A 121,151-nucleotide genomic window follows, 5' to 3' on the forward strand; every position below is an offset into this window, starting at 1 on the left:
GTTCATGTAAAGCATAGACTAGACAAGCTGTAGACTTCACACCAACCCAATCATGAAAATTTCTTGCAACTACGGAAACATAGTGAGATATATCAAAGAATAAACTTAGCCTTCAAGCACAAATAGGGTCCTTTAGGCAGTCGATTACCCATTTGCTTCCACTGACTCGTCCCAAAATAGGCGTTAGGGCAAAGAACAAGAAGAAAACTAAAGGAGAAATTTTTCCAATAGTAACAAAGGGTGCCTCCACAAGTTGACATCCGATCCAACCTAGTAGTAAGCAATCCGCCAAAAGCAACCAAAATATTCCTTGGTGAATCGGGCGAAAACTTAAACTACGTACATATATACTTTTAAAAAAGGGTAAATTCAACTCCTTGCAAGAAACCTCGACAGAAAAGACAAGGGAGGACGTCTTCAGTGCCAGGCATAAAAGGAAAAGAGCTAACAATAAGAGCAAAATCTTGGAGCTAGAGCATACGTTGAGCCAGCTTTGACAGATTGAACCGCGTTCGTCTTATACTACCAAGGATTCGAACCCTCAGTATTTTACAAAATACTTTGGTTTTCAAGACCGACTCTTTCAACCGCTCAGACATCTATCCCTTTTGCGCTTCACCCGCCCTATCCATCCGCGCGCTGGCAGGTGGGATTGGAGCAAGAGTAGAATGGAAGAAAGAAAGTTGTCCTTATCTTCTTCTTCTTCTTCTCCCGACATGAAAGAATGCCTGATAATCCTTCGAGGGATTAAGCCAAAAGATCTTTTTTTTTAAATAGTCTCAACGTCCTCGTTGAGAGGGAGAGACAGACAGAGAGGAGACTCTTTCATACCTGCTAACTCCTAGGATGAGAAATAGGTCCCTTGTTTTTGGCAGGAAAAGTTCCAGTCGGTTCTTCCCACTTTCTCATCTACATAATTGTCCAATCTCATATGCTTTTTCGGAGATTTCAGATTTGATTGCTAACCATGTCATCAGTCTTTCCTCCGTTAGGATGAATCTCGATTGAAAGAATCTCCTTAGGCTCCGCTACAATCGCCAAAACAAGACTCTATTTCTCCTGCTATCAAGAATCAAGAAATGCAGAACTTTTTCTCTTCTTTAAAACGTCCTTAAATTATGCTGATTCAGCGGTGCTTTTTCGCCCTCTCTTCGCTCTAGACAGGAGCGCTAGTGAACACAGGGCGGGAACAGGCGAACTGAACCTTGTCACTCTTCTTTCTTTCCTCGCGAGTAGGAAGCACATCAGCAGCGTACGTTGCGTGATTCTACTGTATTTTTTGCACTTGATTGGGAGCCTTACCACCAAGAGAGAAAGTCAGCCTTTCGAGAAAGCGGGAGTAGCTCGAAGAGAGTCCAATTGCAAAAAGAAGGAATATTAGAGCTATTCCCTTAGTGACATTACCATCTTTCTTTCGAACATTCAGACATTGTAGGCTTTCCTCCAACAAAGGACTGGGAAAGAAAAAGTCACATTCCCAAATAAGCAGACCCGTATGCAGCTCACGCCATTCGAGATGGCCCAGCCCAACATTCATTCATAAATCCTGTAGTGAAATTGAGACTGCTCAACCTCGGAAGCAAATTCACGAGCTGCAAGCACCTACTCCTATCAAAATGAAAAGTAGTAAGCGGAACTAGTAGCATTGACAAAGAAAAAAGAGCTGGTTAAAAGAAAGAAAATCTTTCCATTTTTCCTCTGTTTGTTTGATCTAATAAAACGATTATTCATCACCGCACAAAATCTTTCTATTCATCCCATTTTCTTGCTAAATTTTGATTTCGAAATTTTCTTCGGAACAAGTTGGTAAGGCCGATTAAAGAAGAAGGACAACTCTTTCTTTTAATTTTCTTTGATTTTCTAAATAATTAGAACTTACTATTGGATCTACGATCGATTGTGCCCTTTGTTGGCTTTGCAGATGCTTTCAAAGACGGACCTTCCTCAAGAAAAAAACCAATCTGATTTCGGGGGGCATGTAGGCGGAGAAGGCCTTTGTCCCATCTGTTTCTTCCTCTTCCCAGGAATGAAGAATTTTCGAAAAAAAAGGTTTTTTGCCCGAAGAAATTTCTTTTTTTTTTTGGAAAGGAAGTAATGTAAAAAAATAAGACGCGAAACTTAGAGAGTCGTAGCCTTCTAAGACTTTCTTCTCCAACTCACTCAATCTTACTAGCAATCTTAGCGACCTTTATGCAATGCAACAACTTCGTTGCGTCTTGATGAAGTGTAGAACGGGGTTGTCTTTCCATTGAGCCGGGGAGACAATCCAAATCGTAGTTAGTGTCCATTATTTGATTGAGCACGATGTGGTCTGCTAGTCGCGTTAAACCATCTAAAGGAGTACCGGTAGACCAAGACTTGAACGGATAGAATCGTACTACCACTGTCAATGCCGGTGTTGCTTTACTTGAACTTTTACCTGATTGTGAGGGTTCGCTCTATTTAGTATCCCCATCGGCAAATAGGAAAAAAATTATTTACATTAATTTTTTTGTATGAAATTTTTTAATTTTAATTTTATGTAAGTTTTTCTGATAAAAATAATCGAAATGATCCTTAATATATACAACAACAACATATCCAGTGGAATCCCATTAAGTGGGTTTGGGGAAGGTAGAGTGTACGCAGATCTTATCACTACCTCGAATAGATAGAGAGGCTATTTTCAAAAGACCCTCGGCTCAAGTACCTCCGACCTAATATATAGCTTCTTCATATATATATAACTTTTAATATATTTTTAAAATGATGAATTTAATTTTAACCTGTAAATTTAATAATTTAGCTCAAAAAGAATAAAAAATAAGTTAGTGTCACAAGTCAGCAGCACCTGACCTTCCAAAAGCAAAAAAATAGTAAGGATGTCATCGACCTTAACTGTAAAAAATCCTCCATAAGCTCCAATTTCAATAGGACTCTCAAAAGCCCTCTCTATGATATTATGGAGAACGAAATAGAAAAGTGTAGTTGTATGAGATGGACTATTTTTTTTTCCGATTTGATATTAAATATTCGTAGTGAGTTTCGACTATATTGATATGTGCCATTAAAAAATATCATATTTTTGGATAAAGTGTTCTCCAATAAAAATGACTACTTTAGACCCCAAGAGACTCAAATCCAAACTCTTTAGTTAAAAATAAGAGAGCACTTACTGTTTCACCACAAATCCATTATTGATGAAATATACTATAACATGGCAAACGAGAAGCTTTAGAAATAGAAGCTTCGTGGATGGATTTTTTAAAATTGGGGCTTGATGAAAAATTTTCTTATGGAGAGGTCGAGTGTTGCTTACTTATGAAACCAACTTTAGTTTTATTACTACTATGAGTTGTTTGGTAGTTGACTATAGTTACGAAGGTATTAGAAATATACGAATTAATTATATATAGGGATTAGTCATATAGATTTTAGTTATGCATGTTTTATATATTATCCCGCATAAATTATATATATCTTTTCTCATAATTTATACATGTATTAATTATTCAGGTTTTTAAATTGAAAATCAAACACTGATTAATTTTATACATAGTCCTAACAAACTATCAACACATAATATTACTTATGCAAGTTTAATACATATACAATATCTCTAATCAGATACCAAACGATCCCTAATTACTTTAAGCAAAATCATGAAATTTGGAGCTTAAAATCAACTTATGTCTCTATCATATTATATCAAGGACTTCATATGTCAAAGGAATATATCATTAGGGAACATTATTGTCATTTTTAATTACATTAAAGGATAACTTTTTTGTTATTTTCTCGAAAAAGTTACATAAAATTGATAGTTAAGAAAAAAAAAATACAAATAAATGAATGGAAATTGCTAAGCATGATAGAACTATTCATTTGTTCTTGAATAAACTTTTAAAATTTCCCTATCACTATTTATATATTTATATAAAGATCAGAATTTACACTAAGGTTTGTTGTCTTTAGTTAACTTTGCTCGGGAGTTTGTCAAGCATAAACTCAAATAAAATAGAATGATTTTATAATTTATCAAAAAAAAAAAAGAAGGTGAATGAGTAATCTAAGTGATTCATATATTAAATTGGTTGAGTGACGATCAATTAATTAGCTTTAGTTAATTTTGTTTGAATTTATTGGAAAAAAACTCCAAAACATTATGAATAAGAAGCATTTAAGAGCAAAAAGACAAAAAGTACAATTTAAGAAATTGTACAATTTAGGAAGTACTTATTGTAGAAAATATTATATGTATTAGATTTAATGTTATTTTTAATTTGATATTAATATTTTAATTTATATATAACTAATATAAATTATATTTAGTATTATTTTCATATATATCAAATCAAGGCAATTAATCGTTGTTTAGCGAATACTTATTGTAGAAAATAATATATATTTTAGATTTGATATTTTTTTTGATTTGATATTAGTGTTTTTGACCTATATAATTAATATATACATTATATTCAGTATTATCCTTATATATAGCGAATCATAGAATGATTTTAACTCTCATGGAGCTTCTCACTTCACTGCACCAATTTGAATTTAATCGAATTCAAAAACAAATAACAAAATTTAATTTATATATGAAATAATATCGCTTGACCGGAGGCTCGGTGCAATAAATACACCCCGTGACACACATGACAAATTCCCGAGGTAACATATATGTCACAGCGAAATCGAAACTGAAGGAAAATGTTTTCCATGGAAAATGTTTTCCTAGAAAATGTTTTCTTGAAAAACAAGTTGGTTTCTAACTTATTTTTTCATGTTTGGTTGGTGAGTGACAAATATTTTCTGAAAAATATTTTTTATTGTTTAGTTAATGAATGAAAATATTTTTTAGAAAATATCTTTTTCTTTTGGCTAGAGAGTAGAAAATATTTTTTAGAAAAATAGTTTTTGACATGAAAATTAACCCTAGTAATTACTTGGGATTCGACCTTGACACTTGATATGAGACCCAACTCGACTTTCAACCCAAAATTTGACTTCCAAATATAAACTCGATCCCGACTTTCGAACTGAAATCCGACCACACCCGACTTCAAACCTAACTTTCAAATAATTTATTTTTTTAAAAAATAAATTTTTATTTTTTTGGGAATGGGGCGGGGGCGCTGACAGAGGGGTCGGAGTTAGAGGTGGGGTAAAAAAATAAAAATTTCAAACTTGAAATATATTTCAAAAATAAATTTTTAATTTTTTTTATGTACGGGGGAGTGGGGCTGGTGGGGTCGAGGTATAAGATGGGGTAAAAAAAATAAAATTTTCAAAATTTAAAATATTGTCAAAAATGAATTTTTAAAATTTCCTTTTCGTGTGTGGGGGGATGGTGGGGTGGGGGTTGGTAGGGGGTCGGGTAGGTGGTGGGTCAAAAAAAATGAAACTTTTAAAATCTGAAATATTTTTTAAAAATAATTTTATTTTTGTGGGGTTGGGGAGGGGGGCTGGTAGGGGGAGTTGTGGGGTATTTTTTTTTTTTAAATTCTTAAATATTTTCCAAAAATATAAAGTTTTTAATTATTTTTTGGATAGGATGGTCGGGGTAGGGATATGATACAAAAAAAATATGAATTTTTCAAATGTGAAATAGTTTTCAAAAATAAACTTTTAATATTTTCTTTAAAAAGAAATTTTAATTTTTTGTTAGGGTCTGGCGAGGGAGGGAGGGTCGTGGTAGGAGTGGGTAAAAAAAAACATTATAAATTGAGATTGGAAGAAAGTTTTAGAAACTATTTTTCTTAATTTTTGAGAGAAAATCATTTTTCTTAATTTTTTTTTAAAAATTAATTAGAATCGAATTTTTTAAGCCAACCAAATATTGTGAAAATTGAAAAATCTTCCTTCCTACAAACAAACTCTTAGTCGCAAAGCAAAATAGTATAGCTCCAACAACATCGCAGAGCGAGAGAGAGAGAGTGAGAAACCACCATTATACACGCACTCGCACACAGTAGAAGGTGAAAAATCATGAAGGAAGAAGCTATAAGCTCTTCCCATGATCCTCAATTGCCGCCCAAATCATCTTCTCCTCCCCCTATCCCTACACCGGCAGCTAGGTAAACCCCCAAACCCTAGCTTTTCAACAATTCCCCCAATTTATCTGCTTGCGTTTTTTACTTAATTTGTCTTTAATTCGTTTCTAGGGTTCAAAATTCGAGCAATGCTGTTCGAAATTTAAATTCGACTGGTTAATTATGAGAACAAGGATTTATAGGTCAACCGGTCTACCCCTTTTAAGTCTACTTGCCACTCAGAGAAATTTCTATGTGGAGCTTTTGTTTCTTCATTAATTTGTTCTGTTAGACTAAGATTTTTACTTATTCTGTTCGTTGTTTTCGTGATGGGTTATTGATGTCTATGTGCCACAGTGAATGAGAGTAATTTTAGGAATAGATGAATCAATACATGTAGAAAGTTATACTCATTAAGAGATCTGCTTATTTAGTTGTTGTATTTATTATTTTCCATTACTGGTTTGATTCTTGATGCTTTATTCATGTGGGCTGGCGACATTTTTATGACATAAAGTACTGTTGTACATGTGGGCTGGTGACATTTCTCTGTTTTGTTAGCGTAAATGGTGAATTCTAAAGTTTAGGATAGTGTAGTATTTGTTTGTCTTGGTCTGATTTTCGTGTGATTAAACAAACCTGAAGAGAGTAGGATGTATACAAAAGGCGGGTGGACTTTTTCCTATGGGTTTTAAATGAACTCACAACTTCCAGCATGGAGTATATATAGATATTTAATAACCTAAATCATTACAGGTGTTATGTCTCAATCCGTAATTTTAACAGTACAATGAGTTCAGTACCGAGAATCTTAAAAGTTGAACCCATTAAATTTAATTCCTGTATATGCCTCTGGATGTCTAAAAACTTACAAAGGCTTAATATAGTACAAACCAATTAGCTTAGGATTGAGAAGCAGTTGATTTACATATTGATCTTATTTCTGCATGAGATGTGTAGATTGGAGGCCTTTTCCACACAAAAAGGAAAAGGTGTAGATTAGAAGCCGCCAGTCAAAGTTGATTGTTGTTTTCCAACATTTTTAATCTGTTAGGTCAGAAGTGAATTAATAATTTAACTTTACGATGCAGTTCTGTAGGGGCATCATCTCCTGCCGTTCCAACAAATGCTGGGGGCACAGATTGGTTAGCACATTCAAAAGCAGCTTCACTTTCCCGTATTGGTTCACAGCCCATGTGGACTTCAGTGAGCAACAGTGCTGGTGGTTCTGCTCTAGGATCATCACAACCTTCATGTAGACCATGGGAAAGGGGTGATCTATTGAGGCGTCTGTCCACTTTCCAACCCACAAACTGGTTTGGGAAGCCTAAGGTCTGACTGAAAGATTCCTTTTGCATCATCTCTTAAGATAATTGCATGATCTGTCAAATCCAGCTTTTCCTAACCACAAATCTCCCAAAACCAAGTTATCTGTATGTTTCTATTTTCTTGGCCTGTTTTGCTTTTATGCTTATTGGGAGCTTGTTGCAGAAATTGCATGACATAGATAAGAGACACATTTTATGTTAGTTTGTACCAGGGTTAGGATGTGGTGCACGAGAACAAGGATGCTTGCGTGATATGATTTGAATAATTATGATTAAGATTGTTTTTCTGATTGTGAGAAATATAGGAGAAAAATATTATTGAATTGTGTAAGAACAATATTACATAAAGACCCTATTTATAGACACTATAAACCAATCCTTTTCCAAGTAGGATACTATAAACTATTCCTATTCCTATTCCTATTCCTATTCCTATTCTAAGTAGGATTGTGTACACCTATTTCTATTCTAACACTCCCCTTAAGCTGGTGCATACAAATCATATGTATCTAGCTTGTTACAAATATAATTAATACAAGGACCGGTGAGGGATATAGCGAAGATATCTGCAAGTTGATCATTTGACTTCATGAACTTTGTAACAATATCTCTTGAAAGTATCTTTTCTCTGACAAAGTGACAATCAATCTCAATGTGCTTAGTCCTCTCATGAAATACTGGATTTGATGCAATATGAAGGGCCGCTTGATTATCACACACAAGTTTCATATGATCGGTTTCTCCAAATTTTAGTTCTGTCAGCAACCGTTTGATCCAAACTAGCTCACAAGTTGCCACAATCATTGCTCGATATTCTGCTTCTGCACTAGATCGAGCAACCATACTCTGTTTCTTACTTTTCCACGACACCAAATTACCTCCTACTAAAACACAATACCCGGATGTAGAACGTCTATTAGAGGGTGATCCTACCCAATCAACATCTATATATTCGGTGATATGCTCATGGTCGTGATCCTAAAAAAGTAGTCCTTTAATCGGGAGTTAACTTTATATATCGCATAATACGAATAACTGCATCCCAATGACTATCACAAGGAGATGTCATAAACTGACTTACAACACTTACAGAAAAAGAGATGTCAAGTCTAGTCACTGTGAGATAATTCAACTTTCCAATGAGCCGTCTATACCTTTCAGGATTACTGAGTGGCTCCCCTTGTCTTGGAAGGAGTTTAACATTTGAATCCATAGGAGTGTCAACGGGTCTACATTCTGTCATCCCTGTCTCCTCAAGAATGTCTAAGGCATGCGTTGAGAAATAACAATACCTGATCTAGACCGAGCAACCTCAATACCTAGAAAATACTTCATTCTGCCGAGGTCTTTAGGTTGGAAATTCTGAAAGAGATGTTGCTTCAAATTAGTGATACCATCTTGATCATTGCCGGTGATAACGATATCATCAACGTAAACAACTAAATAAATACACAGATTTGGTGTAGAATGCCGATAAAAGACTGAGTGATCAGCTCCACTACGAGTCATGCCAAACTGCTGAATTAATTTGCTGAACTTCTCAAACCAGGCTCGATGAGACTGTTTCAGACTATAGAGTGACCTACACAATCGACATACAAGGGTACTAGACTTCCCCTGAGCAACAAAACCAGGTGGTTGCTCTATATAAACTTCTTCCTCAAGATCACTATGAAAAAAAGCATTCTTAATGTCCAACTGATGAAGAGGCCAATGACGAACAATAACCACAGATAGAAAAAGACGGACAAATGCTATTTTAGCCACGGGAGCGAAAGTGTCACTATAATCTAGCCCAAAAAGCTGAGTATACCCTTTGGCAACAAGGCGAGCCTTCAGTTGATCCACCTGACTATCTGGGCCAATTTTGACTGCATAAACCCAACGACAACCAACAATTGATTTACCTGCAGGAAGGGAAACAAGCTCCCAATTACCACTCATATGTAAAGCAAACATCTCATCAATCATAGCCTGCCTCCGTCGAGAATGAGAAAGTGCTTCACCTGTAGTCTTAGGAATGGAAATAGAAGACAAAGATGATACAAAGGCATAATGTGGTGATGATAGACGATGATAACTCAAGAAAGTATAATGTGGGTTAGCATTTCGAGTGGATCGTATACCTTTTTGAAGTACAATCGATTGTCTAGGAGGAGGCAAGTCCGCAGTAGGAGTAGGGTTTGGCACATGACATGAATCATCTGGGACTACAACTGGACACGGACGACAATGATAAGTCAAGAGTGGTGGCACTACAACTGGAGATGTAGGAGAGACTATAGATTCCTCAAAAGTTGGTACAAGTAAGACTTGAGGTATGGCTAAGACCTCAGATACATCAGGATGATTAGAAGGTGTATTGTAAGGTTGAGACTCAAAGAATGTGACATTGGCGGACATAAGGTATCGATGAAGTTCAGGTGAATAACAACGATACCCTTTTTGAGCTCGGGAGTAGTAACCAAGGAAGACATATTTGAGGGCATGGTGTTATCTTTCCCTAGGGCTAAGTTATGAACAAAGCATGTGCTTCCAAAGACACGAGAGGGATAGAGTAAAGACGTGACTGAGGAAACAGTATGGAAAATGGAACTTGATTCTGAATAAGGGATGAGGGCATTCTATTAATTAAATAACAAGATGCAAGGACTGCATCTCCCCAAAAGTGCAATGGATCATGAGATTCAATGAGAAGAGTGCGAGCGGTCTCAATGAGATGCCTATTCTTCCTTTTTGCTACACCATTTTGTTGAGGGGTGTACGGATAAGATGTTTAGTGAATAATTCCACGGTGAGTCATAAACTCCTAAAATTGGGAGGATAAGTATTCTAAGGCATTATCACTACGAAAAGTACGAATAGAAACTCCAAATTGATTTTGTATTTCAACAAAGAAATTTTTAAATATAGAAAATAACTCAGAATGAACTTTCATTAAGAAAATCCAAGTGCATCTTGAATAATCATCAATGAAACTAACAAAATAACGAAATCCTAAGGGTGAACTAACTCTACTAGGACCTCAAATATCAGAATGAACTAATGAAAAAATAGATTCGGAATGACCCTCAGTACTACGTGAAAATGTAGCACGAGCGTGTTTCCCAAGTTGACATGACTCACAGTCTAAACTAGACAAACTAGGCACCATCTTTTGCAACTTGGATAGACTGGTAACGGAGCATGCTATAAAGGAGTTTGAAGAGGTAAGATAGTAAAGGCCTTGTGATTCATGCCCTGTGCCAATCGTCTGTCCCGTATGACGGTTCTGCATGAGAAAAAATCATCAAAAAAGAATATGCCACAATGTAAGGCACGCGTCAAACGACCAACGGATGCCAGACTAAAAGGAGAGCTAGGGACATAAAAAACAGAGTCTAGAGTGACATAAGATAAGGGTTTGGCTTTGCCAACCCCTTTTGATTTTGTTTTGATCCCATTAGCTAAAGTAATAGCTGGAAGAGATTGTGAATAAACAATATCAGACAAAAATGATTTATTACCAGAGATATGATTGGAAGCGCCTGATTCCATGACCCATGAACCAAGAGTACTAGATTGTGAAACACAAGCGAAAGAATTACCCGCAATAGAAACATCAAGTTGTGCAACTGAAGCTACTTGTGGTGACATTTTCTTACTTGCTCAATACTGGAGGAACTCATTATATTCTGTATGAGCAATATGAGCATTAATGGATGGTTGATTAGGCTGAGCCACAAATGCTACTTGTGGAGATGTCTGCTTGCTTGCACGATTTCGAAGGAACTCATTATATTCCTTTAGAGCAATAGGATCATAACTGGATGGTGGACCATGCAAAATATAATATATGTCACGAGTATGCTCAAGTTTATGACAATGACTAAACTTGGATCGAGGTTTTTCAAAACGCCCTCCTCCTCGCCGATTCTCCATAGATTGATATGTTTATTTTTCTATGGTTTGAGATGCAAGAACAGAGGAGTCAATGGTGGGCGATAAGGCTACTTTGTGATTGGGATGTCCGGCAAGACGAAGTAGATGAGAGAATAATTCATTAATTGTAGGAACTACAAGACTAACTAGAATCTGATCACGCACTGAATCATGGTCAGTAGAAAGTCCAGCAAGTGTAAGAACTAGAAACAACGTCTGTCTGTGCTTTTGTTGTTTTTCCACATTCGTAGTAACTGGCATCAACATTTCAAATTCCTCCATGACTACTTGTACCTATCCCAAGTAAGTAGACATATCGGAATCTTGTTCCTTTAAGTTGGTCATTCGAGATATCAAATCATAGAATCGAGATATGTCATTAGTGTATAAAGTACGAGCCTTTTCCCAAATTGGAATTGATAGATCGCCATAGGAGACTACATAATTGAGCATCAACCTTCACCCATTGTGCTTTGACTTTTGCATCTTCCTCACTAGCCTTGGCCTTTTCATCTACCACAAAAACATTATTGGTTAAGTGATCTTGGACGCCTTGACCCTTACACCACGACTCAACCGAGAAAGCCCAAGCTAAATAGTTTGAGCTTTTCATTAATGGTTCCGAAGTAATCATAGGGCTTGAACTTCCTATATTTTTGGTCTGGAAAGACAGATTTGACTGTTGAAATCTGGTCTGAAAATCCTGATTTTGTCGGAAACTTGCCGGAAACTGGCTGAAAATTGCCGAAACCTTAATTTTGAGGCTCGGAGCTAGAGTAAATTGGCCGGGGTTTGGTTGGAATGACTGGACGACCCCAACTGAGGAAAAAACTCAAAAATAACTGATCGAAGAAGCCTCACGCGCCGGCGTGTGAACCAGATCTCGCCGAAAAATTTCACCTTCAAACGGCGCGTGACAACGCGTGAGGTGTTGTTTTCCGGTGGTTTTGGCTGGGGTTTGGTCACCTAAGCTTTCCGAGCTTTGTAATGGTGTTGATTTTCTCACAACACCCATTGAACAAAAAATGACGAAATTCAGCTCCCAAAAGTCGCCGGAAAAATAATTGACACACAGCGACTTGAAGTTTCTCACCAACACTCTGATACCATGTGAGAAATATACGAGAAAAATATTATTGAATTGTGTAAGAACAATATTACATAAAGACCCTATTTATAGACACTATAAACCAATCCTTTTCCAAGTAGGATACTATAAACTATAACTATTCCTATTTCTATTCCTATTCTAAGTAGGATTGTGTACACCTATTCCTATTCTAACACTGATGAAGTAAGAAGTTTCATCAAAGGCTATTTTTTTTATGAAGTAAGAAATTTCATTAAAGACATCAAGAAGATGCAAACAGATCCACAAATGATTATAGAAAGGTGCAGTTAGATCCAATCCAAATCAGCTAGGCTATGCTCAGTGAGCTAACAAAATCTAAAAACTGAACTGAGGAATTTAAAGTGATTCCCTCAAATGTAAAAGACATTTGGCTTATAGGGAATGATTAGGAGTTAAATGCCATCAAAACATCTGCAAATTCCTTCTGTCCATACAACCCAATTTTTTTTGCTGGTATCATCTTCTTGAATTTTATGATGGCCAACTTTCCATCTGCCCCAGCTTCCGATTGCTTTCTTCACATTTTTTTTATCACGACCCAACAAGTCCATACAGCCCAAAAATTGTTTAAGATTGTTAACTAGTATGCAGTGACGGAGCTACAACTATAGTGTCCCAAGGGTGGTTTAACAAACACCCTTGCTGGGAAATTATACCGGGTTTATAGGTCACATGCCACTTTATATAAATATATATAATACATTTCAGTTGTTGTATTATTTGTTGTTGCTACTGTTCTTTTCTCCATTATTTTCGCCTTGGCTTCTTCCCTATGTTTCATACCTGCTTTGAAATGCTTTACTTGAGCCGAGGGTCTATCAGGAACAACCTCTATGCCTTCATTAGGTAGGGCTAAAGTCTGCGTACATCCCAACCTCCTAGACCCCACTTTTGGGATTACACGGGGTATATTGTTGTTATTTTGAACACCCTTGACACAATTGAGAGAGGCAGCCCAGTGGCCAAAGTGAGGTTGGGTGCACAGGTTTGATCCCGTGTTCAGCATTATCTGCCCACTTTTGTTTTCCCAAAACTAGACAGAAGTGGTCTCTTTTACCTCGTGTATGAAGTGGTCCTAGTTAGTCTCGGGTAGGGGAGAGTAGGTGTATACCAAATACAGCCTTATGTTTGAATTTCTGCATAAAAGCTGTTTACATTTTAGAACCCGTGACTACAGGTTGTCAAATGAGTAACTTACTGTTGTTTCAAGGTTCACTCCACATTAAAAAGGTGCATCGCTGTATAGGCATGTATAGTTAGTGTATATTTCATGTATAGTCAAACTATATTCAGTTTTTGAGTGTATCATAATGTATATTCAGTGTATAGTTCATGTATAAGTAATTTATATTGTATAGTCAGTGCATAGTCACTGTATATTTCTTATGATTTTGGCTACTTTTTATGTAAATAAAATATGGCTATATTTGTTGTAAACTAATTAGTTTATTGTATATATTTGAAATTGTCCCTTTAAACTATTCACACGTGATTAATATGATTGTAGCTGTCCCATGACCCACATCGAAAGAGAAAAGTATCCTCATTGCAGATGCAAAGCCCATAAATAATAATAAATTGTCGGACCTGTTTATAAGTTTAATTGTTTTTTTTCAGTTTCAAAAAAAAAAGTTCATATGTTTTTTTTCTAACTCTGAATGTGGTGGTCCCTCAATTGCCTTTTTCCTTGCGCTTTATCCCGAGGGTTGAACATGACAATGGCAGCCCTTATTGCTTCTTTCCTTTGGTATTTCAATTTCCTTTTTACCTTTCTTATCAATTCATAAATTTTCCATCGTGGTGAAGTACGTACTTTGCACAACTTCTTTACTGCAATTGTTGACGCAGGCTTCAAGTTCACTGGCCTGTGCTAGAAGAGGCTGGGTGAATGTGGATGTTGATACAATTGAGTGTGAAGCCTGTGGTGCTAATCTGAGATTCGTTTCTTCTGCAACATGGACCCCTGATGAAGGTGAATTCTTGTTTTGATTGACTATAAAGCTTTGTTGGTAGGTGTTTTAGTTAAACTTTTGCTTCACTAAGATACTTCTCAGAATGATTGAATTGCTGATGCAGATATCGTGTTAATTATTGTAAGGAGTATGACCAGTGCCAAGGAATCTGACATAATGTTAATATTGTTTAAGAGGGTTCTACTTTTACAATATGAAGTTTAGCTTATTCTCATTTTTTGATAGTCACCAGATAGTCAACTAGACAACAAGGAATCTTCGAAATTTTACATTCGGTTGAGTTTTGGTCATTAGAAGATGGTATAGTTGGTCAGCAAGAAATCTAAAAAAAAAACAGAAAAGAACAAATCTAGACTAACATCCTCAAAAATATGTAAATGAGATATCTTCATGTCTTCTCTTCAGAATTTTCCAATTGTGTATTTGAGGGAGGGAGAATGAGAGCATTGTATATAGAAAATGTTGTGGAATCTTGGAAGAATTGTTTCCTTTTCTCTCTTCTCCTACTTCTATTCTTCGAGTTGTTCTCTTTCTTTCTAAGTGCTCTTAAATTCTGTTTAACCCTGTTTTTGCTCTTATCGTTATTTTTCCGGTCTCAGAACAGCTCTAAAGAAATCGTGTCTCAACAAAGTATCTCTCCCATATAGCTCATTCTGTCCCTGATGCGTATGAAGTCCAGCTGTAGAAGAAGTTATTTCCCTAAGTTAATCTTAAATGCAAGATCCTACTTTCAGTTGCATTGAACCCAAGGATTTTTCCTCTGTTGTTTTCTGAGTTATTCATGGTGATACTTCATTGGAACTCTGTTGTGTAAATATCTGGTTAACTTTCTGTTTTGTTTGTTTGGGAATATTTTAGGACAGTATTTCCTTCTCATATTGGATATGTTGGATTCAGCCCTTCTGTTGTAGGAAGGAGGCATTGTTGCTAAAGCTTTTTCCATTGAGGAAAGACTTCAGTTGGAAGAACTCTTAGGTGGATCATAAAACATGAATGATCAAGATAATGGTGTAGCATGCTTTCAGCTCTAACTAGGATTTTAGTGCTAGAAACATTCATCATAAGGGCATTACTTAGTTCAGAAAGTAAAATGTATTTTGTATTAGATGCATGCTTCTAGTATCCTTCAGTAATGTCATACTTACCCTGTCCATTTCTCTTTGAGTTCAGTGTTTAATTAATGGGAATTTAAATAATTGCTTTTGGAAGTTTATTTTATACTTTAGGAAGCTTCACGACTCAACTGTCCCACAATAGCATATGGACAATTGCAGATTACTCCTTGTTTATTATTTGATTGTTGGTTACGGCTTTTATCCACCTTTTTTGTGCAAAAATAATTTTGTTCATACTTTCCCCCCTTTCCAGTGTGATCTGTTTAGCTCTCCATAATTTCTGTTAGTGTGGGATAAAGTTGCTGTAAGTTCCAGTTTGCTTCTGTTGCTCTTATTTATTCCTATGCAAGGAAAAGGATATAGTTTTCTGCTAGTCCCCACCCTCAATTATGTATGAACAGAAGTAGCTGTAGCAGCTTTTGTTGTAGTTTGGATTTACACTAACCAATTAATTTTCTGTGCCAAATATGCTGGAAGAGCAGGATCATACGAACTGTATTCTCGCCTTTTTGCAAAGATAAACCATATTGGAAGAGAAGAACCTGGTTATGCTTGAAACTTGTATCATATATCATTATGATACTTCCTTTTAATGTGTTCGATTTCTATGGAAAACTTTGGTATATTCAGTGTATGTGGTAAAATTGTTGCTTCGCACATTTTGAGGAAAGTTTTCTCATCTGTTGGTTGTTTTTGATAGCTGATATCGCGGGGGAAGAATTTGCAAAGAAACTTGATGAAGGACACAAGGCCACTTGTCCTTGGAGAGGAAGCAGCTGTGCAGAAAGCTTGGTCCAGTTCCCTCCTACACCACCATCAGCCTTAATTGGTGGTTATAAGGATCGATGTGATGGATTGCTTCAGTTTCCTTCACTTCCAATTGTGGCTGCATCTGCAATTGAGCACATCAAGGTCTCTCGAAGTTCAGAAATTGATCGCCTTCTAGCTCAGTCGCAGGCTTTTGGTGGGATGGAACCCATCTTTAGGTTAGAGATTGTTTCAGGAACTGAAACCAACGTAGAAGATGTCTTCCTTGTATACTCTCGTGTAAGAGTCTCATTTCATTTAAATTGCTACATATTATCCCTCTGTTGTTGTGTTCTGAATAACTAGAAATTATTTGCAATTTAGGCCAATAAGTTGATAAGCCTGTGTGGATGGGAGCCAAGATGGCTTCCAAATGTCCAAGACTGTGAAGAACATTCTGCTCAATCAGCTAGGAGTGGGTACTCCATTGGTCCCACAAAATATCACACTTCTCTGCAAGATTTTGGCCATGGAGAAAATGTATTGCCTTCTTCAAAGAAAAAAGTTTATAGTAAGAACGAAGCTGTGGGTCCCAGGTCTAAAGGTGAATCTAGGTCGCCTTTATTGGATTGTAGTTTGTGTGGAGCCACCGTGAGAATCTGGGACTTCCTCACTGTTGTCCGTCCTGCTTCCTTAGCTCCAAATAGCAATGATATCCCTGAAACAAGCAAGAAAATGGCATTGACACGTGGAGTAAGTGCTGCTAGTGGAATCAGTGGGTGGGTTGCTGCCGATGGTGTGGAAAAGGAACAGACAGAGGACCTTGATGAGGCTGCAACAAATGAAGTGGGAAGGTCTTTGTCAAATATAGGAGTAGATCTGAATCTCACAATGGCTGGTGGATTATCCTCTACACAGGTGAACATGGATGCGAGGCCTGAACAATTCCAAGATGTCCATAAACGAAGATATCCAGTTACTGGGCAACCTTCGAGCAGTGAAGTTGGTGGTCAAGCAGCTTCATATGAATCCCGAGGCCCTAGTTCTCGCAAACGAAACTTAGAGGAAGGTGGAAGCACGGTTGACAGGCCACCATTGCTAGTACAACCGGCTGATAGTGTTGAAGGCACTGTGATAGACCGTGACGTAGATGAAGTAAATGATGGTAGTCAGTACTCAGCTGGCCCATCAAAGCGTCCATGCCAGTCTGATGCCTTCGGGACCCACCATACTTCATATGGCAAGGATTCATCAGGTGCTGGTCCTAGCCTGTCACTTGGTTTTGAGATTGGTACAGGTGCTCCCAAAGATGATACCTTTGGACGAAGACACGAACAGCTAACTGGTATGCCCTCTACTCGAGACTCAACACATGTTTCATCTGTTATTGCAATGGACACTGTTCACAGTACAGATGATTCAATGGAAAGTGTTGAGAATCTTCCTGGAGACTTTGATGATGTTCATTTTCCTTCTACATCTATGTTAAGAAGTGCAGACCCAGTGGAAACTTCAGAATTGAACTACAGTAACCAAGCTCAACAGAGTACTTGTCCAGCTGTGGTCAGAAGTGCTGGTGAAATGGGTGTTAGTAGCACAAATGATGAAGAAGTTGTGAATGCTGATACTGCCACTGCCAATGTGAGGGATGGTCCTAGCTTCGGGATCAGTGGAGGAAGTATTGGGATGGGTGCTAGTCATGAAGCTGAAATTCATGGGACAGATGCTTCTGTGCACAGAGCAGATAGCGTCGCTGGTGAGGTAGAAGCAGTTGCTGAAATTACTGAAAATCAGGGGCAAACAGGTGAATTTGCTCCAGATCCCGGGCTAATGGGTGACTATGTCCCTGAAGAAGTGGACCGTGGAGATCCTAATGGTGATAGTCAAGATCTGACATCGCGTTCAGTGGGAAGGGCTGATAGTGGCTCAAAAGTTGTTGGCTCTGCCAAAGCAGAATCCATTGAAAGTGGTGAAAAGAATTGTCACCTGCAACCTATGCTCCCGAATAGTCCACACCCTTCTCTTTCTTGCAATGCTGTTGTATGTTCCGCCCATGAAGCATCCAAAGAAGAAGTTACCCAAAATAATGCACCGGCTACTGATGATTGCGGATTCGTTGAGTCAGACTATATGCTTGCGAATGGGACAGGTAAACTTCATGCTTGAGTTTCAGGGTATCAGTGTCTACTCTATGTTACTACCTCCCTCCTTTCTCTCAGAGACTTGTTTGAATGTGCGTGCAAAAGCACCTTGTATTGATTTAAAAAATACAGCTACACTGGGAAGTTTCTATATTCTGGTAGATAGTATCTCATCTCTCATTAGATGCTAACATCACAAAATAGACTTCATTCAGCTTGGAATAGGTTAAACTCATATTCAGGTAGACTGCTGGTAATTTTCATACTGATGCTAACTGTGGTTGGATTCAGCACATCTCGGGTGGAACTTTACATGGAATTAGGCATCGTTTACCTTACTTGATATTCCTTGATTGAGACTTCACCTTTTTCCATTTTAGGCATCATTGCTTTTATACTTTCAAGTATTTTTTTCTTCGTTTATTCAGGTTTTACTGATTTGGTTATTCATAGCTTGCTGAAATGATGAAAATGAATGTTATCAGGGCCTCCTATTGGAGAAAGCAACTATGAAGAAGCTGTTGAATTTGATCCAATTAAGCATCATAACTTTTTCTGTCCTTGGGTAAATGGAAATGTTGCTGCTGCTGGCTGCAGTAATAGTGGCAGTTCCTCTTCCAACAGTGGTGCTATTGCTCTCTGTGGTTGGCAGCTGACATTAGATGCTTTGGATTCTTTCCAGTCACTTGGACATGTTCCAGTCCAAACTGTTGAATCTGAATCAGCTGCATCTCTGTACAAGGTAGTTGATTTTGCACATGGTATTCCCAGCAATGACAATTCTTTTTGTAGGCTTTGCGAAGGAGAAGGAATTTTCTTTTGTTGTTTCTAATATGACGTGGGTTTAAAATTCTAGTGTTGTTAATTTGCTAGATATCTTAACTTAATGTAAGAGCTTGATTATTAACAGATGAAAAAAGGAAAGAACATGTTTTGCAGTATCATGTGCTATTCCCTGAAGCTTTCCCCTGCCAAGTGATTTCTTTCACAAATAACAAGTTCTCTGGAAATGGAAATCGTTTTCGCAAGACTCAAATCTCTGTTTCTTTTTGTCTGTATCTTGATTAAATCTTGTATGTGTTATTGAAAGGATGTGGAAAAATCTCTTCCCATTGTCCTCTCAGACCACGCCATTTCTTGTCTGTTTGAATAACCACCCCTTTCAATTTTATAGCTCCGGGGGAGTTCATTTCTTTTTGGCCCGTTGTTTTTCAATCAATTCTTGATTTCTGAGGCCAAGTATCTGATTCAAAATTTTGCAGGATGATCATCGTGCACCAGGTAGGAAACTCTTGGCGCGCCACTCTTTTAGCAAACATCATGGACATAACTGAATGTGAAAGGCGTGAGACTTACAATCTGGTATATTATGTTGCTTGCATTCTTCTTATGACATATTGACGATCCTTTACTGTTTTACTGCATCATTTGATGGATATAGCTTGCTACATTAATTACCATCACCAGTAACAGCCTCTATTTAATGTGTTGAATGCACAACATGCTGCTATAAACTGAGTTCAAACTGGTAGCCTGATCGTAGATTCTAACATGGAGCCCGTCTCTCTTAGCCTATAGAATCCTCTAGAGTTCATTGGTCTAAAGATTTTTTTCCCCCTCAATCAGAGAATCAATTGATTTAGTATACCTGTGTCAAGACTATCGTTTTTGTTTTGTTGCTGGAGGAACTTAGGTGATTTTATGACTAACGCGTCAATATTATAGCAATTAGATAGTGTTTGAGAAGTCGTTACTTCATGTTATTTGTACTATATTTGACTATTTTATCCTTCTTTGAGCAGGGCTTGGTCCACCAATGTGGAAGTATCCCAATGATCAGCTTTGCAGTGTTTGATCAATTACATCAAAACTGTTTTCTTTCATGGTGGCTGATTGTTGTCTCACTGAAGTTGAAATTATGTTATAGCTGGTTTTATATGTGGAGTTGTGAAGGATATTCTAGCGATGGATTTTCATGGATTCCCTTTTCTTCGTTGCTTTTCTTGGTTCAAACCATTAATAATGCCTTGAAGGAAGAGGCTGATTTAGTTGAGGATACTTTTCTTTTTAATGATTTAGTAGGTTTGGCTTTTCAGACATCCTGAAATTTGAGACGATGAAGTTGAGCAAGTAATTCTGTAAACTTATAAATGCTCGAGCCCTATTTATATAAAGCATTTGGCCAGCCTAGACTCTCCTTAAAACTTGATTTGTTTCTAATGTTATCGTATTTGGATGTGGCCATCCTGATGCTGTTAGTGGTGTTTTCCTGAGATGCAGTCGGATAGCATACTCGTTCCTTGATAAATATCGTTTGTGGTCAATAGTATTCATTTTGTATGTGTGAATTGTAAATGTATTGGTGTTGCTAGTTTTGCTTGACTTTCCTTCTCTCTGCTGAAGATTTTCCAAGTATCAAATCATTACGATCTCACTTTTACAAAATTAAAAGAAATACCTACTTCCCTTGTCTCAATTGGTTCGTTAATTTCACTTATTGACGGTAAATTTAACATATTCTTATAGTTAAATCAAACTAGATTACTTGACATTTAGATTAAAGTTATATATTACCGACTCTGGAAGATATTAGTGAAAACATTACAAGAGAGTTATTATAATTTCTTTCCTTTGATGTTCTTAAAAAAAGTGTCTAATATCGTTGTGTTTCTCTAACTCTGGCTGGTCATTTTGAAGATAAAATATTGATTAGTTACACATTCTAAAAGTGAATCAGTTGTTTGGTCAAAAAGAACTGTCAACTGATGCTAGTTAAGCACTATCACATACAAGGTTTTGAGGATAAGATTACCCATGACAGATTTACAAGACTAATCAAAATATATAATCATCTCTTCCACTTGATCTAATCCTGTCCTTAGTATTTTCTTGTTAAAAATTAGCATAGGTCTTGGATGCAATTAGCACACTTGGTCTAATGTTGAGCTATTCCTGAAATTTGTACACCCCTAAAGTAAGAAACGAACCAACCATATTTGCAATGTTCTAGGACTCAAAGGGTGCGACCTAATGTCAATGATACGGTATTCCGGAGATCTCTTTCCATACTCAAAAACCTTGGCCCAGTATCTGTGCTAGTGAAAAGTAGTAAATATATGATGGAATAGTGGAGGTTCACAAAAGTTGACTCGGACACCACTATTATCCACCTTTCATATAACACAAATCGACCTTTGCTAATTTACAACTTACTAGAAACTTTCTGCTGAGATCTAATTGTTTCCCTAGTTTACCCATGAACAAATTTACAAGTAAACTTCTGGAGCTGAAGAATGATTTGAAGTTCACAAATTTACCTGATATATGATATTCAAGAGAAACAACATCCTTTTCATGAAGTTTAAAAAACAAAAAAGTAAAGCAACATCTTTCCATTGTACCTAATCACACCTATTTTATTAGTATCTGCCGTGTACATGAGATAAGTAAAACCAAAAACTAGCGAAGCCACCACTGAGCTAAAAACCAAGAGGGATCAGTTTCAAAATCTCAATAGTTAGCAATCTCAATTCCCTCCTTATTGTCATTATAGGACCCAACTGGTGCATCATACTTGCTGAAAAGCCGATAAGACGAAAGCAGCGAAAGCCCTGCATAGCAAAGACTTACTATGAAAGTGATGGAGACAGATGCTGTGGCTCTGTGGCAAAAGCCTCCAAATGAACCACATGATTCACTCCATGTAACTTCTGTATCCCCTTTATATGCTAGATACACCACCTCCGTCGATATAGCTCCAGCAGCCAGTATTGCATATGTCAATATCTACAAACAGCACAAGTGAAACCAGAGCGGGCTCTGTAAGTTCAATTGAACCTATTTCTTTTGTCTCCAACTATATATACATACGCAAAAATGATATACATATATTAAGATCACAATAGCGTAGCGATTAAGGAACCTGATCAAGGAGGAAGAAAGTCCAGGCTTTAGACATGGTTATTGGACGAGGTACAACTGATACAATTGCTGATAGAAGTGAATAGCCTGCACAAATTCCATTTGCATGTACTAAATACCTGCAGAAGATTCAAAGCCCTCCTCAGCCAACAATCAATTTAATTTTCGTAAAAAAACGGATCCTGGACCTAACTCAACCCAAAAATTAACTCACCAAATCCACACGAGACACTTCTAACACCAAAATTCACACATTTCTTCAAATTCCTTGGCAATTAATTTAATTTCCACAATTTTCCAATATATAACCGAAAGAGTTTAAGCTTTAAAAATAGTTACATAATCAGTAAATCATGATGATAAAACTTAGTAATATTCCCGATTCATAGAATAGGTCAAAATTGATTATATATCTTTGAAGTCTCAATCATAAACGATGCCAACCAGGGATCGACAAACACAGATTAAAAAAACAGAGATTATAGTTACCTGAAGGTTCCTAGGTCAGAGTAAGTAAGGGAACCATAGTCATTAGTTTGTGAATTTTTAAGCATGATAACCAGAGCCACAACACAAAGTCCCATCGGCAACAAACGCAGCATAGTCTCAGCTGTTCTCATGCTGCTGCTGCTTTCATTGTCATCTTCTAATTCTCTCTTTTGGAGTGGAGTACTTCCAGCCATATGAGTACTACTTTTCATTTTGGAATTAGATGTTGTACTCTCCTATGAAGAAATTGGGGGAGAATATGTGAATGATTGGTAATGGAACTTAGCTAATTAAAGAGTTGGGGTAGTTGAGGGCATTAAATTGGATCAATAAATATGGCCACACTTTCCCATGCAAGCCAAAAAAATGGTCATCAAAGTGATGGATGTCAATCATCCTTCCCTAATTGCTCAACTATCTCTCTCTTTCTTCATTTAGTGTATCCGCATACGCCGTAATCAAAATTTAAAATTTATGCGTTATGAATTTATTATTAAAATTATAAAAGCTATTGAATTCGTACGTACCAATATTAACCTCTTTAGGAACAGATTCAAGAACCAAGTTTTTGCTGCATATACAAGTGTGATCCTTCCAAGATAAAACGAAATAAGAAAAGGTCCCCCCAAAAAGATAGTGATGCAAGAGATATTACTACCGCAGGACAGGGGAGCCATAAACTAACAATTTTATCAATAAAAATTCTAACTTTCAATTTACTTATACCAAAATGATAAAATAAGTACAGTTAATTTTTTTTATAAAGTTGCTGCCATGTGACCAGGAGGTCACGGGTTCAAGCCTTGGAAACAGCCTCTGGCAAAAATGCAAGGTAAGGCTGCGTACAACAGATCCTTGTGGTCGGGCCCTTCCCCGGACCCTGCGCATAGCGGGAGCTTAAGTGCACCGGGCTGCCCTTTATTGTTCGTCTGAATCTTATTAACTATTATAGTAAGATATTATTATAAAATATATATAATATAAAGAGTTGATTTTAAATCTTTTTACTTTTATAGTGTTATTATAAGAGATTATTGTTATATAAAAGTGGTGATATATATATATATATATATATATTTGTAAAAATCGAAAAACACAGTTGAATTAATACGTCGCAAGCATATGCATGCGGTGGGTGAGAGACGTGGACGGAATGTGATCAGAGAGAAGAAGAGTAGGAGACTCTTCCCAAACTCAAATTTGTGCTACAGATAACTTATAAGAATAGCAAATTGCACAAGGCCAATTTTCTTAATATTTGATTATCAAAATATTTTAGAATTCTTTTTTTACTAAAAATATAAAATAAAAATTAAATATGACTTTCACGATCAAAGTAAAGAAATGAGTTTTATAAGTGATATTTCACGGTGATTGTCTTCATTATTCCTCCAACATTCCGTTCCATCCTCACCCCCTCGCCTACCTATCCCTGCCATTGATCTAATCATTCATTTGAAAAGGTTTTGTTTAGCAAACAGTTGTAGTAGAGCGCATAAAATAAATGTATCAAGTCGTTTTAATGAATGTTCTTGTAACGATCCATTAGGTCGTTTTGAGTACTAGAGCTTGTTATTTCATAAAAAATCAATTTTGTAAATTTTAAATGGGTATTTTGGACTATTCAATAACTATGATTATTTAGTTGAGGAGTAACTTTAGATAACTAATTTAATTGGTGGGCTAAAATGATAATTTAGTTAATATATTATACCACTTATTTTATATTTATTAAAATAAGTTAGTAGATTTTGTCACTTTTAGTACATGATTAATTGAGGAAAGAAAAGAAGAGAAGAGCTGTTCTCATCTGTGCTGCGGACAAACATCGAACTTCATATCAGATAAAGGACTAATTAGTATCTAAAGTTATAATATAACCTCCTGTATATAAACAAGTGGATAGATGGAAAATCCTTTTTTTTAACTATATTAATTGAATTGGAAAGAAAACAAATGAATGTGGGCAAGTTGGAATTATATGGTTCTGCTGCAGCGTCCTAGTGGCCATCATTAATGATTGGGTAGTAAAGGGTTAAAATGATTAGAGGAGTATAGAGTGACAATTGTTTTCTGCGAATTGTAGTTTCTAGCGACAAGGTATTAATTCGTATTTAGCTTTATTATTTCTTTCTTTTCAGATCCTTTGTATAATGATCATATTATAATTTAAGTTTTGATATATTGAGATAGGTAATTAGATAATAGGTGTATTGTATTATATGAATACCATTAGAGTTATGATATTTGAGGAATTGAGGCTTAACCCTAGGCTTGAGTTTTAGAGAATTGTTATAGAGTTGAGTGAGTTGTTGGGTCTAGATTAAACATATATACATATATATATATATATATATATATATATATATATATATATATATATATATATATATATATATATATTATGGGTGTCTACGGATTCGTTTGCTTACGAATATTGTATACTTGATAGATTGAAAACGTGACACATTGAAAAAAGGAAAAGCGTTGGTGAATTAGCTTGCTTGACTTCGGTTCTTCAGTTGAGGTAGGTTATGATTTTATTCTATATCATAGATATACTCTTAATAGCGATTGATAATCATCGATTAATGTGTGAAGTTTATTATGCATTTAATTGTTGTGTCTTGTATGGTTGATATCATGTTGTTATGATTGGTATGCGATCTCAAGACTGTGAAATTCATAATTTTGAACTTGCTCTATTAAAAGTGATGCCTTGAATAAAAAAATTTTGATGAAATATTGTTAATGAAGTGAAATATAATAATAAAGAAGATAAATTAATTATATTTGGATCGGGTGTCACGTTCCGACACAGTTATTTGGATCGAGTGTCACGTTCTAATACGATATATTTAGATCAAGTGTCACGTTCCGACACAGTATATTTAGATCGAGTGTCACGTTCTGACACAATATATTTAAATCTGGTATCACGTTCCAACACAGTATATTTGGATTGGATATCACGATCCGACACGATATAATTGGATCGGGTGTCACGAACCGACACGATATATTTGGATCGGGTGCCACGAGCTGGCATGATATTATTAGATCGGATGTCAGAGCCAATACAATATATTTGGATCGAGTGCCACAAGCCGGCATGATATTATTGGATCGGGTGTCATATTTCGGCACGATAACGTTAAAGAAAAACAAATTAAAATGACTTAATGTTGTCCAATCTCAAATAACTCATTTCCCAAAAGAGCGTAATGTGGAGGCCTGAGTCCTCATGTATACTTTTGATATTGTTAATTGGTTATGTAATTGTTCATTGTGTTGTCACTTGATCTTGATCTTGTTGTTTGCCACCTGTTAAGTGTTATAGTTGATTTCCTGCTTACTTTATTCATATTGATTTGTATTTCGAGTCGGTCGATGACTCCTACTCAGTACATGTTGCGCGGTACTGACCCCTATTTGTTTTTTCTTGACTTTATTTTGTGGAGTGCAGCGACTGTACCATCGACTTCGACTCGACCTCAGCTCTAGCCAGTGTCCAGCACATCAGATTCCAGGGTGAGCTATTCCTTCTAGCTCGTGTTGGATTCTCTCGGGCATGGCATGATGTCCTTAGTTTTTGGACACATTAAGTTATTTATTCATTTTGGCGTTTGATATTTTAAGACTTAGTATTCTAGAATTAGATGTCCTTGAAGTGATGACTTTCAGGTTTTGGGAATGATATGTAATAGACCCTAGTGAATTGTTGTTTCTTACTTCCGAAAGTTGGCTTCCGCATTATTATCATATTTCATAAGTTGAACAACTAATATAAGTTGGGGTTGTATCGTTGGTTCTCCCACTTAGGAGGTTAAGTGTGGGTGTCATTCATTGCCCATTTTGGATCGTGACAGTTTTAAGGTCCCCCTTTTTTCATATAATGTCGTCATTAATGTGCCACCTTGAATCAACTACTCTATGATAATTTATAGATGCATAATTATGAACTACAGCGTGTTTCTTTATTCAAAATTAATAGTACTATGATTAAACGATATGTTTATATACAAAAATTGAAGGACCCTTTTCAGTGAGCAACGTACCCTAGTGGTCCAATCTTTAACTCTCTTGAATTTGGAAAAGATGCGAAGTCCATGGAGGATTTAAAACTCATGGAATACTTTACCTGATCTTATGTGTATCGGTTTAGCAAGCCAATTCACGCATCTTCTGCAGAATATCAACGCATCTTCTGCAGAATATCAACGCTAACTCTATGAGCTAACTTTCTATTTGACGGCAAAGAGTAATCGGCTCTGTGAAAGTCACATTTTTTATTAATATATACGAGTTTATGAGAGGATTTTTTAATCAAGTCAAGAGGAATCGATTTAGCAACCCATACCAGGTAGATTTAGGAGTGACTCGCAATGAATGCCCGATAGCAAAGGTGCGAAGCAGACTCGACTTAACTTCACTTGAGTTCGATTTTCCCCGAAAATAATGGAATAAGCTTTTCTTCCTTTTTAGAAAACTAGTAAAACTCCAAAATATTTCTCCCCTTCTTAATATATGTGGCACAATTTAATTTTTGAGATAAATTAAGTTTTCTTTGAACAAGCTTTCTTTATATTGCTTTTTAAATATTAAAGTTGTTAATTATTATGATTTATAATACTTTAAATTAATTTCCAAATATATAAATTTTATTTTAAAAAACTTTAAATTTATATGTCCGAATTTCCGATCAAAATTAAAAATTTGAATCTCAAAATTTTAATATATCACATAAAGCGCCATTGCTCACATAGACAAAAAATCAAAGACGGAAGCATAAGTAACAAATTAAATTCGAGTCACACACGAATCCATCTATATCTCGTCTTTCTTTCGCTTGACAAGAGTGGTTCAAATTTCTAGGCTTCTTTTCTTGCCAAGCGAGACTTCGTTTACATGTCCAAAATGTTTCTAACTCTAATATAATATCTTGAAATTAAAGTTACAAAAGTAAAACACAAGAAAAATATCATGCAATTCAAACTTATATAAGTGAAACAAAAATATCATGTAATTCAAACTCCATGAAATATTCTAGATCAGTTTGAGTTGCAATAATTCAAACTCCATATAAATTTCTGGAGTTTGAACTATAAGAGTGATAATTGTTCTGTAGCTCAAACTTCAGAAAAAAAATGAAGAAGATAAAGTAGAGTGTTACTACCACTTTCAAACAAAGAAAATAAGGGTAAAAAGGTTTTATAACTGAAAAACTAGTCCTTGTTAGTTTTGTTATTATTACCAGCCGATTGTCTTATCTTCAATTCTATTATTACCTATGCTTTCTTTATTTCCATTGTCGCTATTAGGGTTGTACAGGACAAATCGATAAATCGCACCAAATCGACAAACCAAATCAAATAAAAAAAAACCCGACTAGTGGTTTGGTTTGACTTGATTTGGTGTTTGGAAGAACCCCCGATCATTATAGGGTTGATTTGGTTTTAACCAAAAAAAGTCAAATCGAACCCAAACCGACCCGATTATAGATATACTACTTTTAAATTATGTTATACATAAAAATATTTATTAAAATGTAATTTATAAATATTTTTTAAATTTTTTTCATAATTTTTGTTTTCCTTCTTACATTTAGATTTGGACTTGAGAAGCCCATCTAAATAATATACAAAAAAAAGCTCATCTTATAAAGTTATATTATAAAGTTAAAACTTCAAATAGTGTTCTGCCTCCATCTTATATGTTGATATTTTGTACTAGAACTCTTTTTAAGAAGCACTGCTCTGTGTTTTTTATTAGATACTATGAAAAACTCAAGAAATCCAAAAAAAATCCAAAAAACCCAAAAAACCCGAGAAACCCGAAAAACTCGAGAAAAATTGATATTGAAAAACCCGACTTTTATTATTTGGTTTGGTTTATAGATTTAATAACCCGACACAAATGGTTTGGTTTGGTTTGTAAAAAATCCGAACCAATCCGGTCCATGTACACTCCTAATCGCTATTATCTATTATTATTATAATTTTATTCTCCACAATTTTTTTTTACATGAATCCTTCACTATTGTATATTCTTTTCTTACTGATTGTTGTCATCTTTACTATGTAAGGATAAATGGTTGTGCACGTACCATATCTCCTGATTCCACTTATGAAATTAATCAACATTTAAAAACCAAACCAAAAAGTGGCCAACCCGCGCTTGCACAAGAAAATTAATACTCGTTGATGGTAAAAGCCATGCATAGGGAAAATAAATGGCCCATGGGCTTTTAGTACAAAAAAAAAAAAGCCCACTACATTTCACAAATTACGTTAATAGAGTTTTTTAAAATTCAAATTACCCTTTTGTCCCCCCCCCTCCCCCCCAATGTAAAGGAGCGTAGATCTACCGAATTTTCCAAATGCATCATCAATCAGTAGAGTAGAACAAGATCTAAAAAAACCTGATTGCAACTCACGCGATAGTAGGTCCACACATAAAACACGCGCGAACGGTTTTTATTGCAGAGTCCCAGTGCCCTCTGGATTTCACTTCACGATTCTTTTGCTTTTCCCCCTTTCTTCAACCCCTGCAAATTCCAAATCTCCGTCGATTCCACCGTCATTTCTCACTTTTCCGATCGAACATCCACTCGCCGGTAAATTATTCATTGTGATATTTATAGATCTAGTTCAATTAATGTTACGAGTATTTATTTTCATTAATAGCCGGGAAACTTTATTACAGAAATGGATCTAGGATTTAATTTATTAGCTACCGAGGCAACTGGACTAACTGTTTTTTATTTATTTATAGAAATTATATAATTTAATAAAGATTATGGATATGTAAATTTGAGTGAGGAAGGCGGTGTGTGTGCACTCGCTGCAACGAGGTGGATCTGTTCATGTTAGCATGAGATTTGAGTTTTTGTTAGTTGAGTTATTTCTGGATTTCATTTTCTTCTGATTCTTCTCTAACGTTAACATCTTTTGTGTAAAATGATTTGAATGAATGGTTGTTTCTTTTTCTTTTTGAATCGCAAGTATTAGAGTAGAATTAATGCGTAGAATGAATAGTTCTTAAGAGTTTTTTTTTTTTTTTGCCGTATTCTATTAATAGTCTGAAAACTTTATTTAGTAATATCTAGGATTTTAACTTAGTTGCTGCAGAGGCTACTGGACTCGCTATTTTTTTTTATACAATGAGTGAGGGCATAGGGTAAAAAAAGCATATCTCTTAATGAAAATTATGGATATGTAATTGGGTGAAGACACCGGTGTGAGTGCACGCGCTGCAACGAGGTGGATCTGCTCGTGCTAGCAGTAGATTTGAGTTCTTGTTCGTTGAGTTATTTCTGGGTTTCATTTTCTTCTCTGGCGTCTAGATCTTATGTGTAGTTAGATTTGCATGAATGGTTGTTTTTTTTAAAAAAAAATCGTGAAATTCTATATGTGGAGGAGTAATATGTTTGAGTTTCTGTTAGGGTGTTTGGTAATGTGATCTATGTGAAATGAATTTGTTTCCTGCTGTTTTAATAGGCAGAAAAGTTTATCTAGTATGTAGAGGTGGATTTATTATTTTAATTTAATAGGCTTGGATTATTTTCGCTCTAACTAATTCTTTGTGATAATGACTGCGGACCTAGTATAAATACATGATTTAAAAAAATATATATATTTCAGTCGAGGTGTACTCGATCGTTTAGCATTGGTGCACTTTCACTTGCTGTATGTGGGTCTGCGACTACCTAGTATTACCATTTGGTTGCCGTTGTACTACTAGTATTAGTTGGATTTGGGTTAGAGTGATTTGTCTTACTTCTGGATTTCATTTTCTTCTGCTTCTCTAGCTTCTAGATGTTGTGTGTAACAGTTGCATAATGAGTAGTTAACTTACTGGCAAATTCAATATGTATGGTAATACATGTGAGTTTCAGTTAAGATTTTCACTAATATGATCAGTGTGATATGAATTTATTTCTTGCTCATAAGGGCCTGAATTGGTATTAATATCTGCATTTTAGTCTATGGATGAAGTAATTTGATATTACATTGACTGGCATTAATGCTAGTAGATATATCTCTATTCTCATAGAAGGTAAAACTTTCCTTTTCCATAATCTCTATGGCTCTTGTTTGTATCACCGCTCGATCATACTTCCAAACAAATAAAGTAAAAATAAGATAGAGGATATAATTTTGAGGTGTAAATGTCCCTTATCTTGAGGAGGAAGCATAATGTTTTCTGATTGTCTATTTGTCATTTATCAAGTTCTAGAAAGATCACTAACACTTTTTTTTAATCTCAGTTCCTGGAATAATCTACGGAGATCTTGTATTTTTTGGTTAGATCGAACTAGTTTTTAGGCGACCGGTGTTTTTGTTGAGCAATGGCTTCCTCATTGATCTCAACAAGGAGATATTGGGCTTTTTTCATGTATATTGTTCTGGTTTCTCATGCCAGTAATGGTTTTTATCTTCCTGGAAGCTACATGCATACATATTCAACTGGTGAAGAAATCTTAGTCAAAGTGAATTCATTGACTTCGATTGAAACTGAACTTCCATTCAGCTACTATAGTCTTGTTTACTGCAAGCCTCCAGGTGGAGTCAAGAAAAGTGCTGAGAATCTAGGAGAGTTGCTCATGGGAGATCAGATTTACAACTCCCCCTACAGATTTAGGATGAATGTCAACGAGTCTATTTACCTGTGTACTACTCCGCCCCTAAATGAGCATGAGGTAAAGCTGTTGAAGCAGAGAACACGTGATCTGTATCAGGTTAACATGATTCTGGATAATTTACCTGCTTTGAGATATGCCCACCAAAATGGGCTCAAAATTCAGTGGACTGGGTTTCCAGTTGGCTACTCACCACAAAACAGTAACGATGATTACATAATCAACCATCTTAAATTCAGGGTTTTAATTCATGAGTATGAGGGTGCTGGAATTCAGATAATTGGTACTGGTGAAGAAGGTATGGGTGTTATTTCAGAGACTGATAAGAGTAAAGCATCTGGTTTTGAGATTGTTGGTTTCGAGGTGGTTCCATGCAGTGTCAAGTATGAGCCAGAAATGACAAAACTCCATATGTATGACAATCATTCGTCAATAAGTTGTCCACTGGAGCTTGACAAGTCTCAGATAATAAGAGAGCAAGAAAGAGTGTCTTTCACTTATGAGGTTGAATTTGTTAAAAGTGATACTAGATGGCCATCTCGATGGGATGCTTATCTGAAGATGGATGGTGCCCGAGTCCATTGGTTCTCAATTCTCAACTCTTTGATGGTAATCTTTTTCTTGGCTGGTATTGTTTTTGTTATCTTTTTGAGAACAGTTAGAAGGGATTTGACCAAGTATGAGGAACTGGATAAAGAGGCTCAGGCACAGATGAATGAGGAGCTTTCTGGTTGGAAGCTTGTGGTGGGTGATGTTTTCAGAGAGCCAAATCACTCAAAGTTACTGTGTGTGATGATTGGAGATGGGGTTCAAATTACTGGAATGGCAGTTGTCACTATTGTTTTTGCTGCATTTGGTTTCATGTCACCAGCTTCACGAGGCATGCTGCTAACAGGCATGATATTGCTTTATCTTTTTCTGGGAATTGCTGCTGGTTACGTTAGTGTGCGTGCTTGGAGAACAATAAAGGGTACTTCGGAAGGTTGGAGATCGGTTGCATGGACAACTGCATGCTTCTTTCCTGGGATTGTCTTTGTCATCCTCACTGTGCTGAATTTCATTCTTTGGGGAAGCAACAGCACTGGCGCACTCCCCATCTCATTATATTTCATTCTCATATCGCTTTGGTTCTGTATTTCAGTGCCTCTCACCCTCTTGGGAGGATACCTCGGCACTCGAGCTGAGCCTATTCAATATCCTGTGCGGACTAACCAGATTCCTAGGGAGATCCCTGCACGCAAGTATCCCTCTTGGCTTCTTGTTCTTGGTGCTGGAACTCTGCCATTTGGAACCCTCTTTATTGAACTGTTCTTCATCCTCTCTAGTATTTGGCTTGGACGATTTTACTATGTTTTTGGTTTTCTGCTTATTGTCCTCCTCCTGTTGGTTACTGTTTGTGCTGAAGTTTCAGTTGTGCTCACTTATATGCACCTTTGTGTGGAGGATTGGATGTGGTGGTGGAAAGCCTTCTATGCATCAGGTTCTGTTGCTCTATATGTGTTCCTGTACTCCATCAACTACCTGGTTTTTGACCTTCAGAGCTTGAGTGGCCCAGTATCAGCTATACTTTACCTTGGCTACTCTTTGATAATGGCTGTCGCAATCATGCTTTCAACTGGCACTATTGGCTTCCTCACATCATTTTACTTTGTGCATTATCTTTTTGCATCAGTGAAGATTGACTGAACAGGTGTGCAGAGCCGTGATTACTATTGTTTAGATGGCTAAAGAAAGACCTGTTGTGCATTGTGGAACTTTACCTAGTCCTGCCAGAAAGAGTATCTAAAATTGCAGTGAGGGACATTTGTACTTCTCTATTTTACTGTTATGTTCTGCGGCTAGATATTTTGTTAGTCCAAAAGCTATTGTTTAGTATTTTTATCTTTCATCGTGTTTTAATTACATTTCCCCCTATTTCTTGTATCTTTACAACCTCTATTTTCAATGGGAAAATTACCAGAGAACTCATTGTATCTTTGAAATTGAAAAGGAAGATAGGTTTAAGATGGTTTTGTTACATTACACATTTGAATGTATACTCTGGTTATTTGTACATCACAACCAGTTTGAATGTGTCTTGGATTAGAGGTCTTCAGGATGCAAAGCATCTGCTTCTTATGCTCTTTTCCCACTCTCCATTTTACACTGCTTCCCATGGCTGCAGTTTTATTTGTCCGTCTTTGTCAGATAGCGGTCATTTTGACTAATCACCTCAAAAGATAGATAGATAGATAGGAAGAATCACCAAAGATTTTTTCTGTGCTGGAATTTGGTTCATTCAGCCTCACCACACCCTGGATTGCAGCTTCTTCTTTTGTTGTCGATTCAAGCAGGGATGGATGTAGTGTTGATGGTATGAGTTCAGCAGAATCTAATAACCTGTATTTGTCCTAAAAAGATCACTTAATATGTACATATTATTATAGTAATTTAGAATCCAATAACCGAAGGAATAAAATCCCTAATCTATAAAATTCAATTCTTGAATTTGCCTTTGAGCTCAAGCACTCGGAAAGACAAATAAAGCAGAAAGCGATGACTAACTGTAGGGCAAGTCAGAATCACATAACCAAAGTCTACCTATGAAGGTTACTGAACTGTAATTCTGCATATTATACTACCCTAAAGGGTAAATGGGAATGCTGCCTAAGTCAATATAATGTTGCAATTTCTTTTGACTTGCCGTTCTTGATTAACTTTTTGCTTTGCAACTTATGTAGTCAGTAGTCAACATATCCATGTCCATAAGCATCATAGGATTTATATGTATTGACTCATGTGTACTTTTTTATTCATTAGCATAATTGTACGTTATTACCCCAGCTAATGATCTATATAAATTAGTAAAGGTTAAAACATCTACTATATCTATAGTAACCATGGATCATTTTGATTTTAGGCATGTTATCTTAATGTTTGTAAACATTTTCAAATCCGGAATCAGAATGCCCTGGCAATTGAATCCATTCAACATTCACCAGTTTACTTTCATAGAAGCTAGCATTCTTCTTGTGGTTTTTGTTATCTTCTCTACCACCTCCATTAATATTCGTCCGAATCTCCCATTCAGTAACACTAGAAGCAGGCAGTGGCAAATATGTATACGAGTAGGAGATTTCTTCAAAATTCTTACTGTCATTGCTAGTCTGTTTGGCAGTACCAGAACATACATTTGGGTATGCTTATCCAATGATCATATTGATTTCCCTGTGGTATAATTGGCTTGCCAAGACTTTCATAGCTTCCTATATTGGTTACAAGAAATGTCTCCCTCAATGCCTGTTTTCAATATTTTTGTCGTAACTAGACTTAACACTGCCAGTCTAAACCTTGAAGAACAACAACACAGTTCAGGGATCGAAGCTGTATAAATAACAGATGGACAATGAAGCTATTTGTAATTTTTATTTTCGAACACATTGATCAATATTGAGTAGTGACTATTACGTTCCCTTTTACAATTAAAAAGAAGGTATCAATAGCTTTGTGAGGGGAATTCACACCGTACGAGACCAAAAGTATTTGAGAAGACTTCGTCTCAATTATTCAAATGTTCCAATTTATGTAATGTGTTTGATTGGGAGCGCAGTTTAAGTAAACTTTTTTTTTAAAAAAAAGATTTATTGTCTAAGACAAGCTACACATACATGTGCAATTAGAAATTAATAGAAAGTTTAAAAATAAAAAATTCTTTTTTGGATCATTAATCCTCATCGTGTTGTTATAATTACTTATAATTTAACTCACCTGTAGATAAGTAATAAGTAATACATATTAAAGTTTAAACTAATACATAAAATATTTCATAGAAATAATGGATCAAAATCTCCCTAAAGTATCACATTTTTGTTAGTTACATATTTAAACTATGCGACAAATGACAAACTGCGTGGAACCACCTCCTTAGAGGCGCATGAGGGGCCAAAAAAGCCATCTAGGCGGCTTTTACGGCTACTAATTAAACCACGGACTAAGCAAAATAGAGGGAGGAGACACAACAAAAAAAACTTGTGAATATATAGATATGTTCTTCAACCTCTCAAAGTTTAGATATAATTTTGTTCACGATATTTGATTCATGTTTTTCAACCCCAACAAACGATAAATCAAAATCTTATACACTGAAATCGTTGTAAAGTCGAACCAAATGAGAGTTGGTTTACTTGAATTTCTCTATAACGAATAGAGAACTCTCAGTGAAATAGGTCAAAAGTGACACTTCGTTTTTCTCTTTACCTTTATTTTAATCTTCCTTTTAATTTTTAATTCCTTTTTTCTTTTAACTTCTATTTTTTTTTGTAGTTTTACTTTTTTACTTAGAATTAAAATCATTGATAATCTAAATGAAATTTGAAAATAATAATTAAATAACATGTATAGTATCACTTGACGTTCTTTAATTTTTTTAGAGCATAATGTCACGTCCTTAATCTTTTACTAAGCGCACGTACGACACTTGACAACTTGCTCACATTCTTGCATTACTTGCTCACGATCAGGGGCGGATCTAGCATGTAATTAGGGGGTTCATCCGAACCCCCTTCGACGAAAAATTATACTATTTATACATGGTTAAAATATTTTTTTATGTATAAATAGTAGATGTCGAACCTCCTTCGGCTAGTTCGTGTACTTTTTCAGATTTTGAACCCCCTTATTAAAAATCCTGAGTCCGCCACTGCTCACGATCTTGCTATGCCAAGTCAGCCTAAGATTCTAGGAATAGCTAAGAGAATGGAAGAGAGAACACAAAAGAAATGTTATGAAGAATGTTGTAGATAACTTTGATTGAATTTTGTTTGATGTTTTGGTTGATGAATTTACAAATGGATGCCCCTCTATTTATACTACTCATCTTGGAGCTCAAGTGTAAATAATAATTTCTACATAAGTCTCTACATATTTATATTAAAGTCCTTTCTCTAGAACTTTCTACATGTCTAGAATATTCTAGGAATCTTTCATGCAAATCTATAATCTTTTATGAAAAATATTCATATTTCTCTAGAATCATCCATTAGGACAACTCTTTTTTCTATGTAAGCCTTTCTATATGAGCAACTTTGTGTCATGCGACACTTGCGTGGCGCTTATATGCCACGATGATGTGGACAATAAACACCTTACATAACATAAAATGAACCGGGGATGATTAACATCTGAAAACTATAGTTCAGGGGTAATGTAAACTTGACATAATTGAAGTATGCAACTAATGATTTTCTTCTTCTTTATTTTAACGGAAAAGAGACTTTAGAAATATATCATTGGGGCAGAATATATTAAATTCATCTCCTTTATTCAAACTAGCCGTTAGAAGAACCAACTCAGCTCAACACCGCTCTTCTTGTCTCTCTCTTCTTCCCCATTATACTTGTTAGCTTTCTTGATTTCCTCCTCAAATTCCTCAAGATTTTCTCTCCATAACCCTTCAAATTCATTTCTAATAAACACATAAAAATGTTTACAGAAGGTTTGGATGAGTCTGCAATTAACTGGATCAAACAGGTAACAAAGTTGCCATCTTTCTTGTATACTTCCTGTTTTTTAGTCTGTAAAATTGTTGAAATTCTGCAACATTTGTATAAAGCAACTTTTTACATGTGGGGTTTTGTTATTTTTGATTTCTGAATGAATCTTGAAATTTTGGGTGCAGGGGTCTGAAGTTAAACAATCATGTAATACAAGATCGCCTTTATCTGAAAAGCTTGATGATAGATACCCAATTCCCAGATCTCCTTTGGCTTGTTATACGCCGAATTCACATGTATTACCACCCTTGAAATTTCATTCTGGTCTTTTGAAACCCCTTAATACAGTGGCACTTAGCGTAGATAGCAATGAAGATGATTGCAATTTCGACTATGATGATGAAGAAATTGAGAGTGAGAGTGTTGCTTCAGCTTCAGAGGAACTTAATGTCCATTACTCTGAAGAAGAAGAAGCAATTGGCACAAATTCATCTCAAATTAAAGCAGCTGGATTAAGCAATCGAAATGGGTCCACACTGAATAGAGGAATTTTACAAGAGAATCTTCGAATTGAAGTACCGGGAAATGCTAGGAGATTTACTGAGGGAAGTGGACAGAAAGCTAATATTTTGGGTATTCCTAGCTATCTGCGTGAAAAAGTTCTACCACATAGCGCCTATGTAAGAATTCCTTGTCTGTTGTCGCATAATTAGCCTTATACATGTTATTTCTTGCTTTTGGTATCTGTGACCATCTATTGCCTACCGTGTTTCAGTTACAGCATTATTTAGTTGTTGTTACTGTTGTATTGATTTCCTCATTAATTGACATGTTTTCTTCGCTGCCGTTTTTCCTTTTTCATAACTATGTACTATGATTTTCTGCATTTGAGCTGAGGGTCTTTTGGAAACAACCTCTCTATCTCCATATGGTAGGGTAAAGTCCGCTGACACTCTACCTTCTCTAAATCTCACTTGTGGGATTTCATTGGGTTTGTTGTTTTCCTTGCCTAAATACAATCTAGTGCAGTACAATGCAACTAATTTGAGGTAGGGGTAACGTCTGCGTACACAGATCCCACTTGTGGGATTTCACTAGGTACGTTGTTGTTGTTGTCCTTGCCTAAATGCAATCTAGTGCAGCACAATGCAATTAATTCATATTGGTTGGTCGATTGATTGGTTGTATAGTAATGTTTCTAAATTTTGTGTTTTTCTTGATGTGAAGTTGGAACGGAGTCAGGATATTTAGTTTATGGATTTTGAATCACAACTCTTTTTGCTTATTGGGTTCTAAATAGTTTATTTATACATATTAAGTGAATCTTTTAACACAAATACATGATTTGAGCCTAAATGATTGGGTTCTGCCAACTCTGTAACTACAATGTTGGCTCCGCCCCTGATTATTTATTGAGAAGTTAACTATTTGTAAATACAGGCAACACCCGTTGGTAAGCTAATTGATTTAGGAACCCCGAGTGCACCACCGATAGTTGATATTGGAGCAGATGAAGCTAACTCTGAACTAGCAAGTGGATTGAGCACTTCTGGAGGATTGACTGAAACTGAGCATAATTATAAGGAAGCTTTTTCAGAAACACCAGAAGAGGCCTGGTATGGAAATGGATTGTGTATTTCTGAAGGATTGTCTAGAACACAGGACAGCAATAAGATAAATATTCCAAACGTTGCACAAGTTCTTTCAGAGACTGAAAATAGAGGGTATGAAAAAGTAGAACTGACCTTCAGAATATGTAAATATTTGCAAATGTCCGTCATTTCAGCATGAAGTTCAAGAAACCAATTACAGTTTCATTTTGATGCAGGGGAGATAAGGCAAGTGATGCACTTCCCTATTCCCAGCAAGGGAATTCGGTGGGATTTCCAAGCCGTTATGATACCAGGTTTTACTTCACTTCATTTGTTTTTCTTGCTACTCTTGCTAAACAACTCTCTTTTATATAAGTGTGGAACTGTGTCATTTCCTGTTCTGTTTGTTAGCATGGACTTTTTCTGAATCTAATTTTCTTTTAGAGTGCAATTACTGAACATTTCTTTGAAAACAACAGTCAAAACGGATGGCAAGTTCTCCTGGCTTATGATGCTTGCATCCGTCTATGCCTAAATGCTTGGGCAAGAGGATGTGTTGAGGCACCTGAGTTTTTACGTGATGAATGCCAGATGCTTCGAAGTGCTTTCTGGTATGCTAGCATATCTTTTCTCATATTGAATCACTTTAAAAACACCTTTTTATGGATTCGACTTAATTTCCATGACTAATATTCGCTCTATCTTATCCAACTTCTCAGCTTGCAGAAACTGTTGTTGCAACCTCGATGCATGCAGACAACAGAAAGGAGTCATAAGACCAATGGACAAACATTACCCTTAAAAGTGAGAAAGTTAGTCGGGAAGGTTCGTGTGGAAGGTATAACTCAAAAACAATTATTTTTGCTTATTTTTTTGAGGTTATTGGTAGTGCACTTCTTTGCTCTTCTTTTTTTTTTTTTGTGTGTGTGTGTGAGAGTGAGGTAGGTGCGTGATTTATAATTTAGAGCTAGTAATTTCTACTCGTATGAAGACATTCTAATAATAAGTTATGGTTTCATCCAACTGTTTGCTACACTATCTTGTTTACTTTTAGACACATTACTTTTCAATTAAACATTGATAAGTCAATGAAATAAAAGCTGTCAAACTACATGTAGATCTCTTATTCTGTAATGTAATGTGTATCTTTAACTTACATATTGCAGTAAGAAAGTTAAGAATTGTACCAAAGAGGAAGCTTAAGAGCACCAACTCAATGCGAGGTGCAATTAGCATGCATGCAGGAGCAGATTATGTCCGACATGTTTCATCACTGGTGAAAAATGGAATCAACTCTCTTAAAATTCATTCATCTCTGTTGACATGTGAAGGTTAGTAGTTCTTATTGAAAGAGTTTAGTAGTTCTTATTGAAAGATTCTTTCTCTTCCATTGGATCGAGGAAACAATTTACCTAAAATGCTTGAGTAGAAGAAACATAGTCTTCTAAAAGATTTATTGAGTTTTTCGACGACAGCTATACTTGATTCTTTTGAATGGTGGTTATTCTAGGGGATGATAGCAAACTGATTGATTTTATTCTTTATTTCTCCTTGTAAACTATGATGGTCTCTAGGTGTGAAAATATGATGATTGGAGAGTGCTTAAAGGGAGGGGATATCTTTGACGTTAAATCACATGGAGAGAAGTGTCTCAAAAGAACTACTACCTCTAGCAACAAATGCGAACTTGGTTAATAATAGAATGCAGTGGAAGCAAGGAATACCAACTAGTAATCGTTATTATCTGTTATAGAAGGTGTCTTTAAGGAGGTATTTAGTATGTTTGTGGATATTTATGTCAATTTTAGTGTGAGATTTAGAGATACTCTAGTTTTAAAGAACTCCTAATTTTTTCTAGAAAACAAAATATTAAGTATTAGAATGAAATGACCTGAATCAAGTGTAATGGTTCCCATAGATTCATACAACCGACCCCACCTAGTTCAAGGTCGAGGCCTAATTGATTCATTACCTAATAAAGCATTGATGGTATGTGTAGGTTATTATGTGCGTGTTGAGAATTTACGTGAGCTCCCTGAAAATAAGTAGATCTTTTGGACCTATCAAAATCAAACAAAAACATGTAGAGCTTTTTTGATCCTCATACATAAGTAAGATAATTGTTTTTCCACTCTATTCTCTGCAGAATCCTTGAGATGCTTAGTTGTCCTGAAGAGTTCAACTGAAGATACTAAATTCGAACCAAATTCTGCTGTTACGCTGATATCGGGAAGTGGTGATCACCATGACTTGTAAGTTGTCATTTTACTTTGTTGCTGTCCATAGTGGCTGTATGCTTATAAGTCCACTTGAATAACCTTCGCTTGCACTTGCTTAGAGTCCTGAATATTGTTAGGAAAGTGAAGATCAAGTTGTGTGGATATCTAATAATTGAGCACTTCTCAAGATTAGGATAAGCTTTATATGGTGGCGGGAGGCTAAAGGAACTTCTTTTCTCTGATTAAAATCTGCAAGAAGTTGAAAATGGGTCACCTTTTAAGTTAAAAAAGAAGTCCTGAATATTATTAGGAAAATGAAGATCAAGTTGTGTGGATATCTAATAATTGAGCACTTCTCAAGATTAGGATAAGCTTTATATGGTGGCGGGAGGCTAAAGGAACTTCTTTTCTCTGATTAAAATCTGCAAGAAGATGAAAATGGGTCACCTTTTAAGTTAAAAAAGAAGATGTTTATAATAAGATTTTTTGTGATTCCATGTCTGGATGCTTCCATTCTATGCATAGTTCTGTACTTCCAGATTTCTATTTGTAATATGTATATGATGATCTAGCTCGGGGATCAAACCGTGATGTTGAGATGTTAATTTCTCCATACAAGATAACACATGCTTCTGAATTCAGTTTTCCAGAGAACCAAGGAGATGCTCTTTTGCTTGAAGTACAAGATATGAGGAAAAGTACTTTGGGTCGAACTTCAATACCAGTTTCAGCCGTGGCTGACAATAATGTATGTCTAGTCCTCCAAGTTGTCATTATTTTTTAACTGATTTATTTAGTTGTCAAATTTTTATCATTACCGCCTTCTGACATCAGTTTTGTAATTGCTCCAGAATGATAAGATTCGCTGGTGGCCCATTTATCATGATGATAATGAATGTGTTGGGAAGGTTCAGCTATCAATCAATTGTACAATCACAACTGATGAGACAACACAAGTCAAGGTTTAACCATGGACACCACTAATTTTCATTTCAGTTCGATGGAACATGTTCTTTTTTGTCTTAGTCTTAAGGTTGAAAAGGAGAAGGAATGTGAGTACAGAAGAGATGATATCAATTGTTCTTCCACTCAAGCTAGTGGTTATAAATTTATTTTTAGTTCACCTACTAACTTCCTAAGCATAACTTTCAATCAACATCAGTGCCTGTTTCTGTTCTGGGATTTATATACATTGTTTTTGCAATTGACATTTGAGATGCTAAAATGACATTTCACTGGAGACAACCTTAGGCCCTTTTGAGGAGACCATTCACTTGAGGTGTCTACTCCTGAGGCCCTCTTGTAGTTCAATAGTGTTATATGCCTGTTATTGTTAAAATATAGTACTAAAACTGTGCTAACTCATTTTATAGGTTTTCAAATTAGTAATAACATTTGATATGCATTTGATTCCTATTTATGACAGAGTGGACCGATTGCGGAGACTCTTGCATATGATCTGCTACTGGAGGCTTCAATGCGTGCTCAACAATTCTGTGCACGAAGTTTAAGGTCTGAGGAACCTTGGAACTGGTTACTCACAGAATTTTCTGAGTACTATGGGGTAACAGACACCTATACTAGATTGAGGTACTTAGCTTGTGATATAATTTTCATCAACCAGATATGGAATGTTATATTTTCTTGAATGTCATGGAACTGGTTACTCACAGAATTTTTCTGAGTACTATGGGGTAACAGACACCTATACTAGATTGAGGTACTTAGCTTGTGATATAATTTTCATCAACCAGATATGGAATGTTATATTTTCTTGAATGTCAACAGGTACCTTTCATATGTCATGGATGTTGCGACTCCAACAAAAGATTGTTTGGAGCTCATTCATGAGTTGCTTGTGCCAGTTATGAAGGCAAGGAGTGACAGAAGTATGACAAGACAAGAGGTATTGAATTCTATTCAAGCTTGATCATCAGCTGGAGATTTAGACATTGCAAATTGTTTCACAAAATGAAATTCCACAGAAATGCTAATCTAGTTTCCAATAATTGCAAGAATTCTAACAGTTTCTGAAATTCATTGCAGCATCCTTTTTATTTCAAACATATTACTCCCTTCTGCCATTTCATTTTGACCTGCTTTGCATTTTACTATGTCCAGAAAAGATTGAACTCTTCCTTCTAAGGGGAGGGAAATGTTACCATTTTAGAGAAGGTCCAAAGTAATATATACTTTATGCATTTTCAAGCTTAACGTGATATTTTAACCTCCACGTCCTTTTTTAAGCATATGTTTAATCAATTCAAATATAGTAACTTAGTTAAACTTTCTTCTTTCTTATGGAAGGTCCACTAGGTTAAACAAATTGTGTTAAAGGAGGAGGTACTTTTATAAACCTTCTATACAACCAAAACAAATATATTTAATGAGCGATAAATCAGTTCATCCAATTAGATTTTTGATGTAGTGCTGCAACACCAGCCTCCCTCTAATCACAGTAATCAAACATAGAGAGCACGTTAACATAATGAGGTAAACTTGCGGTTTTTTCTTGTTTCAGAAAAGTTTGCTTCTGGATTGTGAAACTGAGATTGAAGGTCTCTTGGCCACTGTGTTCGAAAACTACAAGTCATTGGATGAAAGCTGTCCTATAGGCTTAGCAGACATGTCAGCTCCTATACCAGAAACTGCAGCACCAGCACTTGTTCCTGCCGTGCAAATTTACACTCTTCTCCATGATATACTTGCTCAAGATGCACAAATGACACTTAGGAACTATATACAGGTTAATCCTCTTTTACATGTCCAAAAAAGTTGAGCTTTAACATTTTAATATTCTTTTGTATTTTTAAAATGTAGTCTTAACCATTGATTAGATCTCACCTTCCACATATTGATCCCAACCTTGACATCCATCGCAATTACTGACTTTAGAATTTGGTGTAACAACTTAGTACTCTAATTACAAAATGTACTCTGATGGAAGCTAGTCGAGTCGGTTTATCTAGATAATGGTCCATGGGAAAAAGACAGAATAAAGGAAGAAGAAATTCTTGCTGGGGAGATGATACCATATTCTGTGTTTGCACTTGATGGTTTTAAAGTTAGACAAACCAAGCTAGATAACAATGTAAGTTGGACATATTAAATGAATGCAAGTGTCTCTTCTGCACATTCAGATAAAAGAGTTGTGAGCAGCTGGTTGTCTGGTTTTGATTGCACCACTTGTCTAATCACAAGTCTAACAATATTATAATTTAACAGACAGCAGCAGCAAAGAGGTGCCGAAAGCACATGATGGAAACTGACGACTTCTTGTCAATAAACCTTGATGGCTTTGTCATGGATTCAGTAACAATATCCACTGCTTATTCGAAGATGAAGAACCTCTGTTCCCACATATCAAATGAAATCCAGGCAGATATTAAGATCCATAACCAACATATACTTCCTAGGTACGTTGGAACTAATAGTAAGATGCATTTGGCACCAATCAGATGTTGCACTATCCATGATTATGTTAGATTACATTGCCTACAATTACTGCTCCAAGTTTTTATATTATACTGACTGTTGCAGTTGTGCAACTTAAACTGCTATCGATTGACTTTAATGGTACATTCCTTTTTCAGTTCAATTGATCTCTCTAGCATAACGGCATCAGTTTATAGCACTGAATTGTATAAGAGGCTCAAGAACTTTCTTGCTGCATGGCCTCCATCGAGTCCTTCTCCACATGTGAATGAGCTTTTGATTGCAGCAGCTGATTTTGAGAGGAATCTAGACTCATGGAACATCAGGTAATCTTGAATAAAAGTATATTTGTAAACAAATACTATTTTTAGGCTTGCTTAGACAACTTCTTCTCACATTGTTCTGTCCTATCATGCTTCAGCTCAGTGCAAGGTGGTGTAGACTCAAGGGGTCTCTTTCATAGTTATATAATGGTATGGATAGAAGATATGCAACTTCACTTACTTGAGCTTTGCAAGGCAGAAAAGGTACACAACACTGCTCTAATACTCACTTAAATATCCCGGTATCTCTTTTGTGCATCATAGGCTAAAGATTTTCCGGAGATGCAATTGGTTTGATTAGGCAGCATATTTCTCACTCTATCACCTCTTTCAGGTGTTATGGTCTGGAGTTGTTACAAACTATTCGACTTCTCCTTTTGCTGAAGAAATGTTCGAAAAAACCAAACAAATGTTAACCGAGTATGAAGTAGTGATCAACCGTTGGCCTCAGTACACAGTCATTCTGGAGAATGTAAGCTCTATTTTGGTATCCAGGGAACATTTAGACCAATGCTTGATGTGTTTTATGACCCTTCTGTTTGCTGATAATGCTTTCTGCTGATGTTATATATAGGCTGTTGCTAATGTAGAAAGAGCAATTATAAAAGCCATGGAGAAACAGTATAATGAGATCTTGACCCCCCTGAAGGACAGCATTCCAAAGAAGCTCGGAATGCAAGTTCAGAAATTAGCAAGAAGGCAATCAACCACTCTTTATAGCATTCCTAATCAGGCAAGTGCTAATAATATATTGATAGGTTATAAGAATCAGTGTGTTTATGAAAGGTGAATATTAAAAGAGAGAGATGCGAGCTCTTTTGGAATATTCCTATATCGAAGAATGCATAGATGCACTAACTAAATATGCTTGGCCTTGTTTTGACAGTTGGGGACTTTCTTGAATACAATCAAGAGAATTCTTGACGTCCTACACTGTAAACTAGAGGACATTTTGAAGTCGTGGGCATCCTATCTACCAGCAAATGGAGAGAAGAAGTCCAACTTCGGGGAGCAACTGAATGGAGTTACAGTATTGCTGAGGACTAAATACAAGAACTACATACAGGCAATAATAATCAAGCTTGCCAATAATGTAATCAACTACTATCTCATATTTAATTTGGCTATATTTATCATTCACAACAAAAACCATGTGATAGCTAATGTACATTTTATCACATGCATGAAATGAGGTTCATCTTGTTCTACTTTTTGACTGCTGCAGACACAATCGAATCGTTGCACACGTTTGCAGAGGATTTTGGAGGAAACAAAAGAAACAGATGGGGAGGCTGAGATCCGTGAAAGACTGCAAATGCTGAATTCACAACTCTCAGATTCCATAAGCAACTTGCAGGAAGTCTTTACAAGTGCAATATTTGTTGCAATCTGTCGTGGATATTGGGACAAAATGGGACAGGTTGGTTAATCTGTGGCCATCTCAAACTTGAGCTATTCAACGACAACGATTTTGTCTCTTTTTTTTTTCCTTCCTCGAGTACCATGTAATGACATTATGTTCTTTTTTCTTATACTACTAGATCATACTGAAATTTTTAGAAGGAAGAAAAGAGAATCGAGTATGGTATAGCGGTTCCTACCATGCTCTTGGGGTAAGTACAACTAAAATTCAGTGTATATAATGTATATTTTACAAAATGGTTCTTGAAAATGTTATGTATTTGCATGATTTGCTTTTACAGGTTCTGGACGATATATTTGCTTCCCAAATGCAAAGATTGCAAGGAAACGCGTTGCAAGAGAAGGATATTGAGCCCCCACGTTCAATTGTCGAAGCTCGAGCTATACTCTGTAGAGACACTAGCAATTGTCCAGATTCCTCCAACTACTTGTATTTTTAGGAATACAAAGACTCCTTCATATGCTCTTGGTGTACTATGACGTTTTTTTGGTTTACTATTTCTTCATGTTCATATATATTCTTTTGTATGTAAAATTTCCAATTCTTTTTGTAAGCTGTCATCAATAAGAATAAAATACTTGTCTCATACAAAAATTCCAAAGGTTATTTCAAATTGTGTCCTGAGTTGGTTCTTTTTTTGATGCATTACTGGATACACCTAGTGAGAGAGAATCTTTGATAGCCTGTGTATGTTTAATGAATGACAAATTTTTCAAAAACTGAAATTCTCGACTATTGATCAAATCGGAAGGAATTAAGCCGCAGAAGCAACCGCTAATGCTTGTAATAGGGTAGACGGTGTACATCACACTTTTTAGGATTTAACCTTTCCCTATACCTCGCTAATACTTGATGTTTTTTGTGCCAAACTGCTTTATTTTTTAAAAAAATAATCTTGTAGGAAATGGGCATGATTTCACTTAATCATAATAAAATATCCAAGTTGGTCAAAACCACAATATATTTAAGTATAAATATGCTATAATTTCCTCTCACGTAATCCAAAATCCTTAGAATAAGTTATCTTATTCATGAACGTGATATTTATTTGTTTGAGCCTTCATTATTTTTTATTTTTATTTGACAACATTAATTAAATATTATTGATTGAGCATTAATAGTTGTATACTAAATAAACTAATTCTTCAGAAAATTGGTTAATCTTCAATAAAAGAAGTTTCGGCGAAAACCTTAATTAAATAGAGCTAGTAAAAAAAATATCAAGATTTTTTTTATATATATAGAAAATACACATATTGATCATTAGTAAACATTAACAAAATGACTATGTGACTCATGTCCGCAAGAAGCAATTGATACACAGAGGGTGGTGCATAATGCAATACCACCAAGGTTCGGTCTTGCTTTCTTCCAAACTTTGTCAGGTGATCTGTACAATAGTGATCTTGTCCCAACATATGAATTAGACAACTCTCGACCTTAGACAACATAATCTTACACTCTTCATGGTCATAAATTTAGTTAGGAACTAATTAGCTGTGTAAATGAAATTTTCAATTGTATAAATATAGCACCAGATGTACATTACTATTACTCTGCTCTCTCTTCTAATAATATGACCCAAATATACCTAATATACTTTTATTATTACTTAATGGATCAAATATATCATTAATCTAATAAATATATTATTTATATTATTTTAAAATACATTTTATTCTTAATAGTTATTGTCTCCTTTTCTTTAATATTGTTTTTATAGTATTCTTAAAAGATATAAAATGTTTAACTTCACATAATAATATTTCTATTTATTATAGCAAAGATTAATTCACGTTGATGAGATATTAGACATGTGTTTGCAATATATTACTTTAGATATTACTGTATTTTTTTTTTATTAATATGAAGATTGGATAGTTTAATCTAAAATCTTATAAAATTAATTTATTATTTAAAATAAGGTTTATTGACCCCTTTTTTCCCTTTTTCTTTTATGATTGTCAGTATTGTTTGTGTAAAAATAAAATCATAAAATTCACTTTTAATTTTTTGAAGTCCCAAAATTTTGGGGCATTAAAGCACGGGCTTTATTACCTCTACTTTGGGATGCCCTTGTATGTACATGTATTATTAATATTAGTTTCTGGGAACATGCTTTACATATTTGTCTCTTATTATTATTATAAATTTTTTATATATTTAGAAAGTTGAATTATAAAATGGAAAATGTTAAAATAAACAATATTAATTTTACCATTTACATTTTATTCATTAAAAAGAATGATAAAAATGGAACGTTGCATTTGCTATCAAACAAGAAATATGTGAAACTAATTGAGATAATATAGTCTCTCATGGTATGAATATGTTGATGAATTCCTGATTCAAAAATTAATAAAGACATGTAAAACCTTTAAAGAAATTAACAATGGCATGAGACAAATTTAGAAGGAGGTTAAGAACAAACAAATTTGTATACAAACATGAATACATTTTATTATAAAAATATATACTGTCAAAAAATTAAATCTCAATTACATATTGAACATATTACAACAAAAAATTTCTAAAATTTCTACCAAACAAATGACTGTATTTTTCTGAAAAGAACCTGATCATTGAAGTTTAACTATAACACGACAAGATTGTCTTGAGAATTTCGGCTTGAACCAGAACTAACTTGGCAGAACAACAATGACTTGTGATGAGTCTACCGGTATACATACAAGTATAGAAGAAAGAAAATTCGAATTGTACAATGATTGAGGTTAGGGGTTGTGATTTTTTATAGGGATAAAATGCTCGTTAGTGACAGAACTTTGATTAGTATTTTACATACATGTAATAATTAATGGCTAAGGAATGTGAAATTACAAGATAGTAGATGGAAAGATATTGTATCTTTGTAGCAAAGAAGAAGAACACACTAAGCAACAAAATTCCAAAAAAGAAGAATGAAAATAATTTGATATAAAATTGACTTGAAGATACATTCTTCATAGTACATTTTATAGTCTGTCAAAGTATATGAAAAGTTTTATCAAGTGCCGGAAGCTAAAGGAGTAAAAAAATATTTGTAAAGAAGCTTAAAGGACCTAGGCATAAAAGCTGAGAATTTCAATAGATCGAAATGATAATCCAACTTTGAGGTTAGAATCTTTCCACTTTTAATAATATATGATGATAATTATTGAGCATCATGTTATTTTTATCTGTTATAATATCTAATGTGTTATTTTAAAGATAACAATTTCCACATTTTAAGAATACTTATATATATCATTTGATAAACCTCGTAACATAAAAAAATTATTCTCATTAACGATATATATATAAAACTTAAAAGAGAATAATTGAAACTCTATATTACTTGAATGCTAACAATCTACACAAGCCAAAAAAAAAAAAAAGAAGCTATATATCCATAGGAATGACGATAGAGCAATGCGGGGTGAGTTTGAACTTATATAGGGTAGGGTAGGATGGGTTAAAATAATTTTTTTGAAAATTTTATACAAGGCGGGCAGCTTTCATACAACATATAACTAGGGATGTTTACGAAAAAAATGAAAAATCAAATCAAATCGAAGAAAAAATCGACACATATTTTATTTGATTTTAATTTTAAATTTTATAAACCAACATAATTTGGTCTAATTTTAATTTTTAACAAAAAAATAACTGAATCAAAAAGACTATATATATATATATATATAATTTTATGATACATATTATTCTTTTGCATTATTAATTCGTAATCGAAGTGTTTGTCTTTATATTAATCAATCTTAGAATGGAGGGAGTATCATTTATCACTAACATCGTTAACCTTGATCATTTTCCGTTACATAGTTTTAATGTGTTTGTCTTCACCTGGGCCAAAACTGTTCACTTATTCCAAACTTAAAAGGACCTATTATGTTCAAAGTAATACATAAGAACCAAAATTCACTTAACCTTACACATTAAGGACTCTTTTGGATTTTTCCCTCTCAGGGTTTTACATCCACTTCTACAACTACGATGGGAAGTTAAAGCTCAGACCGCCGACCGCCGACCGCCGACCGCCGACGCCACTGGTATCTACTATTTCGATTCCCGCTTCGGTGACGACTTTCTCAATATCGGAAAATGCTCACTTATTACAACATCTACAGATATACTTACCTCTCGTTCTGAGGTGATTTTTTTGCAGTCTCGTTCTTTTACTTGGCTTAATTGTGAAGGAATGATCTAATTTTAAGGTGATTTTTTTCTTTGAAATTGGAAAAAATGCATGTTTCCAGCATACACTCATTGTTTTGTGCGTATGGAATATTGAGCTATTTGTATTGCAAGGTTTAATATTTTTTCTTTAACTTTCATTTTATGTATTTTTTAGCTTTTATTAAATAAATAAATGAAAAGGCACCCAAGGGTGTGATGCAGTGGTGAATAATTCCAGTGGAGACAATAAAACACTAGGGGGTGTTGGTAGGATGTGACAGGTATCTCCGGTGGCGGAGCCACATGTTGCTCCGGGGTTCATCCGAAACCCCTTCTATATAATTTATGCATGATAAAAATAATTTTTTATGTTACATAACAGATGTTAAAACCACTTCTTCAAATTTTGAAACCCTTAAATCAAAATTTTAGCTCCGCCATTGGGTAAAATCAAAATTTTAGCTCCGCCATTGGGTATCTCGTGGAATTAGTTGAAGAGTACGAAAGCTTGTCCGAACACCCGGTCATAAAAAAAAGGACTCAGGAGAAGAACAGAGTATTTTGGTTTAACAGAAACAAGCTTGGTCCCGTATGGTTGTGATGAAATTGAGTTTCTACTTTTATAATCCTTAAATAATGTTTTATTCTTAGTGTACTTGGTCCAAATCTCTAACTGGTGCAGTAGATCTCTAGATGTTTGGATGAGCTTATCTTTGGTTTTCATGACAATATTACATGTTCTTTTGAAGTTAAAACTTTTGAGGCAGTAGTTCTAATTCAGTAGTGTGTATCAATATGGCTGGAGTGGAACAAGGCTTTCTTCGAAGGGTAGAGAACTCATATTTCTAGAATGAAGAATAGATGTTCACAAAATTTGTACTTCTGGTGTAAAATTTGTACTCCTAGCTCAATAGATAGTTTGAACCAGTATATGAATTTCTTGGATATGTTAGGAAGAAGAGTGCAGTAAGGTTCTTTTTGTTCTATGCTGTTTTTGTTTCTTTTCTTGTACCATCTTGGTATCTTTTAATAAAATCTTTACCTTATAAAAAAAGTGTGTGTATATCTATATGTATATATAAACAGACGTGTTTGTGGGTGAGTGCATTAGAACCAGTAATAACACACTGTTGAGTTCTCATTGGTGCCGGATCCTTCACACTTGTTCCTTCCGTAAATATGCAACCAGATGGCTGTTTCACCATTGTTTTTTTTACTTTTTGTAAGAATACAGATTACAGACGGCTTTCGGGACTGAGTTTAGTGAAGGACAGCTTCTGCAATTCCCCTTTTTCTTGCGTTTCTCTCATCCTCTCTTTCTCCGGTGACTGGTAATACTTTTGTGAGCTTCATGTTTTTGTTTCCTTTTGATTTTCCATAAAAAGTTGAAATTTAGATAGGTCATAACTTCTCTTAATTTGATATTAATAAAAAATTATAACTGTGAATTTGTGTTTACGACTGAGATGTGAGGGTTAATCTGTAATAGAATTGTGAGATTTTTCTATGAAACTTGTTATAGATTTTGAATCATTGTTCAGTTTTTTATATAGAAAATGAAGCACCTTTTTCTCATTCATTATTTCTCTGTCATTAAAACAAATTATTAGTCAATAACTCAATATTCAGACTTGGTGTTCATTGATAGTTATTTTGGTTTCAATTTAGTTTTCAAGTTGTCATTGGGACGATGTAGTCACATTTTTACCATTATTTGTAATTTTACAAGTAACATAATTTGATCTATATAAGTTTCGAGGCTTATCATTGTGATCTAATCAATACAACAAACCTGATGTGTTGTTTGAATCCATCTTACCCGCAACATAAGGGTCAGAACCTTATATTCTGATTGCCCTTGGTTGCTCTCTTCTTATCATTGTGACCTAATCAATACAGCAAGCCTGATGTGTTGTTCGAATCCATCTTACTCACAACATAAGGTCAGAACCTTATATTCTGATTGCCCTTGGTTGCTCTCTTCTTTTACTAGTACGACAGTGGGCTGTTTATAGTTTATACATAGGGGTGGGAGCCATGTTTTCACTTCAGCCCCCGATTTCAATTTTTTTTTTTGGAGGAAGATCGGTCTTTTAACTTACATTTGTAATTTACCGAGGGTGGGTGGGGGGTGGGGGGTGGAGGGGAACATCCACTGGTTTATCAATTATAACCAAAGACTAATCCAAAATTTAGACTGGTCAGATAATTGCAGTTTGTACCCACATTCGTAATACAATTATGGTCCGCAACAAAGTCCACCCATGATTCTGACAATTGAAATCTCATGTACTATTCTATGAAATCTTATTTTCTTGTCAAAATTTCTAATAGTAGTACGGTGATGTCTCCATCTATCCTAGAATTTATAGGACACACCTTTGTAATGCCTGGCTCACTGAGATTCAATTGTACTCTATGCAGTATACTTATTGTGGACTATCTTGTTGAAGATACCAATATTTTGCTGTCAGTGCTGTTACTCTAAGCTAACACTATAGTCATGTGGTAATATCATTGTTAGCTGCAAAATAGTATTAGCTAATTGGTTAAATTCTTTTCTTCATTTGGCATACATATAGTAAACAGATTCACAGGTGAAACATGCAATCGTTAAGGCGCAATAGGTTGGAGATGGGGGAAAGCAACTGTGGTGTTCATACCTGTTTGTTATCATCCTTCTTGAGTGTAAAAGAGAATATAGAAGGCCCCACTGAATCATTATTATTAATCCAATTTAATGGATGCTATGCATTTCATAAAGCTGTACGCTGTACCAAAAGAAAAGGAGGGAGAGAATAGTTCACCCTTGTTGATTAGGGTGTTCTGGATAAGGTAGAAGTTCTTATGAAAGATATTGAACTGATGGACTTTTGTTTTAAAGTGATAGCAATGAATTCGTCTTCTAACTCCTGATGTCTTCTTGATTTTTTCTCAGTCAATCGGATATATTTGCAATTGTATTAGACTTCTCACTGAACCCTTGTTGATAGTGGCTTGCGCAGATCTTTAGCTGTCACAATTCAACTTGTAGACATATTTGGGTCTGTAGCTGTGGCTAAGGCTTTATACTTCAGCTGTGTGATTCTAAGGCTTGTTCCTAATTGATGTGTTCTTTATGCTGGTAGTGTAAGAGAATTTATACACTCTTAGTCACTGAAAGATAACTACAAGTAATCATACATAGAAAGAGAATTCTAATATGGGAAATAAAGCAACTTACGTGATACAACAAGTTAAAATATATTAATTGCAACTTGAGACTCTGCTTCTTTGTGCAGATAATCTGTGTTCTGAGCTACTTTTGGAACAAAGAAATGAACTTTGGGAGACTGAAGAACGTGGTAGCTGCTGCAGCCATTGAAGGGGTGGCTGAGGCAAGGGCCAGGATATTTGGTCATGTGCTTAATCCAACCGGGCAGAGATCATCCCACAAGGTTTTACGCAAGAAGCTCATCGGTGAGAAGGTGTCACAATGGTACCCACATGATATCATGAAAGATGATCCTCTTGTGATGGCACGTCAAGAGCAAGAGCGCCTGAGCAAGCTTGAAATGCTTAAACGTCGTGGAAAGGGACCTCCTAAGAAGGGTCAAGGCAAGCAGGCTAAAAAGCGCAACAAATAGAGATGATACTTTCACCGGCTTGCAAATGGTATCAGCAGCTTCGTGCTGTTGCTATACGTTACTCCTTGCAATTTGATTGCCTTTTTGCCACTGATCTCATAGGATTTCTTTCTGCAACTCAAGCATCTACTTTCAATAGTCTTTGTTTTCATGCTTGTTTCTGACTTTTAATATTGCTGATACACATTTGTTAGTATCAACTAAAGTGAATTTAGGGGTTGATTGGTTTGGAGGAACATTTGGGGTTTATTAGTTCAAATGAATAAAAGTTTACGATGACTTTTACAATCTAGAAACATTATAATATTTTCTTGGAGACTCCATGCATGCATAAAGTATTCGCAAATATAAAACATGTACACACAACGTATATATAAAGCATCAAGTCATCTTTACATATTGTAATATAAAATTTATCTTATTTTCATGATTACAAATTTCATATTTTACAAAGATTTTCACATATATATCCTTTGAATGATCTAATAATGTACACTAACAACATATATAACTTAAATTTTACATAGATCGTACATTAAACTCTTATCTACATGAAAGTGACAAAACAAAGGACAAGTTATATATTCAAGAATAACTCTCGATGACTCCACAAATACAAGAATTTAATCAACTCAGCATCCACCGCCGCCGCCGCATCCACCTCCTCCTCCTCCCCCACCGCATCCACCGCCTCCTCCACCACCACAACCGCCTCCACCGTCTCCTGCTTCACCACCACAACCGCCTCCTCTTCTATCACCCCGACGCCTCTTTTGTCCGTTAGAGGAGTCTCCACAAGCAAAAATGACCATAGAAATCATTAAAACAGACATAATAACCATTCCCATCATTATCATTAACCCCGAACCCTCAACCATTGAGCCACCATCTACCACACCATAGAATCGCGCCATTTTTTTTGGCTTAGAATTTAGAACTTATATATCAATTAAATTAATATCATGATCCAAGGAAACAATCTCTTATATAGGCTTTTGTGATGTTTGACTTGACTTTTCTTAATGTTCAACTTCAATGAAGTTGCATTACAGGAACGGCTCAACATAAAATTTATATGTATTTATTTAAAATATATTTTTCTTACTCTTCATATTTTTTTAATAAATGATTTCTTTGGAAAAAAAATTCAATTATTACTTTTAGGTAAGATTATTAATTCAACGTTGAAAAATATTTTTTTTATTAAGACAATCATTAAATAAATTATTAACATAATTCTATAAGTAATAAGTTGATAAACTTTAAATAAAGATGAGATCTTAGAACAATAGAATTGATTTAAGAAGTTGATAAGTTGGTCTCCACTTTAATATACTTGTCGTAATTCTTGAAAATTTAAGAAGATATAAGAAAAGAATTTGCAATTCACTTTGTACAACACTTTTCGACTATCGATTCATATTTTTGACAGAGTATTATTCTAACTTATCAAAAAATTGAATAAGAATAATACAAAATGAGTTAAAAAGAATAAAATAATATAAATATTAGTGGAGAGCACGTAAGAAGACAAAACAATATTTTCTTGATTTTTTCTATTTGAATGGGGTTAAAGAGAATAAAATAATATATTATTTTTTAAAAAAAAATACTTTTTATCATAAATAATTAAATTTTTAATTAAAAAATTACACATTATAATATATTTTTGATAAAAATTTAAGGCCACCCAAAATTGGGGGCCTAAGGCTTATACCTTATTTCTTATAACATAGAGCCGGCCTGAGTTGCAATTAAGTTGATAAAAAAGACGAAGATTTTGATTTGGTCAAAATTGTTTTTAAGTTACTTGAGCTAGGCTGCAACGTAGCTACTAATATATTCACGTCTTTCTTGAAATTTTCAGGAAGTTTCCGGATTTGCTGTGTTATATTGATATATTGAGGTGGAAAGATCGCACAGCTTGCTCATAGTAAAGGTCCCACTTGTATATCGTATTTGGCTGAGGGATATACGATCAATCTTTTCTTTCAGAATCGTGGTCAGAAGCAACAAGGCCGAAAGAAAAAAAATTATCACGGCCTTATTTCCCAAGCTCGGACTTGTTTTCTGGTATTATTGGAAAAATATTCCCGTCGATGGATGATTAAAAATCTGCTAGACTTTTCTCTTATATTGTGGTCCAGATTTATTATTTTATTACCCCACTAGCTGTGGGATCCATCCGAAACAATTAGTTAATAATAGCTACAAATCATTGCAGAAATGTCAAAGGCAGCAAATACATTCTTGCTGTAAATTGAATTGTCAACAAATGTTGACAAATGATTTTTGACTTGTTAATTGAAGGGCAAATTTTTCTCCTAAGAGCCCTCAGCTCATTTGTTAGATACGAATTGAAAGAAAGAAAAATATTTAGAGAGTTGTGAGGATTTCATAAATTATAAGAAAATAGTCTGTGAAGAAAAATAGAGTGTGAGCGATATTTTTTTTAGTAAGGTAGAGATCAAAAGAGTGTTATTCCTTTTGAGTGTATGGTAATCCTTTTTTTGAGTATTGTACTCGTTACTACTCAGTGTAAAATTTCTTATTATAGTGATATCAGTTGCTTCTTTTGGCCAGTGGTTTTTTCCTTATTTAAAAGAGTTTCCATGTAAAATTTTTGGTGTAATTATTTTCCCATTTTATTTCATCATTTTGACCATATATATTTTTATGTTACTCCACGTTTTTCCAACACTAGACATTGTATAAGAAATCAGAGACTTCAAATAAATCAACATATACCATCAAATTTCAGGTGAAGTTTGAAGAGAGACTAAAGTGTGTGCATATCTTATTTCTAAATTGTGATTCGTGAAGGTAAAAACTACTTGTTTTAATAAGTTTTCCACTATATTTCTACACTCATCGAAAATGTTGGATTCATATGAAATAAAAACTTAATTATATTTTCATCCGTCACATGTTACAATCGATTATTTACGTAAAAATTAAAGCGTAAATGAACGAGTCTAACTTTATTAAGTACTAAAAACTTTCAGACTCCATATGCAAAGTTAATATTCGCAAAGATTAAGTGATTGCATATATATGTACACATTACTTGGACTCAGACAATTGAGACTTGCTCTAATGATTAAACACCTTCACCACCAAACCAATCATAGTTCCAGTCATGCTGACGAGTAAGTGAGAACACTACTATAGATCCTTCTGAAGAAATGAATTCTTTTTTCACTTAAACTCGAATTTACATAAATCAAAAAAAAAAAAAAAGCATATCCAAGACCAAGTTATTAACTCCACATCAACAAGACGAATTTAATCACAACCACCACCGCAACCTGTTCCACCGCCTCCTCCACTTCCACGATAGTACCAATCATCGTCCTTCTCGCCATTAGAGGAGTCTCCACAAGCAAAAATGACCATAGAAATCATTAAACCAGACATAATAATCATTCCCACCATTATCATTAAGCCTGATCCTTCAAGTGTTGTGCTAACATTTGATCCCACACCATAGAATCGTGCCATATATATTTATGTTTCGACTTTATGTAATTATCTGCAGAAATAGTCATATGCTTCTAATTAATCTGATCATAATTAATCCAAGGAAACAATCTCTTAACAAGTTGATATATATAGGCATAGTTGTCATGATGTTTGGCTTTTCGTGTGAGTTGACCATTTGATATATTTCGTTTAGGTACCCTTGATTAATTTTGTTATTCTAATAAAGTAGAAACTAAAGTAAAGTTCTATGAAGTTTCAATTTTTCAATATATTATCCAGGAGGGCTATTTTGATTTGGTCATTAATGTTTAAACAACTTAATTTTCAAATCTGTTTACTGGTATTATCGAGAATTAGTCCAATCGATGATCCTAACAAGTGATATTCCACATTAATTATGTTATCCCCATCCTCCAACACACCTGAATCCCTTATTTTCAATGCCACCCCCTAGCACCCATCTCCTACTCCACTTCTTATAGTATTTGTCTTAATTATATATAAATGCTTTCGAAATAATATTTTTTATTTACGTTCAAAACACAAAAAAATAAATAAGAAATCTACTTATTTCCCTATACAACAGTTTCCATCGTACCGACACGCCCTTAAATAACTTGTTTTCTCTTTCCCATTTTTAATCTTTGTAATTAATGTGATAGATGCAATTGATGCATGTAGCCAAGATAAAAAAAAAAGGTGAACGGAGAGATTGATACGTTTATAGGCAGCGAAGAGATGGAAAATGAACAAAAATTTTGACAAAAAATTGGTGCATAATTAAAATGAAAGAAGTGGAAATTATCTTAAGCAAGCAATTTTAAAGAGTAATTAATTTATGTATACACTATTTATCAAATTAAAAGACAGAGAATATGATATTGGACACCATACATACAAATTGAACGAGTCTCAACTTTATTAACTCCAAAGTTTAATAAGAACTTTTACAATCTAGAGAAAGATCATTATGTTCTTGGAGACTCCATGCAGGCAAATTAGAGTTAATTTTTTTCAAATATTACTTGTAATCCACAACCACAAGAAATTAATCACCACAACGTAACCGCTAATTAATCTCATGATCCAAGGAAATTACAATCTCTTAAATAATTAACAAGTTTATATATAAATATAGTACTATAATAATATACAAAACGATAAAGCGGGACGAAACAGGGAGTAACCTATACATAATTAAGAAGAAAAACATCACTTTATAAGAACATTACATGTACACGTGATGTATACACAAAGCATCAAATCACCTTTATCTATTATAATACGTAATTTATTTTATTTTCAAAAGTACAAATTTAACATTTTACAATTTTTTTCATGTGTATATCCTTTGAGATAGTAACCTAATAATGTGAAAAGTTTATTTATACAAACAATATATATATATATATATATATATATATATATATAACACCTAAATTTTGTATATATTTCATGGACTCTAATCCACACAAGCCGAAAGATATGTTATATATCCAAGAATAAACTCTTTGACTCATCCACAAACGCAAGAATTAATTATTTAACTCCCACCACCGCCGCCGCCGCCGCCACCGCCACCGCCACAGCCTCCTCCGCCACCACCACCACCACAGCCTCCTCCTCCATCACCAGCACCACAGCCACCACCATAAAACCATCCACCGCCCCTCCGCTTCTTTTTTTCGTTAGAAGAGTCTCCACAAGCAAAAATGACCATAGAAATCATTAAAATTGAAATAACAACCATTCCCACCATTATCATCAGCCCTGAACCCTCGATTGGTGAGTCAGCACCTACCACACCGTAGAATCGCGCCATATTTTGTTTATACTTTAGTCAATTCTCTGCGAAAAATACAATATCATGACCTAGGCTATTTATAGCAAAAAAAGGGAGGGAGTTATAATAACAAAATAAGTTGTAATGCAAATGAACAGGGAAAAGTAAGGGGACAAATATTGGTGTGTAGGAAAGAAAATTGTGGAGAAAAGAAAGAAAAGCAAGGAGGAAAGGGACGTCCACAAAGTGTGGACATCCACTTTCACAATATGCTAAATTAATCTCATGATCCAAGGAAACAATCTCTTATATAGGCTTTTGTGATGTTTGGGTTGTAGACTTTTCGTAATGTTCAACTTCAACGAAGTTGCAATTAAGTTCATCATAAGAAAGACATCCTTTAATTTGGTCAAAATTGTTTAATTAAGTTGTTTGAGCAAGGCTTCAACGTGACTATCACTATAAGAAAATATGGAATTTATCGACAATTACTAATTAATTCATTTCTAAAATATTTCTAACTAATTTAAACTTTTTATAATCCATCATTAACTCATAATTAAATAAAATTAGCATGGTATTTTTTATTATTTAGCTATCAAATTTTATCCATCGGTAATATATTCACGTCTTTCTTGGAATTTTCAAACACTTTTGCTGGTATATTATTAAACAAATATTCCGACCCATGATCAAAAATCTCATAAGACTTTCTGTTAAACTGTGGTCCAGATTTATTAATTTATTACTCCACTATAATAAGAAATCAGAGACTCAAACCATAGAAAAAAAGTATGTGGCGCGTTGACTATTATACAGATATTTCCTCTATTTTTTTTATCGAATTTTAATTTGGCACACTTATTAAAAAAAAAAATTAGTATAGTAAATTTATCATTTTATTTCTATTAATTGATAAAGTTTTAAATATATTTATTCACTGCATTTTTCAAAGAAATGAGGTATAATAGAAAGAAAAAAATTATCCTTTCTTGATTTGTTAAAATTAATAAGTAAAAAGAAAAATCAAATTAAAAATATTTGACAAGTAAATAGGAACGGAGGGAATATATTTTTGTTGTTCCGACTAGACACTGTACATTTTCTTTCTCCTTACACTGTTGTCCAACTAGTGCTGGCAAACTTAATAAAGTATCAAAATATCTTATCCAATTCAAGGAAGTTGCACTTAATTTTGTCCATAATTAAGAGCAACTAATTATTTGGTTCCTTAACTCTTTAAACTTCTTTTTGGGAGCATACATTATGCATATTTTTAATTTAAAATTTTAATTTTATTTTATGTACCTGTTATTTAGGGATACATACAAAACTTATTCAAACTTGCTTCCTTGCTTTAATACGAAAAAAACTACATTCATATATTGGTACATGTAAGTCGGTACATTGCTTATGGAAAAAGGAACTTAAAATAAATACACTATGCTAGTTTATTTGTACTTTCCTTCCCTTAATATTTATCCTAAAAATATGTGGGGAAAATTAAGATGCAAAAGATAGGCACAGACTACCAAATAAAAGAAAATAGAATAGAGAGAAATCAATACTCCTTCCGTTCATTTTTACTTATTCACTATACTAAAAATAGATATCCAACAATATTTGTCTAATTTATGCAATTAAGAGATAATTTACATTTAGTTCCTAATTTACCCTTATCAATAATTAGTAGTCATTTTTCTATTACATTTTTCAAGACAATGTATTTATTATATTCAAAGGGTGATATGATAAAATTACCCTTTTATTTATAGTTTCTTAAAAATGTTGGATTCATATGAACCGATTACTTAATTATACTGTCCATCGGCAACCAATAACCAGGAATGGCTCAACATAAGTGGAGGCCTAAAGCGAAATCTGAGGCCTAAAATTTAAATAATTTTTATATGTATTTATTTAAAATATATTTTTCTTACACTTTTTAGATGAAGATTATTACTTCATATTTTTTTAATAAATGATTTCTTTGGGGAAAAAAATCAATTATTACTTTTAGGTAAGATTATTAATTCAACGTTAAAAAATATTTTTTTACTGAGACAATCATTAAATAAATTTTTAACATAATTCTATAAGTAATAAGTTGATTAACATAATTCTATAAATAATAAGTTGATAAACTTTAAATAAAGATAAGATCTTAACAATAGAATTGATTCAAGAAGTTGATAAGTTGGTCTCCACTTTAATATGCTTGTGGTAATCCTTGAAATTTAAGAAGATATAAGAAAAGAATTTGCAATTCACTTTGTACAACACTTTTCGACTATTGATTGATATTTTTGACAAGAGTATTATTCTAACTTATCAAAAAATTGAATAAGGATAATACAAAATGAGTTAAAAAGAATAAAATAATGTAAATATTAATGGAGAGTACTTAAGAAGACAACAATTTTTTCTTGATTTCTTCTATTTGAATGGGGGTTAAAGAGAATAAAATAATATATTATTTTTTAAAAAAAATATACTTTTTATTATAAATAATTAATTTTTTAGTTAAAAAATTACACATTATTGATATAAAATAAACTTAGTAAATTAAAAATAAAGGAGAAAGAAATAGTAAGAGAAAAAGAAAATTTTTAAGAGAATTCAGTGTAAAAACGCGTGAATGTACTGTTCATCTAGTGAAAATACTATTCCTCCACTGACTACATTTTCAATAATTATAATATATTTTTGATAAAAATTTGAGCCCCCCCAAAAAATTGAGGGCCTAAGACTTATGCCTTATTTCTTATAACATGAGCCAGCCCTGCCAATAACGATGGGATTATGTACAGATTAATAAAGAAAAAATTACGCGGTATGATAAACTTACTATTATAATACGTGTTTAAGGTATAATTTAAAATAATTATGATTCGCAGCAAATATATTTGCGCGATATGAGAAATCTCGCTGCCAGATATACAATATATATGTATATCAATTACCATTATACAATTTTTTAGATAAATATATATATATATATATACATACAATTCGACAAATATATATATAAAATTTGCCTCCCGCTCGCTCGCCTATTGCTCACATCTCTCCTCCCTCTCTCAATCTTGCTTGCTTCTCTCCTCCTTTTTCTCAATTTCGCTTGCCAGATATATAAATACACATGTATATCAGTATTTATATATTTCGTTATTTAAATAATTCGTCGATATTAAATAAACTACTCTCAACTTTATAATTAATAACAGTAAAGTTTTATTAAGAACTTTCACAAATCTAAAGATAATGGATTACATATATATGTAGTTATGTACACATTACCTGGACACAAGCCAAAAGAAAATCAATAAATATCCAAGAACAAGCTATTGACTCCACAGCAACAAGAGTTTAATCAACACCAACGCCACCACCACCGCCAGCACCACCACCACCACCATCACAACCACCACCACCACAACCACCACCGCAACCTGCTCCACCGCCTCCTCCACTTACATGATAGTACCCATCGTCGTCCTTTTCGCCATTAGAGGAGTGATCCCCACAAGCAAAAATAACCATAGAAATCATTAAAACAGACATAATAATCATTCCCACCATTATCATTAAGCCCGATCCTTCAAGTGTTGTGCTCACATCTAATCCCACACCATTGAATCGTGCCATCTATATTTATGTTTCGACTTTATGTAATTATCTGCAGAAATAGTTATATGCTTCTAATTAATCTGACCATATACAAGTTTATATATATAGGCCTATTGTCATGATGCTTTGCTTTTCGTCTGAGTGTACCATTTATTACTCCCTCCCTCCATCTAACCATACTTATTTACACAATTCTTAAAAAATTATAAATAAAAAAGTAATATTATCATATCACACTTTAAATATAATAAATATAATATCTTAAAAAATATAATAGGAAAATGACTATTAATTAATGATAAGGATAAATTAGAAACTAAGTGTAAATTATTTATTGATTTCATAAATTAGACAAATATTATTGGACATTTATTTTTAATATAGTGAACAAAGGGAGTATATAATGTACATCGTTTAGGTATACCCTTGATTAATCTAATTATTCTAATAATGTAGAAACTATCGTAAAGTTTAATGAAGTTTCAATTACATTTATATTATCTAAGAGGGCGACTTTGATTAGGTCGTTAATGTTTAAACATCTTGATTTTCAAACTTGTTTAATGGTATTATCAAGAATTAGCCCAATTGATGACCCTAACAATGGAGTGGATTTACTTCTTTTTTTAAAAATAATCTTAAAGATTATTAGAAAGGACGACAAGCATTTTGAGACAATGGAGTACTTTTATTCCATCAATAACTTTCTTTTTGAAGCTTTTTAATTACACTGTGTGATTTAAGCCACACCATTTTATGTTGAGACTTCCAGCGCTATCACCAATAACAACAATATACTTTGTGTGCCTCTACCAGTGTTTTTAATAAACCCTCAAATAAAAAATATAATTTTTAAGTTGAATTGCAAGAAAAGACTCCACTTGAACTACTAGACGATAAAGTCTTGTTCTGCCATCATAACCTACTAGACCATAAGGTCTTGCTCTCCCATCATAACTTTTATTTATTAATTAATATTGCAAGAAAATCAAAATATCAACAAATTGCCAGGAGTAGCTAGCTGCAAGAATAACCACTTTCTAGTTAAAAAAAAAGATTAGTAGCCTGTTTGGATTGACTTATTTTTAAGTAGCTTATAAGTTGAAAATCGCTTATACGTTTAAAAAGAAAAAGGTACATGCAGGCCAATTTTTTTTTTTTTGACTTATAAGTTATTTTCAATTTATAAACTGCTTAAAATAAATGACTTATTTTTAAGCAGCTTATAAGTTGAAAATTGCTTATACGTTTAAAAAGGAAAAAGTAGATGCAGGCCAACTTTTTTTTTTGACTTATAAGTTATTTTCAATTTATAAACTGCTTAAAATAAATTCATCCAAATAAACTCAACTATTTATCGGGGCTTATTTTAAACACAAAATGACTTTAAGTTGGCAAGTCAAACACTCCAAGAAAAGCTGTTTTAGCCTCTAGATATACATATTTTGTTTTCTATTTCTTTTTTGGCTAAACTACAAAATCAAAAACTTTCATTTAGATATACAAAGTCATCAATGAATTATCTAACTTTCATGATACATTGTCTATGTTTGCAGATGACAAAAACATTACATTCTGCTTTTCACAAGGAATTTTTTTTTCTTCCTACAAGTAATATATAACACAAAATTTTCTTCAGTATCCAGCCATTTTCTAGGCGAAAAAAATAAATCACCAGCTGCACACAAAACTGAGAAAACAACATATACTTCTCAACATCAACAGATGAATTGTTGTTAATATCTACAGCTCAGAGTGGCTAAAACTTGAAGAAATGGCTCTTTTTTAATATGCAACTCTAATTTGTATTATGGCCCTTCAGCTTTAGCAGGTCTTAATGATCTGAAACCACGACGGGTTACCTATTATGTTTTTTTGGGCTTGTCCTCTGCAAAACAATGATACAATATAGTGGATTAGAATCAAACCGACGTATTCAACAAAGCAACAGTTAATTAATCAACATCATGAAGTATCGAGCAAGTTGTAACTAACCATTATAAAGGTGCATATTGTACCCCGTATGGATGACACAAGGAAAAACAGAGAAAATGTTCAAGAAAAAAAGGGTTCGTATCCACTAGACATACATGAAAGATTTGGTTCATTTATTGTTCCATCTTAACATGTCGAAAAAAATGAGGAAAACAATGTGCTGCAAGTGGAATCCGACCATTACAAACTCTTGCCTGGATGCTATTTCTCACCTAGATTTCCTAATCAGCTCATTGTCTCAAGACAGGTACATCTTACTTCAATTCACTTAACGCTTCCTCATAATTATGGAGTTTTTTTGCTACTTATAAAGTTTGCATGCCATTCTCTGTGTGTGCGCGCCTAAATAAAAATCAGCAATGAATTCATAACTCCATAACAAGTGTTTGCCATATTCTGCTTTAATTCTTGCTTTCTGTATTTTGCGAAGTGTTTCAGTTTCCAAAAATTGTATATCCCAACTAAAATGTTTAACGCTTGACAAGACTAAAAATGGTTAACCAGTTATCTTATTTAACTGCAGAAGAAATGCTCAAGAACTGAACAATAGCAAAGCAGAAGAGAATAGAATAGAATAACAGTGACAATAACAGATATTATCAGTTAAAACAAACACCAAAAGAGTATATAAGTCAAAGATCATGAGCTTCCATATAGTAATTTCACGAACAGAATATAACTTACGTATAGCCTCTGGATCTATATGCACAAAGAAGCTTGCAGCGACAATCAAATAGCAGAGAAGGAGCATCAGTCCTTTAAAGTAATTGGAAGTTCCGTCCTGCAGAAAGAGGAAAGGTTAACAGGAAAAATAATGTTTAACAGCAGGAAGCCTTGGAAACTAAAATTCAATCATAATCCCAGGAGTGAAGCAAAGAACAAAGGATCGAGAAGGAGGAGGAAAAAGAGACATGACATTTCTTTAACTGGATCAAGCTCCTACTCAAGACTTGAAGAAATTTCAATTTTTTGAACAAATACATTGCCTTATATTGTAATTTTCAAGCAATTTGAATAGACGAGTAAGTTTTAAATTTACACCAACCTCAACCTCTAAATTAAAAGACGGCTTAGAAACCACCAAGACAAAAGTAATACCCCTCAGAGAAATGGGAAAAATGTAGAACCAGAAGACTTTGGAATTATCTAGTTTAAGAGCAGACCTGCAGCATGAATGCTACTACAAGGACACTCATGAAAAGTGTGGCCGTTTCAAACAACTGGAAATTCAAATCCATAGGACGACCCATAATCCATCCAACCACCACGCAAAAGGGGATCTGCATCAAAGTAAAGGTTTAAAGAGGAATAAACTCCCAGGGTTTATATAGATTACAATCAACGCCAACACACATTAACAAGTACAAATGTTGAATAGTTATAAAAGAAACTTCAAAGAAAATTAATCGATTATGAACAACAAAAGCAGGACGTGTAAGAAAGAGATATGTGCTTATGAACAGACTATTTAGGAAAGCTAGAAAGACAGACTGAGTTATAAGAATTTTCATACATATTTAATACATAGGAAAACTAGTAGGGTACTTTCAGGAAATGATGACCGCAATACGAGAACAAATTCAATGTATTATTTTACTTGGAAGTTGACATGGTTCCAAATGTATTTATCTTAAATGAAAAAGTGGCAAGCATGTAAGTTCTGTGTCATGACTTATGTAATACGAGGAAAATATTCAGTGGAAGTTACTATGTGATGATCCAGCAAGTAAAGCCGGATAAAATATGAGATTACACATCTACATTCAGTTACAGCTAATGCCTAATGGTAGAGTCTTCCTAAATGAGACGTTCAATCTGAACCTATTCAAGAGTAACTTACTTCTTAAAGTTTCTCTTTGGTGTAATTAACATGCGTTAACATTTTGAATTACCTACCCCAAACATGGCAATCTGCGTTGATGAGCCTATTGCCACTCCCAAAGAGATGTCCTGTAATGGCACCAGGTAAGTGAAGAAAAAGGATAGTAAACCATAGTTTTGATACACAGAAAAGATAGAAGAATTTACAAGCTTGTCTTTGACTGCAAACATGACAGCACCAGCATGTTCAGCTGCATTTCCAACAATCGGTAGCAGTATGACACTTATAAATGCCACTGGAATACTCATAGCAACTGATGCCCCCTGAAAACATAGTGTAATTTATTGGCAGATAAACTCAAAAAAGAATTATTTTTTAGTTTGTCTTAGGATACTTATATGTGTCAAAGATAGAGAACACAGACTAGAGATGATTCCCAAGTTATTGATAATTGGATGATTCTATTAATAGAATGCCAAAGTATGGAAATTGGAAAATGAGAATAAATAGCAGGACAAAGAAATTACCTCTATGGCATTAACCAGGTATTCTGACAAGACCGCGATCCATAGTGTCAAAATCGAAAGCCATATGATTGACCCCCATTTTGATATCTCAGGAGCTTCTTCCTCTTCTAGGCTCTCGTCATTCTCACCCTCTTCCTGAATTTTATTAAACTTTTAGGAAACCTGAAGCAAACTCAATGGAAGAGTAATGTAGCTAATAGACCTATTGATCAGCCTAGCCTGTGTGGGATAAAGGGTGGTTTGAAGAGGGAACTTAACAATTGTAGGACCTTTTGGTTTCCTCATTGATAGAATGTACAGAAGACTGCATAATATTCCAAATCATCATTCTACATGCAGATATGGATCTGAGTACGAGCCACTCAAGTGTTTAAGGCAAAAAAGATAAAATAAGAAGGAACCAAGTATCTGATTCTCCAAATTTAGTGGAAGCTTAGAAACAAAAAGAAGTTATCTCCTTGTAGGAAAGTGAGGAATATTCTAACTTCCAGATTAACATATGCAGTGGTTACTCTAATGGAAGTACAATCACAAAGTGAATCAGAAAATTCGACCGGAGAAGTACGGCTTAAGCAATTCGAATGACCAAAACTTTTTATCTTCCAGTTTCGACAAACAGTTCTGTATCTAGGGTCAGCAACATTTAACAATAAAAAAAGTGCGGAGAAAATAAAGGACCCCAACCTCAGCAATTGGCATGTAAAGACTATTCTGACTAGTCAGCTGATAAAACAGGTATGCACCGTATGCTACAAGCATTACGCAGCTGCTAAATCGGGAAAGTGCCAGCTCTGACTTCCCAAAATGCAACTCGGTGTGTGTAAAATGGAGGACAGCAGGGAACAGTAGGCCCATCACTGCCATCAAAAGCAACCCCGAATTCATCACTGCATTTCCCTGACAGCGAAGACTCTGAGAATGTCAGAACTTGCTATCATGATTGTGAGATACAATTTGAACTAAACTGATATTTATTTTCAGGTCATATAAATATGGTAGCATAATAACATAGTCTACCTTGTCAAAAAGCTGGTCCTTAGTGGAATGAACAATTCCACCAGCAAAAAATGCACATCCAAGCACTAGTAATGTATTAGACAGTATTGATCCTAATAATGACTGCTGAACCACACGAATCATTCCCCTTCTCAGTGCATACATTGATATTATTAGCTCTGTTGCGTTACCAAAAGTTGCGTTTAGAAGTCCTCCAACTGCAACATCACAATAGCAGATTTCTCAAAGTTGAAACAAGTGAATGCAAGTTAAGACTGAAAAAGTGATCATTATTCTAATGCAACACAATGTCCCATGATAAACAATCACATACAGAAGAAAAATGACCTTTGAGTCAAGTATATGAAAATTACATATGTACATTTATGATATGAAGCAACAACAAAGATTACCTGTTGGCCCTGTATAGAAAGCCAGCTGCCTACATAAATGGAAAACCAAAAAAAACATCAATTATGAAAAGTGTAAATACTATAAACAGCTTTTAAATAACATAAATCATCGCCTTCAGCTTGTTGTTCAAGTACAAAGTTCCACGTTATCAACTTAATAGAGACCATAATTTTAAAGCTATACAGTTTCCAAATTATCCATACAGCAAAACACGAGCATGAAAAAGTGTAACTGCATTCTAGCCCAAACTTCCATTTTACTGTCATTAGTAGACACTAATTCTGAAATGTTAAGTAAACAGTGACAAGTCCTTGCCAACAGCAAATGCATTCCCCTTGATCCTAAATGTTCGGCTCATACAAACTACGGTAGATACTGAGTGTAGAGAATTACTCTGTCGCCCAACCTAAACGCTCTGCAAGGGGTATGATTCCTAACAAGCTAAGAAAAAAGATCCATCCCTGAAAAAGTCATGACAGTAAAGAACAAGAGAAAAATAATGTGAGTAATTAAGCTCTTTTAAGAATATAAGATACCAGACTGGAGATAGTTTGCAACTTACGTGATGATCAGTCAACATATCAACAAGCATGGCTAAGGGACCACAAGGAATAAGTAGGTTTAACTTCTTGGAGAACAAAACTATGTGCATCTGCCTTAGTATATTATTCCACATACATTTACAACTGATATCATCTGTATCGGTGTTAAAAACGGATATCTGAGGAGTGGCATCCATAGAAAATGTCCTCCTATCATTATGCTTAGAGTCCACACGGTTCTCATCCTCAAGCTGAAGTACCGCTCTTCCTTCTAGTGAACCCATCTGTTTAGCCAGCATTCCTTCATTAGATAAGATAAAACAAGACCAAAAGCCTCTACGATAGTTTTGGTCACAATGCAGAATAAAATTCTAAAATAAACAGAACAATATAATGTTCTTTTCACAGGCATGACCACATGAGAAAAGTTCCTCAAATCGAGCCACACATCACCTTGTTCTACTTTCCACACAGACTTGATGCATTCAATAAATAACCTTAATTTTATTTATCAAAAGGAAAAGAAAAAGAAGGTAGTTAACAGCTAAGTTGCTCAGACTTTTTTCATCCGTGTCGACATGACATGGGTGTGGGTGTGCGATCCATACCCGATCTAGTCAACCAATTTTGGGTACTTTGACCAAACTCATCAGAGAAATTCCGGACATATTCAATTATTTCTTTAATCAAAACAAAATCTAAGGTGAAACTGAAAAAAATGGAATACCTTGTATATAGAAATTTCTATGTCACTCCTTTTCCCTTTATCTCCTTCCAGGATTCTCTTGTTGATCCATATTTCCTCCTCAAGTTCTCCAAGTAATATCTCATAATTTAGGTTTTATAACTACATTTTTAGCTGAATCCCCGCTCCCATATCCATACATGGATCCATATCCCTAAATCTTAAAATTTAGATCATGAAGAATCTGACCTCTAGATGCGCACCCGTATCGGACACCCGCACTCGAGTCCGAGCAACTTAGGTTAATAGAATGTTAATGAGTGATTAGGAAGGGGACACAACATAAAACCTTCCAGGTGCAATGGAAAACTGACAAGGAGTTTGATTTATTTCTATATGAAGAAGACCAAAATCAGTATTTAACCCTTGATCACCTCTCTTAGAAGTTTCAAAATTAAAGCTCCCTATCGACTTCGTGTGTGAATTTAATCAATCACTAATTTTGAAACAGAACAACAGAAACAACAACTACACCTAAGTCTCAGACAAGTTGGGAGTTATTTCGAAACAAAAATGATAAAGAAAATAAGTTTACAATTCAAGGATATGACGAAAAATAAGAAACATAAGATTCTTCAAAAACTCAAAACTAACTCACTCCCAACAATTTTTTCTTCATAATCATAAAATTTGCTAAATTAACATAACAATGACCATATATATATAAAAATAAAAAAAAGCCGGATGCACTAAGCTCCTTCTATGCGCCGCAAGGACCGGATTATACACAGAATTAGAGAAAAAGGAAAAACTCACTTCAAGATGGGACTTCCCCCCTGAAAATTGTGAATCTTTAGCCATCCACTAATGATTCTGCTCAGCTGAGAAAACAGAAAAATTTCCATCTCCAACCATTTGCATAGCTAGCTGCCAGTAAAAAATCAAACCCAAAGAAAAGAGTTTTAATTTTATTTTTCAATCAGTTAGTGAAATACCAAAGAGGAAAACAAAGATCAATAAATATCAAGAAAGGCTTATGGGACAAATTAATTTATCAAAAAAAGAATCTTTATTTATTACCTGATGAAGGTCAACAAGTTGTGCTAGAAAACCCAATTCGTGATACGCATGTTCTCTTTTGATTTATTGTCAAACAAAATTAAAGAATCTTCACAAGGGAATTAATTCTTTTTACTGCACCCAAAAGTTTTTTTCTTTGCAAAAATTTACACTTAATTTTTCTCTGTCTTTGTCAAAGATTGAAACTTTTTTTTCCTTCTTTGTCTTAGTTTCTTTATGTTGCTTTGGCGTAGTTTGCGGTACGAAATGGTGAGAAAAGGGGGGCGGTTGGTATAGTTGGTTATTGATGGATCAGAAATAACAAAGCATCATAACCTTTGGAAGATCAAACTCCAATGTCAACAGCTGGTACTAAACTGCCAAATCTTATTCGCGATTCAACTTGTTATACATATTTATCTATTGGCTATTTCATATTAATTTGGTACGTCTCATTAATATAAGAATTAAATAATTTTGTCTATTAAAATTTTATACATGACAGATGAAGGGTCATATCATGTCACTACCAATAATATTCTACACGAACTTGTTGTAAAAGCAAACACTTTTAATTTCCTTGTAGCTAATTGTTGCGGAAATTTACAAGGTAATTGAAAGCTGGCTTTGTAAAAGTTTTCAAGACTTTTGAGGAAAGGTATATATTCTCATAAAATTAGGCGTTTTTCTCTGGATTGATTTTTAATTTTTGTTATTTAGGGCATCTCCAATCCTTCGGTGGTAGCACCAAATTTGGTGCAAAGCAACTCCAATCCATTGTATTAAATTTTATACAAAAAAATTTTTTCTTTCTTTCTTTATTATTATATTATTATTATTTTTTTCATTTATATTTTCTTATTTCATAAAATAAAATTCTTTCTAAAAAACATTCACTATATATAATTTTCATATTGTTTCAAATTATAGTCGTTTAATATAAAATTATTTTATATCATAATTTTTTAAATAATATAAATTGCTAGCAAATATTACATATGATACATAATAATGGATAACACAAATAAAAGTGAAATCATTAACGAAATATAATTAAATAAACATTACACAATTGAAAATATTATTTTAAGTTCTACATGAATATTCAACTTTCAAGATCACTACGGTGCTCCCATAAATGCTCTAGTAATGCATTACGTAGTCCAAAATGAACTTCGTTGTCCTTAATTTTTTTATGTCGAGCAAAAATTTATTGAAATCGATAATTTTCATCTACTTTCACTTCTACCGTCGGAGTTGAACCATCTAACCAATCTTGAATTGCTGCATTAAGATCACGCTCATCCTCAATTATCATGTTGTGCATTATAATACATGAAGTTAATATATTCATCAATTTATATTTTTGCATATTTAATTTTTGTCAAGGTTAATTGTACTTATATATCCAATTCAAATTTATAGTAGAATTAACATAAATTTAATTTCAAAAAAATTCAAGTAAAGGAAAATAATATATAAAAAAATTAAAATTTAATCTAAAATTAATATTATAAAAATATTGCGTAAAACTAATAAAATATTTTAATTAAAACATACCAATTTATATAATATTTAATTAAAAGTATGGTATAAAAAAATAATAATAAAGGACAATTGGTGTAATGAATAGTGTAACACCATATTTGGTGCTATACTATTCACACACCAAATTTGGTACAAAATATGGCATGGATTGGAGCAGCTTTGCACCAAATATAACATTTGGTGCAAAATTTGGCATGGATTGGAGATGGCCTTAATAATTAAATTTATACCTAATAAAATATTTTTTTTAAAAATAAAATCATATTCGAACATAACTATGGGACCTATGAAAAAAGATATTATTTTTATGAGGAATGTAAATTAAAGACTACTGCAAAATAGAGACACATGTGCAATGACCCCATATATTCTTGCTTATTTTTTGTGGGTTGGCCCCGGAAGCTAGATTATTTATATGAGCTTGCTTTGAAGTTATTGTGAAAACTAAGTGAATGATCTCAATCATTCATTAATGAACTCAGAGAAAGAAAACTGAAACTCAGAGAGAAGGGAGAAAGGAAAACTCAGAAAGGAGAAGATAAATATTTTATTGATCTCAATCACAGAATGTACAGCTTGTTGATCTATATATAAACATACACTTGAACTCCTTCTAACTAATTCTAATTGACAGCTCATTATTGATAGTTGTGTAACTAACTATTTGAGTTAACTAACTGAATGCACACGCACAGCTCACACACTTTGAAATGTACAGCTAACTAACTATCTGACACATTGATAACTAACTAACAGAAACTGAGAAAATGGTTTAAACTCAGATTGTGCATTGTTGTTATATGCACATTGTAATACTCCCCCTCAAGTTGAAGGGTGCAAAATATTGAGCACACCAAGCTTGTTTAGTAAATGAGAATGCTGAGCATAACTTAGGCCCTTAGTCAACAAATCAGCCACTTGTTGTTGTGTGGGAACATAAACAGTCTGAATCAAACCATCTTTGATCTTGTCCCTTATAAAATGACAATCAATTTCTATGTGTTTTATCCTTTCATGGAACACAGGATTAGCTGCCAATTAAATTACAGACTTGCTATCACTCAACACTGTGATGGCCATCTGTACAGGCACATTGAGCTCACTGAACAGACCAAGTAACCAAGTTACTTCTACTACAGCTGAAGCCATGCTTCTATACTAAGCCTCAGCTGACAGCCTCAGCTGAACTTCTAGATAGAGTGTGTTGCTTCTTTGACTTCCATGAAACTAAAGGCTGTCCAAACTTCACTACATACCTTGTAACAGATCTTCGGATATTGGGACATGCAGCCCAATCTGAGTCACACCAACACATCAATGTAGTAGTAGGCTGAGCTTTTAACCAAATACCCTGGCCAATTGTCCCTTTCAAGTACCTCACTACTTTGGTAGCTGCCTCCCAATGAGACTTCTTGAGGTGTTGTATAAATTGACTAAGTATCTGAACTGCATAACTGATGTCGGGTCTGGTGATAGAGGCATACATCAGTTTGCCTACTATTCTTTAATATGCTGAGATGTCTGGTAAGATGTCATCTCCATGAACATCATTAGCTTGATCAACTTCTATTGAGGTCAGTCTCTGATTTGTCTCCAATGGAGTGGCTGCAAATTTTGCTCCACTTAGGCCTGTATCAGAAATAAGCTCCAGTATATACTTTCTTTGGTTCAGGATAATCCCAGCTTTGGATCTCAAAACTTCAATTCCCAGAAAATATATAAATTCTTCCAAGTCTTTGAGTTTAAACTGATGGTGTAACATCTCTCTTGCCATTTTAATCAGTGTCTTATTATCCCCAGTAATGAGTAAATCATCAACATAGATCAAAATGAGGATTATCCCCTCTAGCTTCTTCAAAATGAACGAGGAGTAATCATGGAAACTTTGAGTGAAGCCTGCTACCAATAGTGTATGGTAAGCTTAATATTCCATTGTCTAGAGGCTTGCTTAAGGTCATACAAGGACTTAAGCAACTTACATACTTTGTTGGAGCCCTGATTACTGAATCCTTCTGGCATTGTCATATAGACCTCTTCATCTAAATTACCTTGGAGGAAAGCATTGTACATATCCATTTGGTATAAACCCCATTCTCTTGATGCAGCTAAGAAAATAACACATCTGACTATGACCATTTTTGCAACAGGTGAAAAAGTGTCATGATAGTCTAACCCCTCTTGTTGACTGTAACCTTTGACAACCAGTTGTTCTTTGAATCTTTCTACCTCACCATTTGCTTGGTATTTGATCTTAAATACCCATTTTGAACCAATGGTGTATTTTTCTTGCGGCAAAACAACCACCATCCAGGTCTTGTTATCTTCAAGTGCCTTAATTTCCAGCTTCATAGCTTGGATCCATCTATCATCTTTAGCATCTTCTTTGAAGGTTTTTGTGTTCACCAATGCAGAAAACTTTGCCAAATAACTGTGGTAATGTGAAGTAATGTGATTGTATGAAAGATAATTGGCTAATGGATATTTGCTACCTTGACCTTTTTTAGAATACACCTTTCATCCATATAGGTGGTCTAGTAAGTCTGGAAGTTTTCTAGATGAGGCCTCAGGTGGTGGTCTGTCAACACTAGAATGAACTGTTTCAACCTCCTCACTACTAGGATGTACAGCAACATGTAGAGTCATTTTTGATAATGATTCTGGTGGAGTCTCACCAACTGCACTATCCCGAGGTGAAATTACAGGAAGTGATATATGTAGAGGCTCAAGTTCATCATAACAACCAGTATTCAAGTCAACTTGTGGCTCTTGATCTGTCTATGAATATGCAAATAAAAAAATATGTTCTTGGAAGCTAACATCTCTATTAATGAAAAATCTTTTGGTCTCCATATCCATCAATAGATTGCCTTTCTGTATGGTGGAATAACCCATCAAAATAGCAGGTTTGGCTCTTTCAGAGAACTTATCACCTCTAGGGAGCACTGAAGCATAACAAAAGCATCCAATTACTCTCAAGTAACTTAGATTTGGGAACTTGGAGAATAACATTTCATAGGGACTCTTCCCATGAATTGCTGAGGAAGGTAATTTATTCATCAAGTAAACTGCAGCATTGATATAAATACCCCAATATCTGATAGGCATGGAAGCTTGAAATCTGATGACTCTAGCTATATTTAGGATTTGTCTATGTTTCCTCTTCACTACACCATTCTGTTGTGGTGTATGAGAACAATTACTCTGATGTATTATGCCTAAGGATAAAAATAATTCTTTGCACTGAGAATTAAAAAACTCTGACCCATTATCCGATCTTACAGTTTTTATGGTGAGACCAAATTGTGTCTTAATCATTAGGAAGAAGGTTTTGAGTGCTACAATAATTTCAGATTTAAGCTGTAGTAAATGCACCAAAGTATATTTGCTATAATCATCTATAATTGTCAAGAAATAGTATTTATTATCAAAGGTAGAAGTTTTATATGGTCCCTAAAGATCCATATATACAATATCAAAGGACATAGATGCTCTAGATTCACTAGTAGGAAATGGTAGTCTAGCTTGTTTAGCTAATGGGCAAATTGAACAACTGTTTAGGGACTCTACATTTTTGCTACTATGCGACAAATGTAAACATTTCAAGGCACAAGATGAAGGATGGCCTAGCCTTCTGTGCCATAAATCACAATCCTGCATGGAACTCCAGCAGCTATTTTCTGATGGTTCTGAACTTTACCTCATTTCCTTATTCTACATTCATTTGTGAGGATGTATAAACTTCCTTCTTCTTTATCAATTCCCTTCACCATGCCACTGTAAAGATCCTGAAATACACATAAATCAAGATAAAATAAAATAAAATAAGATAACTGTCTTGTGATTTTGGAGACTGACAACAGGTTGAGTTTGAAGTCTGGAACAAACAACACTTCTTTCACAGTTTTATTGTCAAACAAACATGCATCTCCAATGTGAGATATCTCAACTTTATCTCATATTAGTAAATTCACCTGATCTCTTTAGGACTTATCGATACACTTATTGTTTGTCAACAAGTTTCTATCTGGTGTTATATGATGAGATGCACCAGATTCTACTATTCAATTCTCTGAAAAAATATTGAATGATAAACAAGTAGCCATACATGTCATATTGACCTGTTTCATCTCCTTAGTATCTTTATTCAACAAGTCCATTATCTGCTTATATTCTCTATCAGTGAATCGATGTGCTTTGGCAACAAAGGCATTGTTCACTTCATGACTTGTTGAGGCTATCTGACTCTGATCCAATTAATCTCTAACAGTGTTGTTAGCTAAGTGTTGTCCATTGTGAGAATTATTACCTCCAAGATTACCAATACTTTGATTGTTATGCCCTCCAAATGCAAGAAATCCAGATTGATTCTTAAAGTTATTATTATTATAATCAGACTTCTTTCTATGTTTCCAATCAACAGGGTATCCAATTAGTTTGTAACAATTCTACTTAGTGTGACTAGTAAAGTTACAGTACTCACATTTTCTGCCTTTATAGTTTTGATTTCCAGAACTATACCCTTGACTTTTGTGAACTTGTATGGCAATAGGATCAGATTTTTCACTCACAGTAACTACACAAGATGAATGTTGGATTTCATCTTCTATTATCATAGCATATACTTGATTTATAGTTGGAGTGATGTCTTTCAATAAGATCTGCTTACATAATTACTCATATGATTCGTTTAGCCCACTCAGAAACTGAATTAACCTCAACTGATACAGATGATCTAAATACTATTTAGATTTAGGACACGCACAACTTGGTGAAGGTACTAAAGCATCAAATTCTCCCACAAATTCTTCAATTTAGTGAAATAAGTCAAAACAGAATCAGTACCTTGTGAAAGTGTGTTTTTCTTCCTATGCAGCTGATAGATCCTCATTCGATTCACTTTGTCAAAGCGCTCCTTTAAATCTTCCCAAACTATGTAAGCACTTGTGGAATATACAATTCCACTTAGAAGTTCTTCACTAACTGTACTCATTAGCCATGATAGAACAATGGCATTACAAGTCTTCCATTGTTCATGTAATTCATCATTATACAAGTTTTTGCTACATGCTCCAGTCACAAAGCCATACTTTCTTTTCCTCAAAAATGAAATTCTCATAGATCTACTCCATATTCCATAATTCTCAGATCCCTTCAGCTTGATAGGAATCAACATAGCTCATGATGCATCTGATGGTCCTATGTAAAGATGATCATTCTGATCTATTTTGAAAGTAGTCATTGTTGTCTTCTTCAACTCAAGTTTTCTTCTCTATTACCATCTAAGCTTGCTTTGATACCATGTGAAAACTAAGTGAATGATCTCAATCATCCATTAATGAATCAAAGAAAGAAAATTGAAACTCAGAGAGAAGGGAGAAAGAAAAACTCAGAAAGGAGAAAAGAAATGGTTTATTGATCTCAATCATAGAATGTACAGCTTGTTGATATATATATACATATACACTTGAACTTCTTCTAACTAATTCTAATTGACAGCTCATTATTGATAGTTATGTAACTAACTATTTAATTTAACTAACTGGATGCACACGCACATCTCACACACTTTGAAATGTACAGCTAACTAACTATCTGACACATTGATAACTAACTAACAGAAACTGAGAAAATGGTTTAAACTCAGATTGTGCATTGTTGTTATATGCACATTGCAATAGTTATCTTCACACATATTTAAAAGAGTCGACATAAATAAAATTAAAGATATTGATGTCTTGGTTATAAGCTTGAAAATTACATTAAGTAGAATTTTACAAGCGAGCTAAAAGTAGTCACCTCGTATCATTTTGAAGTAATTTCACTCCCTAGTCTATTTGTACGATGTTATTTAAAACGCAATTACATTTTAAAAAAAAAATATAATTGTAGTTTGTTAAGAGCTTTTAATATTAAAATCATTGTTATTACAATTTTGAAGAAGTGAATCTTAAATTTTAAATATGAAAATTGAGTATAAGTTAAGGAGTGAAGATTGCTTCAGAAAAGTAGTTTCAATTTTTGGCATACATTTTGGAACTTCAAACATTGGGTCTTGACAAACCAAACTATAGTCACGATTGTTCGAAAATTTGGCCTTGACAAGTCAAACATGATATATGAATATTTACTACTTTGATCTCGTATTTCTAAAGTTAGTTCCGGATTAAATTTAGAAAAATTTTCATAAACAACAAATATTAGGCCTTAAATAGGATCCTTTAGCTACAGTTTCACGAATTATAATTTTCAGCTACACTTTGATTTGCTATGCATTGTATCATTGTATTTTTTTGCGGGTTCGAAGGAAAAAAATACAAATACAAACTAACTAATTGCTTGAAAAAGGGAACAAACCTTTTCTATTATAGTAAATTAGCTAAAATCACTCCCTAAAAATCTTTCTGTTTCAAATTGGACTCTTAAGTAGCTGTTACAAAATCGAATACAAAATTGAAGATCCAATCAAATTCGACTATAAAATGCAAAATCAATAAAATTTATTATGTTCTTCATCAATTATGTCATACTCATTTAAATTTGAATACAAAAAATATTGTATTTGTATTGAGTTGACAATAACCATTGTATTATATTTTTATTCAATTATATCTGATTTGTATCATTGATAATAATTATTGTATTTATATTAAATTAATTACATCAGATTTGTATTCATTTTTTTGACAGTAATCATTATATTTGTTTATAAGTTGACAACAACTATTATATTTGTATATAAGTTGACAAAAACTAATTGTATTTGTATTTAGTTATATCATATTTGTATCTGTGATAGTATTCATCTTTTTCACAATAGTCATTATATTGTATTCACTAGACAATAACCATTGTATTTGTATTTAATTAACAATAGTCATTGTATTTATATTCAGATGTATTGGATCTGTAACTATACTTGTATCAATTATAAAAACAAATGATACAATCAACTACAAATATAAATACAAAAGAATGAAAACACACAAATGATGGTGCGTATACAAATACAAAAATGTATATGGATTGGAAAAAAAATACAAATCCAACCCTAAAAATTTGAGAAATTATCTCAAAAAAGAAGAAGATAATTCTACTTAAATTGACGGAATAATCTGAAAAATAAAGATACATAAAAGATCAAAAATATACAAAATAAAACTAAAAATTACGAAAAAATCTGAAAAAATACATAGTTACCTGCTTCAACGAGACTCTGATCGAAGATCTTTTGGAGGATTTTCCGTTTTGAGAAGAAAAAGGAGAAAATATCTATAATGGAAGAAAATCGGGTGGAATATGGAGAGACACGGATGAATCAAAAAAGAGAGGGCGGATTTGAGGAGAGAGGGTGTAGGAATATGGAGAGACACAGATGAATTAGAAGAGAGAGAGAGAGTGGGGTTGAGAAGAGAGAGTGTAGTTGATGGGGAGAGAAAATAGAATGTATTTTAGGATTGTAATTAAAACCAAATATTTTGCTATAAAAATAAGGGAAAATTACACCTAATAGACCAATTGTGAAACTATTTATCCAAATTGAACTCAGTTCAAACTATTTACCCTTAATAGACTCATGACCCAAAATATTTATCCTCTTACCTCACTTTTTTTCATTTGATTTCGCGCATGACGTTATACTGACATCAGCATATTCCACCCGATGGTATCAAATAGTTTCGCTGAAGCAATATCTCTTCCTTCTTGATACCATTAGAGTATATATATACTCTCATGGTATCAAACGTGTATTTATATCAGTGTCCCTTCCTTTGTTCCTCTTTGATACCATTAGAATATATTATACTTTGATGGTATCAAGCAATTTATCAAACAATTTCTTCTTAATACCATCAAAGTATATTTATACTCCAATGGTATCAAGAAGGAAGAAACAGTGCTTCAGCGAAACTAATATACTCTGATGGTATCAAATACGCGAAATAGTTAAAAATAAGGGATATGAAAGTAATGAAATATTCAAAGATAAATAGTTTCTTTTTTGGGGTATAACAATAATTATCCCTAAAAACAACATATAGTTTTGTTTGCAATATTTTAAAACTATAATTATTATACATAAATAAGTTTGATAATTTTATCTAGTTCCATAATTTTTCCTTAAATTTATATACTGCAATTATGATTTAAATGGTAATCCCAAAATTTTAAGGAAAAATTACTTGATTGAGTGCTTTTTAAAAATTAATTACTGATTTTAACAATATTTTTTATTTATTACCATTTATAGCAATATATAGCAATATTATGATAAATCTACACTTGTATTAAAAGTGAATTATGCATACAATATAAATGTATTATAAGTGTTTTAAAATATATATTATGTTTGTGTAGTAAGAAACTAACATAATGTATTATAAGTCTATTAAAATATGTGATAAATGTATTATCCATCTATAAAACTTGTATTATATATGTTTTATAAATAGTTCTCTGCAATATGTATTAAAACTGTATTATAAATGTATTATGAGTGTTCAGTAAAATTATTTTTTTATTGCTATAAATGGTAAATATTTTCTTAATATTGTATATTTATGTAAGTTAAATTACTTGATTGAGTGCTTTTTAAAAATTAATTACTGATTTTAGCGATATTTTTTATTTATTACCATTTATAGCAATATATAGCAATACTATGATAAATCTACACTTGTATTAAAAGTGAATTATGCATACAATATAAATATATTATAAGTGTTTTAAAATATATATTATGTTTGTGTAGTAAAAACTAACATAATGTATTATAAATTTATTAAAGTATGTGATAAATATATTATCCATCTATAAAACTTGTATTATATATGTTTTATAAATAGTTTTCTACAATATGTATTAAAACTGTATTATAAATATATTATAAGTGTTCAGTAATTTTTTTTTTTATTGCTATATATTTATGTAAGTTTCTGCGTCCACTTTGCTCATTTTTGTACGTGATTGGGGTCTCACGGCCCAAAGGTACCAAAAGGATACCGAATTTTGGCCCAAACCTCAGCCCGCCAAGATTAGTTTGACTTGAACTCAGTTAATGGCATTTTAAGCCCATTTGAATTGAACGATCTGCAGTCACAGTCGGTTCGACTAACTCCTCACGGTGGTTCTCCTCCGGTGATACCACCGGTAAGTTCTCTTCACTCTCTCTATCCGACTTTCTCTCTCTTAGTGATTATTTCTACATCGCTGAGAAAAAAGCCTAATTTGCGACACTTTTTACTGGTAGATTACAATGTAGGTTATTTCAATCTGTTCGTGCATGAAAAGAGCCTTAATTCGAATATTTGTTAATTTTTTCTGAATTATCCTAAAAAATGGAAATTGTTGATATTTTCTGTAGTAAAAACTAATAATAGTCTTATTGTTGATGCTTGGATTGAAGCATAGTTGATTGAACGATTGAACATATTTCAATCTTTTACTGTTTAAGTGTAATTGTTGAAATAAATTATTTTAAATTCAACCGTAAATTGATCGTCACTTGAGATTCAGCACTACTTTGCTACTCTGTCTGTCTGGTTTTCATGGTCTTAGTTTGACCCTGCACTATTATTAAGAACACAGCTGAAAATATGATTTTTTTAATACTCCTAATTATGAAGAAAATAGGTTTCATATTGGATTTTGAGCTTCTGAAGAATTTAATGAAAAACTGCATTACAAGGAGTAAAAAGAGAGATGTACTTTCTTCTATTCTTGTACTTGAAGAGAATTATACCATTTCATAATCTTTTATGGTACATAAAAAGTAATACAATGATAATAACTATGCCTCAAGCCCATACTAGTTTCCATCAAAAGTTGACTAGTTTTAAGCTGGTCGCCAAACTATCTAAAACGCACTTTTTATACTGAACCGGAAATATGAGCCTACATAGGATACAAAGGTTACACAAGTAGAGTTCCCCATTAGAAAACAAATAGAAAGGGAAAAAAAACCCAGTCTCTAATTTCATCTACTATTGGTCATTATTCATAAGAGAGTGAGCTATACTAAGTTAATTAATGACTATTTTGTCAACACTTATCTATTTGTTTATGCTGTATCTGATGTTAATCTTGGAACTCTTAGAAGAGAGAAAGATGATCTGTACTGTAACTTACGGAGTTTTTCTATGTCTATGATTGAAGCCAACCTTAATTTGAAGAGAGCTCTGGTTGGATGGTTGATTCATCAGTAGCTATTGAGAATCATCTATTAAGTAAATAATAGAAACATCAACAAGGAGCTGTGTCTTGGATGATACTATGGGTTAATTCCTACGGAAACATTGAAGGGATAGAAAGAAAATAGTGTTGAAACAAATGAGCCCGTCGGAGAAAGAAATTTGTATAAAATGTGATAAAGGTGGAGAAGTGTTGGTTTGTGCTGATAGTTGTTGTCCTATAGCAGTTCATGTAAGGTGCATGGGTTGTCCAGCTAGATTTGATGATTTAGGAAAATTCTATTGCCCCTATTGTCTGTATAGGCAATCAATTGCAAAATTTCATCAAGCAAAGGAGCATGTTTTGTCAAAAAAACAAGCTCTGCATAATTTCATAGATAAGGAAATGATAGACAACGTCAGAGAGGTGCCATTAATAGTAAGCAAATCAACACGTGAAAGGGCTGATGAGCCATTACCAGAAAAGAACAGTGATGTTCCAGAAAGCAATTGTGATCAACAAATGATGGTTGGGCAGCAAATACATTCAGGCCCAGGTGTTAAGAGTGGTAGTAAACCTAGTGTTCGTACATCTTCTAAAGCAACATCATTGGATTTTGGAGTTTTAGAAGCTGGAAACGGCGTTCAGGTAAATGATCTACAAGAAGTTGGTGAACACCAACTAGAGAAAAGTGTTGAAGATCACCACCAATATGGCCACTTAAGTAACTCTTCTGTTGCTGAAGAGGAAAACATGGGGAATGAACTAGTTCTGGCAGAAACGAAAAGATTCTCCGCTGAAATTGCAGGAGAACAGATGATAGAGGTTGATCAAACTACTGCAACTGTCATGGACACAGATCCTTCGTTGCAGCAGCAGTTGCATGGTAAAAGAAGAGCTGAAACTGGGGATTTGACATGTGGAAAATCCAAGCGTGTTTCAACACAAGGTAAGTGTGGTAAACAGGTTAACAAAGTTAAAGATGTGCATATGCTGACTGACTCTCCAAGAAGGTTAACTAGGTCATCAGCTTCTTTACTTGAGAATGGTAATGCAGCGGGCAAGTTTGTGCAAGTTAAACAGCCTTCCATGTAAGTGATCACTTCAATGAATTTCTTTGAAGTTTGAGCACATTATCCCCTTCATTCTTCAACAACTAATGATTTCAACTTTACTTTCTGCTGCAGGCCAGATATCCTTCCAAATGTGAAACGCAGAAGAGTATTATGGCGTCGTGAAGAAGAAGAGATGATTGAGGTACATTTCCCGGAATCTCTACTGTGTAGGTTTGTTTCAGTAGCGTGAGCCAAGGATACATAGTAAGTCCTTACATTGGAAGATCTGACATCTATATTTTTATACTTACTAGTTAGACTTGATTAATAGTGATTTGGTAGTTGGGTTAAGTTCATAGACTGAACTTTGATAATGCTATCGTCATACCACCAATTCTTCTTATTCATCTTTCTTTTTAGTTTTAGTTTTTGCAAATTCACTTCCATCCCCTTGATGCAACTTAACTTTTTTAAGGTTCTTTATGCATAAAAAGTCATATGTTTTGTGCAGCATTGACATCTTACAGACTTTGCAATTGATTTGGCTTGTTGTGTGTGAGGTGTTAACAACTGACTTTCTTATAATTGCTTCAATGGCACGTAATGACTTAATTTTATGCTCTTTGGTCTCTCTTTTCCTGTAAACTTCTGCTCAAATGAGGGTGCATAAAATACTTATGGGAAAGTAATGGAGAAAGAATAAGCAAACTTTAGATATGTGGCTTCTTGTGTATTACAAAAATAACCCATATCCCAAGCTGGTTTACCGCCACCTTTAAAACTAAAAGAAGAAAAAAGGGATATTACAAACTGCAAAGTGATGGCAGTCAATAGGACAGGCTAAAATGAAGATATTTGTGTTGATAATTCCTCCTTGCCCCTCTGTTAAGGAAACCTTGTATCATCAAATTCCGCACTTCCCAAACTTCCTTGTGTTTTTTTGGTTGGGGATAAGGAAATTTCCCGTTGTTTATGCCTGCATTGCGAAAAAATGTGCTGCACTTGTATAGTTGGTATAGAGAGGAGAATAAAAGTCTGCTTATAACAATGGAAATAAAAATCCCTCAGTAGTAACCTCTCTCTCGTATCACAGATGATAATTATGTATTTGGACTAATATTTTAAAGAACAGCTCCATTGAGACGGATAATCCGTTATCACATGCTTGCTTTGAAATTTACAAAGTAATGAGACAACATTGATGCAACTGTAAATGCATATAGTGCGGTGGTTCATATTGGTCATATCAATTGGCATCATCACTGGAGAATTTTGAGTGATTCATGAAGCTCAAAAGGCTCTTGTGATGCACTGAATGGTGGCAATATAAGTCTCATAAGCCTAAATACTAGATTGGTTGAGGCAACCCCAATGATTTTTCTTTGTGGATAGTGTCAGCGAAAAAGGGATTTGTCACTGTTGTTTGCAGTTATCTGATTCATTTGCTGATATGTCTGAGTACCTGACTTCATTATGCATGTTGTGGCTGCAGGAAGGAGTTCAAAAGTTCTCACCCAAAGTAAACAAAAACATCCCGTGGAGGAAAATTCTAGAATTTGGCCATCATGTGTTTGATCGTACTCGCACTCCAACTGATCTCAAAGACAAATGGAAACAAATCTGCTCTAAATATGGTGGTCGAGTTTGACCAGGAGTTTTTTGCTGAACTTATGAAATGTTGGAAGTGGTTTGTAATATCCAGATTCAAAAGTGTGTGATAAAAGTACCTTTCCTTTTCTCTCTTTGTGGATAGCTTCTTCATCGAGCAAGCAGGTCAGTTTTGAGGGGTAAAAGGTTAGAATTAGTTGTAGCTTCTTATTTGTTAAGATGAACATCATGTTGTAATGGGGTTTACCAATGTGTTTTTTGGTTGATCGTTGCAGGTAACATGTAAATTTCCTTATAAATCTTAGCTTAATGTACATTATACTTGTTAAAGAATGTCCAACCCCAATACCAAAATGGGTTATTTGGGTTTAGCAAAAGCTATTCGGTTTAGCCGAATCTTACCAGATACTATACCCCCAACCCCCATTCCCGTTCCTTGTGTGTGATAGTCCTGATTCAACTAAGCTTTGTAGGGAGACTCTAGGCTTATTTAGTTGTTTTAGTATAATTGACCATATAAGTTTTAAAATTAACTATGTTAAGGCTATTTTTTTGTTAATGTCCATTACATGGGGGTATCGGGAAAGGGGTACGGGTATTGTGTGGGAAATTCCCATTGATACCATATATGTCCATGCAATTTGGAGTTTAAAATTGAAGTTTTGATTTGAAATTACTGTTCATTTATGATATTTGAGTACAATTTTAGTTTCTTTGATTTCAAATTTCACATTCTACTAAATATAGGGTTTCAATTTTCTAAACTTGTGGCTTGCAAAATTAGGTCATAGATAAGAGTACTTTGATTCACAAACTTTTATCAAGTGAGCGAGGCAAAAATTAAAGACCACTCCAAAATAAGGGCAATTCGTGCTAATACTTGTTGATAGACAACAAAGCAACTTTACAATTGAACTCCAATTAATTGTGTATGAATACATAAACATTTTGAGTAAATAATTTTTTACGTAGAAAGTGGTGAGGATGACTACCATTGACCTCTTTAACGATAATTCTCTACTCTCATTTTATTCAATTAAACAAAATTCAAATTTTGTTTGTTACTTTATTTGATTAATTAAAAAGATGGAAAAAAAAAGTAAATTTTAAAAACCCTTTATATGATAGGCTAAAAAAATCCTATTCCATGTAGGAATAAATAAGCAACTCGTTTTCCCAATTCCAACCAAAACTGGGTTTCGTTAATTAACTCCTATTCCATTTCGGATTTGGTTAAAAACTCTACTTTCTTCTTCCCTTAAGACTCCTTTCATTATTTTTCCATCCTCAAGAATTGTAAAATCACTCTTCTAAACAAATCTTGGTATAGAATGTCTCTGTTTCAAAATTTAGCTATTTGTGCTGATTACTTTGGTGACGGGCTGCCATTGCCTCTCCCAGCTGTTAAGATAATGGAACAGAAGAAGGAGAAGAACAATGCGGATTCAACAGATACAGAAACTGCTGCTAAAATCATCTACAAGGACGATACCAAGAACAGAGCACTTACGATTACTCCATCCTTTGATGGCTTATTTGATTTTGAGACAATGGAACAGAAGAAGGAGAAGAAAAACGCGGATTCCACAGATACGAAAACTGCCAAGACTTTGAATATTGAGGCAGCAATAGATAATGTAGTAGTTGGTGAAAGCAAGCAGAACAGTAGCAAGAATAGAGCACTCGCTATCGCTCCAGCTTTTGATGGCTTATCTCCTTTTGAGATGTTTGTTTCTCGTTGATCATGTTTCTTGCTAAATTTAAAGAAACAATCTTCTTTTCTTTATTTTTTCATCTTCTATATATAGCAATAATTTTATCTTCAACATGCATAAACTTGAATTTGGTAGCTGTTTTTAGGAGCTTTCAAATGTTTTTCTTCGCCTTATTTTATGTTTAATATTTATGTATTGTCTTCAAAGTCAAATTCTGCAATACTTCTACAAAACACAAGTAAACAACTAAAGGCAAAAGCGAGATCAAAGCAGATTTTTGTGTTATCGTCGATTTTTTTATTTTACACGAATAATTTTTACAACATCCAGTCTACACGAATAATTTTTACAACATCCAGTCTTCTCTTGTAGGGGTAATGAGAAGTATCTAGCAACATAAAAGTAAGATGTACATTAGATTTCTACAGCACAGGAATATAAAAGTTCGGCGCGTTTCTACCTCATGACAGTTTAGCCAAAATCTTGGAGGACAACCAAGTTCCAACGCATTCCTTCAAATGATGATTCCACTTGGAATCAAAGCATCCTTGATGACAGTGACAATCCCACTCTTGATGAAGTATCCATCGGTTTCCCTAGCCGCTTCTTGAACATTGTCTTTGTTAATGATCTGACAAAAGAAAATTACTCATTAGGAACTCATCATCACTGTATGTCTGCCAATATAGTGAAGAAAAGATCCACATGACACGATGACTAAATCAACGCGATGAATCTGAACACATGATGTCGAGAAAAAACGTTACACATCTATTGCATGTTTAAATTACAGTAAGTCAGAAGCGTGAAAGTTTTGAGGAATTTAACCTTCACATTGTCCCCTATACGGGCATTCTTGTCAATAATGGCTCTTTTAATGTGAGAATTCTTGCCGATGCCAATTGGGACACTACCCTTTGCAGCCAGAAACTTCCTGTCAGAATCAGTCTGAACCAATAATGAGTCAGAAAGTGAGTCCGCTATAATAAGTGAATGCAGTAACGAAACCAAAGTTCAGTATTTTATTTATCCTGTGTAATTTGAATCTAAGGCAACTTGCTCCACAGAAGAGACCGCATATACATAGCAAATCTAATAAGTGAAGAAAGTTAAATTCCCGTTCCTGTGTATATCATGTTAAATATGTATTCATGTAACCTAGGAATTACTAGCATTACCTCATAATAATCTGCCCCCATCAAAAGTGTGTCTTCTATAATTGCTCCCTCTGATATGCATGATCTGAGCCCAACCACGGAATGGTGAATCTTACAGTTCTGCACACAGAAATATTAATTAATAAATATGTACTGGTATACCATTTTTCTGCATTTTCTGGAGCACAGTCTGATGAAAAATGAAACGAACAAAATGGGTGACAGATGTCTCGGTAATTACCTTCATCCCGCTCCCTTCCATGAGGCCCCAAAACAAAAACTACTAGTATGCCTCAATATAAGCTAGTCGGGTTAGTTATTATTTTATTTTTTTTATGACCGTGGTATCCGGGCCAGCTTTCGCACCTTGACTAATTCCACATAATACCTGCCACCTCCCACCAGTAATAGTACTAGGTAACTCTGTCCACCAAAATCAACTAGTGTTTTTTGTCTCTGCTGAGTTCTGAACGTGAGACCTCAGGGTTCTAAACCACTTCATTGACCACTAGGCCACACCCTTGGAGGCAAATATTAGAGATGGTATTATTAATCCATTTTGATCAATATGGAACTGTTTCATTGCAAAACTCAATAATTTGGAATTCTCTAACATTTGAGGTTCACTATGTATTTCTTCCTACAAGACTTCAAATTTTTTCTCCACCGAGACAAGGTAGTATAAACCACTACCTTGTTCCGTCCAAAAAGGATCATCTTAATTTCCCTTTTAGGTCCGACACAAATATGTTTTTCATTCTCGTGTTTATGCTTTACGCAAGGTCCAGAGAAGGGCCAAACATGGGGGTATAATGTAGATGGACTATCCTATGTAAGCATTAGTGGTTGATGACTCGAACATGTGACCTATAGGTACACGGTTATTTTTATTTTTATGCTACCTCAACTTTATCAAAGAGCGAACTTTATATTTCATAATTTGGACCAATTTTCTCTATAATATATCATTATTTACTTTCACTCATATTCTGCATACTGCATGAAACTTAGACGATTACATTAAAATAGAGGGAGTGCCATCTCGGTATCAAAATCTTAAATCTCTGGGTAAAAGAAAAAAATTTAAGTCAAAATCTATAACATCTACAATAATTTGCCCTCTCCAACCTTGATGGCACATTAATCTGAAAAGAAACTGCAAGCAAGCCTCAGAAAGCAGTAGTCTCAACTTTATTTTGTATTCTATGCAGTTAGGACTTCAATTGTAAAGAACATGGATTATGGATGAGGTCACAAGATATGCCTCACATGTTTGCTGCTATCAAGAATGTAACTTAGAAATATCAAGCCCCTGAAACAATAATTAGTTACCTTGATCACACAACCTTCACCAATGACACTATCTGTGACATCAGCATCAAGCATTTTTGATGGTGGCAGATATCGAGGTTGGGTGTAGATTGGAGCTGATCGGTCGTAAAAGCTTCAGTAAATATTGAAGACAGCCATATTAGTGTTTAATCAACGTGAGTGGAATAACAGATTATGCCAACTGCAGAGAACAATCTCCTAGAGATCAGCGGAATTACCTAAAATCTGGCACCGGCTTTTTGGTAATGCCCAAATTGGCATTGTAGAAAGCTTCAATGGTACCAATATCTTCCCAGTACCCATCATATAAATAAGCTTGCACCTGAGAACATAGACACATAAGACCTCTAGAAATAACACCAACCAAGTGACAATTATCAGAAAAGAAATTGAGCATGATGCATCATTCTTTTTTGTGTTTCCACATTTATGATGAGCAGAACAAGAGAAGCAAAAAAGAAAAGAAAGAAAATAGAGAAAAACTTGGGAGCGGCAACACACAAGCAGAGGATGCAGGTTTTATGCATTGAAACACGCAACAAGTATATATTTCATATTCTAATTTTTGTGATAAGTAAAAGTAAACGCAAAGTGCAAGTTAGAGAGAAAGTACATACTCTCATCCCAAGTGAAGTTGCACCAGGAATAACTTCACTACCAAAATCATTGGCCCCAGGAAACTTGTCGCGGAGTAGGTTTAACATTACGTCTTTGCTAATGACATATATACCCATACTCGCGATGAAAGGCATTTCTTTAGCTCTCTTATCATCAAGACCTAAAATGGTAGTATCCACCTGAAATACATCAAAACACGAATTAACACATGCTTATAAATTCTTTCGTGAGTAGTTTTCAATTGAAAAGCATTAGGACTATGATAGTCTTACTTTCATTGCTTGCAGTTGCTCTCCTTTCGGTTTCTCCGCAAATTCAATAATGCGTCCTTCTTCATCAATCTTCATGAGACCGAATGCAGTGGCACGCTTCTCGTCCATTGGCAGTGCGGCAACGGTAATATCAGCATCTGTTTCTCTGTGGGCTTGGATAAACTTTTCATAATCCATTCGATACAGATGATCTCCGGCAAGTATAAGGTATTCAAGAACATTATGCTCCTCAAACAACCACAGATACTGCCTGACAGCATCAGCAGTGCCCTACAGACAAGTAACATCACTTATTATGCCAGTTTGTGAAGTAAACTAGCTCAAAGCAACAGTAAAGCGTAAATAGAAGTTTAATTCAAGGTGTCATGCATGAATGAGACCTAATTCATCTCAAATAATGCATTTCTAAACAGCTATTTGGAAGCTCAGGAAGATATAGATAGTTTAAGTGCTACATTGTACCCTTCACAGTAATAGAGGGAAATCTATCTCCAGGTAATTAATAACAATAACAGTAGTTTTATATGAATAGTGTGCAGAAGGAATGAGGAGTTACCTGGAACCAATCGGGGTTCTCTGGACTTTGTTGAGCAGCAAGAACTTCCACAAAGCCCTCGTTTTTGTATCCACCCATGTTGCTAGCATATGCCCGTGAAAGGTGGCGATTCAGAGACGCAGAGTTGAATTGTGTGAGAACATAGATCTTGGATATGTTACTGTTCAAGCAATTGCTTACAGGAATGTCAATCAAACGATAATTTGCTCCAAGTGGAACTGCTGGCTTTGCTCTTTTTTTAGTTAGAGGATAAAGTCGGGTCCCAGCTCCACCTCCAAGAATAATTCCCAAAACACTCTACACCAAATTGCATTAACAATGCAAGTTCAGATCACCGTCTTTACTTATAAAAATCCAGCTTCTCAAAGCTTCCGTATCAAAAAACAAGTTACCATAATACTTCACTTCTAATAAAAAATAAATCATAGTCAAGCTATAGCCAGATAAGGCTTTGTGAAAACATAACTTAAAACTATTCACCCACATTATAACTAGATTAATGTTCTTTTTTATGAAAATATAACAAAGCTGACATATTGAAATGGCAATCTGCCCCTAATTACTAATTACAAATAAAAAGTGGAGAGTCTTAAGGATAAGAAAGTGAGACAGACACTACTAACTATGCCTGAAAACGTCACTGGGGATTGTAATGCCCTGCTCATCTATGTTGCTCGGACTGGACCCTTTAAAATTGTCTACGGGTGCATGTCAGATACTCCAGAAGTAGATTTTGCTCATGCTCAGATAGTCAGATCCAATGACTACATTTTCCAGAATATACTACTAGTTTTAACAGCTTTCCCAAGCCAGAATATCATCAATATATGACTATCATGTGCATAATGAATCTTTGAAGAATGTTAGCAAAGAATTTCGTGAAATATTAAACAAAATGAAGTAATCCTAACACATTTTTAAATAGGCACGTGATTATGTATCAGAAAGAGGGGAAATAGGTGAGAGGATATTGGATCTAGAACTACCTAGTCAAAATACTTCAAACTGAAGCAATCCACTCCATCTTTTTTTACAAGAGGATCTACTTCTCCCAACCTCCACAATCCAATAATCACCTTATTGTAGTAATCAATCGAGAAAAAAATTACCAAAATGTTCTAAATTTTCCACACTAACACCATACATAGTGATTTATACATTATGCACAACATATATTAAAAAATTTCATTATAAAAATTGAGCCAAAATGAGTAGTTTTTGCTTACTCGGCTAGCGTCAGGGTCGAGACATGTCTGCGAATTTTGCGAATCAGAAACTGCCTTAGGCGACACAATCCATGGACTTCTTCTCTCACTAAATCGGAGTCCTTGGGAACGGAAGGACGCCACAGGCATCAACTTGTCACCGGCGAGATGAGAAGACGAAAATGAGAGATTTCTACTGGATATTCCACGTGTACAATCATTTCTTCTCTCAGTGATGCAATTGTGAGAAGAAGGTGAAGATTTTAAGGCTCCAATGGAAGCCGCCATTGTTAACGTTGGCTCTACTCAAACTCTTCTCTCTACTATGGAGTGTGTGGTGGTGAGTGTGATTGAACTTGAATTAGAGCTGAGATCTTGGTTTTATAGTACTGATATTAAGGGTAACTTTATACACCTAGTTTTGTCAGAATTTACGAGAAGACCATAGGTAGCCAGGTAGGTATGATTGGTATACACTTCTTCTGACTGAGGGTATTTTGGGATTGAAATATGAGTTTGTACTTTGGTAGGAAAAACTCTCGTGAGTTAAAAGTGTCGTCGTTTGATTTGATATTATATTCAAGATAAAAATAAAATTAAAAAATATTAATTAACATAATTTTTAAATATTTATATGATTATAAATTATTAATTATTTTATGACAGACTAAAAAGAAAGTTATAAGGAAGTATTATTTTTCGAAAAACAGTTATTCAAACGATTATTTACAAGTGGACGTCATTTCACTTGTTTATAGGAGAGTTAGATATGATCACATGTGCTTGAGAGGAAAAAAAGGGTGACGGACATATATGAACCGTTCATTATTAAATGTGATTATTATTGATAAAAGGAATTATTTAAATAGGATTTTTTGTAATAAATAATTGGTACTTGCAGGCATAGGGAGGAAATGAAATGACAAGAGATTTGGAATAATTCGAAATTGGCAGAATTGGTATATTAGTTTATACTTTGTTGTCACTTTCCCAAGAAGAGTTGGTGTATCATTTTTCAAGAAAATAATTATAAAATGATGATAATGACTAAAGCCCATGTTGCTCTGTTTAATGGGGATTAGGATCAATCAGGTAAGAAAGGCAACAAGTTTTAATGGACGATAAATTTCGTCTTCCGTCCAATTTAGCAGTGACTAAACTTTGTCCACTAAGCTTGTCTATCAAGCGTTTTGCTAATTATTGTTTGATGTAAATACGAGTGGAGGTAAATTAATTTGGCTGTTGCGATTAAGTAAAAAAATTATACATTAATTCTTTATATTAATCAATGGATATATAATATGTGTTTTGACACACAAAATTATATATTTGACTGTTGTAATTCAAGTAAAAAATTCACATTAAGTATTTGTTAGGGATGGCAATAGAACGGAGCGAGCCAAGTGAAGCCTTGCTCAGCTACAAATTCAACCTGTCTATCTTGTTTAATAGTTCTATTTTTTTCCTGCCCTTAATCAATGAATGCATAATATGTACTTGAACATACAAAATTATATTTTCACTTAATCGATAAATTCTATTAGCTTGGTGTAGGATACGTAATTACCAATGAAACTCTCCACGAGACGAGCGGTGTGCCATTTATGTCCATCTGCCAACTGTCCTGGCACACTGCGGTACTCGTAATAGGCAAGGGCACATAAAAACAAAAAAAAAGAGGAAGACCCATATGGCTCTGAAACTATATTCAAATTTGAGAACTCAATACACAGAAAATGCACAAAGAAAAAAAAAACAATCTTTCTGTACTGAATTTACTTATTTTTGCACATATATTATCATTCATTAAAACAAACAAACAAAAGAACACTCAATATTAAGAATCCCAAACTACAAATAAACAACCATAGGAACACGATAGGTTACGAACAATAAATGTCCATTTTCAAGTACAACAGCCCCCTCCTTGTGAAGCAGCTCCGTCTCTTCCACCTGAAGGCCCGGGAATGCCTCCATATCCAACTTTTATTCCAAACGACTGTGCAAAAGAAAATGGAAAGCGTTAGTTTCAGAAACTATCTATTATTACGTAAATGATGATTATACATGTTGCAAATCAATTATCGATGCGATTTACAAGTATTTACTGAAATTTTAGCGACATAAGTTTATGTTTTCTTGGTTCTCAAAACAATAATTAGGTCACTCATCAATGTTTTTATCACTACTCAACTGAAATGGTACTCCATTAAACAAGAAACTCTGCTAACAATATGCCCAACTATTGGTCCCCAGATTGCCATGTGAACTCATAAGTCAGCGAGAATGCAGATTGGTGGATCTGTATTTCTTAGGATTGTTGAAATAATATCTTCTTAACTTCCTCCAAATTAACTTTGCCTTCCTATCCTTGAGTTCTAGGTATCTAGCTCTCAAAAGGACACCGAATACAACAAGAACAACAACATATACAGTGAAATCCCACAAGTGAGGTCTGAGAAAGGTAGGGTGTACGCAAACCTTACCACTACCTCATGAAAGTAGAGAGGTTGTTTCCAAAATACCCTCGGCTCAAAAGTCACACTTCCAAGTTCAAGAGAAAAACAACATATATGGCATAATAAAATAGAAAATATAAAAATGCAACTTTACAAGACAAAAGGACACCGAATTCACCCACTAAAATCGCTTTTACAGGTCAAAGTTAGATGAATTAAAGATCCCAACTTCTCAAAACAGAAAATGAACTGATCCAATTAGAAGCAGCTAAAACAGCTAATCGCCTACTCCAAGTTGGATGTTACATTTTGCAAGACTACTCATCACGGAAACTGGCATCTCAGAAGCTATTACAGCATTTATCTGCAAATAACACAGCTACACATGTGCAACTACACAAGACATGAACCTGACAATGCTTTCTCCAGATGGTCTTTTTTCTCATGCAGAATGATGATCTTAGGTCAACTGACCAGATTATCTAGGGGATGAAACTCCTTAGGTGACATTTTTTTGTGGATAATTTATAATTATCTTGCAGAAAAACTTTCAAAGTAGGTGTTTAATTTATTTATTTTTTCAAAGAAGTACTGGCAAAAGACTTCCTTTCAAAAATCATATTTCAAGAAGTGGTTTTAGCAATTTCAAAAGAAAAGTTCTCCACTAATAAAACACACACAAAACTTCAAAAAAACTGCAATTACTACAAGATACAAACATGTATTTTTTATTATTTTTTTGGGGGGGGGGGGGGGGGGGATTTTTTCATATGATTTTTGGATAACGGCTCTCTCTACGCAATCTTCTCTCTCTTCCGATCACAGCTCTTTCTTCCCGATAACGGTTGTCGATTCCGCCGGAAGCCACCAAGGACTAGCCAGGTATCTTCCTTACCCCCTTCTCTCTCTCTCCTTCTCCTCTCCCCTCTCCCCCATCTTCTTCTCTCTCTTCCCTTCTTCCTGTTCGATGCAACCCTAGGCAACGAACAAGAGAGAGCCGGCGGCATCACTATCGAAACAGGTGCCGGCGGCATCACCGGCGACCACACATAGCATCACCAAGCTTCCAACGGCTACCAATCCGACCAACTCTTCGTCGTCTTCTCTCGTTCTTCAGCGAAACAGGTGCCCAGATTCCGGCAGCTCCAAGTATATTCCGGCGACATCCAGGAGGCCAAGTTCTATCTTCCTTTTTCTAGCGGATCCCTTGAACCCAAAATACTGTTTTTGCCTCTGATTAGTTTGCCTACCACTATTGTTCTTGTTTTGTTTTAGTCTTACCTTTATTGTCCTCCCTTTTCTTTCCGCTTTCAGCACTTATTGGCTAGTGTTCTTCAGTTAGCATACTTGCCTATCAGTTAGGGAGTGTTGTAATATATACATTATATATTGTTATATATACATTATATACTGTTATATATCTTGTTGCTAATATCCTCTTGATTTATTAGTTCTCAACTTTTCACTTTGTAGTTCATAGTTTCTAGTGGCATTAGAAATTGATGGTGGACTAGGATCATGTCCTCAATTGGGGTTGAAGGCAAGGAGAAATAGTGGTAAGAGGGGGGCGGGGTATCTTAAGTTGAGAGTAGGATCATGGAACATACGGTCACTTACGGGGAAGTCCATAGAGCTAGTGAAGAGTCTTAAGAGGAGAAAGATTAATATAGCTTGTGTTCAGGAGACTAGATGGGTAGCTATCAAAGCTCGGAATGTGGACGGGTTTAAATTGTGGTACTCAGGAAGCTCAATTGATAGAAATGGGGTAGGTATTCTAGTTGACGTGGATCTTAAAGAGAGTGTGGTGGAGGTAAAGAGGATCAGTGATAGTGATAGGTTGATGACTATTAAGCTGGTTATAGGCAGACTTATTGTGAATATTGTCAGTGTACATACACCCCATGTGGGCCTAGATGAGAAAGTCAAGAGGCTCTTTTAGGAGGATTTGGATGAGGTGGTGAGAGACATATCGAGCATCGAAAAAAATTTCATTGGTGGAGATTTCAATGGTCATATCGGAACAACATCTGGTGGTTTTGATGATGTCCATGGAGGCTTCGGCTTTGGGGAAAGGAATGGTGGCAGGGCATCTCTCCTGGAGTTCGCTAAAGTCTTTGAGTTGGTAATTGCTAACTCATGTTTTCTGAAGAGGGAAAATTACTTAGTTACCTTTAATAGCACAATAGCTAGGACGCAGATTGATTACCTACTCTTTCGGCAAGGGGATAGGGGCCTTTGTAAGGATTGCAAGGTTACCCCAAGCGAAAATATTACTACCCAGCATAGGCTTTTGGTGATGGATTTGGATATTCAGAGGAATAGGAGAAAGAAGACACTTTATGATCGACCAAGGATTAGATGGGAGGCCTACCCCCTGCCCTTTCTCAGGAGATGGGGGAGAAGTTAATTGGTACGGGGGCCTGAAGTAGTGGCGGAGATGTAAACAACATGTGGGACATGACCGCTGGATGCATTAGAAATGCAGCTACTAAGGTACTAGGGGTATCGAGAGGAATCTTTGGTGGTCGCCAAGGAGATTGGTGATGGAATGGAGAAGTTCAAGACAAAGTGAAAGCTAAGAAGGTGGCCTATACGGAGTGGTTTGAGTGCGTGGATGAAGCCGATAAGTGTAGGCTTAAAGGTATTTATAAGACGGCGAAGACGGAAGCAAAGTCGGCGGTCACTAGTGCTAAGATGACAGTTTTTGAACGCTTATATGTCGAGTTAAGAGAAAAAGGTGGGGATAAAAGATTGTTTAGGCTCGCCAAAGCGAGAGCGAGAAAAGCTTGCGACTTGGATTAAGTAAAATGCATCAAGAACGAGGAAGGTGAAGTGCTAGAGGATGAGACCTCTATTAAGCAAAGGTGGCAATCTTACTTCTACAAACTCTTAAATGAAAGAGGGGACCGAGATATTGTAATGGGTGATTTGGCATACTCCCATAGTGTTGGGGATTTTGAGTACTGCAGATGCTTTAGGATTGAGGAGGGTAGACGTACTATTAGTAGGATGAGGAAGGGGAGAGTGATCGAACCCAACGAGATTCTGATGGACTTTTGGAAGAGCACTGACAAGGCAGGTCTAGAGTGGTTGACTAGGTTGTTTAATGTTATTTTGAAGACAACTACGATGCCCGATGAATGGAGGTAGAGTACCATGGTCCCATTGTACAAGAACAAGGGTGATATCCAAAACTGTAATAATTATAGAGGTATCAAATTGTTGAGTCACACTATGAAAATTTGGGAGAGGGTGGTAGAGATGAGGGTGAGGAGAAAAGTGTCAACTTCAGAGAACCAGTTCGAGTTCGTGCCGGAGCGGTCGACTACTGAAGCAATTCATCTTATGCGGAAACTGGTGGAGAAATTTAGGGAAAAAAAGAGGGATCTCCATATGGTGTTCATTGATCTTGAAAAGGCTTATGACAAAGTGCCGATGGAGGTTCTCTGGAAGTGTTTGGAGGCTAAAGGTGTTCCGATGGTTTATAGTAGGGCAATACAGGATATGTATGATGGAGCCAAGACCCGAGTTAGGACGATGGAAGGTGACTCACAGCACTTTCCTATTGACATGGGACTACATCAAGGATCCGTGCTGAGTCCTTTCCTTTTTGCCTTGGTGATGGATGAGCTGACACGATCTATTCAAGAGGAGGTGTCATAGTGTATGCTATTTGCAGATAACATAGTTTTGATTAATGAGACTCGAGACAGAGTCAATAATAGGTTGGAGGTTTGGAGACAAAACTTTAGAGTCAAAAGGGTTCAAATTGAGTAGGACCAAGACGGAGTACCTGGAATACAAATTCAGTATTGCATCGGATGAAGAGGGCATGAAAGTGAGGCTTGCCACTCAACCTATCCCCAAGAGAGAAAGCTTTAAATATCTTGGATCCATCATCCAGAGTAATGGGGATATCGACGAGGACGTCACGCATTGCACTGGGGCAGTATAGACGAAATAGAGGCTTGCCTCTGGAGTCCTGTGTATTAAGAAGGTACCCCCTGAACTTAAAGGTAAGTTTTACAGAATGGTGGTTAGGTCGTCGTTGTTATATGGTGTGGAGTGCTGCCCAGTCAAGAACTCCCATATTTTGAAGATGTATATTGCGGAGATGAGGATGTTAAGATGGATGTGTGGACATACTAGGCGTGATAAGATTAAGAACGAGGCTATTCGAGATAAGGTGAGAGTGGCCTTTGTGGCAGACAAGATGAGAGAAGCGAGACTGAGATGGTTTGAGCATGTGCAGAGGAGGTGTATCGACGCCCCAATTAGGATGTGCGAGCAGTTGGATTTGGGGGCTATGCGAAGGGATAGGGGTAGACCAAAAAAATATTAGGGAGAGGCGATTACACAGGATATGGCGCAACTTTATATCACCGAGGACATTACCTTAGATAGAAAGGAGTGGAAGTCGCGTATTAGGGTAGAAGACTAGCAGGGATAGAGTGTGGTATTGTCCTGTGACGGTCTTAGGCCTAGGCATGCCAGTTTAGTTGTGTTGTCACTGCCATTTGACTAACATTTTCTTGCTATTAATATAGTTCTTGTCTTGTAGAATTTGTAGCGCTTCTTGTTTTAGCTGATATGGTATATATTTATTGTTGCTCTCTCTTTCTTGGAACAGGTACTTTTAAGACGAGGGTCTTTCGGAAACAGTCTCTCTACCTGCATGAGTTAGTAGTAAGGTCTGCGTACACTTTACCATCCCCAGACCTCACTTGTACGATTCCAATGGGTATGTTGTTATTGTTTTTTTTTTTTTTTTTTTTGGGGGGGGGGGGGTCAAAGGATAGGATATTCTGCAACTTCTTCATTTAACTCTTCAAACAAGCAAAACAGGTTTAGAACAAGCAAAAAAACTTCATAATTCTATACTTCATGAGATGCCAATCAGGTCTTTCTTAGATGATCACCATTTTTAGATTAACGGATGTCCACGAAAATTAGCCACACTAGAAGAATATACGGATATATATAAATGATCAGGACATGATATACCTCGTTCGATACATCAAACACTCCATCCTGTATTTTCTTATAAATTGTTGAGGCTGTTCTGATAAAAGCCTGAAAAGCAGTGGAAAACGAGAAATCAGATAAACAAATAATTTATAAGTTTAATTCGAGGCAGATGTCTATGGACGGAGATTAAAGGTCAGGAAAGTAGCAGATGAAAGAATCCCTCACCTCTTCAACATTCTGAGCTGTTTTGGCAGAGGCCTCCATAAATATCAACCCATTTTCCTTGGCAAATTGCTCGCCTTCCTCGGTGCTTACAGCCCTTCTGTGAGCCAGATCACACTTGTTTCCTATCAGCATTATGGTCATGTTTGCATTTGCATGCTGCCTTGCATCTTCTAGCCAGCTAGCTAGGTGATTAAATGTTTCCCTCCTAAAATGTTTTGGCATGGGGAAAACAAAATCATCACTACATCAAATATACCAGACTTCCATGATTTATTGATAAATACACCTTAGTTCAATAGTAAGTTCCCTTCTGTTGAAGACAAAAAGAATAAGAACAAAATAACCCAGTGCTTATAGTTAGCTTTACAGACTTGTTCTGATGCTCTCTTAGACAAAGACATATTAGTCATCCTGACTGGAATATCATTAGAAAGGCTAAAAGTAATAAGTGAAAAGATTAGAACAGAATGTCCGTCGTTCATTAGGTAAAACATTCAAAAATGTTCTGTAAGAAAATTAACAAAAAAGATTAATATATATTCACGATGCTGTGAACTCTGCACTTTGAATGCATCCTGGGTAACAAGAATTTGTAGAAGAATATATCTGGAACACTGATCAACGATAAAAGGACAGATCAAGAAATACATTCATTTATATTATGAGACATGTAACCTCGAGTTTCCTACAGGTATGAAAGTGTCAGACACTGCAGAGAATACCTTGTAATATCATAAACAAGTAGCGCCCCAGCAGCACCTCTGTAGTATGACCTCGTGATAGATCTGAATGATTCTTGACCAGCCTGTAATGGAGAACACTCATTAGATCATGCTTTTAGTCATCCACACTAGCATGAGGAAAGAATAAACAGAACACCATCAGAACGATTCTACCATCAACAACAGAATTTTGAACATTTGGCTAGATAATCCAAAGTTCCTAGTAAGTAGTAACCACAACAACCAGCTGAACTGTTGAATAATCTTAGCATAATTTAGGCATTACAGATAATTAAATCAACAGAGCAAGAAGGAAAAGATGTTTCACTAACTGTGTCCCAGATCTGTAGTTTTATGGGCTTGTTGTCTATTGTGATCATTCTAGCCCCAAATTCAACCCCGATGGTCAAATCATGGACCGGTTGAAATCGTTTGTCAGTAAATTGCAAAAGAAGACATGATTTTCCAACTCCTGCATAACAAAATTAATAATATTATCAACGATGTCTTATGCAAGTCTTCTTCAATTTAACATCATTAACCAATAGAATCTAATGGAAATGTAAGAGATGGCAGGAGAAAGTGCACCGCTATCAGCACATAAAAAACAAGGAGTTCTATGTATGTATCTAAACACAAACAAAAACATGGCAAATCATGAAGAATGATTTAGTATGCTCACCATTATGCATACTACCAAGAGGTTAAATTACCATTACACGAAATGCCGGTGCTCCTAATAAGTCCTAAAGGCAATATGTAAACACACTGCAGTTTCTTAGATTGATATGCTGAAAACACTCGTAAATGATCATCCTTACAATAAGCTGCATATAATTTATCTATAAAATCAATGAGTTTGCCAACACAAAAGCCTAAGCTAGGGCACAATTTTCAACTCTCAGCCGCTCAAAATTCGTCCTCTATATTGATGGTACAGAATACTAACTGTTTTACTTGTTGAGATTTTGCAAACAACGCCACCGATGAAGAATTCCATTACTAGCCTTACTCATCATGCTTTCACAAAGAGACAAGGACCTAATAACTTTAATAGACTTTCAAAACCAAGTAAGTTGATGATACAATACATCCACAATTGCTAAAAATCTTCAAATGAACTTAGATCAAATGGCTTGGGCTAATAAAATGCCTTCGTTTTAACAAGAGCCATTCGCAGCATCAAGAGTAGATGATCAACATCAATTTATATATGAAAAGCAAGTGATACAACACGAAACCATAACATTCAAATTCTAGCAGCGCATAGAAATATCACGACTACATTTGATATTTCCGTAGCAGCATAAATGAATTGCAATATTTTCAAATTCTTATTCCAGATCGACATAATTAAAATTTATGAAAATCCAACCTAAGTTCAATTCAAAACTACCGGTTACCTATTGATCAGATCCAAATCCGATGTTAAACAATAAAATTACACAAAAAAAAACCCGAAAAAACAAAACAAAAAAAAAATATACCGGTATCGCCGATGATGATATACTTGAAGAGATAGGCGTAAGACATGTTTGAGAAGCAAATTCCGGAGAAAGAGTAATGGCTGAATATCCTTTGAGCTGGAGAAAACAATAGTTCTGTGCGTATATTTTACAATGAAAAAATAATATACAAATCCCTAATAATAGTTGTATCCTTCTTCTTCTTCTTCCCTGTCGGAGACGCAGAGAGAGAAAGAAGAGACGACGGGAGAATTTACAGAGGCGCAAAGGCGTTCGAATATACGTAAATTATTGAACTACTTTGCCAATTTTGGCGTGTCGTAGGATTCGCCTTCGAAGAGAAGGCACGACTCCAGCAAAGCTGGTAAACGGGTCGGGTAATCGGATTATTGAACTACTTTGCCAATTATATTATGAGTTTAAGTTTCGTGCATAATCAGTGTATTATTTATTTTTACACTATCATGTAAATTAAAGGATTATTATATAAATTTTTAAATTAAAATTTAGGAAAATTCTATAAAAACAATTAGAGTCCTAGCTATACTCTAATTAAATTTATTATTGAGTAATATTATTCCTTTTTTTTGGCGCAAATCAAATCTTATCTCTTAATATCGTCAGAGAATTGATCAAAATTTTAAGTTCATTTTTATTTTAAAAGATCGTCACTATATATGAAGTAATCATTAAATGCATTAGATATTGTGAGTAATTTTTTAACGCTTCAATCATAATTGATCTCGAGGAGTTTTTTTTTCTTGGATTCACTAGTGAACATTATTTTTTAATTATTTTTGTGACTGCTATATAAATAAATTTTAATTTTTTTTATTTAGTTGAGAAGCATATGTAACTACAAATATTATATATAAAACCTTGCATTCATTTTTTGAAGTGTATTACGTGTTTGCATTAAAAAGATAAAAGGCATACAAATTACGAAGAAAGTTAAAGAAATTATATATAGAAGGAGAATTTTGAGGATAGAGAAAATAGCAGTAGTGCTTAGTTTTAGGAAGAGTTTTTTTTTTTTTTTTGGAACATATGGGTAACTAATGCTTAATTTTAGGAAGAGAAAAAAAATTGGAACAAATGAATAACCTGCAATAGCAGGTAAATTTACGTGATGGTGCAAAGAATTTTATACATTCACGATGCATATAACTTAAACTCTTATATTAAATACTACTTTATTAAAAATTGAAAAAAAACTATCTAATTACACAAATATCCCTATTATATTTATTAATCCCCCTTATAATTTAAAATAATTACATATTATTTTATTTATTAATAATTTAATACCAAAAATCAAGTTAGATACATGTTTTTCGATACCAGATACACTAAAATAGGAAGAGATGCGAGAGAGAATGGGAGGGAGGTGAGCGAGTTTTATTTATGTATTTGGATATACATGTAAATCACACTAAATACATGTATCTGGCATGTAATTTTGTATCTGGAACTAGATACATGTGTATAGGATACCAGTTATGGGTGCGAGATAGAAGAGTGGCGAGTGAGAGGGAGGCGAACAAGATTTTTTTATTTATCCCAAATATACCAGATATGGGTGCGAGATAGGAGAGTGGCGAGTGAGAGAGAGGCGAACAAGATTTCTTTATTTATTTCAAATACATGTAAATCTACTTGAATATAGTATATCCAGAACAAATTACACTTAATTTTGACCCTATATATCCGAGATATATGTACCCGATGTCCATAATCTGATAAGATTCGTAATATTACTAGCGTGTATCTAAGTAATTAACTCATAAACTAGTGAAATTTCTATAAATTATGAAATTTCAATACAATGTGGTAAAATTTGTTCAGCATAAGTTTTGAGAAATTGAAGTTCGTCTATTTAAGCGTAACATATTACATTAGCTTAAGTATGGATTCATGTTGGGCCATATACTCCTGGTAACGGCCCAACTTTGGCTACATTAGCGGCCTTATAACTCTATACCCACAAGTTAACCCACTCATTGATGTCGCCTAGAATAAAAGGCCCAGTTACTGCTTATTGTGTAAAACAGAATTTGCATTTCCCCGTATTTTGTGTCGGTCTTTAATTTTTATTCCTCATAAGAAATAACTTTTTGTGAGGCACAAGTTTCGTATCATAATATTTCACAAGTTATGATTTTAGTTTCTAAAAAAATACTTATGCCCCGCTAGTCATAAATTTGACAGCTAAAAGACAAATATCTTCACTTGATCAAAATATCAGGTTTGTACACGAGAAGGTGTGTCGTAACACTTGAAATAAAAGCAATTTAAATTTGTTTCATCCTAACAATTTAAGCTTTTAAATGTTGAGGTTCTCACACCTCAGCCTTATTAATCTACCTTTTACTAGGTATTTTTGTTAGCTAAATTATGTATACATTACTCTTTTTTAATTTCACCCGCCACAGGAAAAAAAGAAAGAATTGTAATATAACTCCCAGGTGACACATGTTCATCAGTCTTGCTGGTAGTTATGATTTACAACGAAGCAAATAGGGCCACCAGCCAAAATGAAGACAATTAGTATGAATTGTTTAAAGATTCTCGAATCGTGCAGTCTGCATATTATCTGTCAAACTTGACTGTTCTTTTGCAATAAAATATCATCATTTTAAACATATTATTATACTAGTAGTATTATATATGAGAATTGCCCCATTCCAATAATGCCACCTAAAAGAGAAAGCTAAAATCTAGTTCTGAACATGTTAGACATAAAAATAACGTGGTTTCAAAAGCGAAAATTAGAATTTAAAGTTTATAGGTTCAAAACGTATCATCAAACTCATAACTCGTTTAGCGGCGGAGTACTTGTGGTGATGCAGGGGGTTTATTTTGAATTCCTTCGTCGAGAAATGATCTTCTTAGTTTTTTTTTGTATTTATTTTTTATATTTTGAATCTTTTTAATAAAATTATTGGCTCCGTCATTGAGCTCATCTTTGTCACTAAATATTAAACATATTAACGAATTTTCTAATACTGACAAAGGGTCTAAGCAAAAATTATTGAGTTCATCCGAACAAATAAGTAATACTCCACCTCAATCCATGCATGGTCTACTAGTCGATGAAGTAATCAATGAATTGAGTAAAAATTATGAAAAATTTGAATTTAAACTTTAGTGGTGATAAAAGATTATTAGGCGATCTCTTGTATAAACTTTTGTACATCAAACTATCGGTACCTAAATAATTCCAAGTTCAAGTGGGCGCAAGCTAGTATGACATAACATTTGTTTAAAACATTAAAAAAAATTAAAAATTAAAAAGTAAAATCTAGTTATTACTAACATGTTAGTATCCAATGGTTTCGAAAAAAGGAAAAGTTGTTGCAACTTTCTGCAAATGCTTTCAACGTTTCATGCCTCGAGAAAGACCTTTTTTTAAAAAAAATTATTTTGATATCCGATGTTTGTATTGGAGCGTGATTTTATTCAGATTGTGCATTGCACAACCATTCTGGAGGCAACGTTTACAAAGGAATTTTTTTAATATTCATATTTCAAACTCGAAACCTCTAATTAATAATGGAATAATCTCAAACATTCCACCACAATCCATGTCAGACGAAAAGACTGTTAAGAAGTCACAATGACAGCAGCAACCAGGAGAGAAAGCAACTAAGAAATTATGAATTTTGGGACCCATTTACAAGGTCAAGCCCATTCATATTGGTCCATTAACCCATTAAATAGAAGCCCACGCCAATGCAGTGCTCATTGACATGGGTCACTCTATTCTTGTATTTTCTTTTCGAGGGACACCTCAAAAAAGTAGGAAGATTTTTTTTAAAAATAATTAATGATGAAATTCTGTAAAAGTGACTGGAAAAAATTAATCAATTGTGCCATATTGTTACAAACTTAATTAATTAAAGAAGATGATTTGTGTCAAGTAAATTAAAAGTGTCAACAGACTTATTCCAAGTTTTATAGTATTAAACTTGGATTTATATATGCCTATGAATTTCCAAACTAGTTAATATTTTTCGATTATGCCAATATATAGATTTCTTCATAGTGTTTGCTAAAATATTCTAATTTTGAGGATGATTTTTGTGTTAGATGCTAACTTATGCACACTAGATTTCACAAGGCTGCCTGAATATGAAAAACTGTTTTTTGGAAAAGATTTTCGTATGAGGTTGTTTCTTAAAATAAGCATTTTGAATTTCTTTCTTTCAAAATTAAAGTAAGAATGCTTTTAACAACTAATATCTTCTAAGAATAGAGGGCATCTCGAACGATCCAAGGGAAGAATTGCATCCCGAGAGAGGTTAATATAGGTAGTCTGACTTGATGCAAGAATTAGTAGTTGATTTCATAGCTGAAATTACTGGCCTATTAATCACATGGAGGTAACTTTATTGTTGCTCTGAAAATTTCCTTTGAATAATCTATCAACTTAATGTACAAAATATCAACGCTCACGTAGGACTGAGGAAAGCGTCACACTCAAAGGGGTCTATTGTACGTAGGTCATCTATCCAGATGGAAGCATCAGTGATGAATTTTACTTTTCAAACTTGTGATTTATTTGTCACGCTAAGATAATTTTATTATTTCTTCAAAGATCCCCTTCTAATAGTTGAGCAATCCGGTACACAAAGTATTTCATGTTTGTTTATACAGGACCAAATGAAGCAGGCGCATCCAGTGGTGGAACTAGAATTTTTAATAAGGGGTTCAAAATCTGAAAAAAGAGATACATGAACTAGCCGAAGGGGGTTCGACATCTACTATTTATACATAAAAAAATATTTTAACCATGTATAAATAGTATAATTTTTCGTCGAAGGGGGTTCGAATGAACCCCTGGACACCATGTGGGTCTGACTGGGCGCATCCAAAGGGATGTACTGTCGACAACCTATCTTAATAGAAGCATCAATAATTGATTCTACAGTTCGAATCAGTAACTTATTTATCATATAAAGATAACTTTCTCATTATTTTAAGATTCCTCTTCTAATTTTTTTTGGTTTTACAACTATAAGAGAAATCACTTTCCAATATGTTGTGATGTTATATTTATATATGTTGATCACACGAATCAAAATTAATTAAATCAGTAAATTTCATATATCAAATAATTAAATCAACTATTTTTTAATAGTATCCAAGAAGTTGACTTCTTATAAGAAAAAACAAATGAAAAAAGAAAGAGAGAAAAAGGAGGGGACAATTGGAAGGATTAGAAAAGTGTTAAAAAAAATGGAGAGTAAGAGAAAAAGGATAGAAACGAGTCTTTATATTCAAACCCTAGCTTTTTAACGAAACAAAGTTGGAAAGTGGTGCACGGGTGGCGTTGCCTCTTCAATAATAAAAAAATGGAAACGCCTCTTGTGATTATATTATACTCGTATTTCGATCCACGTGAATTGTGGTGTAATGATGAGACTATTTTTTTTAATCATAAATTTCAAATTCGTGCCTTAGATATGAAAAAAATCTTGTTAAAAATGTCACCCCCAAATGGCATTGCAATCCGCAATTTAAATTTAATCAAAACTTGAATATAAATTTTGAACAACAAATGAAAAATAAAAAATAAAAAATAAAAAATACTCATATTCCTACTACTTATGTAGTTGTGTCTCTGTCCCCCACTCACTTCATAATTACTCACTGTTGATTTGGACCACTTCACTTCACGTGCAACTTTCCCCTTTTTCCCCTCTATCTTCTTCATCATTCTCCATCATCTCTAAAATTGTAATGACTCCTTATGTTCTTCATAAATTTGTGATAGAACTGTGTTAAATAATGAACTAATTAAGTAGTAATTGTAAGTGTTATTGTGCATTTTAATATTAAAAATTAAAATATTAAGTGCATGATAATTAGTAGGTATAAAGTAGAGAAAGTGATCGACGTAGTTTTTTTGTAAGTGATGTAACCAATAATGACATGTTTTCTTCATTATCTTCTACTTTCTCCTATTCTATCTATATTAGTTGATAATTTTTTATTTTGTAGAATGCTTAAAAAATCATAAATATGAAGATAATTTTATTAATTTGCCCCTTAAAAAAAATTGGGAATTTTTAAAACAAATGTGACCACTTTCTAAAAGAATTAACTGCAAGGTTAATATTGAAAAAAAATTAATTAATGCTTTCTTGATTAAGTAAGGTGGAATACTTATATAAAACAAAAAGTTTTAGTATAGTGATCAACTAATATATGATGGAGGGGTACTAATTTTCCCATTATTAATCCTAAATGCCTATCCACATTCTTGACATTTATTTGTGCAAGAAATCTTGCATTTATATATATAAATGATATATTCTTCCTTGTGTTATAACAGAGAAAAAAATTGAGAAGTGAATGAGAAATATTATATTGTGTTTATATTTTGAGCTAAGGAAAAGGAGAGTCGAGACAAAGAAAAATATGCTAAGTCTTTAATTTATTCACTATTCAAAAAAAAATTATGTTGAAGAAAGGTGTTTTAATAGTAAAGTTTTGCACTTATTAACTAATTAGGAGTACTTATTTGAGTTATACGACATGGTTGGATTTTTATATCCAGAATGGGATAATTCAAGAGTTATATTGTTGGATCAATGTAAATTATACAGTGCAGTGGACTTAACTTTTTTTAAAGAAAGTGAGATATCCACGACTCATTCTGAATATTTATTTATATATGGTTCATTTTATTATCAACTATAATTTATGTATACCAGCAGATTAAAAAGAAAATATTCAGTAATAAATGAAGCTTCATGTTTAATCATTCAATGATTTAAAGTTAAGTATCTGGCATCCACCAGATTATATTCGTCTGGAGTTAATCAATAAGACTAATCAACTTGATTAGCTATTGACTATTGTTGCCATTTGCTTCTACCAAATAAGAGATAATTTGTGGTCCAAAAACATCCCATAATCTCACAAATCAAAAGAACAAAAACCATCACTTGTCACTTAATACTCAATTGGCATCCCAAGCAAAACTTTGCTTCCTCATATTAGGCAACACAATTATTAACATCTCTTCTTTTTTTTTCATCTTTTTGTTTCCACATTTAACCAGGCCCCCTCCATCTCCTTCTGTTCTTTTATTTAATAATTTTTTCATTAGGAGAATAGATAATTAGGTCATTCGAATTAGTTAGTGGTGGATATATATATAATTGCCATTAATAGTGGGGAAAAGGACGGTAGATACTCATGAATATTATAATAGCCACATTAAAAAATAAAAGATTTTACGGTAATTATTTGACGACGATAATAATTAATTATTAATAAGCATTATTTTATATAAATATCGTTGAAGATTTTAGTGACTACGGAATATTTTTGCGACATTATTGCTAAAAGAAAAAATCATTGCCACTAATTTTATTTTTTTTGGTTGTAGTGTCACACGACTTAAAAATGAACTTGAAGTAAGACATTGAAACTATTCCTAAAGGATTTCTATTAATTTGCCTGTTCTTAATCTTACTACTACATTTTTTTGCAAATTAATGGTTGGTGTATATGTATTTTATTATTAAAATAAAATATTAAGTGCATATTTTAGTGGATATAAATTAATAAGAATGTAGTCAATTATTTTTTGTGTAACTTATGTAATCACTAAGAGCCCGTTTGGATGGGCTTTAAGTTGGTCAAATCAATTTATAAGACTTTTTTTAGCTTTTGAATTTGTTTGTCTAATGTTAAGTTTAAGCCATAAAGTTTTTAAAGTCAGTCAAAAATGAAAAGTTAGTATTTCTAACTTTTTTTTTCTAAGTGCTTAAAGTCATTTTGTTTGACCATGAAAATTACTTTTATATCCCTTATATTTTAACTAAATTCCCAGACTACCCTTTTTATTCTTTTAACCCTAAAATTCAAACACTTATTTTCAATATAAGCATTTTTATCCAAACACTCAACTGCTTATTTATAAAAATAACTTTCAGCACTTCAAAGTTCTAAAAACACTTCATACATAAAAGTTATTTTTCTTAAGCCCATCCAAACGGGCTCTAAGTCATGTTCTACCTCATTATGCCTTGAAACATATGTAACTTCTAATGCATAATTCCTCCATTCATTTACATACATTATTATCCACTTTATTTCTATGCAAGATAAGGAGGAATTTCTCATCTATAAATAGTAATATTTCTTCTTTTGTGAAATATAGATGCCAAATAAAATAAGTGTATAGTAATAAAAGAGAGAATTGAAACAAAAAAATATTCTAAGTCTTCAATTATATTAACTTTACAAACAAAATTTCTCTACTATAATAGTAAAAGGGGAATAAAAAGGGCAAAAGTGGTTTTGAAAAAAGGAAAAAAAAAGATAAGCACATTTTGCAATATATTCTCCTTGGAGTCCTCAAATTTATAATTTGCCCCCTCGTTAAGTTGATGGCTAAGGTGGGTAGGGGACCAATATTTCTTCTTAAACAATTTGCTCTAAAGGATTAAAAGTAACTTTAATTTGTTTTTAAACTGTAACTGATGATGTCATCAACAGCATTAAAATCAATGATTATTAATTAGATTAAAGTGAAACATTGTTCGGGATTATGTGCATGGTGGGTGACTAATTTAATGATCATGAAAGAGTACTGAAGATAATGCCTATTCTATTTCCTTTAAATTAGTGGTATTAAGGATTTTTGTACAAAGAATATGTAGTGTCACTGCTAAAATTTGGGTCAAAATCGATGGACAAAGTCGATTTTTTATGAAAAATTGATGTCAAATTAATGAATGGTATATCGCTTGTTTTGCCTTTACTGATTCATGAAATCGATAAAAAATCGAATCTGTTTATCGGGTTTTCTAGGAATATATCCAAGTATTTTCTATGACATTGGATACTTCTTCGTTGTGCGGGGATGCAATTCGCCAAGCTGGGACAAAGAAAGCCGTCCGACCCTATCGGATTAGGAATGTGAAGGCCTCTTCTTCGAAAGGAGATCGGGGAAAGAAAGAGCTATGCTATTGACCGGATTCTTTTTTCTCATTTTATTTGAAGCGGGCCAAATAGAATACTCGACAATACATATTCTTTGATAAAAAATTTCTATCGTTCTTATTTATACTCTACAATTATGATTTGCACTTACAAACCCAACAAAATCCCCTTGATTATTGTAAAAAAAAATTGAGACTGTCGGTTTTCTTATATATATATATTTCGCACAAAAAAAAGACAGACATCTATTGATTTTCTTAATTTCTGTCAATTTTCTATAAATAAAGATTGACGGACTGAATCAATTTTCCCCATTATTTTGGACCTGATCGTGTCCGTCTGTTTCCCTTGATTTTTGCATTTTCTAATAGTGTGTTCCTATGTCGAAAAGTCAAGAACGTTCACGTTCAAGAGATGAATGTAGTGGAGATGACGATGTTCATATGATGTGTGAACATTTTAAAAGAGACGTGATTTAGAATAGATTTATACTGATTAAAGTGGGAGTGACATGTGGCGGACAATAATGAAAAAAACAAGATTGAGGTGGTTTTAACTTCAGACATCTAAGAAGGAGGTGCGCTATGCACCAATTAAGATGTGTTATAGGTTAGTTATAGCAGCTGCAAAAGTTAGGTGATATAAAGGTAGAGCAAAAAATATGCATAATGTGATTAGATAGGACAAGGAGATAACCCTAAGATAAAAAAAATATAAAGGTTAAAGATTAATGTAGAAATTTAATAAGTAGTTGAGTGTTGTCTCCCATTAGGTGAGAAGAGGGTTGACCTCCCATAAATTAGGCAAAAAATCCACAAATATATACTTTTCTATTTAAAAATTTATTATTTTAAGGGTAATTGGAACATTGCAAAATATCCTATTACATTTTTGAATAGGATAAATTAGAACGTAGGGAGTATATTATTTTGTAATTGCATAGTTTTTTTTCCTCGATGGTTTTGTTACTTGTTATTTCATTTTGTCGTGCAGCTTGATATTTTGTTGTCATTTTTTCTTTCCTTGCAATTTTTTTCATAATTACTTCATTTTTTAAATCAAAAATTCTATTACAAACAACTTATCTATCCTACTTAGATAATAATAACATATTTTATCTTTTCCAAATTCCACATATAAGTTACACTTGAGTTGTCACGACCCAAAATGGGCCGTGAGTGGCACCCACACTTAACATCCTAGGTGGGAGAACCAATGATACAAACCCCAACTTAGATTAACGATTCAACTTATAAATCACGATAACACTGCGGAAGCTCAATCTTATTAAAGTCAGAAATAATAAAAGCCACTAAAATCTATTACTTGACGTTTCCCAAAATCTGAAAGTCATCACATTAAGGACATCTAAATTCTAAATCTAAGTCTGGAAATATCAAACACCAGAATAAACAAATAACAAAATGTGTCCGGAAACTTAAGACACCATGCCATAACCGAGAAATTCCATCACGAGCTAGGAGGGTAGCTCACCCTGAAATCTTCTGAATTAGAGACTGACTAGAGCTGAGGTCGAGTCGAAGCCGATGGAAGACTCGCTGCACTCCACAAAATAAAACAAAGAAAGATATACGTAGGGGTCAGTACAGGGCAACATGTACTAAGTAGGTATCATCGGTCGACTCAAAATAGAAATCAATATACATAAAATAATAGTGGGAAATCAACAACAACACTTAACAGGTGGCAACCAACAAACAATTACATAACCGGTCAACAATATCAAGATCACACAAGAGGACTCGAGCCTCCACACCACACTCTTTGAAATATGAGTTTTTGGAGATTGGATAGCATTAAGTAATTTTAATTTATTTCCCTTTAATATTACCGTGCCGGAACGTGACACCCGATCCAAATATACCGTGTCGGAACGTGACACACGATCCAAATATACCATGTCGGAACGTGACACCCGATCCAAATGTAATTAATTTATCATTCCTTATGATTATATTCCCCTTCATTAACAATATTTCATCACGCCTTCTTTATTCAAGGCACCATTTTTGATAAGGCAAGTTCAAGATTATGGATTTCATGGCCTCGGGATTTTAGACCAATCACAATAACATATCAACCATCCAAACCACAATAATTAAATGCGTAGTAAACTTCACACATATTACTCCATGAATATCAATCACTATTAAGAGTCTATCTCTGATGTAGAATAAAACCATAACCTACCTCAATCGAAGAACCGAATCCAAGCAAGCTAATTCACGAATGTTTTTCCTTCCTTCAAAGCCTCACGTTTCCAATCTATTAATTATACAATATTCGTAAGCAACTGAGTCCATAGAAACTAATATTATTTATATATTTTACCTAGACCCCACGACAAACCGAACTCTAAAATCAGTTCTCTAACACTCAAACCTAGGGTTAAGTCTTAATTCCTCCAATATCATAACTCTAATGGTATTTAAGTAATACCATACACCTAGTATTTAATTATCTATCTCAATATATTAAAACTTAAATTATCATGCAATAATTATATGGAAATAAAGATCGAAGCCACATTTTACCATTAGCCGTAATGTTACTGTATAAGAAACCAACATTATACTTTAATTAAGAACCTAACATTATGCCTCCTGCAATTACATCATATATATATATAATAATATATAACCTCTAACGAATAGTTAATAATTTCCTCACAATGCTTACCTTTGAAATTTCCAATTGCCTTCCTTCTAACTATTAAACTAATCAATTGTATAAACAACAATAAAATAAAATAACAACTATTTGCTGAACCAATTTTTCCTTCTTTCTAATGTATGGCACAGTAGTACTATTTACACTAAAGTAACCTCTACCATATACATATAATATAGATTGCATAGGTACCTGATGATGCAGTCGGCGTTTTCTTCTTCTTTTTTTTTTATATTTTTGTCTCTTCCTTCGTTTTTTTTCTTTTACAAATTAGGGTTATGAACCAATAAATAAATAATAGTTAAATTTCACAACTTATTTTAATAAATAAGGATAAGTGGTATAACATATTAATTAAATTATTAATTTAGTCCACTAATTACATTAATTATCTAAAGTTACCCCTCAATTAAATAACCTTAGTTATCGATTAGTCCAAATACCCATTAAAAGTTTACGGAATGAGTCTTTTATAAAATAAAAAGCTCCAGTTTTCAAAACGACCTAATGGGTCGTTACATGAGTATACGTTGTTGTTTGCTTAATTGTAAAATGTAGTGCTCCTTTTATATTTTCCACATAATTAAATCTAAAATCTAAATTTGATTCTTGATATGTATTAATTTTACTATATATATTAAAATAAAATTTAGTGGATACAAAATAATTTCATCTGATATCCCCCCATATCATATCTCATGTTTACTGTTGAAAATAGTAATTCGTGAATGAACACACATTTCAAGAATGCACGAGCTGGTGTCAGTTAGTTTGGACCAAAATTTAAAAGCTTTGACTGCTTCTGCTTCATCTCTGATCGATGTTCCCAATTTCTCACAACGCGACGTATAAATCGCATCCCCATGCAACCCATGCATGCGTACATTTTATGACACAATGGCCAAATAGAGGAGCATTTAGTTAGAGGAGCATTTAGTTACTTAGACTCCTACCTAGAGTTTCACTAAATGTGGTAAAATTAGGGGTTGTTTAGTCCAAAATAGTTTTTGGAATTTTTTTTTAAAAAAAATTTAAAATCATATAATTTATCATTATTTGACAAATATCTCAAGTTTTCAATTTTTTTTTAAAAAAATAGAACTTGGAAAGTTTTACAAATTTAAAAATTAACCCAAAATTTATATTTTAAAAAAAATCCATCAGTTATTAATTCAAATTAATAGTTAACTATCAACTTACTCTATTAATGTGATCAACCAACACCATTAAATAACATTTTTATCTATTTTGAGTGACAAGATTGAGAAAAAATAATATTTATTTTTAATTCGATTGATGGATTATTCTTGCCCATATTGTTATTTTGTTGTTGTCGATTGTTATCAATTATGTTATACGATTTTTTTTACTGGAACATGTTCATTATAAAATGATAACACAAATTTATGGGTATTTAAAATAATTTTTAGATCTTACTAGTATAAAATCATATTTTTTGAAACAATGAAATATTTTTAAGAAAATTTGTGGCCAAACGCATAGTGAAACTTCACCCAAAAATAATTTGAAAAAATATTTGGCAATTTGGAGCCAAACTCTAGCTTAGTATTCCTCTTGTTTCATTTTATGTGATACCTTTTTTTAATCCGACTCAAAAAACTGTTATCTTATTAATAATTTTTAAGAAATTAATGTTAAAAATCCTCTTTTATCTTTAATAAAATGATTTACAATCATATAAATATCTAAGATTGTTTTAGATCATAAATTTTCAAAGTTTTTTTTAAAAATATATTATGTCAAGACAAATAGTGTCATATAAAATAAGACGGAGTGAATAGTATTTTCTATCATCTTTGAGATTTGAAATAAGTGGTGCTTTTATCGTTTTACCTTTTCTGTTTTATTTCTTTTGTTTTAATTAATATAACATAATTTTAATTGAGTAAATTGTTTTAGAAATAAGAGAAAATTTTATTATGTTTCTCAAATTGTATTTATTAAAGCTATTTTAATGAGTATTTTTAGTTGATTTTCACTCACAATAAAGTGTTAAGTCAAAATCAATAAGGGTAAAATGGAGATAGTGCCATCAAATTATTAATTGTCAGATAAGGAAGAATGACACTATTATTAGAACAAATTAAAAAAAAAAAACTGCCACATAAATTGAGATAAATAGAGTAATTTATATAATAGCATGATTTTTTAGTCAATTTTAGAAGATTGACATATTTTTTATTAGGCAAATGTTTAAGGACACTATTGATATTTTACTCATATTAGATCTCCACTTATTTCATTTATCTCAATGATAGTTCTGAATTATTACATTGTCTTTTTATATTTATTAAATTATACACCCAATTAAATTATGTCAAATAAATTAAAATAAACAAAACACTTTATTTTAAAATAGATGATATTTTATATAATAAAAAATTGTCGACGTATTAATTCCGTGTAAATTTGAGCTGGACATATTTTCAAAATAGATTAATTTGGGCACAACTCATATAAAAATTGAACTAATTTGAGCTAAAATATATAGTAATTCAAATTGACTCAAAAGAAAAACTTATCAAAATATTTATAACATTTTCTTTTTTCAATTTTACATGAAAATAGATATATCCCTAACAAGAAAATAAATTATTTCATAACTAACAGTACATGATTTATGTTTTAAAGAAAAAAATAAACTAAAACGTAGCTACAGTTGGACAAATTATGTTTTGACCCATCGTTTAACTTATCTTACTTGATCTATTTCAGGCCAAGTAATATTCATGAACTTATTAATGATTCGTTCATTTATTAATTCATTTCACTTTTATTTATACAAATTTAAATTTAATCTGTTTATTTGACACTCTTACAAGACCAGTTCTAAATTCTGAAAAAAAAACCACCTTATTGAGTTTTGGTTAAGTTGTTTGTATATATTAGATTAATTTTTTAACACAATTATAATGTTTGAGCCAAAATTATTGAATCAATGGAATCCGCGCCAAGACATAATGGAATACAATAACTGTTCAATTCAACGCTCTGTGAGTATTTACAGTCCTGAAGTAGTACTGTGTCACTCTTCTCGTTGTCTGTGAGCTGAAAAAAAAGCTGCATGTAGCACGAGTAATTCTTTCTTAATTTCTTCATAGAAATGAATATCGATGAAGACATTTTAAGCAAGTGTACATGATGTGTGTAAGAAGTGTTTGATTGAATCTTTTTTACATGGCATCTTCTTAATTAAAGTCACAATATTTCCCTTTGACTGATGAGTACTTGGTCAATCAATTGGGAATTAAACAGACTTTCATCGATAAAAAATGTCGTGAAATATTGTTCATGACAATAATGTCATTGAACGAGTGGCGTATTTAGAATTGGAAGGTCGTCTGTGCTCACTTCCTTTAATATAAAGTTGCTAGCAATTATAGAATATAAATGTATAGCAATTCGAACATGTCAATAAAAAAAATTGATAAAACAACGATTAATTTATCATCACCAAAAATAACTTATAATCTCAAGTCACAGTAAAACCAAAAAAACTTTTAAAATAAAAAAAGTTAATAAGCTAAATGACACTGCATAAAATCAAAAAAAGAAAAGAAGAGAAAGCATGAAAGAAACAATTCAAATAAGAAGAGCTACAATTTGGGAAATCTAAAATAAAAAAAGTAGCGTAAAAGTATGGAAAAATTGAAATAAGAAAAGGTGCAATTTTTGAAAAGAAAATACTGCTAGCGAGAATCAAACTCGTGACTAGCAAATCCCTGCGCGCCTTAACATTAAGGCCAAAACCAAAGCACCTACTAATTATTTTTATTCAACAGGTGTTTATTTATTTGTTATATTTAATATTTTATATTTTCTATATAAATTTTTGATCGAAATTAATAAGTACTCGAGCATTCGAAACTTTTCATGTAGATTCACCCCTGCTTGAGCGTGTGAGGTGTGCTTGAAGCGCGTTGCAAACACATCGTTCACACGCCACAAAAGAAAAACTCAAGAGAGAAGGATCATAATCCCAATTGGCAATCAGCCGGCCAATGTATTTAATAGTTCCACTTGCCGTAGTATGTTGAATTTGTTAGTGAAAATTGAAAAAACTACATAGTCTACAAGTAAGGAAGAGGGGACGTTGAAAAATTATAATATATATTGAAAATTATTGTATTGTGTATATGTTAATTTTTGAATACGCTTAATAATCTTTTTTTTATTTTACTGATCGATAATTCGTACCCAATCAATAGAGCCATTATGTTATACCTATTGGTTAATCAAAGTACACGTAGGGTTTCCAATACTTAAAAGCATTTAGACTCTGCTCTTCTATGTACGGGGTGATGCTTTGTACTAGGGGTGTACATGGATCGGATTGGTTCGGATTTTTTAGAAATTAAATCAAATTATTTGTGTCGGGTTATTAAATCTATAAACCAAACCAAATCAATAAAATTCAATTTTTTCGATATCAATTTTTTCGGGTTTTTTGGATTTTTTTGAGTTTCTCGGATTTTTCATAGTATCTAATAAAAAACACAAAGAAGTGCTTCTTAAAAAGAGTTCTAGTACAAAATATCAACATATAAGATGGAAGCAGAATAAGTTTTAACTTTATAATATAACTTTATAAGATGGGCTTTTTTTGTATATTATTTAGACGAGTTTCTCAAGTCCAAATCTAAATGTAAGAAAGAAAACAAAAATTATGAAAATTTTTTAAAAAATATTTATAAATTACATTTTAATAAATATTTTTATGTATAACATAATTTAAAAGTAGTATATCTATAATCGGATCGGTTTGAGTTCGGTTTGACTTTTTTAGTTAAAACCAACTCAACCCTATAATGGTCGGATTTTTTTCCAAACACCAAACCAAGTCAAACCAAACCACTAGTTGGGTTTTTTTTCCGATTTGGTTCGATTTATCGGTTTGGTACGGTTTATCGATTTGCCCTGTACAGCCCTACTTTGTACTCTTCTACAAAGGAATAACGTTTGGCTTAGATAGCTTCAAGGTTCTCTCAACTATGTTATGTTTTTAAATAGGATTTAAAATTTAAAATTTATTAGTATAATCATTTTAAATTAATTTATAATCAAATATTTATAAATCTTTTACTTATATAATGGGCAAAAATTATGTGATCCCTAAAACATACCTAATGCCTTGGATACGCTCCTGGTGCTATAGGGATTTAGAAGAAAAAAATTAAGTCATTTCGTATCTGAAAAACATTAGTCCCTACTAATCCATAAATAATTGTTATTTATAACAAAATAGAATTATGAAATAATGAGTGGGTATTGTGAGACATTTTCAGCCTGAGTTTGCAAATTTAATATGTGAACTTTTGAAAGGTCATTTGGATTTATTTACAAAATATTATATATCTTACTTTCTTTTTAAATCCATTTAAAAAATATACATTTTTTCTTTTTGACAACTCTTTAGTATCAACTTTCTATATCACTTGTTTAAAGTCACAAAATTAAAGAACATTTTAGTACAATCTATATTTCTTTACTTTAAAACCACAAGATTCAAAATTTTCTTTTATTTCTTAAACTCTATCTCAAATCAAAATAGGACAATCAAATTGAAACATGGAAAGTATTTTTTTAAAAAGAAATTCAATTCAAAATAAATACTTCCTCCGTTTTAATTTGTTTGATCTACTTTTCTTTTTAGTTTATTTAAAAACTAATGACCATTTTCCTTTTTTAACAACTCTTTAAATTACAATCTTTTATGTGACATATTTAACATTACAATATTAAAAAGTATTTTGATATATTTGACATATAATCTTTTAAATGTAGACCATTAGATTCAATTTTTGTCTAAAACTCCATTCCAAATTAAAATATATAGGCCAAACAATTAAAACAAAGGTGCTACCTATTCTTTTCTAAATTCTGCTTTACAAAAATTCAAATATATTACTCTATTCAAAAGATATGCAAAAATTCAAACAAACATCATGTCAATGTTTGGACTGTTCCTGAATGATTAATATATCAATATTTGGTTTTGAAGGAAATACCAAAAAACTGCACAGTTCACTTTATATTACTACTTGCAAAATCCCTTCAACACTTGAAGAAGTTGTATTTCTAATTTTGCTCGTGCGGACCACCAACAGCGGAATCGATAAGATCCTCCACCTTTAATCATTAATTTGAAATTTTAAATATTGAGAATTGAAAAAAAATCTGATAAAAAAAGTGTCATTGCTAAATGCTGTTGACTAAAGGTCTAGTCAGTCAAGCTATCATGACTAATTAATAGTAGTTAAGCTAATAAGATTAGTTAGCTGGTTGTTAGACTCTAACTAATGGATTGTTAGTTAGTTATAAATTCGGTTAGGTGTGTATATGTACACAATACATAGCTAAGTACAAATACATATATGTACATGTATAAATCAGTTAATGAAATACAAGCAGAGATATTTTTTCTCTCTTTCTATCTAAACTTAGTAGTCTCTCCTCACCCTCTCTCTCTAGCTTCATCTCTTCTCTTCTCTTTTCCTCCATTAATGGAGCATTGAGAACCTCCATTAATGGAGTTTTAGCAAATGCAAGCAAACGACGATCAAGTATAACTTGTCTTCTTTTATTATTATTATTTTATATATATATATATATATATATATATATATATATAAATAATAACCCCTAGTACTAACAAATTATATGAATAACTAATTAAACAATGATCGAATATATGCGTTCATTACTGGTCAAGGACCAAGTCCCTTAATAGAATAATAATGCAAAAAAGTAAATAACAGAAGTAAAATCTTTGGAATCCTCTTTGCTCAAACGAGGGAAAAATCACGACCTGTGAGATAGGATTTCACCAAACAACTCCATTAAACAACGAACTAAGATTCAGATTACAAGCTCTTGCAATCTAAAAATTGAACTCTCAATTCCCCCCCCCCCCCTCCATCCCCCACCCCTCACTGTAACACCTCTGTTACATACATGTTCATAGCAATAGCCACATTGCCCACTAAATCAACAGACTCTAGTCGACTTCGACTTCAAAACACCCTCGTAACTAGCTATAGCTATACTCAGAAAGATTGAGAAAGACTTAGGCTGATCTAATTCCTTTATAGTAGCTCTATCAAGTCTCAACTGTTCTTCGAGGAGATATTTCTTGAAAAAGGCGTTTGCTATGTTTTTGAATATTCGAATGCAAAAACTGATAATGTCAATGAAGAAGAAACATATATATTTGTTTGAAATAATTTTTGGAGCAATGTCATTAGTTATGATTCCGCCACTGTGCAAAACGACGCGCACCAAGAACTTGCAATTTTAACAGAATGTGTAGTGTATTTTTTTCGGCTATTCTTTTTAAGTAACTATAATTCACGCATAAAATCTAGTCCCTTACCAATTTCCACAATTTGTTAAATTATCAAACTTCATAATAACAATTATAAAATACATGTAATATATACACGCTAATTAATGCTAAGTTAACGTCTAGCCTCAATTTGACTTTAATCGATTTCCAGTACATCCAACAATTAATATTAAATGGACTCTTAATTTTAACTTAGACTTTAACCGACTTTGAAATCCTTACTTACCTAATAAATTTATTTCTATGTAATATATCGCACGCAATGCGGAAATCAAATTAATAAGTAAGACAACTAGTGGGAACCCAAAAAACAGTTGTGCGGCGCACTTAATTAGTGCTATAAAGATTACATCAATGTCTCTTGCGATTCTTCTCTTTTACGTCATAGGTTTTTCTACTCACATTTTTTTCACATGTTGAGCCATTGGTTTGAATTTAATTAA

The 121,151-nt window shown here is 33.8% G+C and overlaps 10 protein-coding genes across 12 annotated transcripts; 5 read left to right on the plus strand and 5 right to left on the minus strand.

The window, feature by feature from the left end:
* The first annotated feature begins 5,838 nt into the window (after positions 1 to 5,838).
* On the plus strand, positions 5,839 to 20,561 carry LOC129893516 (uncharacterized). The gene is made up of 8 exons (XM_055969063.1): positions 5,839 to 6,059; positions 7,106 to 7,346; positions 14,244 to 14,367; positions 16,184 to 16,530; positions 16,615 to 18,379; positions 18,857 to 19,113; positions 19,634 to 19,733; positions 20,174 to 20,561. The coding sequence occupies exons 1-7, from the start codon at positions 5,971 to 5,973 to the stop codon at positions 19,703 to 19,705; spliced, it is 2,895 nt and encodes a 964-aa protein (XP_055825038.1). The 5' UTR covers positions 5,839 to 5,970; the 3' UTR covers positions 19,706 to 19,733; positions 20,174 to 20,561.
* A 1,107-nt stretch (positions 20,562 to 21,668) lies between these two features.
* Positions 21,669 to 23,056, minus strand: LOC129892067 (CASP-like protein 2A1). The gene is made up of 3 exons (XM_055967604.1): positions 22,782 to 23,056; positions 22,294 to 22,411; positions 21,669 to 22,157 (listed from the first exon to the last, which is right to left on the minus strand). Exons 1-3 carry the CDS (start codon positions 22,991 to 22,993, stop codon positions 21,882 to 21,884), a joined length of 606 nt encoding a protein of 201 aa, XP_055823579.1. The 5' UTR covers positions 22,994 to 23,056; the 3' UTR covers positions 21,669 to 21,881.
* Positions 23,057 to 30,675: 7,619 nt separating this feature from the next.
* LOC129891793 (transmembrane 9 superfamily member 12) lies at positions 30,676 to 33,439 on the plus strand. The gene has a single exon (XM_055967275.1). The coding sequence runs from the start codon at positions 31,132 to 31,134 to the stop codon at positions 33,106 to 33,108; it is 1,977 nt and encodes a 658-aa protein (XP_055823250.1). The 5' UTR covers positions 30,676 to 31,131; the 3' UTR covers positions 33,109 to 33,439.
* Positions 33,440 to 36,643: 3,204 nt separating this feature from the next.
* LOC129893300 (uncharacterized) lies at positions 36,644 to 46,474 on the plus strand. The gene is made up of 22 exons (XM_055968810.1): positions 36,644 to 36,930; positions 37,079 to 37,573; positions 38,334 to 38,617; positions 38,722 to 38,799; positions 38,965 to 39,096; positions 39,205 to 39,323; positions 39,652 to 39,816; positions 40,632 to 40,737; positions 41,347 to 41,452; positions 41,556 to 41,666; positions 42,131 to 42,294; positions 42,493 to 42,610; positions 43,226 to 43,450; positions 43,930 to 44,120; positions 44,298 to 44,465; positions 44,561 to 44,666; positions 44,797 to 44,934; positions 45,037 to 45,195; positions 45,349 to 45,555; positions 45,688 to 45,882; positions 46,004 to 46,075; positions 46,166 to 46,474. The coding sequence occupies exons 1-22, from the start codon at positions 36,883 to 36,885 to the stop codon at positions 46,322 to 46,324; spliced, it is 3,546 nt and encodes a 1,181-aa protein (XP_055824785.1). The 5' UTR covers positions 36,644 to 36,882; the 3' UTR covers positions 46,325 to 46,474.
* A 3,313-nt stretch (positions 46,475 to 49,787) lies between these two features.
* LOC129893144 (uncharacterized) lies at positions 49,788 to 53,960 on the plus strand. Of its 3 annotated transcripts, none has more exons than XM_055968638.1 (3): positions 49,788 to 50,029; positions 51,283 to 51,386; positions 53,337 to 53,960. In XM_055968638.1, exon 3 carries the CDS (start codon positions 53,373 to 53,375, stop codon positions 53,679 to 53,681), a length of 309 nt encoding a protein of 102 aa, XP_055824613.1. In that variant the 5' UTR covers positions 49,788 to 50,029; positions 51,283 to 51,386; positions 53,337 to 53,372; the 3' UTR covers positions 53,682 to 53,960. The 3 variants fall into 3 exon arrangements, with proteins under 3 accessions (XP_055824613.1, XP_055824614.1, XP_055824615.1); XM_055968639.1 differs by having other exon boundaries at positions 51,290 to 51,386; XM_055968640.1 differs by lacking the exon at positions 49,788 to 50,029 and adding an exon at positions 50,079 to 50,093 and having other exon boundaries at positions 51,290 to 51,386.
* Positions 53,961 to 58,433: 4,473 nt separating this feature from the next.
* On the minus strand, positions 58,434 to 62,749 carry LOC129892144 (uncharacterized). Its single transcript, XM_055967695.1, has 2 exons — positions 62,248 to 62,749; positions 58,434 to 59,012 (listed from the first exon to the last, which is right to left on the minus strand). Exon 2 carries the CDS (start codon positions 58,984 to 58,986, stop codon positions 58,708 to 58,710), a length of 279 nt encoding a protein of 92 aa, XP_055823670.1. The 5' UTR covers positions 58,987 to 59,012; positions 62,248 to 62,749; the 3' UTR covers positions 58,434 to 58,707.
* Positions 62,750 to 64,065: 1,316 nt separating this feature from the next.
* On the minus strand, positions 64,066 to 71,057 carry LOC129892213 (vacuolar cation/proton exchanger 3-like). The gene is made up of 13 exons (XM_055967769.1): positions 70,639 to 71,057; positions 70,375 to 70,485; positions 68,894 to 69,157; positions 68,725 to 68,792; positions 68,331 to 68,359; positions 67,939 to 68,135; positions 67,606 to 67,818; positions 66,922 to 67,056; positions 66,601 to 66,717; positions 66,469 to 66,522; positions 65,736 to 65,852; positions 65,257 to 65,353; positions 64,066 to 64,465 (listed from the first exon to the last, which is right to left on the minus strand). The coding sequence occupies exons 2-13, from the start codon at positions 70,417 to 70,419 to the stop codon at positions 64,443 to 64,445; spliced, it is 1,359 nt and encodes a 452-aa protein (XP_055823744.1). The 5' UTR covers positions 70,420 to 70,485; positions 70,639 to 71,057; the 3' UTR covers positions 64,066 to 64,442.
* A 10,176-nt stretch (positions 71,058 to 81,233) lies between these two features.
* LOC129893273 (uncharacterized) lies at positions 81,234 to 85,328 on the plus strand. Its single transcript, XM_055968782.1, has 4 exons — positions 81,234 to 81,312; positions 82,318 to 83,423; positions 83,520 to 83,589; positions 84,880 to 85,328. Exons 2-4 carry the CDS (start codon positions 82,492 to 82,494, stop codon positions 85,033 to 85,035), a joined length of 1,158 nt encoding a protein of 385 aa, XP_055824757.1. The 5' UTR covers positions 81,234 to 81,312; positions 82,318 to 82,491; the 3' UTR covers positions 85,036 to 85,328.
* Positions 85,329 to 86,984: 1,656 nt separating this feature from the next.
* Positions 86,985 to 92,214, minus strand: LOC129893529 (glucose-1-phosphate adenylyltransferase small subunit, chloroplastic/amyloplastic). The gene is made up of 9 exons (XM_055969079.1): positions 91,872 to 92,214; positions 90,646 to 90,942; positions 90,090 to 90,359; positions 89,817 to 89,996; positions 89,418 to 89,521; positions 89,200 to 89,311; positions 87,889 to 87,987; positions 87,539 to 87,658; positions 86,985 to 87,341 (listed from the first exon to the last, which is right to left on the minus strand). The coding sequence occupies exons 1-9, from the start codon at positions 92,136 to 92,138 to the stop codon at positions 87,225 to 87,227; spliced, it is 1,566 nt and encodes a 521-aa protein (XP_055825054.1). The 5' UTR covers positions 92,139 to 92,214; the 3' UTR covers positions 86,985 to 87,224.
* A 1,382-nt stretch (positions 92,215 to 93,596) lies between these two features.
* On the minus strand, positions 93,597 to 102,068 carry LOC129891973 (ras-related protein RABB1c). The gene is made up of 6 exons (XM_055967483.1): positions 101,712 to 102,068; positions 100,557 to 100,696; positions 100,225 to 100,307; positions 99,503 to 99,707; positions 99,314 to 99,382; positions 93,597 to 93,849 (listed from the first exon to the last, which is right to left on the minus strand). The coding sequence occupies exons 1-6, from the start codon at positions 101,755 to 101,757 to the stop codon at positions 93,757 to 93,759; spliced, it is 636 nt and encodes a 211-aa protein (XP_055823458.1). The 5' UTR covers positions 101,758 to 102,068; the 3' UTR covers positions 93,597 to 93,756.
* Positions 102,069 to 121,151: the final 19,083 nt, after the last annotated feature.

Source organism: Solanum dulcamara, chromosome 6, assembly GCF_947179165.1.
Source record: "Solanum dulcamara chromosome 6, daSolDulc1.2, whole genome shotgun sequence".
Taxonomy (NCBI): Eukaryota; Viridiplantae; Streptophyta; class Magnoliopsida; order Solanales; family Solanaceae; genus Solanum; species Solanum dulcamara.

Bases quoted from the DNA above. Each gene is read 5' to 3' on its own strand.
- LOC129891793 (XM_055967275.1), top strand. From the start codon at position 31,132: ATGGCTTCCTCATTGATCTCAACAAGGAGATATTGGGCTTTTTTCATG.
- LOC129893516 (XM_055969063.1), top strand. From the start codon at position 5,971: ATGAAGGAAGAAGCTATAAGCTCTTCCCATGATCCTCAATTGCCGCCC. The intron at 6,060-7,105 runs GTAAACCCCCAA...TTTACGATGCAG, and splicing joins ATCCCTACACCGGCAGCTAG to TTCTGTAGGGGCATCATCTC. The intron at 16,531-16,614 runs GTAAGAGTCTCA...TTTGCAATTTAG, and splicing joins TCTTCCTTGTATACTCTCGT to GCCAATAAGTTGATAAGCCT.
- LOC129892067 (XM_055967604.1), bottom strand. From the start codon at position 22,993: ATGAAAAGTAGTACTCATATGGCTGGAAGTACTCCACTCCAAAAGAGA. The intron at 22,412-22,781 runs GTAACTATAATC...AATCTTCTGCAG, and splicing joins TCTGACCTAGGAACCTTCAG to GTATTTAGTACATGCAAATG. The intron at 22,158-22,293 runs GTTCCTTAATCG...TGCTGTTTGTAG, and splicing joins CTTTCTTCCTCCTTGATCAG to ATATTGACATATGCAATACT.
- LOC129893273 (XM_055968782.1), top strand. From the start codon at position 82,492: ATGAGCCCGTCGGAGAAAGAAATTTGTATAAAATGTGATAAAGGTGGA. The intron at 83,424-83,519 runs GTAAGTGATCAC...TTTCTGCTGCAG, and splicing joins CAAGTTAAACAGCCTTCCAT to GCCAGATATCCTTCCAAATG. The intron at 83,590-84,879 runs GTACATTTCCCG...TTGTGGCTGCAG, and splicing joins AAGAAGAAGAGATGATTGAG to GAAGGAGTTCAAAAGTTCTC.
- LOC129893300 (XM_055968810.1), top strand. From the start codon at position 36,883: ATGTTTACAGAAGGTTTGGATGAGTCTGCAATTAACTGGATCAAACAG. The intron at 37,574-38,333 runs GTAAGAATTCCT...TTGTAAATACAG, and splicing joins TTCTACCACATAGCGCCTAT to GCAACACCCGTTGGTAAGCT. The intron at 44,935-45,036 runs GTAAGCTCTATT...TGTTATATATAG, and splicing joins ACACAGTCATTCTGGAGAAT to GCTGTTGCTAATGTAGAAAG.
- LOC129892213 (XM_055967769.1), bottom strand. From the start codon at position 70,419: ATGGCTAAAGATTCACAATTTTCAGGGGGGAAGTCCCATCTTGAA. The intron at 68,793-68,893 runs GTAAGTTGCAAA...TGACTTTTTCAG, and splicing joins ATATGTTGACTGATCATCAC to GGATGGATCTTTTTTCTTAG. The intron at 65,354-65,735 runs GTCTGCTCTTAA...CTCTTTCTGCAG, and splicing joins TAGTAGCATTCATGCTGCAG to GACGGAACTTCCAATTACTT.
- LOC129892144 (XM_055967695.1), bottom strand. From the start codon at position 58,986: ATGGCGCGATTCTACGGTGTGGTAGGTGCTGACTCACCAATCGAGGGT.
- LOC129891973 (XM_055967483.1), bottom strand. From the start codon at position 101,757: ATGTCTTACGCCTATCTCTTCAAGTATATCATCATCGGCGATACCG. The intron at 100,308-100,556 runs GTTAGTGAAACA...TCTCCATTACAG, and splicing joins AACTACAGATCTGGGACACA to GCTGGTCAAGAATCATTCAG. The intron at 99,708-100,224 runs GTATTCTCTGCA...AAAACATTTTAG, and splicing joins CTTGTTTATGATATTACAAG to GAGGGAAACATTTAATCACC.
- LOC129893144 (XM_055968638.1), top strand. From the start codon at position 53,373: ATGAACTTTGGGAGACTGAAGAACGTGGTAGCTGCTGCAGCCATTGAA.
- LOC129893529 (XM_055969079.1), bottom strand. From the start codon at position 92,138: ATGGCGGCTTCCATTGGAGCCTTAAAATCTTCACCTTCTTCTCACAAT. The intron at 90,943-91,871 runs GTAAGCAAAAAC...AATTTGGTGTAG, and splicing joins TCGACCCTGACGCTAGCCGA to AGTGTTTTGGGAATTATTCT. The intron at 90,360-90,645 runs GTAACTCCTCAT...ACTTGTCTGTAG, and splicing joins AGAACCCCGATTGGTTCCAG to GGCACTGCTGATGCTGTCAG.